This window comes from Panulirus ornatus, chromosome 73 (genome assembly GCF_036320965.1).
Source record: "Panulirus ornatus isolate Po-2019 chromosome 73, ASM3632096v1, whole genome shotgun sequence".
NCBI lineage: Eukaryota > Metazoa > Arthropoda > Malacostraca > Decapoda > Palinuridae > Panulirus > Panulirus ornatus.
This window is the reverse complement of record NC_092296.1, coordinates 9,332,619-9,476,797: the sequence shown is the minus strand read 5'-3', so window position 1 is coordinate 9,476,797 and position 144,179 is coordinate 9,332,619. Positions and strand designations below refer to the sequence as shown.

At 40.4% G+C, this 144,179-nt stretch overlaps 1 protein-coding gene across 1 annotated transcript; it reads left to right on the top strand.

Annotated features, from left to right (window-relative positions):
* Positions 1–70,874: 70,874 nt before the first annotated feature.
* Positions 70,875–119,292, top strand: LOC139748174 (zwei Ig domain protein zig-8-like). Its single transcript, XM_071660934.1, has 9 exons — positions 70,875–71,221; positions 84,400–84,854; positions 90,657–90,787; positions 104,975–105,052; positions 106,128–106,260; positions 114,393–114,464; positions 115,576–115,748; positions 117,211–117,340; positions 118,196–119,292. The coding sequence occupies exons 2-9, from the start codon at positions 84,752–84,754 to the stop codon at positions 118,603–118,605; spliced, it is 1,230 nt and encodes a 409-aa protein (XP_071517035.1). The 5' UTR covers positions 70,875–71,221; positions 84,400–84,751; the 3' UTR covers positions 118,606–119,292.
* The last annotated feature ends 24,887 nt before the right edge of the window (positions 119,293–144,179 follow it).

Sequence of the window (144,179 nt, the reverse complement as noted above, 5' to 3'; positions counted from 1 at the left end):
CAGTTCATTGACAGCATAACACGATCACAGCAAGTGGCCCTAGGGTTAATAATTTTGCTGTGATTTAGACTTCTTTATGGACAACAGCGCAGAGCTGCAATCACACATGAGTGAAAATGAAAATAACACGAGTTTTATGGCTGTGACACACGACTGAGGAAGAAGAATATATTCCAAGATGGAGGGAAGACTTGGCAAATCTCCGAAGACTCGATCTATACCTGAATGGCAAAACTATATAATATAGAAAAAACACAAGTTGGGCTCAAGAACCATCGTAAAAGTATATTACCAGCCATATGATAGATCAAATTCATTACTTAAACGAAAACTTTCCAGAAGGTTTTACCGCCCTTGCCAGCCATTTATACTGCCATCTCGTGGAAAGAAAGTGAGGCAACACCACATTGCAAGGTAGCAAGCACTCGATCGGGATTTCTTGAGAAAAAGATATGAGAAAAATACGGAACTCGTCGTGTGTCCATGTGCATGAAACCGACAGCGATACATAAGACAAGTGGTGTGGGAGGAGGAGAGAAGAAGTCAGTTCCCGAGCATGTGGAGTGGGAAGGAGAGAAGGTGGAAAGCGGAGATAAACAAGAAAAGTCATCTATTGATGTATCCAGAAGGAGTGTGTCAACGAATGGCAGATATACAAATATAGCAATGAACACCCTCATACAGTCAGTCCAATGCTAAAAACTTATTAGCGTTATCTCACTGTTGGAGCCTTTTTACTTTGAAACAAACAACTCAGAAAACTGGGGGTCACACAGACACATCACGAGAATGAATAAAGTGGAGAATTAATGAAATGAGTCAAGATCATATACTATGAAGCAAGAAGATGGATGAATTTTGGTTCTGATTCTATCACTCCTCTTAAGATGATGATAGAAAAGTTAATGAAAAACTTGTATGTATCACCACAGTTTCCAAATTCGTGTGAGAATGAATAAGTTAAAAGATAAGATACAAATTCTTCTGAGAGTACGCGAGATGCACAAGACACACAGGTAGGTAGGCCGGGCTCCGCAGCCAGACGCGAGCTCGTCTTGGGGTGAGGAGGAGGGACTAGCTGGCTTGGAGAGGCCGACGACCACCTCCTGACGTAGGCCCAGTAGGAACATCCACCAACAGTGCATCATAAGAGACCAGAACCCTGCACTACTACTCTCCAAATGCCCCATGCCTCCTGGACAATACAGTGAATTCTAAGGCAAAAGAAAAAAAAAAAAGAAAAAAAGAATTGAAACCACTTTTTACTCCTGGTCAGTTTAAATAACTTAATCGGTGGTTGAGTCCAGCGGGTGGCCGGCGACTTGAGGCAAGAGCAACAGCAAGCAAGCAGTAGGGCGAGTATGCTACTGCCATCAGCACTCCTTTGCATTATTATTTTCTCAACTCTTTCTCTCCTTCTGGATTCAATCTTCATCCTCTTGTAGTTGATATTTCATCTACGCAGGAGTTTTCTCTTCATTCATGTAAAAAAATTTTCAACACCGTGAGTGTTTGGCAGTAATGAGATGGATGAAGATTTGGATATTAGTATGAGAGACTCGGTTTCTGCAGTACGTAGTATGCCACTTGAAACATGAGCTCGGTCATGGATGAAACATTGCTATGAAGCAAAACTTAAGTTATTTTCCATCACTCTCAGCAACGGGGTCTTGTGAATGACACGAATGTAAATGAATATTGTGCATTGACTAATATGCATTTGGATTCCTGGACCCCCGGCATTGGGGTTTATGGACTCCTTTCTTTCCTATCTTGGATATGTGCCGATCAGAAACTTCTCCATTGGTTGGCACTCCTTCATCAAGTTCAGGGCTGCCACCATGACGCCCACTTCAAGGTCATCCCGGCGGAGGTTCAAGACTCACTCAGGGAAGGCGGAAGTACCTCCGTCAATTGCAGTGTGAGTGACCATTTGAAACAGTTATTCGCATCCAGGTTGCCTCAGACGTTTCCACACAAAGATGATCCTAATATAGTGTCATACACTCATCCTTTACCTAACTACGTCTCTTCCTTGCATATCAACTGACATTTCTTTAGTCATTAAACCAATGGCGTCCTAACTACGTCTCTTCCTTGTATATCAACTGACTTTTCTTTATCTCATTCTTGTATCTCGCCTGATGATATGATCATTACGCGAAAGTGCGCTTGGGAATATATATATATATATATATATATATATATATATATATATATATATATATATATATATATATATATATATATATATATATATATGTGTGTGTGTGTGTGTGTGTGTGTGTGTGTGTGTGTCATAATGCTTAATACTTTCCTTAAACCAATTCTCTTCCTAAAATTTCCTCAGGTGTGGTTTACCAAGCCTGTTTCTCCTTATTCTTCTACTTCTCCTATTACCCATTTCTTTCCCACCGTTCATCTTCGCTGTTGTGTCCTTCCTCTTTCTTTCTTACACCGCTCCACACTTTCTCCCACTGAGTCTCTCGTCTACTTTCTCCACGCCTCCTTCCCGTGGGCGGTGTTCCTAGTGTTCAGCAATTATCATGACAGGTGCAGCAGTTCCAGTGGAGCCTTGCAAGCCAATATTTACATATTGTAAGGAGTTATGGTTCAGTGGGAGTGCGGGAACTGCAGCTGCTCTGGTTGTTTTAGTAACGGCGTCCGGGTGAAATCAGGGAGGAGGAGGAAGAGGGAGTCTTTGAGAACTAGCTATGCCTAAGGCGTGTCGTCTGCGCTTATCTTATCTATATGTAACTTGGCAATTCGTCTCGTCACACCACATACAGTAGTTACACTTCTACTACGCTATTTTTTCTTGCTCCGAGGCAGTACTGTATGTGAATGATAAACTGTAGAAACACTAATTTGTAACAAGTATCTTAGATAAAAGTTTTTTCTAATGTATTTCTATGCCTCATGTGCTGATGTAGGTTTTCATGACTTGTGACTGAACGACCAGGGGGGGATGAAAAGTGTTTTCGAAAGACTAATATATATATTTTTTTGAAGGTAAAAATTGATTGTGAAAATAATCTGGAGGGATGGTATGGCTCTTGCCCACGATCCAGGGAGTTTCCTGCTTAGGTCAGCTTTTCACCAGCTGTATATTGAACACTAGGCTCAACTTCCCACACACACACACACTCCACCTTGTCCCCGTGTTCTCACTGGTAATACATAGGAAGATTTGTGACTACAACGACCAGTTAACTGCCATGGAAATAGTCTAAATGAAAGAAACTATGACCATGTGTTGAATGGTCATACAGTAGACAGAGAGCGTAGGGCTGGTTGCTACATGGGAAACAATCTCTTATTGTTATTTGGTTACAACAGTGGAGAGAGAGAGCTACACCCAGACTAATGTAAGTGGATTCTGCGAAGGTGTCACGAGTTTAGTTAGGGAAACGCTACACGTACACACCACTGGTCGTCCGTCTTTTTATCAAATGAGAAAAATATCTTTAGTTTATGGACAGTAAGGACTTTGCACTGGTAAGCCAACATTTTACGACAGGTGTTACAGCGGTAACTTTTATACAGCAGTAATCAACATAGTGTTGAGTGTTCTAAAATCATCTTGTGTTGTCCCTCCAATCCTATAGCTATACACAGGTACTGGTCACATTTTCAAGGTCCTGAACACGGGCCCAAGGGTTCTAACTCACTTAACACTCACGGCAAACTGACTAAAGAGGATTGAAGATCCCATAGATATAGGCGCTGAGATGAAAGATAAAAATGATAAGAAACTGATTCTACATGAGAAGAGCACAAGACGCTGTGCGAGAATCTACTGTTTCTTGCAATACCATAAGTAAACTTAGACAGAAAATTGAAATATACGTTTTTACATAAGACTGGTGTATGACTATTGCACCTAAAATATTCTTGAAACAAAGTGATTACTACAAAATGTACAAAACAAAAGACCCATGATCTGAATTAGCATATTTAATCACGTCCCATTTAGGTATTAAACTAATAAATTGTATCCACGGACATGATATCTCTACGTGAAATATATACACCTATAGAAAAACTCACGTACACAAACATCGAGTAAATATTTTTATTAAAAAGATTCAAGCGACATATTGAGAGGACGTTATACCACCAACATCTAGATACTGAAGGTCAGACTCACCACCATCTAGATGGTCAGTCTCACCACCATCTAGATACTGAGGGACAGTCTCTCCACCATCTAGATACTGATGGTCAGTCTCTCCACCATCTAGATGCTGATGGTCAGTCTCTCCACCATCTAGATGCTGATGGTCAGTCTCTTCACCATCTAGATGCTGAGGGTCAGTCTCTCCACCATCTAGATGCTGAGGGTCAGTCTCTCCACCATCTAGATACTGAGGGTCAGTCTCTCAACCATCTAGATACTGATGGTCAGTCTCACCACCATCTAGATACTGATGGTCAGTCTCACCACCATCTAGATACTGAGGGTCAGTCTCTCAACCATCTAGATACTGAGGGTCAGTCTCTCAACCATCTAGATACTGAGGGTCAGTCTCTCCACCATCTAGATACTGAGGGTCAGTCTCTCCACCATCTAGATACTGAGGGACAGTCTCACCACCATCTAGATACTGAGGGTCAGTCTCTCCACCATCTAGATACTGAGGGTCAGTCTCTCCACCATCTAGATACTGAGGGACAGTCTCACCACCATCTAGATGGTCAGACTCACCACCATCTAGATGGTCAGTCTCACCACCATCTAGATGGTCAGTCTCACCACCATCTAGATGGTCAGTCTCACCACCATCTAGATGGTCAGTCTCACCACCATCTAGATGGTCAGTCTCACCACCACCAAAGATTGAACTGTAAATATCTCAATATTTCTTATAGATCTGCTTACTTCAGATATTTGATTTCCAATGCAACAGTTGTATTCCTTCCAAGAGCCAAGTTTTGGCTATCTTTTTCGTTTCTTTCTGTGTAATCTTTTGGTAGAATTACCATTTTGGACCTATATCTGTTTAGAAGTTGAAAATATGCTAATTCGTTTTTTTTTAATGTATTTTACTTAACTCAAGCCTTTATTATTGGATCAAATCACTACCTTTTGAGATATCCCCCAACCCTTTATCCAATGGAAGCAAAAGGAAAAAAGATTGTTGGGGGAATATCATGAAAGAATATTTTTGGGGGGGAGTATAAAGGAAGATCAGAATTGTTCAAAGGAATTAAAGAATCACTAGAAAAACAAGTGCAACCGAAACAAAGTGAATCCAACTTTACAAACCCTATCTAATAAGGTGACCTAACGTGGTAACGTTACTGCTTCGACAATGATTTTCGAGTAGAGTCATTGTAATATCCTAGGAAACCGATTACTTGGAAGGTGAAGAAGAAAATGGTCTTAAATTAGCCAAAACTAATGATTTCAAAGCTTGAAATTCAACATTTGTTGGACGCCCTAACGGTAATAATACAAATCTTTCCACCTTTAGGGGTCTGTAGACATATGGAGAACTTAAATTAATTCATGAACTCTTTTTCTTATGTTAAATTCTTTCAATTCATTATAACTATGATTTAGAGGTACTTCTAGCCTCGCCATATAGACCACTGTTAAAAAATAAGAGGAGAAAGCTGAATATATGAGAATAGGTAATATAGAATCGTTTACCATATCACTTGAGCCGTTTTCTACGATTGGATGAGAATTTCAGAGAACGATTTAGACATAGACTAGTGTATTTTTTATTACCTCTTTAATGCAAATGACTGAAATGATTTGGTACATATATATATATATTGATATATATATATATATATATATATATATATATATATATATATATATATATATATATATATATAGAGAGAGAGAGAGAGAGAGAGAGAGAGAGAAAGAGAGAGAGAGACAGAGAGATGGCTTTTGGACGACACACACAAGTAAAGAATGCAAATGACTGGGATATGTATAAGAGAAAGCGGCAGGAGGTCAAGAGGAAGGTGGAAGGGTTGAAAAAGAGGCCGAATGAGAGTTTGGGTGAGAGAGTATCATTAAACCTTAGAGAGAATAGAAATGTTTTGGAAGGAGGTAAATAACGTGTTTAAGACAAGAGAACATATGGGAATATCGGTGAAGGGGGCAACAGGGTAAGTGATAACAGGTAGTGATGAAGTGAGGAGATGGAGTGAGTATTTTGAAGGCTTGTTGAATTTGTTTGATGATAGAGTGGCAGATATAGAGTGTTTTGGTAGGGGTGATGTGCGAAGGGAGAGGGCCAGGGAGAATGGATTGGTTAAGAGAGAAGAGATACCGAAAGCTTTGCGGAAGATGAAATCTGGCAAGACGGCGGTTTTTGATAGTATTGCAGTTGAGTTCATTAAGTAAGGGGGTGACTGTGCTGTTGATTGGTTGGTAAAGATATTCATTGTATGTATGGATCATGCTGAAGTGCCTGAGGATTGGCAGAATGCATGCATAGTACCATTGTACAGAGGCAAAGGGGATAAAGGTGAGTGCTCAAACTACAGAGGCTTAAATTTGTTGAGTATTCTAGGGAAATTTTACAGGAATGTATTGATTAAGAGGGTGAAGTCATGTACAGAGCATCAGATTGGGAAGGAGCAGTGTGGTTTCAGAAGTGGTAAAGGATGTGGGATCAGGTGTTTGCTTTGAAGAATGTATGTGTGAAATACTTAGAGAAGCAAATGGATTTGTATGTACCATTTATGGATCTGGAGAAGGCATATGATAGAGTTGATAGAGATGCTCTGTGGAAGGTATTAAGAATATATGGTGTGGGAGGCAAGTTGTTAGAAGCAGTGAAAATCTTTTATCGAGGTTTAAGGCATGTGTACAAGTAGGAAGAGAGGAAAGTGATTGGTTCTTAGTGAATGTTGGTTTGCGGCAGGGGTGCGTGATGTCTCCATGGTTGTTTAATTTGTTTATGGATGGGGTTGTTAGGGATGTGAATGAAAGAGTTTTGGAAAGAGGGGCAAGTATGTAGTCTGTTGTGGATGAGAGACCTCGGGAAGTGAGCCAGTTGTTCGCTGATGATACAGCGCTGCTGGCTGATTCGGGTGAGAAGCTGCAGAAGCTGGTGATTGAGTTTGGTAAAGTGTGTGAAGGAAGAAAGCTGAGAGTAAATGTGAATAAGAGCAAGGTTATTAGGTACAGTAGGGTTGAGGGACAAGTCAATTGGGAGGTAAGTTTGAATGGAGAAAAACTGGTGGAAGTGAAGTGTTTTAGCTATCTTGGAGTGGATTTGGCAGCGGATGGAACCATGGAAGCGGAAGTGAATGGGGGAGGGGGCGAAAGTTTTGGGAGCGTTGAAGAATGTGTGGAAGTCAAGAACGTTATTTTGGGGAGCAAAAATGGGTATGTTTGAAGGAATAGTAGTTCCAACAATGTTACATGGAACAACGCCTGAAATGACACCCCCTTCCCCCAACACGCGCGCGAGGAAGCGCAAGGAAACAACAACAAAGGCCACATTCGTTCACACTCAGTCTTTAGCTGTCATGGATAATGCACCGAAACCACATCTCCCTATCCACATTCAGGCCCCACAAAACTTTCTATGGTTTACCGCAGACGCTTCACATGCCCTGGTTCAATCCATTGACAGCACGTCGACCCTGTATACCACATCGTTCCAATTCACTCCATTCCTTGCACGCCTTTCACCCTCTTGCATGTTCGGACTCTGATCGCTCAAAACCTTTTTCATTCCATCTTTCCACCTTCAATTTGGTCTCCCAATTCTCCTCGTTCTCTCCACCTCTGACACATATACCCTCTTTGTCAATCTTTCCTCACTCATTCTCTCCATGTGACCAAACCATTTCAAAACACCCTCTTCTGTTCTCTCAACCACACTCTATTTATGACCACACATCTCTCTTACCCTTTCATTACTTACTGGATCAAGCCATCTCACACCACATATTGTCCTCAAACATCTCATTTCCAACTCATCCACCCTCCTCCGCTCAACCCTATCTATAGCACACGCCTGGCAACAAAACAACATTGTTTAAACCACTATTCCTTCAAACATACCCATTTTTGCTTTCCAAGATTATGTTCTCGCCTTCCACACATTCTTCAACGTTCCCAGAACCTTCTCCCTCTCCCCCACCCTGCGACTCACTTCCGCTTCCATGGTTCCATCCGCTGCCAAATCTACTCGCAGATATCTAAAGCACTTCTCTTCCTTGAGTTTTTCTCCATTGAAACTTACCTCCCAATTAACTTGTCCCTCAACCCTATAGTACCTAATAACCTTGCTCTTATTCACATTTACACTCAGCTTTCTTCTTTCACACACTACCAAACTCAGCCACCAGCTTCTGCAGTTTCTCACCCGAATCAGCCACCAGCGCTGTATCATCAGCGAACAACAACTGACTTAATTCCCAAACCCTCTCATCCACAACAGACAGCACACTTGCCACTCTCTCCAAAACTCTTGCATTCACTTCCGAGATGATAGTCTCGCCTTCCACACACTCTTCAACGCTCCCAGAATCTTCTCCCCCTCCCCTACCTTGTGACTCTCTTCCGCTTCCATGGTTCCATCTGCTGCCAAATCCACTCCAAGATATCTAAAACACTTAACTTTCTCCAGTTTTTCTCCATTCAAGCTTACTTCCCGATTGACGTGTCCCTCAACCCTACAGTACCTAATAGCCCTGCTCTTATTCACATTTACTCTCAGCTTTCTTTCACACACTTTACCAAACTCAATCACCAGCTTCTGCAGTTTCTCATCTGAATTAACCAGCAGCGCTGTATCATCAGCGAACAACTGACTCAAAATCCAAGCCCTCTCATCCACAGTAGACAGCATACTTGCCACTCTCTCCAAAACTCTTGTATTCACCTCCCTAACAACCCCATCAATAAACAAATTAAACAACCATGGAGACATCACGCACATCTGTCGCAAACCGACATTCACTAGAAACCAATCACTTTCCTCTCTTCCTACTCGTACACATGCCTTACATCCTTGATAGAAACTTTTTGCTGCTTCTAGCAACTTACTTCCCACACCATATACTCTTAATACCTTCCACAAAGCATCTCTATCAACTCTATCACATACCTTTTTTCCGATCTATAAATGCTACATACAAATCCATTTGTTTTGCCAAGTATTTCTCACATACATTCTTCAAAGCAAACACATGATCCACTCATCCTCTACCACATCTGAAACAACATTGCTGTTCCCTAATCTGATGCTCTGTACATGCCTTCAACCTCCCAGTCAATACCCTCCCGTACAATTTCCCAGGAATACTCAACAAACTTATACCTCTGTAATTTGAGCACTCACCTTTATCCCCTATGCCTTTGTACAATGGCACTATGCATGCATTCCGCCAATTCTCAGACACTTCACCATGAGCAATACATACACTGAATATCCTCACCAACTAGTCAACAACACAGTCACCCCCTTTCTTAATAAATTTCAGTGCAATACCATCCAAACCCGTTGCCTTGTCGGCTTCCATCTGCAGCAAAGCTTTTACTACCTCCTCTCTGTTTACCAAACCATTCTCCCTGACCCTCTCACTTCGCACAGCACCTCGACCAAAACACCCTATATCTGCCACTCTATCATCTAACACATTCAACAAACTTTCAAAATACTCACTCCATCTCCTTCTCACATAACCATTACATGTTATTACCACCCCATTAGCACCTTTCACCGAAGTTCCCATTTGTTCTCTTGTCTTACGCACTTTATTCACCTCCTAAAACATCTTTTTATTCTCCCTAACATTTTATGATACTCTCTCACCCCAACTCTCATTTGCCCTCTTTTTCACCTCTTGCACCTTTCTCTTGACCTCCTGCCTCTTTCTTTATACATCTCCCACTCATTTGCTCTGCTTCCCTGCAAAAATCATCCAAACGTCTCTCTCTTCTCTTTCACTAACAACCGTACTTCTTCATCCCACCACTCACTACCCTTTCTAATCTGCCCACCTCACACCTTTCTCATGCTACGAGCATCTTTTGCGCAGGCCAGCATTGCTTCCCTAAATTCATTCCATTCCTCCCCCACTACCCCTACGTCATTTGCTCTCACCTTTTCCCATTCTGCACTCACTCTCTCCTGGTACTTCCTCACACAAGTCTCCTTTCCAAGCCGACTTACTCTCACCACTCTCTTCACCCCAACATTCTCTTTTCTTTCTAAAATCCTCTACAAATCTTCGCCTTCGCCTCCACAAGATAATGATCAGACATCCTTCCAGTTGCACCTCTCAGCACATTAACATCTATATATATATATATATATATATATATATATATATATATATATATATATATATATATATATATATATATATATATTCTTTTTCTTTCTTTCAAACTATTCGCCATTTCCTGCATTAGCAAGGTAGCGTTAAGAACAGAGGACTGGGCCTTTGGGGGAATATCCTCACCTGGCCCCCTTCTCTGTTCCTTCTTTTGGAAAATTAAAAAAAAAAAAAAAAAGGGGAGGATTTCCAGCCCCTCTCTCCCTCCCCTTTTAGTCGCCTTCTACGACACGCAGGGAATACGTGGGAAGTATTCTTTCTCCCCTATCCCCAGGGATATATATACAGTAGGGTTGAGGGTCAAGTCAATTGGGAGGTGAGTTTGAATGGAGAAAAACTGGAGGAAGTGAAGTGTTTTAGATATCTGGGAGTGGATCTGGCAGCGGATGGAACCATGGAAGCGGAAGTGGATCATAGGGTGGGGGAGAGGGCGAAAATCCTGGGGGCCTTGAAGAATGTGTGGAAGTCGAGAGCATTATCTCGGAAAACAAAAATGGGTATGTTTGAAGGAATAGTGGTTCCAACAATGTTGTATGGTTGCGAGGCGTGGGCTATGGATAGAGTTGTGCGCAGGAGGATGGATGTGCTGGAAATGAGATGTTTGAGGACAATGTATGGTGTGAGGTGGTTTGATCGAGTAAGTAACGTAAGGGTAAGAGAGATGTGTGGAAATAAAAAGAGCGTGGTTGAGAGAGCAGAAGAGGGTGTTTTGAAGTGGTTTGGGCACATGGAGAGGATGAGTGAGGAAAGATTGACCAAGAGGATATATGTGTCGGAGGTGGAGGGAACAAGGAGAAGAGGGAGACCAAATTGGAGGTGGAAAGATGGAGTGAAAAAGATTTTGTGTGATCATATATATATATATATATATATATATATATATATATATATATATATATATATATATATATACATGTGATAGAATGTAAGAAAGTAAATTCTCGATTAATATGGGTAAAACTGAAAGTTGATGGAGAGAGATGGGTGATTATTGGTGCATATGCACCTGGGCATGAGAAGAAAGATCATGAGAGGCAAGTGTTTTGGGAGCAGCTGAATGAGTGTGTTAGTGGTTTTGATGCACGAGACCGGGTTATAGTGATGGGTGATTTGAATGCAAAGGTGAGTAATGTGGCAGTTGAGGGAATAATTGGTATACATGGGGTGTTCAGTGCTGTAAATGGAAATGGTGAAGAGCTTGTAGATTTATGTGCTGAAAAAGGACTGGTGATTGGGAATACCTGGTTTAAAAAGCGAGATATACATAAGTATACGTATGTATGTAGGAGAGATGGCCAGAGAGCGTTATTGGATTACGTGTTAATTGAGAGGCGTGCGAAAGAGAGACTTTTGGATGTTAATGTGCCGAGAGGTGCAACTGGAGGGATGTCTGATCATTATCTTGTGGAGGCTAAGGTGAAGATTTGTATGGGTTTTCGGAAAAGAATAGTGAATGTTGGGGTGAAGAGGGTAGTGAGAGTAAGTGAGCTTGGGAAGGAGACTTGTGTGAGGAAGTACCCACAAAACTTTCCATGGTTTACCCAAGACGCTTCACATGCCCTGGTTCAATCCACTGACAGCACGTCGACCCTGGTATACCACATAGTTTCAATTCGCTCTATTCCTTGCACGCCTTTCACCCTCCTGCATGTTCAGGCCCCGATCACTCAAAATCTTTTTCACTTCATCTTTCCACCTCCAATTTGGTCTCCCACTTCTCGTTCCCTCCACCTCTGACACATATATCCTGTTGGTCAATCTTTCCTCACTCATTCTCTCCATGTGACCAAACCATTTCAAAACACCCTCTTCTGCTTTCTCAACCACACTCTTTTTATTTCCACACATCTTTGTTACCCTTACATTACTTACTCGGTCAAACCACCTCACACCACATATTGTCCTCAAACATCTCATTTCCAGCACATCCACCCTCCTGCGTACAACTCTATCCATAGCCCACGCCTCGAAACTATACATCATTGTTGGAACCACTATTCCTTCAACCATACCCATTTTTGCTTTCCGAGATAATGTTCTCGACTTCCAAGCATTCTTCAAGGCTCCCAGAATTTTCGCCCCCTCCCCCACCCTATGTTTCACTTCCGCTTCCATGGTTCCATCCGCTGCCAGATCCACTCCCAGATATCTAAAACACTTTACTTCCTCCAGTTTTTCTCCATTCAGACTTATCTCCCAATTGACGTGACCCTCAACTCTACTGTACCTGATAGCCTTGCTCTCATTCACATTTACTCTTAACTTTCTTCTTTCACACACTTTACCAAACTTAGTCACCAGCTTCTGCACTTTCTCACATGAATCAGCCACCAGACTCCATACTTGCCCCTCTTTCCAAAACTCTTGCATTCACCTCCCTAACAACCCCATCCATAAACAAATTAAACAACCATGGAGACATTACACACCCCTGCCGCAAACCTACATTCACTGAAAACCAATCACTCTCCTCTCTTCCTACACGTACACATACCTTACATCCTCGATAAAAACTTTTCACTGCTTCTAACAACTTGCCTCCCACACCATATATTCTTAATACCTTCCACAGAGCATCTCTATCAACTCTATCATATGCCTTCTCCAGATCCATAAATGCTACATACAAATCCATTTGCTTTTCTAAGTATTTCTCACATACATTCTTCAAAGCAAACACCTGATCCACGCATCCTCTACCACTTCTGAAACTACACTGCTCTTCCCCAATCTGATGCTCTGTACATGCCTTCACCCTCTCAATCAATACCCTCCCATATAATTTACCAGGAATACTCAACAGACTTATACCTGTGTAATTTGAGCACTCACTCTTATCCCCTTAGCCTTTGTACAATGGCACTGTGCAATCACTCCGCCAATCCTCAGGCACCTCACCATGAATCATACATACATTGAATAACCTTACCAACCAGTCAACAATACAGTCACCCCCTTTTTTAATAGACTCCACTGCAATACCATCCAAACCTGCTGCCTTGCCGGCTTTCATCTTCCGCAAAGCTTTTACTACCTCTTCTCTGTTTACCAAATCATTTTCCCTAACCCTCTCACTTTGCACACCACCTCGACCAAAACACCCTATATCTGCCACTCTATCATCAAACACATTCAACAAACCTTCAAAATACTCACTCCATCTCCTTCTCACATCACCACTACTTGTTATCACCTCCCTATTAGCCCCCTTCACTGAAGTACCCATTTGCTCCCTTGTCTTACGAACTTTATTTACCTCCTTCCAAAACATCATTTTATTCTCCCTAAAATTTAATGATACTCTCTCACCCCAACTCTCATTTGCCCTCTTTTTCACCTCTTGCACCTTTCTCTTGACCTCCTGTCTCTTTCTTTTATACATTTCCCACTCATTTGCATTATTTCCCTGCAAATATCGTCCAAATGCCTCTTTCTTCTCTTTCACTAATAATCTTACTTCTTCATCCCACCTCTGTGTGTGTGTGTGTGTGTGTGTGTGTGTGTGTGTGTGTGTGTGTGTGTGTGTATGTGTGTGTGTGTGAGTGTGTGTGTCTGTGTGTGTCTTTGTATTAATCGACCTAAAGCACAGTATTCTGAAAACATGTATCACTACAAATCAAACTAGCATCATAGGAGAGGGAAGTAGCTAGAAAAAATTAATATAAAATGTATTGAGTATATCAGGCGGAGCCGGTCTCTCGTCCTTACTACACTTTGTAGGACAAGGAGACCCACATGCCGGTGCAGGGAAAGTGCTAACTTGGGTAATAAGTGGTCTTTGCTTTTAGCGTGGTCGACCCACGGACCACCGACCACTACCGCTACAAGTCTGTCTGACCTACAACAGCCAAACCCAACATTTCTCTCTCTCTCTCTCTCCTCTTCAAGCCCCTTTACTCTTATTTATTCTTTCTTTATACTCTTTCTCTTTTCTCACTCTCCCTTTTGTCTTTGTTATGTTATAGAACTTGTATCGTTATTCGTGCCCAAATCATTAAGCTAATCGTACTTTAATCTTCACCTAGCTAATTAGTACAGTGGGTAGATGAGTAGTCTGATAGTCTGGTCACCCTAGATTTACCTGTATTGGTACAACTGACTTTTCCAAGGAGAACATGTTCATTCTTTACGTAACCGAAGGACATAGTATCAACTGCTTACACCACTTGAAATCAGGCTCTGTGTCCAAAGTCAAATAAAAATACCTTGATTATCAAGTGAGTAGATCATTTTGTGTATATAGCATCACTAACCACAACCACAATTGTAGGCAATGGTGCAGTATGTTTCGCAAAACTCTTTCGTCAATAACTCCAATAAATCATTAGGAAGGACTTAAATGAATAATGATTCAACGTCAGAGCTGATAAACTTAAATCAATAATCAAGTTGGAAGGCTACCGAATATGATATGTGAACAAGAGGTTCTTCCAATAATTGGATTAAGAATTCTGACAAGCCATTTTGACAGTCGATATGTTGCAGGTCCCACTGAAGAGACTAAAGGTCTTACAGGGTTTGCTTGTTAATGAGTCTTACTTACACTATAACGTAGGGCAAGGAAGAAATCAAAGAGAAAAAATTCCGTAATTAATTTAACATTGTCTTTAAGCAACTCTCTTATATTCTTGTCAAACTTGTGCTGTTTACCGTTTCTGTGGTACGATGACTTCTGAGAGGAGAATATACAATATACAATGCATAATGTATGCTGTCATAGCATAATATAATGTTTCTTGACGATTCATTTCGCTCTACAAGTTGAGTGAAAAGATTAAGAGTTCCAGTCACCCATGCTACTGTGAATGAGAAGTTAGAGGAAGCTTATGCAGCGGCGGAAATGGGTGTTTAAGATATACCCTGAGGCTAGAACTTACGAGAGAGCTTGGAGAATGTGCATAAGTCTTAATAGGATGTTTAGACCAAAGCAAAACTCATTTGTTCTCACTACAATAGGGCCACCGTCACATACCTGACGTCTGACACATGTCTCCAGACGGTGTAACTATGTTGAAAAGTGATGTTTTTGAGAGTTTTGGGTCTTGATACGTTTCTTTCAGGTGCATCATACCTACAAAATGATTTCAGGAAATATATCAACATTGTCACGTACTAAGACTCGTCAGGAGATATCTATGGAACTCGTTTTGTCAAAAGCAGCGACTGGATAATATTTTTCCCATACTTATCCTACAAATCCACGCATACAAAATCCCTCTAAAGATAAGTGGCCAATCCCACACTCCTTACACTCTTTTCTTTAGCTCGATCGACCCATCTTTTGCTATCCTCTCTCTCTCTCTCTCTCTCTCTCTCTCTCTCTCTCTCTCTCTCTCTCTCTCTCTCTCTCTCTCTCTCTCTCTCTATCTTCCTCCTTCATCCTTCTCACTGCAGCGAGCTGTGTCTCGTGCAGGCTCCTGAGATCACTCACACAGACCTTCTGCGCAGTGGTTCATTTGTAAGTGTATATATATATATATATATATATATATATATATATATATATATATATATATATATATATATATATATATATATATATATATACATATGTTTATCATTTATTTATTATACTTTGTCGCTGTCCACACACGCACATATACATACCCATACATCTCAACGTATACATATGTATATATAGACACACAGACATATACATACATATATACACATGTACATAATTCATACTGTTTGCCCTTATTCATTCCCGTCGCTACCCCGCCACACATGAAATGACAATCCCCTACCCCCGCATGTGCGCGAGGTAGCGCTAGGAAAAGACAACAAAGGCCACATTCGTTCACAATCAGTCTCTAGCTGTCATGATATAATGCACCGGAACCACAGCTCCCTTTCCACATCCAGGCCCCACAAAACTTTCCATAGGTTTACCCCAGACGCTTCACATACCCTGGTTCCATGACAGACTCAATGACGTTACGTGTGGCATAATCAGCAGAGGGGTACAAAGTAACGGGATTTTCAAGATCTATGGGGTGATCACTTTCATGACAATGTTTAGCAATCGCATTTTTGTGGCCATCCCTGCGTACTGCATGACGGTGCCAATAACACCTCTCCGTTACAGTTTAACCAGTCTGGCCTACATAAAGAATAGGCCAAATCATGCAACAATTGGGAGTGTTTACGCCGTCAAATACAAGGCATGTGGTGGTAGTGAGAGAGAGAGGAAGTGCCATAGAGGTATGTTGTTATCTGCAGATGATTCGGCACTGGTGATGGATTCAGGATCCACAAGACGATCCATTTTCCTTAAAGCGACGAAGTTTTCGCGTACAACGAACTCCCATCCAGCGTTGTCCCCACTCATGGCAGCTATCACTTGTCGGAAATTAGTGGAAGCCGGTGTAGCGAACCCGGGGGGTTGGAGTATTCTATTGTAGCCAGTCACAGCTAATGGACGACCAATTAACATGCACGACGGCTGGGGCTTGTCTGATTAATCTGAGACTGTGCTGCTGCCTTGCTAGGTGAGGTGTAAGTTATGTGAAGAAGGCAGACTCAAGTGCCGCCATACGACGTGTAGAATGAGGTACGTGAGGTAGAGTCTTGTGTCATCGTGGAACATGAAGAGTGAGTTACGTGATTAAACTAGACCTATGGAAAAGATGAGCCATCAAAGAACTCAAGAGAACTCCAAAGTTCACTAGAAAATGGATAAGATGCTGTGGTACAAGACAGGAAAATTGATAGCAATGACAGAAACCTCTCAAACATCAGGAAGAGATTGTAGGTAGCAGAAGGATGAAAAAAGAACAGTGCAGAAATTTGAAGCTTGAGAGAGAACACTAAGTAGGACAGGATATTCATAAACTGTCTGAGACGCCCGAGAAACATAAGATAAAATCAGAGAACTCTTTAAGAAGTAAAGAAACCCCACATGAGAAGAATACAACTTAGGAGAAGAATAAAAGGACTGAAAAGTCGCCATCCAAGACTCCTTCCTGAAAGAACACCAGTAAATGGAAGATAAGTAAAGTGTTTGTATGTAACCTAACCTAACCTAACCCAACTTAACCTAAGCTAAGCTAACCTAAGCTAAGCTAACCTAACCTAACCCAACTTAACCTAAGCTAACCTAACCTAACCTAACCTAACCTAACCTAACCTAACCAACTTAACCTAAGCTAAGCTAACCTAAGCTAAGCTAACCTAACCTAACCTAAGCTAATCTAACCTAACCTAACTTAATCTAACGTGAGAAAACGTGATATCAAGCGAAAGAACTCCACACTAGGCGAGCGAACTACACACCTAGCGAATAAACTCCACTGGACTCTAGATAAGGCACACAGGAAGTCAGCTCTTGAGAACATAAGAACACGTCTGGGGAACGCCAGTGAGTAAGGCAAACATATGTCTCGGAAGAAACAAGACAGAGCGAAACAACGAATCCAAAATCATATCCAAGAAAGAAATCCAAATGGATGAATATCATATCCACTGTGATACCGAAGGTAAGGTGGTCATTGAGATGGATCGTTAAATGTGTACAGGTTGGTCTGGGTTTTCAGAATGCAGTCAAGGTCGGTTGATGTCTTTTATCGGATTGTCAGTAACTATTGATTAAACTGAATCAAAAGGAAGTGGTGAATCATTAGATATATGTTTTCAAGGAACTTCCAGTTGCGCAATTACTCAAAGAATATTTGAGGCTTATTCGTACGTATCTAGTGGCTGCTCGATTTTACCAAAAATGAGCTGAAAATTTTTTGGGGCATTAAGGAATTTGGTTTGACTGTCTTCCACACCCGCCATCCTCCGCTTACACCATACCCAACTCACACCATCCCTACACCCATCATTATCCATTCATGCTAATCCTACACTCTCCAACCGTTCCATACCCACAATATCCCCACCCACCCCATCCCTTACCCTCCACACCACCATTTCCTACCCCACCATCTCCCACACCACCATCTTCCACCCCACCATCTTCCACCCACACAGTCATCCGCCCCATCATCACCCACCCCAACGTCTCCTACCCCAACATCACTAACCCCAACATCTCCCACCCCACCATCTTCCACCCACACAATCATCCACCCCATCATCACCCAACCCAACATCTCCCACCCCAACATCTCTCACCCCACCATCTTCCACCCACACAATCATCCACCCCATCATCACCCAACCCAATATCTCCCACCCCAACATCTCTAACCCCAACATCTCCCACCCCACCATCTTCCACAGAAGACAAGGATCCGTGTATTTCTGGGCCACGTCTGGCAGCACATAATCCCCAACTGGAAGCTGCAGATTTTCCAGCGCAGTCAAGTAATCCATAAATCCTGGTCTGGGAGATTACCCGGACCCGGTGACTGCAGGAAATGAGGCTCGCTTCTTACATCCCAACAGAAAAATTTTATTGTAGTTTTAGGGAAAAAATGTTAGATATGGTAGCTGGTGCCTTGAGAATTTAATATTACCCAAGGACTTCTGACAGCCAGTGGGTGGGTTAGGGGGGTTCGTATTCAGATGCTGCGATTATATATATATATATATATATATATATATATATATATATATATATATATATATATATATATATATATATATATATATATATATATATTGGAAAGGATCACAATTTTGCGCATGATCAAGATATTCCTATGAGTCCACGGGGAAAATGAAACACGAAAAGTTCCCAAGTGCACTTTCGTGTAATAATCACATCATCAGGGGAGACACAAGAGAGAAATATAAGTCAGTTGATATACATCGAAGAGACGAAGCTAGGACGCCATTTGGTAAACATGTGATTGTCCAAAACATACAACGAGCGTTCATAAACTTATCATTTTACAAATCTTATCAACAATAAAGTTATCTAATTTGTATAGACCATTACTAATATTGAGATTATAATTTTTTGTGTATCTAATAATAGAAGATTCAATGATATTTCTCCTGGAAATAGAGTTAGAGTTAATAACTGAGATGGCATTACTCCAGTCAATACAATGATCATGGTTTTTAACGTGATTAAACAAGGTATTTGATTCTTGTCCTGTTCTTATACTATATTTATGTTGCTTAAGTCTAACAGAAAGATCCTTACCAGTCTGACCAACATAAATTCTATTACAGTTTCCACATGGCACTTTATAGATGCATCCAAGAGAATTTTCTGGTGAATTCCTGATTAAGATATTCTTTATAGTATTATTGTTGCTAAAGGCAACATTTACATTAAAGATTTAAGCAACATGAGAAGTAAAGTGAAATTATTATCAAAAGGGAGAACTAAAAGAATCTTTTAGTTCTCCCTTTCAATAATAAGGTACATCATATCACTTATAGTATATCATATCACCTGTGGCATATCATGTAACTCGTGGTATACCATGTCACCTATAGTATATCATACCACCCGTGGTATATGTAACTGGTATATCATCTGTGGTATATCGTGTCACTCATGGTATATCATGTAACCCATAGTATGTCATGTCACCTATGGTATATCAGGCAATCCATAAAAAATTCAGTCATCTATTGCATCCACTAGTGAAGACTATGAAAAGCCACGAAGAACTGTGTTTGTAAATTGAATGCCAGTAACCTACGAGTATGAGAGGCAGAAAGAAAAGACACCATCCTGGGTCAGAGAAAGGACATTAACAACCACATAAATCCAGGCTCATTGTGCTACCGTCATTAAGCTTTCATCTACCCTGGAGGAGTTTAACCCACACTGGTCGGTGGCTACATGAACCTAACTAGTGCACTGAACAACTAGTCCATAGCTACATATCTAAGCTAAATATCACTGAAGTCCTTCCAGTTATCATGGTTTTCACTACTAGTTACCGAAGAAAACTATAAGTGGTGTATCTTTCAATATGCCTCATAGTTCTTAGTTTACGGAGTACGTGATGAACGGACAGCCTGATTACCTCCTGTGTAACGGAAGTTGCAGTGCATTAGCAAAAGTCGTACTTCTCATTCTCATCAATAATAGAACACCGGTGACAGGAAGGATGTTTAGCTTAAAACATATCTAATTGTAATTCTTAACAAGTTTGTCGTTGTCTCACTCTAAGGCCATAATGGCTACCTCACAAGCACCTACGAGAGGTCATCACATACTCTCTCTCCCTGGCAAACCACTTTCATCTCATGCCAGCCATTCCTGGATATATATTCGCCCATGATTTCTATCCATTTACATAGAAAGGGTTTCATATCTCTCTCACGACTCGTGGAGAACATAATTCTCGCAAGATGGCACCGAGGTGGAGGAGGAGTGATACACGAGAGAAGGGTTGTGAGAGTCTGGGGTGGAATTGCTTGATTTAACGGGTGTTGAGTTTGGTATGACTGAGGGGTATGGTTTTGGAAAGGAATTTTGTACGATTTCTTTTTTTCCTTTGAAGGAAGTGCACATATGAATGGTTGTAATTTTTATGTGTGCTTAAGACGTATATATGATAAGTTTTAACTTGTATGTGTCCTTAAGAAGAATATATGATAAGTTATAACTTGTATGTGTGCTTAAGAAGTATATATGATATGTTATAACTTGTATGTGTCCTTAAGAAGTATATATGATATATTATAACTTGTATGTGTCCTTAAGAAGTATATATGATATGTTATAACTTGTGTGTGTGCTCAAGAAGTATATATGATAAGTTTTAACTTGTATGTGTCCTTAAGAAGTATATATGATATATTATAACTTGTATGTGTCCATAAGAAATATATATGATAAGTTATAACTTTCATGTATCCTTCAGAAGTATATATGAAAAGTTATAACTTGTATGTGTCCTTAAGAAGTATATATGATGTTATAACTTGTATGTGTCCATAAGAAATATATATGATAAGTTATAACTTTCATGTATCCTTCAGAAGTATATATGATATGTTATAACTTGTATGTGTCCATAAGAAGTATATATGATAAGTTATAACCTGTATGTATCCTTAAGAAGTATTTATAAATGGTTTTAACCTATATGTTCGCTTAAGAAGTATGTAAGAATGGCTGCAACTTGTATGTGTGCTTAAAAAGATTATGTGAATGGTTGTAACTTGTATGTGTAGATAAGAAGTATATATGAATGGTTCCAACTTGTATATGAGCTTTAAAAGTATATATGTATGGGTGCAACTTGCATGTGTGCTTGAGAAGTATATACTGTAACTTGTATGTGTGCTTACGTATATGAAGGTTGTTATAACTTGTATGTGTGCTTAAGATGTATAGGCGAGTTACTGTAACTTGTATGTGTGCTTGAGAAGTGTATAAGAGTGGCTGTAACTTGTATGCGTGCTTGAGAGGTATATGCGAGTGACTGTAACTTGTATGTGTGCTTGAGAAGTATATGCGAGTGGCTGTAACTTGTATGTGTGCTTGAGAAGTATATACGAGTGGCTGTAACTTGTATGTGTGCTTGAGAAGTATATACGAGTGGCTGTAACTTGTATGTGTGCTTGAGAAGTATATGCGAGTGGCTGTAACTTGTATGTGTGCTTGAGAAGTATATGCGAGTGGCTGTAACTTGTATGTGTGCTTGAGAGGTATATACGAGTGGCTGTAACTTGTATGTGTGCTTGAGAAGTATATGCGAGTGGCTGTAACTTGCATGTGTGCTTGAGAAGTATATACGAGTGGCTGTAACTTGTATGTGTGCTTGAGAAGTATATACGAGTGGCTGTAACTTGTATGTGTGCTCGAGAATCTTTCCTTTTACAGGACGTTCACGGTCACTTATGCCCATTTAATTTTTTTCATTTACAATAACGTGGTGTGTGTGTGTGTGTGTGTGTGTGTGTGTGTGTGTGTGTGTGTGTGTGTGTGTGTGTGCAAACTATTTCCTCTTAGCCCTGGAACGTTCGTTAAAGAATTACCTCAAATCCTCTGAATCTTTTCTTTCAAAATATTCATTTACATTCTATCATTTCCATCTCCAAGAAATTTCTTAGGCCTCATTGGTGATGAAGGTGATTCTTGCCTCATACCTAACTATACATTGATGGTTGTCGTATCTATAGCCTTAGATTATAGATTCTCTCAGACAACAAACAATTTTGATACATAGCAGAGTGGTCTCATATCAAGCGGTCTCATAGGATTTCGCCTTAGCAGTTCCCTTTCACTATTCGAACTCTTTTATCGATAACTTTAGCGAATCTTTTATCGCACACATAGCCTAAAGTTCGAGTGGGGTAGAGAGCAAACCTCAAGGCAAACCATCTTCCTTATGGTATTCTTATTTCCCTTATACCATGGTATTCTTACTTCCCTTATACCCTGATATTCTTACAATGAATGATAGTGCCACGAGTGTAATTCTGATTCTAGAGTGCCTCATCGTTTTCCTTTAATATGTTGGTAACCTTGCTCGTATGGTGAGACAAGTCACATGAAATCTCATCAAATCAAATCACATCAAAACTCCGACACTTCCAAGCCACGGAGGAATATCATCTCTACAGGAGCATTGCCGATCTTATTATTCTTCAGCAAAAAGCAATTCCCGGGAAAGGTTGTTCAATCCAACATCCCATATATGCTTTCATCTGCTCACCAGTACACTGTTACGCATATATTCTGCCATGAAGAATTTCTTCATTTCTTAATCGTTATCTCTTCAGCTGAAATCCAACCCCCAAACATCTGGGGATGGATTTAAAGTTTAGCATGAGCATATATTCTGTGATTTCAGAATTTGTATCATCATTATGACAGTGTGCGTATGCCAAGTGGAAGGAACAGTGGGTCACACCTTGAGCCAGAAGAACAACTTTATATAGAGAATCATCCCAGAAAACAGGAATATGCCATACTTGCATGAGTCAGTCTTTACATGTAGAACATAGTGACTGATCCCGACCATGTAATACATCCCGCCTGAAACATCTAACTACCATTACAAGCACTAACACATTATAAGCACTAACACATTATAAGCACTAACACATTATAAGCACTAACACATTCATAAAAGTCAAAAAATAGTGAGACAGACAAACACCGAACTGATGAACCTCGCGAGCGGTCCTCAATTCAGAGGAACTTCGTCCATTCAATTTGTTTTTGGGCGAAATGCTCAGTGAAGGATGACATGATCGCGCGAGCACCAAGCACCGGTTCAGTGATCCATGGCACTGATGTGATGGTCGGCATCCTACAAACTTATCAGAATTTGGGTAATCATTGAAGGGTGAACAACCATCATACAACTGCTTGCTAGAATTGTCTTACAACGTTTGAAAGTTGTGATTTTAACAGTGTGTGAGTTATCATGTCATACAAACACACCAAAGAAAGCGATTGACGAAAAATCCGAGAACGCGTAACATCTCGATCTATTATGAAATATCATTCAAATGCAGGTTACTTGAAAGTTCTTTGGTATTTCTTCAGAAGGGGAAGGCAAACACTGCAGCTTTTTCTACATTTGACTCGTCTCTCCCGAACAGCTACAAGAACAAAATTCTTCTAACATAAAATGTACGTCACAAAATTTAAAACCTACAGTATACAACGTACTATACCTCAAGCCTACATGAAAAGGTACCCAGAATACCACATAAATCACCATCACATACAATCAATTTCAGTAGCATCTCGGTCCTGTAAAACTTTACGTCTCATCCGGTACCCTGCCTCGAAAACTGAAAGTAATTCAATTTGATCCTCCAACTTTTTTGAGTTTCCCCCAAACTGGAAGTTGGATACTTTCATGATGAATTATGACCAGAGAAATGCAAGGGGTGATCTGGAGTGAGAAAAAGATATAGTGAATTTACGTGTAAAAGAGACTTTGTTCAATAATTACACAGACACAGACACACACGCACACACACACACACACAGACACACACACACACACACACACACACACACACACACACACACACACACACACACAGAAAGCACGAACATAGGTTAGAATCCTGGGCGTGGCAGTTGGCCTACATCCAACCCAGGTGTTCATCCTCCTTTCGATAAGGAAGTCTAGCCTAGCTTGTTTGTGTGTGTGTGTGTGTGTGTGTGTGTGTGTGTGTGTGTGTGTGTGTGTGTGTGTGTGTGTTTTGCTTTCTCCACATTAGACTTCTCGAGTGGTGTGAATGTAATGGGTTTGCATATGGACATATATTACATCATTAACATTACTGTCACTTTTGAGGGTACTGGGCTTAGAATGTGTCATTGGATACTATGGTAAAGGTTTGAAATGTATAGGTTAACCCACGTAAGTATGATGGATCGTAACTTCGTGCTCAGATGATGAAGCTGTAGTATGAACACGTTTGTTCGCGCCCTCTATCCTGTAGAGGGAGTTTACGAGATGATTATAATTATCAAAATTCTTAATGTGGCTTTACACTTTACATCCATTTGTACTGAATTGAAATTCTAAAAGAACAAGTCTCATATCGCCAGCATAGATCTAGCTGTATATGTACTGTTATTATGCTGTAAAAACAGAGTCAAATGTAGGTGAACTATTCGTGCAGGTAGACTTACTCCAAACCTCTGATACGCGACACTCCAGGTCCCTATCACTTGGCTTCCGGTGTGTGATAATCCCCATCTATAATCATTAATATTCAAATCGGCTTAAATACAGGCACGAAGCTGGATTATTCATGCTTGACCTTCGTAATTAATTGCAGAACGTATTTGTCACTGGTGACTGGCGTGGAGAATATTGTCTAAATTGGATTTTGATGTGGCTAGTTAAAAACTTCCGTGTTCGATGGGTATGGGTATATGCAATCACATATTCCACAGACAAACACTGGGGAGGTGGAAGGGTGGAAGGGTGGATGGGGATTACACAGATAGACACTGGGGAGGGGAAGGGTGGAAGGGTGGATGGTGGTTACACAGATAGACATTGGGGAGGGGGAGGGGTGGAAGGGTGGATGAGGGAAAGGGTGGAAGGGTGGATGGTGGTTACACAGATAGACACTGGGGAGGGGAAAGGTGGAGATCTAATTATTAAGTGCACAGTGGTTAGGATGGGCTTCTCTTGTACCAGCTTGGATGAGGTCAATTCAAAAAATGGTGGCGAAATGCAGCTCGGAGGCAAGATATCTCAAATGACAGAAGAAGACGGTAACCATGATGGTGCACTGATAACGTCCTTCTGACCTGCTGGATGAAGTTGAAAGGATTGGAGTCATGGCCATTTATTTCTGCCCTGTCTTACTCTCACCTCACTGTCTCATGTTTCTTTTCGGTCTCTTACTGTCATCTGTCCATATTGCCCCTCACCCGTCTCTTCCCTATTCACACCATTTTCTTTTGTACGCCATCTTGATGCTCTTCCTTCCATCTACTCCTTTCTAGATGTCCGTCTTCCTCCGTTATCATCCCCTGTCTCCGACATCATCCTAACATCCCAATATCATCCACAGCCCCCCCAAGATTACCCGCCCCTCACCCACAATGCCTTGCCCTCCTCAACCTCCAGACCCGAAGGCTACCAACACTTGTTTACTAATGGCGTCTAAACTTCGCCTCTTCTTGGTACATAAACTGACTGTTCTAAGTCTTCTAATTCCATTCTTGTATCTGACGATGTGATCATTACACGAAAGTGTACTTGGGAACTTATCGTGCTTTCACTTTCCTCATGGTTATCAGCAATATATATATATATATATATATATATATATATATATATATATATATATATATATATATATATATATATATATATATTCTTGACTAGATATTTAACGTAAACGCTACGTAGTTGCTCTGTCTTTTGGAAAAATGTCGTCGTAGGTACTTGCAGGTAAGTAGGTAGGTAGGTACACCATGTTCTTCTCCTCTCTCTTCCTCGTCTTTTTCCATTTTCTGTTTTTCCCTTCTCTTCACCCTTCCTTCCCCAAGGAGTCCAGGAGCCATATAGTAACAGTACAGGCGTCCTATGCTTCTCACGTAACAACAATTTATGTGAACAGAGTTGATGTGTTGCAGTGAAACCACCAGGCAGGAGTAGGTCCTACACACATGGTTTTGTAGTACAAGCATTACGAGTAAGTCCCATACATATGTAGTTGTAGTACAAACACCTGGAGTAGGTCCCAGGCACTTGGTGCTGTAGTACAAGCACCAGGACTAAATTCAAGATTCTTGCCGCTGTATACATCAAGAATATCTGAAGCATCATCCATCTGGGAAGGGAAGGTCAAGAGTCACTAACAGTGATTGTATACGACTATCACATCACTCTCCTAGGTGTACTATAGGTGTACTCATCTGCAAATACGAAAACAAAATGTTTCAGTGACAAAACAAGTGTTTAATTTTCTGTCCAAGGGGGCGGAACGTTGAGGAGTGCAGGGTCTCTTTGTCCGACCACCTCCATCTCCAGGTACTCCTCTCTCTCTCTCTCTAGGTATCCCCTCGCCAAGGGATTTCGTAAACACAGGGATCGACACAGGTCACATGCGATAAAGGTCAAAGGGTGGGTGGGAGAGGCGGGCGCAAGTGGGGGGACGGGAGAAAAGCCAGAAGCCCTCAATCGCACCCAGGATGGTAATGTCCTTCTGGGTTTTATGGTCAGACTCAAGTACGGCCTCGGGGAACAGCTTGGTAATTTCCTTAACTGAAGTAGGTTTGTGTTGAAGATAGTGGTGGTGGTGTTGGTGGTGCGATAGCAGTGGGTGATGTTGGAGATGATGGTGGTAGCACTGTCGGTAGTGGAAGAAAAAGAGGTCGGGTATAGTGGTCATTGTGGTGTGTACTGGGGAGCAGTTCATGTGGTCAAACGTAGGATGACTGGGGGTCTGGTCTGTCACTTTAAGATGTCTATCTAAGGTGCACGTGGTACATGGAGTAGAAATGTCTGAGATGCACGTAGTACATGGAGTGGAGATGTCTGAGGTGCACGTGGAATATGGAGTAGACATGTCTGAGGTGCATGTGGTACATGGAGTGGACATGTCTGAGATGCATGTGGTAGATGGAGTGGACATGTCTGAGGTGCATGTGGTACATGGAGTGGACATGTCTGAGGTGCATGTGGTACATGGAGTGGACATGTCTGAGGTGCATGTGGTACATGGAGTGGACAAGTCTGAGGTGCATGTGGTACATGGAGTGGACATGTCTGAGGTGCATGTGGTACATGGAGTGGACATGTCTGAGGTGCATGTGGTACATGGAGTGGACATGCTTAGGAACACATAGTATGTGGAAGGGATGTTTTTGCTGCCAATTAAGCCCAGGCCTTTGGTGACTTGGGTTGTCTTGAAGACGTTCACTATTCTGTCATGGGATGTGTTGCGTCAGGGATGTTGCCATAACTGTCTCCCGCGTTAGCGAGGTAGCGCAAGGAAACAGGCAAAAGAATGGCCCTACCCACCCACATACACATGTATATACATACACGCCCACACACGCAAATATACATACCTATACATTTCAACGTATACATACATATACATACACAGACATAAACATATATACACATGTACATAATTCATACTTGCTGCCTTTATTCATTTCGTCGCCACCCCGCCAAACATGAAATGATGACCCCCTCTCCCCCGCATGCGCGCGAGGTAGCGGTAGGAAAAGACAACAAAGGCCACATTCGTTCACACTCAGTCTCTAGATGTCATGTATAATGCACCGAAACCACAACTCCCTTTCCATATCCAGGCACCACAAAACTTTCCATGGTTTACCCAAGACGCTTCACATGCCCTTGGTTCAATCCACTGACAGCACGTACACCCCTGTATACTACATCATTCCAATTCACTCTATTCCATGCACGCCTTTCATCCTCCAGCATATTCAGGCCCGATCGCTCAAAATCTTTTTCACTCCATCCTTTCACCTCCAATTTCGTCTCCCACTTCTCCTTGTTCCCTCCACCTCTGATACATATATCCTCTTTGTCAATCTTTCCTCACTCATTCTCTCCATGTGACCAAACCACTTCAAAACAACCTCCTCTGCTCTCTCAACCACCCTCTTTATTACCACACATCTCTCTTACCCTTTCATTACTTACTTGATCAAACCACCTCGCACCACATATTGTCTTCAAATATCTCATTTCCGGCACATCCACCCTCCTCCGCACACCTCTATCTATAGCCTACGCCTCGCAACCGTATAACATTGTTGGAACCACTATTCATTCAAACATACTCATTTTTGCTTTTCGAGATAATGTTCTCGACTTCCACACATTTTTCGACGCTCCCAGAACTTTCGCCCCCTCCCCCACCTTGTGATTCACTTGCGTTTCCATGGTTCCATCCACTGCCAAATCCACTCATAGATATCTAAAACACTTCACCTCCTCCAGTTTTTCTCCCTTCAAACTTACCTCCCAGTGGACTTGTTCCTCAACCCTACTGTACCTAATAACCTTCCTATTATTCACATTTACTCTCAGCTTTCTTCTTTGACACACTTTACCAATCTCAGTCACCAGCATCTGCAGTTTCTTACCCGAATCAGCCACCAGCGCTGTATCATCAGAGAACAACAACTGACTCACTTCCCAAACCCTCTTATCCACAACAGACTGCATACTTGCCCCTCTCTCCAAAACTCTTGCATTCACCTTCTTAACAACCCCATCCATAAACAAATTAAACAGCCATGGAGACATCACACACCCCTGCCGCAAACCGACATTCACTGAAAACCAATCACTTTCCTCTCTTCCTACTCGTACGCATGCCTTACACCCTCGATAAAAAAAAACTTTTTACTGCTTCTAACAACTTGCCTTCCACACCATATATTCTTAATACCTTCCACAGAGCATCTCTATCAACACTATCATATGCCTTCTCCAGACCCATCCATATCCAAATACATACAAATCCATCTTTTTTTATGTATTTCTCCCATACATTCTTCAGAGCAAACACATGATCCACACATCCTCTACCACTTCTGAAACCACACTGCTCTTCCCCAATTTAATGCTCTGTACATGCTTTCACCCTCTTAATCAATACCCTCCCATATGATTTCCAAGGAATATTCAACAAACTTATACCTCTGTAATTTAAGCGCTCACCTTTATACCCTTTGCCTTTGTACAATGGCACTATGCATGCATTTCGCTAATCCTCAGGCAACTCACCATGAGCCGTATATATATATTAGATATCCTTACCAACCAGTCAACAATGAAGTCACCCCCTTTTTTTAATAAGTTCCATTGCAATACCATCCAAACCCACCGCCTTGCCGGCTTACATCTTCCGCAAAGCTTTTACTACTTCTTCTCTGTTTACGAAATCATTGTCCCTAATCCTCTCACTTCGCACACCACCTCGACCAAAACACCCTATATCTGCCACTCTATCAACTAACACATTCAACAAACCTTCAAAATACTCACTCCATCTCCTTCTCACACTGCCACTACTTGTTATTACGTCCCCATTAGCCCCCTTTATCGATGTTCCCATTTATTCCTTTGTCTTACGCACTTTATTTACCTCCTTCCAAAACATCTTTTTATTCTCCCTAAAATTTGATGATACACTCTCACCCTAACTCTCATTTGCCCTCTTTTTCACCTCTTGCTCCTTTCTCTTGACCTCCTGCCTCTTTCTTTTATACATCTCCCAGTCTTTTGCACTACTTCCCTGCACAAATTGTCCAAATGCCTCTCTCTTCTCCTTCCTTAATATATATATATATATATATATATATATATATATATATATATATATATATATATATATATATATATATATATATATATATATATATATACATATATATATATATATATATATATATATATATATATATATATATATATATATATATATTCTAGTGTCAACTTCACATGAGCATTCACTAGGCCTTCAAGGAAGGGAGAGTAGGTTTAGTGCTGAACTATGATGCTTGTCAACAATACAGTCATCCTAAGTATTTCTCAAAAGTTTTCTTCATAACTTATTGAAGAAAATGTTTGCCATTTCATGGATAGAGTTTCCAGAGGTATTGTTTTCTTTGCAAACATCCATATTTTGACCACCTGACTATGTCTGGTTGCATGTGTATTGTTGTGTAAACAAGTGCCGAATGACATTCTAACTATAGCAGAAATGCTTAAAGACTCCTTGACTGAAGTATCTATTAGAATTTTCAGACAAGCTCCCGCTAATTTGAATGATAGACAAATAATGTTTCATCCCCAGAAAACAAAATGATTTGAGAGGATGGATATATAGATAGATAGATAGATAGAGAGAGAGAGAGAGAGAGAGAGAGAGAGAGAGAGAGAGAGAGAGAGAGAGAGAGAGAGGAGAGAGAGAGAGAGAGAGAGAGAGAGAGAGAGAGAGAGAGAGAGAGAGAGAGAGAGAGAGAGAGAGAGAGAGAGAGAGAGAGAGCTGGTCGTGTGCACACTCTGTGCAGAAATCTGAGAATATGACTTGGGTTAGAGCCTGAATGTTCAGGGGTCGGTATGTATACGATTTCCTTTTTCCTCTAAGCTTTGAGGGCGAGCTCTCATGAGGAGAAGGAGGAGGAGGAGGCTGCCTGTAATGTCTGCATAAGCAACCTTATGTCTCACTGCTGAAAATGTATCCTGGTAGTTCCAAAATAAATCCATCAAAGAGAAATAAAATTCCAGGGATGATGAAAAGGAATATAATGATGATTATAACGAGACAAAGTGTTACAATATCATCACAAAAATGATGTGACATTATTGTTATCAGTTATCATTATCCGACTTGTCATACTAGTGCATTACCACTTATCATACTGTTCCATTACCATTTATGATACAACTGCATTACCATTTATCATACCCATAGCCTTACCACTTATCATACTGTTCCTTTACCATTTATAATACAACTGCATTACCATTCATCATACCCATAGCCTTACCACTTATCATACTGTTCCATTACCATTTATGATACAACTGCATTACCATTTATCATACCCATAGCCTTTACCACTTATCATACTGTTCCTTTACCATTTATAATACAACTGCATTACCACTTATCATACCCATAGCCTTACCACTTATCATACTGTTCCATTACCATTTGTAATACAACTGCATGACCACTTATCATACCCAAAGCCTTACCACTTATCACACTGTTCCAATTCCACTTATCTTACCACTGCATTGCTACTTATCATGCCATTCCATTATCACTTACATTACTGCATTATCATCCGCCATGCCACCACATTGCCACTTATCTTATTACTTCATTATCATCTACCGCAGCAATGATGATAATGTCATGAACGTGAAAAATATTATGAAGCAATTTATCTGTGCTTCAAATCTATTCATCAGTCCATATACCTGTTTGTCTATTTGTCTATCTATCTACCTATCCAACTGTCTAACTATCTACATATCTGTAGATATAGAGAAGGAACGAATATCATCTACAGTTTCATTGTATAGCTGTGGTTTAGAATCAGGAAAGCTTTCGAGGAAAAGTGAAAGAACATTCATATAAGTGGGTTAAAATTTTTCGTTTTGTTAAGGAAAAAATTGAAGTTCTTGGATAATGCAAAATTCTTTGAAGTGAACAGCTCCATTTACTATCATTCTTCTGGCGTTTTATTTACCAGGGAAATATTGTTTCTGATATAAACAAAAAATCTTTTACAGAACATCATCCACATACGACTTTCCCCCACTGGCTGTCAGAAGTCCTTGGGTAATATTAAATTCTCAAGGCACCAGCTACCATATCTAACATTTTTTCCCTAAAACTACAATAAAATTTTTCTGTTGGGATGTAAGAAGCGAGCCTCATTTCCTGCAGTCACCGGGTCCGGGTAATCTCCCAGACCAGGATTTATGGATTACTTGACTGCGCTGGAAAATCTGCAGCTTCCAGTTGGGGATTATGTGCTGCCAGACGTGGCCCAGAAATACACGGATCCTTGTCTTCTGTGGAAGATGGTGGGGTGGGAGATGTTGGGGTTAGAGATGTTGGGGTGGGAGAAGTTGGGTTGGGTGATGATGGGGTGGATGATTGCGTGGGTGGAAGATGGTGGGGTGGGAGATGTTGGGGTGGAAGATGTTGGGGTGGGAGACGTTGGGTTGGGTGATGATGGGGTGGATGATTGTGTGGGTGGAAGATAGTGGGATTGGTAGATGGTGGTGGTTATTCATGGTGGAGGTGGAAGAGGGCGAATGTATGAAAGGAACCTGGATGTTTTGGCTCTGAATGAAACGAAGCTCAAGGGTAAAGGGGAAGAGTGGTTTGGGAATGTCTTGGGAGTAAAGTCAGGGGTTGGTGAGAGGACAAGAGCAAAGGAGGGAGTAGCACTACTCCTGAAGCAGGAGTTGTGGGAGTATGTGATAGAGTGTAAGAAAGTAAACTCTAGATTGATATGGGTAAAACTGAAAGTAGATGGAGAGAGATGGGTGATTATTGGTGCCTATGCATCTGGTCATGAGAAGAAAGATCATGAGAGGCAAGTGTTTTGGGAGCAGCTGAGTGAGTGTGTTATCAGCTTTGATGCACGAGACCGGGTTATAGTGATGGGATATTTAAATGCAAAGGTGAGTAACGTAGCAATTAAGGGTATAATTGGTGTACATAAGTGTTCACTGTTGTAAATGGAAATGGTGAAAAGCTAATAGATTTGTGTGCTGAAGAAGGACTGGTGACTGGGAATACCTGGTTTAAAAAGAAAAACATACATAAGTTTGCATATGTAAATAGGAGAGATGGCCAGAGATTGTCACTGGATTACGTGTTAATTGATAGGCGTGTGAAAGAGAGACTTTTGGATGTTAATGTGCTGAGAGGTGCAACTGGAGGGATGTCTTGTGGAGGCGAAGGCGAAGATTTGTAGAGGATTTTAGAAAGAAGAATGTTGGGGTGAAGAGAGTGGTAAGAGTAAGCGAGCGTGAAAAGGAGACTTGTGTGAGGAAGTACCAGGAGAGATTGAGTGCAGAATGGAAAAAGGTGAGAGCAAATGACGTAGGGGGTGTGGGAGAGTAATGGAATGTATTTAGGGAAGCGATGATGGCTTGCGCAAAAGATTCTTGTGGTATGAGAAAGGTAGGAGGTGGGCAGATTAGAAAGGGTAGTGAGTAGTGGGATGAAAAAGTAAGGTTACTTGTGAAAGAGAAGAGAGATGTGTTTGGATGATTTTTGCAGGGAAGTAGAGCAAATAACTGGGAGATGCGAACAAGAAAGAGGCAGGAGGTCAAGAGAAAGGTGCAAGAGGTGAATAAGAAGGCAAATGAGAGTTGGGGTGAGAGAGTATCATTAGAATTTAAGGAAAATGAAAAGATGTCTGGGAAGAAGGCAAATAAAGTTCATAAGACAAGAGAACAAATGGGAAAATCAGTGAAGGAGGCTAAAGGGGAGGTAATAACAAGTATTGGTGAAGTGAAAAGGAGATGGAGTGAGTATTTTGAAAGTTTGTTGAATGTGTTAGATGATAGAGTGGGAGATATAGGGTGTTTTGGTCGAGGTGGTGTGCGAAGTGAAAGTGTCAAGGAGAATGGCTTGGTAAACAGAGAAGAGAAATGTATAGGTATGTATATGTGCGTGTGTGGACGTGAATGTATATACATGTGTATGTGGGTGGGTTGGGCCATTCTTTCGTCTGTTTCCTTGCGCTACCTCGCTAACGTGGGAGACAGCAACAAAGTATAAATATATATACCCTAGCCTGAGCCAGATACCCATCATATCGCCCAACTCCTAGGGGTGGATTAACAGGTGAGTTGACTGTGGACCGACAGCCGTGACTAGGATTTGAACCTATGCGCTCGACCCTGGTCGGCCTATGAATGCGTCACGTCAGGAACGCTAACCATTACACCACGGGAGCCCATCATATTTCCCCAAGATGACAGTTACCCAATGCACAGGAACCGAATAATCAAACAGTCTTCTAAAGACTCGAATTTAGCTTGAAAAATAGTCGTCATGATGAGGGTTTCAAGCAAGTCTGTTATCCTGATAAAAAATTACCAATAATTGCATAGAAATAGTTCAGGGAATTTTCTACTGGAAAAAACTTTTTTGTTTTATGATTAAAATATGGCATGATTATACACTATTGTACTTGAAATAATCAGGGAAAAAAAAGCTCATAATGCTTAACCAATAATGCATCCCCAAGACAAGAGGTACCTAAGAGATACGATCCGATTAATCACTGAATCTACTAAAAGAGTAACAAATAAACTACTTGATTACGGACTGTATTGTTTCATGATACATATATCAACCCAGATCCAAATTCGGCATGAAAATCAGTCCTTTTACGGAGGTTTACAAGAATATCTATTACATGAAAATTAGTCCTTTTACGGAGGTTTACAAGGATATCTATTACATGAAAATCAGTCCTTTTACGGAGGTTTACAAGAATATCTATTACCCCCTCACTGAAATGTCCAAAATTGCTGATAGTTCAGGGAATTAAAGTCTTTAGCCCAAAAAACATTTTGTTTCAGAATTGAAATATGACATCAAAATCCTTTTATACTTGATAAGATGAGCTCTGTTTCAGCCACAGGAAAAAACTGGGTGGAGTATCTTTCAATTGGGAATGCCAGAAAGCATTTGACATTGTATCCCATACGGGGATAGTAAAGTAACTGGACCTCCAGGCTGGCAAAAAAGGGGAGGAGATTCCTTCGGTAGATGGAACATTATGCTTGCGGAATAGAGGAGAAACTCAGTGTCAAAAAAGAAAAGAAAAGAATAATATTGGAGATGAGTCAAGACAGCCAGTGACGTGCTTCAAGGCAGTGGTATGAGTTGAGACAGCCAGTGACGTGCTGCAAACATTCGTGATCTGCGACCACTGCTCCTTTAATCTACGTGAATTTCTATCTGATTATGTTTATAGATGATTCCGAAGGTCACGAAAGAAAGTAAAAACTGAGGAATACTTACAAGGTCTGATATTTGACTTGTAAAATGCAACCTGAGTAAAGGTAAAACGATGAGAAAGCAGATGTAAAATTCAACCTGAGTAAAGGTAAAATGATGAGAAAGCAGATGTAAAATTCAACCTGAGTAAAGGTAAAACGATGAGAAAGCAGATGTAAAATTCAACCTGAGTAAACGTAAAATGATGAGAAAGCAGATGTAAAATTCAACCTGAGTAAAGGTAAAATAATGAGAAAGCAAATACGAACGATTGTCTCGGTATCAATATTATCTAGGGAACATGGACTGCAGTAATTAATGGTGGAGAGGGATTTAGGACTTGACCTCGAAAGAAGGCCTCGATGTGACTAATATCTTGTTGGAAATAACTGCAGGAGTATGTTTGTTATAGGGAATTAGAAGCTGTAACTATAGTTAACCTATTGCCAGAAACCCGCCACAGTTAAACAGTAGGGAAACTGTCTTTTGGGAAGTATTAGAATTGCAATGAAGCAAAGGGTAATGCTACATTAAGCAAACTGTTCACTCCCAACATTACTCCTAAACTAGATTATGCTTCTCATGTTTTGGTCACCGAACTTAAAGCAGAAAGAGGTAATAGAGAAGATCCAAAGGAGGAACAACAAAGATACTATCAGAATTAAGGGAGCCGAGTACAAGAAAAGGTTAAAAAGGCATTGAATTTGTCCCCAACGGAAGAGAGAAGTATTGGGATGACCTTGTTACAATTCTTTCTGGTGACGCAGACGGTGAACTGTTCTTCGAAAGTTGTAAAGTCAGAACAACAAGCTCTTTAAAAAAAAAGATTTAAAAGGAAAAGAAAAATACTAATAGAGAATAAGAGAGATACTGATGAAGTCGCATTATGACACTGTGGACAACATACACAAGTTTGATAGATGTAGGAGAACTCCCTCCCATCCAGCACAAATAGGTGACTATACACATAGCCTTGTAACTCCTCATGCAAAGTGAACTTACTACAAGAACAAGGAATTTATGTCATTCAAATTCCTCATTCGGTAGACATACTCATCCTACTTTTTACCAGAAGCAACCAATTGGTCGTTAGCGTAGCGATAATCTATTTTATTAATGACGCTACGCGTGTGTGCAAAAGCTTGTGTGGAGATCTAACCTAACCTCATCCATAATGTTAATGTTAACAGTTTGTTGCATCGAGAGTGTAGTGATGGAGATGAAGTGATGCATCGAGAGTGTAGTGATGGGAATGAAGTGATGCATCGAGAGTGTAGTGATGGAGATGAAGTGATGCATCGAGGGTGTAGTGATGGGGATGAAGTGATGCATCGAGGGTGTAGTGATGGGGATGAAGTGATGCATCGAGAGTGTAGTGATGGGGATGAAGTGATGCATCGAGAGTGTAGTGATGGGGATGAAGTGATGCATCGAGAGTGTAGTGATGGGGATGAAGTGATGCATCGAGAGTGTAGTGATGGGGATGAAGCGATGCATCGAGAGTGTAGTGATGGGGATGAAGTGATGCATCGAGAGTGTAGTGATGGGAATGAAGTGATGCATCGAGAGTGTAGTGATGGGGATGAAGTGATGCATCGAGAGTGTAGTGATGGGGATGAAGTGATGCATCGAGAGTGTAGTGATGGGGATGAAGTGATGCATCGAGGGTGTAGTGATGGGGATGAAGTGATGCATCGAGAGTGTAGTGATGGGGATGAAGTGATGCATCGAGAGTGTAGTGATGGGGATGAAGTGATGCAAAGGAGTTGTTGAGGCGCAGTGAGGATGCGCTTAGCAGTGAGGAAGAGGGTGCAGTGAAGATGGCCGAGCAGTGACGCTAATGCTGTTTAGTGAAGAAAAATACAGTGAACCTACATAGTTTCGTAATATTATCAAGACCAGGCTGTGATGTTGGAGAGTATAATGAACACAGAATTATCCAAGCTAAAAGGTTGTATAACAGAAAAGCCTCAAGATATTGGGACCTAAGGCTGTTAAACTCCTTTTCCGTATAGTACAAATCGGTAATAACAACCAGACACTGAGCCCGCTTAAGCCTCCAAAATGCATAACAATAAAAAGTCAAACTGTTAAAGAGCTACAAGTTAGAATTCACAGTTGATAGTCTAAACGCTTATATTACTCTTAACATAAACCCAGAAGGCAACTGTTGAAGTCGCATCAACTAACAGTTCACTATTAACAGTTTGAAAGTTTATACATACGCAGTTACACGTCAGATCACATCAATGGTTAAAGAACGAACCACCTCCAACAAGATACCCAGGAAGACACAAAACTCAATAACAATGCCGGATGTAGTTACATGATTATGTGAACAAACCATATGCTCAAGTGAGTTCAGTCATTCATCGAACTTTTCATTCTCTAATCAGAAGCCAGCTCTCAAAATCTCTATAAGAAAAGACATTGTTACAAAACTGACTACAGTAAGACAGTGTTAATTACAAGATAGATCCATTACCACCGTCGAAACATCTCTTACAATATTCATAATCATCGGAAAGTTTCTATGAGGTTTAGAATCATTTCTACTGATATTGTTTCAGCTTTTCAACCATCACCTCTCTCTGCTTCCAACTAATATAAATTACGTAAGTAATTATGTAAAAAAACACAAGGCCATTTTCTTAAGCTAGATCGGGCTAAATTTTTATATGTTTAACTAAAATAGAAATTCACACAATGTCCTCGATGCAGTCCACACCATAAAACTACGAACAGAATTCTAGGACACGTCTGGTCAGAGCCATAACAAACCCTCTTGCCTCTACAGGCACAGGCACAGAAAGAGAGAGAGAGAGAGAGAGAGAGAGAGAGAGAGAGAGAGAGAGAGAGAGAGAGAGAGAGAGAGAGAGAGAGAGAGAGAGAGAGAGAAGGGGCTCGATACCGCTTCGAACAGGTTCGTAATGGGACTTACAACACGCTTGGTCGAAGCAGTACCGAGCCACCCTCTCTCGACTCGCAGTGACGGAGAGTGTTTGGTACAACTTACACCGAACCTGAGCACCGAGACATGGGTTTATGTCTGATCTAAACCACGACGAACTCTCCGGGTCGACAGGCAAAGGGTTTGGTATAGCTTCGACTTGAAACTGCTTCATCTGAATATTTTTCGAAACCTCGAGATCTCAAGTGGATCACAGGGCTTTCGTCCATTAGCACTAATTCGAATATCATCAACATGTAAACAATAGATTCTAGAGTGAACGAGGTGGTTCATTATCATACGATACATTTAGAAGAAATCTTATGCTATTGGTTCCCCTTAAACGTGTGTATGAAACACTGGTCGGAAAAGAGCATAGCTCTTGTTCACCTCAAAACTCCAGTGGAACCTAATATGCTGCAGAATTGCAAAAATAAGAAAAAAAAAAGAATTCTAAATATGATCAATGTCTGAACAATTCACGAACGCCCTGGCAGAAAATATGCGTTAATTATAATGACCCAAACGCAGTTTAAATGATAATAAACTAACTACAGAAACTCTTTTGCCTCTCCAGTGAAGAGAAAGCAATAACGCGTGAAAACAGTCATACGAAAAGCAAAACCAAAGCATGTAAAATAGTAAATATGAATATCTGATACAGCAAAGCTTATCTTACCTTGTGTAGAATATGTGATACAGCAAAGCTTATCTTATCTTGTGTAGAATATGTGATACAGCAAAGCTTATCTTACCTTGTGTAGAATATGTGATACAGCAAAGCTTATCTTACCTTGTGTAGAATATGTGATACAGCAAAGCTTATCTTACCTTGTGTAGAATATGTGATACAGCAAAGCTTATCTTACCTTGTGTAGAATATGTGATACAGCAAAGCTTATCTTACCTTGTGTAGAATATGTGATACAGCAAAGCTTATCTTACCTTGTGTAGAATATGTGATACAGCAAAGCTTATCTTACCTTGTGTAGAATATGTGATACAGCAAAGCTTATCTTACCTTGTGTAGAATATGTGATATAGCAAAGCTTATCTTGCCTTGTGTAGAATATGTGATATAGCAAAGCTTATCTTACCTTGTGTAGAATATGTGATACAGCAAAGCTTATCTTACCTTGTGTAGAATATGTGATACAGCAAAGCTTATCTTACCTTGTGTAGAATATGTGATACAGCAAAGCTTATCTTACCTTGTGTAGAATATGTGATACAGCAAAGCTTATCTTACCTTGTGCAGAATATGTGATACAGCAAAGCTTATCTTACATTGTGCAGAATATGTGATACAGCAAAGCTTATCTTATCTTGTGTAGAATATGTGATACAGCAAAGCTTATCTTACCTTGTGTAGAATATGTGATACAGCAAAGCTTATCTTACCTTGTGTAGAATATGTGATACAGCAAAGCTTATCTTACCTTGTGTATTGGTGATGACGACGTGCTAATGGTTAATGGTAATACAAACATATCTAAAAACCCACCTCACAATATACCATTATAGGGTAGTAACAACAGAATGGATCAGTTACGCTATGGGGCTTAATGTTGGTGCCGTCTAGTTTTTTGTATATGTTTGTATTGCCACCGAGACCTACCTGTGTACTGAAGGCGAAACAATCGTATCCTATCCTGGCGATCTCGCTTGGAAAATCTCTCGCACAAACTGCTAGTTCATCACTTACACTGCCAATTCATCACTTACACCATTAAGGTGTTTTTTTTCCAAGTTCTTAGCTCGTTTTTGGGACACTTTTTGTACAATGAGTTCAAAATGCATGTATGATATATATGTTCACAGGTAGTTCAAAATACATATATAATCTATATGTTCACAGGTAGTTCAAAATACATATATAATCTATATGTTCACAGGTAGTTCAAAATACATATAGAATATATATGTTCACAGGTAGTTCAAAATACATATAGAATCTATATGTTCACAGGTAGTTCAAAATACATGTATAATCTATATGTTCACTGGTAGTTCGGCCACAGACGGAAAATTGAAACGTATCTGTTATTCTAATTTAAGTCGGCTGCTCGAACACGACGTCAAACATTGAGCTAATTTCAAGCTGTAGATATCTCTGTCTAATGTACCACCACCAGACACTGTTCCGATCTTATGGTAACTCACTTCTCCGATCTTATGGTAACTCACTTCTCCGATCTTATGGTAACTCACTTCACATCGCTTTCGTCTCCAGTGTTGTCTGAATTCCATTTCGAATCACTCTTCGATTCTATAAACACTAGCACCCGAGTGTTACGTCTCCAGTGTTGTCTAAATTCCATCTCGAATCACTCTTCGATTCTATAAACACTAGCACTCGAGTGTTACGTCTCCAGTGTTGTCTGAATTCCATCTCGAATCACTCTTCGATTCTATAAACACTAGCACTCGAGTGTTACGTCTCCAGTGTTGTCTAAATTCCATCTCGAATCACTCTTCGATTCTATAAGCACTAGCACCCAAGTGTTACGTTAGAATGAGATCCCGATCACCTGAACCTCACTTTCGAGAATACACTGAGGCACATGACCAAACGCTATGACGGCACACAAAGAGAGAGTGAAAGGTCCCAATTCGTGTATATTGATGAAATCATTTTGACGTCCTAAAACACGACAGATTGTATGTCTAAAGTAATCTGGTTATTCAGTAATGATTCATTATAATTTAGATCAAATAATGAGGATTAGTAGCTCTTCAGTAACTATTGAATTTTGATGTAGTGAGTTCTTTGGATAATCTGGGAATTTCCAATTGTCAGCGAGGCTTTTCAAGTTGGACATTACCTACCCAACTTCAGCTAAACATTACGCATGGTTGAGGAATTGTATAATATTATCATTGTCTAAGAACGTGACGAAGATCTCACTACAAGCAGACAACACAAGCCACAATAGATGCGTCATCTATTATTATCTGCCAGTTACAAACACACACTTGAAACAGCAGAGTCGCTTCGTTTTCTGTCATGAATATATATATATATTGTATACTCCTAGGTGCTTGACGATACGTGGCCTTATTAGAAGCATTTTTTTTTGGAGTCTAAAGGGAATCGTTTCTACGAAGCAAAGATACATCTATAATGTAACTGTAACTCAGTATCATCCCTACATGCCCGTTCCGGCAGCTATATTGGTAAACTGCTCGTTACGGTAATAGCTCACTAGAACCACCATCCTCATATTAACAACGTTTGTTGTTTAAAGTAAGTGTTGACTCGAGTTATATGTAAATGAATCAATTAACCTGATAAACACGCACACACACACACACACACACACACACACCTTTAGTGCCGGCATTTAAGATGGTACACTTATATAAGATTTCTGTCGCTGTTAAAAGTGTTAAAATGTAAATGTATTTATAAAAAAAAAATAGATTTTTTCTCTTTCTTTTGTTTTAGTATTTCTCAAGTCAAAATCACCTTGTATGAATTTTCAAGTAAGAAATTAAGTTGCTAATTTATAGTTAAGAGTGTCAGGGAAGCCATGGGATGAGGGGGCCCCCTTCCTGGTGCTCCTGGTGGGTTACAAGAGTAAGAGGAAGATGGAAGAGTGTGTTGGTGTTGACGAGTGCCCTAGTCTGGTGCTGTGATAGTGTGAGGCACTGGCAGGTGGCAGATCTCGTGTACATGGGTGGAGTAGTGTGTGTGTGCGTGCGAGAGAAACATAAGAGTGAGAGAGAGAGGCAGCACATGTAAAGGAATTAGATGAGAAAAACCACTGGTACAAGACTTGATAGTCTATGATAAGGTTTATCTGCAGGAGGGCATATGGGAAAGACAGATAATAGAAGCCATTTAGGTTTATATCGAAGTTTCCTATTATCGGATGAAACATGGGAGTACATGCAAAAGACAAACAACAGAAGGTCTGTTGATCCGTGATATATAATACAATACATGGCAAAGACCTGTAAGAGGGTAGCCTAATAGTCTAAAGTGAGGTTATCTGCTGGAAGACGACACATGGAAATACATTAGTAAGGAGAACAGATAACAGGTCATATGGTTCATGATTTTACCTGGTGGAGTACTGTGCATAGAGAGAGGTAACAAGGTCTGATGATCTATGACGAGGCTAACTGGTACGATACAATACACAGAAAAGACAGACAGGACACACAAGGTTTAATGGTCTCTAAATAAGCTAACTGCTGGAGGACAGTAGCGGTATATTTGTATTCTACCTAGATGGAGACAAGATGGTAGAGCAGAAGGTTATGGGTGGGTCTGTATGCTGAGGTTGTGTGTGGTATGAGTTATGTGTTCTACATGCGTGTAGTGGGTTAGCGTTTGTGCTTAAATTATCTTCGTAATCTGGTCGTTATAGTTAAGTGGTGTATTTAGGCTTGTCTGTGGGTCTGTATGCATGCGTGTAAATAGTGGTGTGTGAACCAAATGCATACAGTAAGGACGCTTTTATTGTGTGTGCTCTATATCGTATTTACCTCATCATTCTATTTCCTTATTTCATACTTTCATACTATTCGCCATTTCCCGCGTTAGCGAGGTAGCGTTCAAAACAGAGGACTAGGCCTTTGAGGGAATATCCTCACCTGGCCCCCTTCTCTGTTCCTTTTTTGGAAAAACAAAACAAAACAAGAGGGGAGGATTTCCAGCCCCCCGCTCCCTCCCCTTTTAGTCGCCTTCTACGACACGCAGGGAATACGTGGGAAGTATTCTTTCTCCCCTATCCCTAGGGATATATATCTTATATATATATATATATATATATATATATATATATATATATATATATATATATATATATATATATATATATATATATATATATATATATATATATATATATATATACACATATATATCCTCACGTCACTGTTTGCCTACGTATGTCATATAAGGTTCCCTTACGTATTGTAACATTAATGTTAGCGAAGGTCTATATAACTAGAGATCTTTCATCGGGGTTAATCAACATCAATATCAAATGTCTCAGTCATAAGAAAAGTTCTGTACAAAATGGAAACATATAATGTCACTACATGTTATAAACAGCTGCTCTCACAACAACGTAGAAATAGCTGCTGTCAGAACAGACGGTAGAATCAGCTGTAGTCTCCATGGAAAAAAAATAATTGGCATCTCTTTCCCGTTGGTTGGTTAATTAATCGCAGTATGAGTGGACATAATCTGGGCCGAGTGATCGAGTCATTAGCTCGACCTGTGGGTCACATGTGACCTCATTACTGCGGGTCATTACTCCTCCCATTATTTCCGACAGCAATTGGTCACGGCTCAAATTCTCTTTTATGTCTGCATTCTTTTTTTCCCCTCGTGGTAGTTCGTTTGTTCTCTCTTTCTCGTCCTATATTTTTTTCTCTCTCTCTTACGCAATGAGGAAACAGTTTTATTTATAGTGTATCCTAACTGGTATGACTGCTCTTTGCAAAATGTTCATGACTTATCTTTGACATCTCTGAAAAGCTACATCATCTAGCATTATCCTAAGAGCCAACTGTACCATAAGCTTTCTATCATCTCTCGAGTATCAGTCTTACAGAGGGGGTAAAAGAGAGGGTTGGGTAATGGTTGATAGAGGAGTAGAAGCAGGTAGATGGAGGTAAGCTTGTTGCATGGGAAGGGCAGATGGAATAGAGGTAGTTCATGAAGGGTGAGAGGGAAAGAGAGAAGGACCGGTGGAGAGAAAAAGCATATGGATGGAAAGTGAATGGAGGGGAAGTTCTGACTGAAAGGAAGAAGTGGGGGAAGGGAGGTGGAGATGGAAGGGTTCACGGGATGGGTAGAAGGGGTAGAGGAAGGTCAGAGGAAGGGCTCAGAACTGGTGGGGTTGGGGCACAGGACAGGGAAAAGGGGTAGGGGACAAGTGGAAAGGGCAAGGGACAGGTAAAAGGGGTAGGGGACAAGTGGAAGGGGTAAGGGACAGGTAAAAGGGGTAGGGGACAAGTGGAAGGGGCAAGGGACAGGTAAAAGGGGTAGGGGACAAGTGGAAGGGGTAAGGGACAGGTAAAAGGGGTAGGGGACAAGTGGAAGGGGCAAGGGACAGGTAAAAGGGGTAGGGGACAAGTGGTAGGGGCAAGAGACAGGTAAGAGGAGCTCGGGACAGGTAGAAAGGGTACAAGACAGGTAGAGAGATAGGTGTTATAGAGAGGAAATAAGCGGAAACAAGAATATTCAAAGTAAGGTCAGTCAAAGGTACATTTATCATTAAATCAACCCTTGAGTCACCCGCTTGAATATATTTCTTACAAACCATTAAAAGACATGTATGACTTGCCAAGACTTTGCTTATGAATGACCATTGCCTAACAATAACTATGCACACTGACAACCTTACATACCAGAATGTTTACAATGAGAACCTTACATACCATTATGCTCATACTGGCAACCTTACATACCATTATGTTCATACTGGCAACCTTACATACCATTATGTTCATACTGACAACCTTACATACCATTATGTTCATACTGGCAACCTTACATAGTATCATATTCACACTTCTCGACAGGGGGGTCCATGGACCACTAGAGGTTCATAGGAGGTTTCTTTGGGGTTCAGTAAGCTTGCTGTTAAAGTGTGTTCACCTGGGATGCATGGTGGAAGAGTGTGTTCATCTGGGATGCATGATGGAGAGTATGTTCACCTGGGATCCATGTTCTTAAGTGCATTCAAATAATCATAGGCTTTTAGCATGATTTCGAAACAATTTTCCCATTTTGACTGATTTTAGCAAAAGTTGGAGTAATCTGTGAAAACACATGTAGGTTCATTAAATAAGTCAGGTATGTCTATCTCTATCCATATACATATATATACATATATATATATATATATATATATATATATATATATATATATATATATATATATATATATATATATATATATATATATATATATATATATACACGAATATAGTGCATATGAACGCGTATTTTCATACAACACATGATACCCTTCACCAGCCAGGATTCGAACCCATGACCTATGCGTGGTAGGCGGGAGTGCTACGTCTAGGCTATAATCTCCCCTAATACTTATAATCGAATAGTCATATCCCTGCTAGTGGCCATCATATCCTAGCCGTAGTGCTCTTGCCTACTACGCAAAAGTTCCTGGGTTCGAATCCTGGCTGCTGGAGGGTACTATATATATATATACATATATATATGTATATAGAATGGCCCAACCCACCCACATACATATGTATACGTCCACACACACGCACATATACATATATGTACCCTACTCAGATGAATCTCCCCATCAGCCAATACGTGACGCAGGCACTCTGCATGCTTCATTCCTATTGGACAATGAAACTGCTTCACTTACTTTAACCTGAACAAATTGCAAGCCTGCAGAACTCTCTTCATCAACGAGAGGTCGTAACATTCCTCCATTTTACTCTTCATTGCACGATCAGCCAAGCAGCTCCATCCCTCTTCATCAGAGACAAGGATGTAGAGTCAGGGTATATCCTCCACACAATAGGAGCTGTAGCTGTGTGTGTGTCCCTCCTACACACTCCGTGTTTGCAGTAATAACGCAACCTGGCAATAACATCCTATTAACCACAGGTCTTTTATTGGTACCTTTGAATTTTTTTTTTCCAGTTTGGAATGGGCTCATGATTGAGAGAGCCAGTGCTGAAAATGGGATCAAGGTTCATTAGAACTAGGGTTGGGAATGACAGTAAAGTTGATTGAACTAGGGCTGAGCCTAAGTTCAGGTTGAGAGAGCAATGGGCGGTATCAGTGTTGATAACAAGGGTTGAGAATAGGATCAATAATGTGAGCGCGAGGGTAGACGTCGCCTCTATACCTGAGAATTATTTGAAGAGAAAGGAGGAAAGGAGAAAGGCAGAGGAGGTTGAGGTTGGGGGATTGGATGGGAAAGGGGGGGTCGCCCGTGGAGGGAGGATGAAGAATTAAGATTCATCAGAAACAAATGGGTCATCCTATTGGTGGGTCCTCAGGATAATCTTTTTCTGTGTGTGTTTACTGCTCAGATAATGGTCAATAACCATTTGCTACGGGTAAAATGAAGGCGAAGTAGTAAACCAGCACTGTAGTGGCTGTCAATTTCCCTCCTCCCTGACCTATTTTGCTGTCTTTTGCTTCTGTCTCATATACACATGGAGAGATGGCACTCGGTCTATAAACACACGACCTCTCCATCTTTTACAGAAAATTCGGTAACCCTCAACTCAAACGACTTCACATTTAGTCCTAAAATGTCATACGTGGACCACAACACATAACACCTGACTAATGGCAGAGCTCAGTTACAAGTACTCGTAGGGAAGAACCCTAAATTTTCCATTCTTTTTCGACCTCACTCACTCCCCCACACAGCGTCACTTTAACTACAAAAATGCACCTATCTATTTCTATAATTTGCTTGCTTACTCTACTACCTCAACATCAGAACAAACTGAAATAAGATTAATGTTTAGATGATGCCAAAAAAATTCTCTTCAATAAACTAAAGATATGAACTAAATTTCGTACTGGACTTAAAGCGGCCGGTGAACACACTGATCCCATTAAGTATTTGATGTAAAGAAAGAGAATAGATATATCATGACCTGGCACTACTTCAGGACGTAAATAGAACGACCAGTCGAAACTGATGAGAGTCACAGTTTAGATAGGGAGGATGCCAGATTGGGTTGTTCTTGGTGTCTTTCATAGACGATTATGTAGTAAGTGAAGAGACGTCAAGCTATGTCTCTCACTGCTGTTATGACCTTTGGTGACAGTGGTTCTCTTACATTTACAAATGATCTCTAACTGCTACGTACGGCTTCTCAGCCTCACGAAGGCTCTTTCAGTCATAGAGACGATCTCTTTGCTCTCTATAGGACGAGTCTTCGGCCACTACCAGTGATATCTTGCCACTTTCAACAGTCATCTCGTACCATGCGTGATTCCTCAAATGCTTTGGACAGTTTGAAACTGGCACGAACGTTCTGCTTGCGTCTAACAGCTCGCAAGTGGTACTTCATGGATGATAACTGACCACCATACAATTCCTGTCACGACAATAGGTATGACTTCTACAGTTGGTCGTTCGGGGTCACTAACAGCTTATTACTGACTTGTCACCACCTTGAAAGGTAAGTAGACGTGACAGATGACTTGCTAAGGATACAGGTGGATACTTAATACTTAATTAAGGGTTTTCCACCTTCACGGACTCACCTTTCATGTGCAGGATTGACCGTCAGTGCCCCTTGTAAGTCTTCAACAACATAGACATACTCGAGACATTACGTAAGAGTGGAGCCTCGATGTCTTGGATTGCCAATACCACATTCCTTTGGGTTAGGTTAGGTATTTATCTAAGACTGACACCACGAAAAAGCTAAATGCCACAAGCTTTCCATCGACCTAGCATACACTTCATGTTTACCATTTATGGTCCACTTACTCTTAGCTCATTCCCTTGGGTGGTGTTGGGAAAGCTCATGTTGTCTTTAACTGATATGACACACATCAGTGGTCATAAATGATATGCCAGGCACTGTCTTTAACAGCCATAGACTGTTTCTTAACGTGACAAACGACATCAAAAGAAAGCATATGTCACATCGACTTTGAAATGAGCAGTTCATCCATGCCATAGATGTGTGTTTCTCCCAGAGTGAGTTTTTCGATATCTTAGACAATATGTGTGCCACTTACAAGGAGCATCCACAGATGGTTCGGTCAGTCTTTCCATGCCATGACCTGCTTCGAACGCTGGGCGAAAAGCGCTGTAAAACAAGAGGACCATCAGGGATCACTGTCTTGGTATATGGGCACTTGGCACATACTGAGGAAAATGGAGCATGAATGATATAAATCAAAACTATGGCTTCTGGGGATCACATAAGTGTGCTTAAACCTGTGGAGATGTGGCAACCCTTAGATCAGTATATTGTAACTTATTCTTTGCTCGTTGAGAGGTAAACTCTTTTTTAAAATCCTCGTAAAATTCAAAATTGATGATGTGATAAGTTGAGTCCTGTTGTTAGACTATATCTAAGATCACAAGGTGCCACCATCACTCAACAAAGAACTAATTCCGTTCCATGACCATATGAGATTAAATTTTTCTTAAATGATTAAAAAAAGATTAACTGACACCAGGAAGCATATTTTTTTTGGAAACTCTCACATCAAGAGGACAGAACTTGTCCTTCAGTCTTGTAAATCATCAAACACATCAGTTCCATCACTCATGGAATTCACGGCAGAACATGAATGGTTATGAAACAATAATAAACTTAACCATTGCCTTAGTTATTCTAACCTCTTGAATCTCATAAAAAATAAAGATTCAGATAATTCTCTCCACCTTCAAAGCTATCAGCAAGGAGCAGCGATAATGATATGTTTTTTCATGAATGAGGACTTTTCAATCATACAAAGACTTATGTATAAAACCAATTCCATATGTATATAACATTCCCAGAGACTTACATCATCTCCAGGGCCTTCTTCACCGAAGTCTCTGACAGTTCCAAGTTGACTACTCTCTCCTAACTCATTCATAATGCTAAGTCACTTACAGCAAATCCCAAACAACATTAAGTCCTTATGCATCACAAATATCTCACAATACCAAACCTTCTCACAAGATCCAAATCATTGCAGATCCCTCACATCCCTTTCTCCCTCACAATGTCAAGTTCGACATCACTATTGCTAAGTCTTCCACGTCCTACGAATCTTGCAGCCACTACGCACTCAGTGCTCTTACTCCTCACAATCCAAAGGCCACCATAATCCAAAGTTCCTCACAATATCTCCTCAAAAAATCTGAACCCTAAATTCCCTCGCTGCCTCTCAGTAAACGTCTGCCACATTTCACAGAAACTTACATCCCAAAATAACTCGCAATTCAAAGTTTTCAAGTCTCCCACATGGGACAAAATCTTTCTAATCTCTTGGTTCTCTCAAAGCTAACTTCCTCACACAGTAGCATGTCCCTCACAAACAGGACAGGGAGTAACCAAGCCAGCCCTGTGATCGTGGCTAACTTTAGAACCAGATTAACGAAAACTGGAGAACAAAGTGGATTACGAAACACTAAGATTCCCCATATTTCTTAAAGCAAGCACTTACTGCAGGACAACATGGCTGCCCCCTTTTTTTTTCCTCTCTCGCTCTGCTCTCCTACCTCTCTTCTTTTTCACGACATCCCTCTCCCTTCTATTCTTCTCACTCCATTCATTCTCTCTTTTCCTTTATTTTGTTATCATCTGCTCCTCCTTTTCATGTATTCTCTCTCTCTCTCTCTCTCTCTCTCTCTCTCTCTCTCTCTCTCTCTCTCTCTCTCTCTCTCTCATTATTTCGTCTATATTCCTTATACCCCTTTATCATTCTCTTAGTTCCCACCTTTCTGTAACTCTCTTTAACAAAATAGATTCTCTCACCCCCCCTTACCTTCTTTAGCTCAGCTACCCCGTATTTATCATATTCTACCTATTTCTTTCTACTACCCTTTAATTGCCTTCCTTCTCACCATTTACTTCATATTTCCCAGTCTCATTCTCTCTTAATGAGGTTACAGTAACTATAGGCGTTTAAGTTATAGGATGAAATAGATAAAAAGCCAAAAAATGACCTGTGGATTGAATATATGCAACAAGAAATTGTCCATTCTCTCCTCCTGAATGATTCATTACAATATGATAAAAAAAAATGTAATATATAGTGTGTCTCTAAATTCGAAGCATTCTACACTAAGTTGGCTATTAAACCTAAGTCTTACACTAAGTCTCAGTGTACCAGCTGGTGAAGATGTACCAGGGTGGGCAAAGTAACCACACTGAATAAATTGGGACCAGTTCTGTAATAACGTGTCATTATTCTTACATTGATTATCTGAATTATACATTCTGAAAGATTACCTTTCGCTTAGTTAGCCACACTTCTCTAAGAACTGTTGAAGTAAAAGATTTTTATGAAATGTGTAAAAGATTTCTATGAAACCTCGGATTATATTAATCCAACATTCTCGACTAAGACCTTACAGGAAGATAAACTCAAAGACACCGAGCATGTCAGTATGATTATAATCAAAGGTTTGCGAAATGTGTTTAAAATCCTTTGAAACTTTTGGGCTGTTGGAGGAACAAGGGTCCTTTGGCTCTATACATATATTTTGGCTCTATACATATATTTTGTCCCACGTAACTCCTGAGAATATAGACGCAATGTCTATAATGATATAGCTGATAGCAGCGTTTTGTGGAAAAGGCAGTGCCATGAATATCATCTTACTTTCTGAATTGCTATGTTAGTCATCCAACCATCACCATTGATCATCGTTTGTCTTCCCTCCCATCCATCTGTTCCCCCCATCCCTTCATATCATGTATTTGGACAAGTCCAATACACTTTCGCCTCTTATCTCAACTCTGTGGCTGGTGTAGAAATAGCTGATGTTTAGAATGTCACTGATATACCACAGTGTGAAACTGTACGAGATGAGTGACTTCACTGTGGCTAGAATATTATGTAGTGATGATAAGAACGAATATCTATCACAGTGATGCGCTTACGAAATATTGTCTGAAGTGATAAGCGAACTGTATGGTCTAAAATGCAGTTCATGTATGATTTCATCACCGTAGTTAGGTCGATAGAAGCATTGTAACGCCTCCTCATGTTCCTTCTCAAGGCAAAGTTGTTGCGAGCACAACATTAGCAAGCAATCCTGCTTGGTCTTATCGTCTTCCAACACTTAGCAAATTACTTCCTCCGGAGGAACTTACACATTTTTACATATTCAGTGAGATGACACACACACACACTGTATCAAGCCAAACTTTTAACACATATGACATCATTAAACAAACACACTATCATTTATTTAGCATATGCAGCACTAGAGAGATGTCTTTGTACTTTGTTAAAATATTACACTCATTTTATCAGTTTCATTTGTGTGTGTGTGTTTGTGTGTGTTTATGTATGGTGTCTGAGTTCGTATGAGTGTGTGTATATGCACTTATGTATTCTTTTGTAGGGGCATTTATTTTCATGTTTATATTTACATGTTCCTAGTACTTGTTTGTGTATATAGTTAGCATAGCTATAAATTGTTGCGCAAGTTTTTGTTAATAACACAGAATTCATTTTGATCGAGCATTTACACATATTTACGAGGCATCATTGTATCTTTATATCTAGATATCAATTTTTTCCAGACAAAAACATTTAAGTCAATCTATATCAACCATTTTCTTTTACAGATATCTAAACTTTACTTAAGAAAGGCCAGGCTCAGAATCTAAAGAAAGGATCCAATTCCTATTCTAAATCCTGTCCTGTTTGACATAAAACTTAGTTGGTTAAAAGATATCATCTTTCCTAAAGGCAGTAAAGGTCTTTCTTATTCTTGGTTTGTTCTAGCGCTCTCTTACAAGCCTCAATGTATTTCCCAGGATGACCAGTGTCTCGGCCATTCTTCCAGCCTTATTTTTGCATTAGGAAGAGCGATGCACTTCCATTCTCTGAGGAGAGGGGAGGGAGAGAGAGAGAGAGAGGGAGTTAAAGGAAGGAGAGGCTATGAGAAGGACATAAAACTGAATCTGAAAGTGGCAGGGATGAGGGAGTTGTAAAGGAGAATGCTGAGAAAGGAAGACTTTGGGGATAGACAGAGATGGAAAAGAAGGAGAGAAGTAAGTGGTAGATGGAGGGTGTGAGGTAGATCAGCGAGCGAAAAAGGAAGAGGCTTAGGGTTACGGCTGGTGAAGGAAAGAGAGAAAAGGAGGGAGAGATGAGAATTTGACGGAAAGAAAGACGAAGGGAGAGATGAGCATTGTGATGGAAAAGATGGAATTGTAAGTGCAGGTAAGGGAAAGAAAGACGAAGGGAGAGATGAGCATTGTGATGGAAAAGATGGAATTGTAAGTGCAGGTAAGGGAAAGAGAGACGAAGGGAGAGATGAGCATTGTGATGGAAAAGATGGAATTGTAAGTGCAGGTAAGGGAAATAAAGGGAGGGAAGAAGAGCAACAGTGTGAAGGAGACAAGACTAAATTTCATGTGACAGATGGCTAATCATAGATGAGTATTATGATCTCTGTTTCTATTCCTACACCTCTCAGTTTGAACCGTTTTGTCTTCTCTTATATTTTCTAACACCTTTCACCTTACCATTTTCCTCTATAACTCTTGGATATTTTCTCCTTCTTTCTTTATTTACTCAATCTTTTTTTAGCCTATTCTATATTTCATTCTAAGGAGGTCGTAGTGAGGTCTTTTGTCACTTTTCTGTTCCGTTTCTGTAATACTTTACGTGTTTGTACCTGAATATTCACTTGTAGTTATGGAATTGGAACTTTACATTTACGAAACATGAATTTCTTACCTCTCATTCTATGTAAACGTGATTTAGCATATCTCTTTGCATTCACTCCTTCTTCGCTTAACACATTCCATTTCACCAACACTCCATTGCTACCAAAGTATTTCACTGCCTATTCCCTGGCTATTCTCTTGCTTAGTTTACATTTGTATCTTCTAGTTGACTGGTTCTTCTTAGTTTCAAACATTTGTCTCTTATCGATACGCTTATTCATGTGGGGAACTCCAAAGCTGTAGTTATGTCCCTGTTCTTTCAATTTCCCTCATTTGCAAGTCTAAAGAGCAGTTGCTGTCGTCTTCGCAATGCTCAGTTTCACGTTGCTTAGGAAGAGCTTTCTCGAGCTAATCGATGCGCGCCTTATGTCGGGTGACGAAACTGGTGACCCATGAAATAATTTAGCTTCGAAATCATCTATGTAAGAACTATCTGTTCACCTTGTTATCCAAGTATTTTGAGGAGGACAATGTTGATTCTACACAGTTCATATTTCAATTGTTTTTTTCTACAGCCCTTCCAGTGTGTTGTTCGCGTTACAGGTTATGCATTAAGTCAGTTCTATGTCCCAATCACACACAGTGTCATGATTATTGCATTTTGCGAGATGATCGTCGCCCCGTGTGTGTGTGTGTGTGTGTGTGTGTGTGTGTGTGTGTGTAGAGGGGGACTGGTGTACACGCGGATGCCACACACTCAGGGAGAATGACGGAGAGTAGAATGCGCTGTCTGGATGGACGCCATGACCCACTTTTCCATGTTTTATCACTCACTCTCTTTTATCTCTCACTTTCCTCTCTCTCTCTCCCTCTCGTCATAGAGATTTTGTTTAAGCTCTCCCTGTGGGAAAAGGCCCGGTACGATACGCCTCAGCACTCTGCCTAATTTATCTACAGGACTGGGGAAAGGAACCAAGACTGAACATCTCAGTTGTTTTATAGGCCAAGTATAACCTTTCTTCAGTTATACAGACTTTGTTGGCTTATAGAGAATACCACATCACGTACTCGGGGAGGGGAATAATCTTCGTGTAGTAAGGATTATTCAGCAGGACAAGGCAGATCTTCATTACAAAAACGACATCGTTAAAGACACACTCTTGTGCCGTAGGACACATCACTTATTCTCTGAACGTGGACACGACGCAAGGGCTTTTGTGCTATTGTATAATCTGTTACATCTTTCATCAGGAGTCACACTGAGGTAAGCTGGTTGTTGCAGTCATGTCTCCAGACACAGGGAAAACCAAGTGATATTCTTCTCAGAATCAAGGAATTTAAGTTAGTGCCTGAGGAATACAATACAATAATCTGGGTTGTGATACGCATTTTGTACACAAAAAAAGGTGATCTTAGATCAACCATATTGTTAACAGCGTCATTAACAATTGTCTATTAAGAGAATAGTGAAATCATCTAAGTGAAGGAAGATTCATGATTCAAAGCAGCAGTAAGGGTTACATAACAATTGCATTTCCAAAAGACGATGTATAGCTCATTCTCTCAGAATAGTCATTCTCATTTTGTTTATGCGTCAATAATAACAAATTTCCCTACAGGATCGCTTAACACTTAATATTCCTTTAAGAAGATAATCAACGGGTAACAGTGTCGTACACTGGGGGCATGGACAGGTAATGGTACATCAGGAGGGAGAGGAGTAAGGTATAGAGAAAATAGGCATGATATGAAAACGACACACAGAAGGTCAATGAAGCAAAACGTAAAGATTAAAGTATGAATATGACTAAAGTGATATGTTAACAAAATAGTCCAGAGCGTAATAACTTTTGCACAAGACTAAGCAACATCGCCGCGTTAACTAGGGAACCAACGCGGTTGTAAAAGTCTGCGGGGTTCGCTCGCCATGTTACACTTACTCAACGCCCAGAAATTATTTTTTTATGAAACGGATTTCCACAACGTCCATGGGTCGTGTATCATTCTTTCATTTCTCTCTGACTCTCTTTGATGTACATCATCTATTCACATTCTATTCAAGACGAGGCCTCAATTAGATCTTCTGTCTTTGACCTGGAGCCATGAACAGCTCCGAATGCAGCAACGAGAGGTGAGGGAACACCAAGGTTCGCTGGCAATATTGCAACTTTTAACCTTGACAAAAGCTGGATTATCTGTCTCTTGAGCTGTCAACATAACTGTTGACGGAAATAAGAAGATAATCCGGGCCCGCCTTGGATATGTAGAATTTTCATCGAATATGAAACCTGGAAAACAATCGCTGGCAATATTGCAACTTTTAACCTTGACAAAAGTTGGATTATCTGTCTCTTGAGCTGTCAACATAACTGTTGACGGAAATAAGAAGATAATCCGGGCCCGCCTTGGATATGTAGAATTTTCATCGAATATGAAACCTGTAAAACACTGGCCCTGTCTTCAGGCTATCGGAATACATGACTTATGATAACAATGATCGTTAGTCTAGTATCGGGTCTCTATATCATTATCAATATCATTTTTTATTAAATTAGATGTAAGTTAGAGCCCTATTCAATAGCAGGTTTAAACATTTTAACAGTATATTTTCCGTCCTACTCGTAAGTAAGTACGTTTAACCAAACCTCTGACTAGATGATTGGGCCATTCATTGAAAGATGTCTGCATTTAACCAGCCATAAGATACGTTTGCTTGTGAATCCTCAACAGTGATAGTGAGTATAAAACATCCAGGGTAAGCCTGCTCCAGGCATCATTATATCTCTACCATAACACTGTGAGTCATGTCGTCTCTACCGAGTGGATAACAGCTTTTTCAGTGAGTTATATATCAACTGGCTACCTTATAATCTTTATCTGTCAGTGCCTTATTCTCTCAGTATGGGTCTACCTCTTACCAATGGGGTCTCTATGTTACCTTAAGAGGTGTGCTCTTACCTTCTGGTAGAGCTAATGGGTATCTTTCTACTTTTTATCTCAACTTTTATGCCAGTAGATTTCTACTTCCACAAGTATACAGTTTCTTCTTAGCCACTGGATCTCAAAGTTTCATCTGCAGATTTAAAACAATAAATAGTGGCTCCTTACACTTAGTAATGGACCCAAACTTTAATCTCTAATTCTGAAGGTTTCACTTGAGAACCATTGTCTTTAACAGCGGATCCCAACTTCTCTAGTGGTTATTGCCTTGTTACAAGTTAGACTCATTTGCTTAACCACTTTTTTCTTATCCGGTACAGCTGGTCGGCTAACAAGAAAGTGTACTTTTGCATTACCTATAGTTGATAGCTGCGTTTACTTTCCACATTCCCATCCTCTACTTCATGAGGTATCTCCCTATTTTGCACTTAATCAGGAGGCAACTCTTGTTCGTTTAGGTATTTGCATTCCACACTTTCACCTTTGTATAGTCATGTATCTAGAAATGATAGTTTAGTAGCTAAACGTTTGAACTCTAACCTGTTAATATATCTTTAGGTCCATACTGATGCAAGAATTGAGCTACGTAACACATCGTTGCTGAGAACAAACGCTTGCTCCTTTCTCCTTCGTTCAAGAGTGAGTTCTTGTCATAGTTACCCCTGCTTGAGCAAGTGAATGCCAGAGAATTCATGATTTCTCCTTCTAACGACACTATTGCAACGTTTAGATAATCATGATCTGGCAGACAGACTCAAAATAAAGTAATGTTTTACATCCTTGTTCAAGAAATTTGGTTTTCATCATTCATTCTTCCACTTCATCTTTCTTCCTTTCATTCTATTTCCTTATCATATCTGAAACATTTTTCCCTTCTTATTTCTCTTGTCCTTCTTGTTAATCCTTCCTCTTCATCATCTTCTTTCATACTGAAAGCAACACCAATTTTCAAAATGAGATTAGAAAATAAACAAGATAGGACGGTAGCTTAATTCGATCTCCTTTCCTATCACATGTGTTTCGGCTCTTGGAAAATTGTCAGAGACAGTAAAAAGGGATATCATCGTTAACCCTCAAGTGGATAATAAAATGATAATTAGATTATCAACAGTTCCACGACGGATACTTTTCACTATCCATATCAAAGATCAGGAGAGAAAATTCTGAATCAAAATTTCAGAACTTGAGAAAGTAACAGATTTTGGGCAAATAGATTGCCGAAAGATTGAAAATGAAATAGACAGCTTGATGGAGTGGTAAGAGACACGATAAATGAGATCCAATGTAGAAAAATGTAAAGTAATGCAAACTAACAATAAAGATATTGATCACAAATATAAATTGTTCAGCAAGCAATTACTAGGAGAGAAAGAAGAAACAAGAGATTAGAGTGAATATTAGTAATGTTCTGAAATATGAAAAAGTTATGCCTAGTTGTATAAGACAAAGTTAATAGAAGACCAATTCTCAAAATAAAAGTAGTAAATATGAAATAGCAATATAGTGCTTACTTTTTACAACGCCATGAATAGAATTCATTTTGAATGCCCCGTTCAGTTCCGCTTACCATAGTTGATCACAGATGAAGCAAAGCTGAAAAAAATATTCCAAAGAACAATAATATAACATCCCATTGCATATGAATCAACGTCTTGAATATATATTAAAAAATATTCATTTATCTCCAAAATTTGTTAAGGATAGTCTTTCAGGAGTTCTAACAGAAGTGTTTAGAAGATCATTTTGATAACTTGAATATTTCTTTCTGTTAGATGGAAATTCAGTGACCCGTTTTCAGGCATTATCCTTATAGATTTTCCTTGCAGCTTTTCCCCTCCGACTTCCCTTCTTCACCCACCACCACAGTCCATGATCTTCGTCCTAAACATTGTTATTTTCCCCCAGGAACATCCGCGGGATCCCATTTTCAATCGTTTTGTTCAAACAGTGTCTCTTATCCTCCATTTCGAACCTACCTGTGATCCCTTCCTACTCCCACTCTCCAAGGCCCATCCCATTCCCACCCTCCCTCTCGGCCATGGCATCCCCCAAAGGTGACAAAGTGAGCAATTTGTTATAATGTAACGAAGCGTGGGGTCCTGGTGCAAGTGGCAATATGTTACTATTCTCGAAAGGTTTAACATGAAGCGCGTTACACTGATTCATCCGTCACGTGTTACTAGCTCTCGTCGCTACGACAGCGTACATCACAGTGTTACAGGATCAGGTGGTGTGTTGATGGTACAGATCAAAATGGTGTGTTTCTATGGTGTACTGTAGCAGCTGCTGTTGCTGACAAAGTTGGCACGTAACTAATAATGCCACTAGATAATGTCGTACATTTATGAAACTGAAGAAGTGGTACTTTTTCATTTCAGCTGAGCCAGCACTGAGGACCTGATGGGAGAGTTTTGATAATGTCCTCAATTGTCCGTGCTGTCTCAGCTAAAATGGAAAAAAAATACCCCGATATTCTTCTACTGCTACAGAGACACGCACCTGAATGTCTACTTCTGCAAAGACACCATCATCTCCACCGTCTCTTCCCTGATTTGCACCCATACACTCTTCTTATCAAACTTTTATTCTTCTTTTTCTGTAGCCTATCTCCTCAAATAGTCCCCCCACATTTGTTCCCAAACCTTATTACCTAGTTCGTCTATTAGCATCCTGTCTTTCACTCACTTCCCGTCACACAACTTTTCAATCTTTAACATCATTTCTCTCACGTCAACCCTGCCCCTCGTATCCCTCTCCCTCATCTCGTAGATCCTCAATTGCTTCTCTCTATTATTCCCGACTCCTCAACTCCATCCATTCCACCCTGCTCCTCCTACCTTTCCTCCTCCTCCTCCTCCTCCTCTCCACCACATGATAGATTGAGGCGTCTCCTTAAAATCGTTAGGCAGGTGGGATATATGCTCCTTCGTCAAACCTAATTCACCACAAGATATGGGAGTCTAAAGTCATCATAGAACAAACATAGGAGAAGAACTCTCCTCGTTGTCTTATGTATTGCGCTACTCTGTCAGCCTTGCTTCTCTTTCCTTCGGCGCGATAACACAGACGCCATATCTTTCCTCTTTATCATGTAGACTTATATACAGGTGACTACACTCATACTCACATTCTATGTGAAGCTCTCTGTTTCCTTCTGTTAGGCTACAGTTTATCGACATAAGTAAAAGAAAAAACATTCACATACAGAGAACAAATGCACAAATAATACACAAACAACAAACTTACACACACACACACACACATACACACACACACACACACACACACACACACACACACACACACACACAAATACATATAAAAACATAAACATACACATAAGTATTTATTCATAATGTATACATCAGTGAAATAAGTATATATCTAACATTTCTACCAAGCTAAAGCCTCAGGTATGTTATCAAGTTAGAACATAACACAAGTTGTTACGGTAGTAGATGTAGGTAATTTGCTGAATTACGAAATCAGACATATAAATGTTTTACCTCATGATCTTGTCAAAAAGTGGCTAGTGGAAATTTGTTGATTTAGAATCTCAGAGATCTTCATAGAGTGATAAGTGAGCATCTTTGCTCCACTTTATCTCAAGTGCGATACAGAAGTTGTACGGGCAGGCATTGCTATATGTGAAATTGTGGTGTGTCCTGAAATTTAACTGTAATGTCAACATTTCACATTATATGAATGACGCTTGGTTCTACCTTTATTCAAATCCTTCTTCCTTTTCTTATAACTTCATATTAGGTTTGTTCTTCATTTTCTGATACTTTCACTTTGTACAACTCACACGCAATCCACTACATGATCCCTATAAACACATGCCACGATCCCTATAAACACATCCCAAGATCCCCATAAACACATTCCAAGATCCCCATTAACACATGCCAAGATCTCCATAAACACATCCCACGATCCCCATAAACACATCCCACGATCCCCATAAACACATGCCAAGATCCTCATAAACACATGCCAAGATCCTCATAAACACATGCCAAGATCCTCATAAACACATGCCAAGATCCTTACATATCCAACCCACGACATAGACAATCCCACCCCACGACCTCCATGAAATCCTACACAAACCCCCCAACACCCATGGCTGATCAGTGTCAGAACGATGCTTTGTGTTAGAGACAACTCTGTTTTTGGGGGGGAAGGGGGTGCTCTTTCCAGCTCTAATTCACGGTGAGATACGACGCTCTAAAGTTCTTCATGTGACACACTTACAAAAGAAGAAACAGCCTCTCTTTCCTGCCTCTTATTGCGTGGCTCTATATCATCTTCGTCTCTCCTTTCACAAGAAAGTCTTTGTTCTTAAAGATTTTTTCATTATTCCCATATATATATATATATATATATATATATATATATATATATATATATATATATATATATATATATATATATATATATTGGAAAGGCTCACAATTTTGCGCGTGATCAAGATATTCCTATGAGTCCACGGGGAAAATGAAACACGAAAAGTTCCCAAGTGCACTTTCGTGTAATAATCACATCATCAGGGGAGACACAAGAGAGAAATATAAGTCAGTTGATATACATACATCGAAGAGGCGAAGCTAGGACGCCATTTGGACAATCACATGTTTACCAAAGGGCGTCCTAGCTTCGTCTCTTCGATGTATATCAACTGACTGTTATATTTCTCTCCTGTGTCTCCACTGATGACGTGATTATTACACGAAAGTGCACTTGGGAACTTTTCGTGTTTCATTTTCCCCGTGGACTCATTAGTTTATCATGATTTCTAGATTCTAAAACAAAACTATTGGTACAATTTTTCAGCTTGAAGTTTCAAAACTTGACCATTATCGATTGCAGCAAAATCAATCATTTCTAATATAAAATCGTATTCAGTAATAATCTAAGTATTCCTTCACTATCCATAAAACACGTCAGTGTTGTAAATATTGATAGGACATTTCTTATTCCCAGTGTGACCGGTTGGAAACCATTTGTCTAACTCTCTTGAAGGGAATTAATTTTGGTCGAAAGAAAAAAAAAGAAATCAGACGAAAAATGGATAAATTGCTTTCTCATCTGTCAAGGTGAGGAGGACTTGGTCCACTTCCCGAGGGAGGCAATCACTGTGGTGGTGGTGGAGTAGGTGGAGTAGGTGGTGACTGTAGGGTGAGGTCGTGGTGTAGGTGCTGGTCGTGGTGGCTGTAGCTATGTTGGTGCTAGTGGTGGTGGTGATGGAGATGGAGGTTGTAGTGTGGTGGTGTTGGTGGTGGAGGAGGTTGTAGTGGTGGTGGAGGTGGTGAAGGTGAAGGTGGTGAAGGTGATGATGGTGAAAGTGACATTGGTAATGATGGTGCTAGTGATGATGAATTTTTGGCTACACAAGTTTGAATGGAGTGTTCATTGCTTGGATAATGCTGGTCTTATGACCCGAATGAAGGTGTTGGTTACAACAGGCAGTGGTTGTTATGGTGGTTGTGAAGTGGTGGGTTCTTGTGGCGTTCGTGATTTTTGTGGTACATTCTGTTGTGATGTATGGTATGGCTTGTGTTGGAGTGGTAGTAGTAATGATGATTAATAGATTGGTGATGGCGTCTGTAGTTGAAATGTTAATGGTTGTGCTTTTACTTGACTTTTGGAAAGTCTCATTGTTAAAAAAAAAAACCGAGGTTAGATATACGATATTACTGAATCGTTAATGATGACGTAAGCTGCCAGTGTGGATTGGGTGAAGTAGTTTCGTAAATTTTTTGATTCCACCATAGCCCATTCCTCCTTTCCCCCTTTACGAATTCGCATTGTCCCTTCTACGCTGGGAATATCCTCTTTACACTCAACATTACTTTGTTTCATCTACAGAAATCTTCACTCTTTTTTCTCTCTTTTTTTTTGATGATAAGTTTCACGACAACCTCAAATTTACCTGAAGATTGCCCACATCGTAATGACACGTAATTGTGACAATGTAGTTCACCCTCTATATCTGACTTCCAAAAGGGTGATTACTTCGTTACAGTGCTCGCTCTTTTTCCCTAGAACAAAGTACCCTTTGTTATAGAGTTCTAGCGTTGTCTACGAAGAACAATACACTGTTGACGTGGGAAGCCGTAACACCCTTGTGGCTGGCCAATCCAGAGCTTCCTAGACCAGTGTGGAAGGGAAGGGTTGTAACAAGCAAAAACCAGACAGGCCAGAGGCTCTTGGACCAGCTCTAAGGCCCCGCTGGTCCCTTCAGGTTAATTTTTCCTTGGCTCTCTCTCCCTCACCCACTCTCTCCTTCTTTTCCTCATATTTCACCTTTCCTCCAGTTCTCACTGCGTTCTTACCTTCCACATTCTATCATCCTTCTCCTCACTCTCACTCGCTTTCCCATCTCACTTTTCTCTTTATTCTTATTTTTATCATATTCTCAATTTCTTCGATTTTTACTTATTGTATTATTCGTTTCCTATAGTTATCACCATTCTGGTTTCTCATTCTCACTCTATTCTTACTCCACGTCTAGTTTCACTTTCCTTCTATTCTAACATTTATTCCATATTTCTTCCTTCAAGTGAAACTCATTCCACTTACGCACTACATCCTGAGCTGTTGCTGCGGCTTATCATCTCTCTCTCTCTCTCTCTCTCTCTCTCTCTCTCTCTCTCTCTCTCTCTCTCTCTCTCTCTCTCTCTCTCTCTCTCTCTCTCTCTCTCTCTCTCTCTCTCTCTCTCTCTCTCTCTGTAGTTCCTCGACTCCACTTTCTTTCGACTCTTGGTCTCAGCCTTCACTTTGCCTTGGCAGCTACTTTCTGGTTTACACTTCTCTCCTTTGGCTTTTATTCTTCCTCAGTTCAATCTATCATTTGACTAGATTATTCAGTTCTATCTTCACTATGTATTAGTCACTCTCTTATTATCACTTAGCTCTCACTCTCTTTCAGGTTTCGTTCTCTCTCTGATGTCATTCTTTCTTATATTTCACTCTTTCTTATCTCTGACTAACCTCACTTTCCATAACTTGTGCCATTGATAAATTCTCACTAATCCACAGTTTTTGTTATCTGCGTCTCTCTTTCATCTGGCTTTCATTAGTCCTAACTCTCCCTCAGTTACCCATAATCATTAGTGCCCACATTCTCACGTCCCTTTCTGCCTTTTCTCTAGTTTCTCTTGGCTCTCGATGTCTTGTATTGTCCTAAATCACCTTAAAGTCTCACCCATCCTAATTGTCATACTCCAAAGACATGATCCTCATGATCGAACCAAGGCAGTAACGACTGCAAGCAGTGGGGTCACTGCAGTTGGAACATTATAACACCAAGTGGAAGATGTGGCTACAAACATCGGGTGCAGTGGCAAAATAGCTGTTTAGATCAGCATAGAACCGCCATGACAGTGTGTAGATGTAGCAAGATGTGCCATACCATCCGCAAACCTTTTGAACTACACGCTAATCGCCAAAGTACCACTGCAGGTTAGGCAGAGGCACACCACATCCAAGGTTTATGTTTCCTGGTGGAGGACAAACTTGGCAGAGCACCAGAACGGCGCCCGGCCGCTCCCCTCCAACCTTCACACTCTCCCTCGTCGCCCACTGGACTGTAAACTTCGAATATGAAGGCCATCGCAACCCTCTCACTTAATGGAGGGAGCGGTACACTAAACCTCACACTTATACTTTCTAATCTCGATCCCAGTAACGAGTGGACACTTTGCATAAATAATCACTTTTTGGAGTCCAGAAGTTAAGAATAGAAAAAGGATCTTGAATTCGAATGAAACTCCTATAATCATATCGTTACTTATATAAGGCTGTCGCAGTTTTACAAGCCTCAAATTCACATCAACAGACTCTTACAGTATTGTGAATACAATCTGGCATCATCGTCTTGAAGTCAGTGTAACATTGATCAAACATGGCTTCAACAATGATTAGTAACAGTATAAGTCAGTATCGCTGCTTTTTACCTGACCTGTCACGTATTATAGTCCTAATTTTCTGCATTTATGTGTCAGCCAACTTGACAGACAACAACGCACCATGAGCTCAAGGAGAGACTTGCGTGAGTGTGTCCTGGGAAATGTGAAGTGCTTGTGTGTCCTCAGATCCCGACATACGCTTAGAGCAATGTGTGGTGCCATCTCGTGGATCCTATACAATTTGTCTCTCCATCAGACAGACACATGGTAATATGGACAGTCAAAGAAGGGTAGAGAAAGCTCTCATAGGCAGAGAGAGACGAGAGCCCATGCGAAAAATTGTTACAGTGATTTGCTATGCCATACCAATAAGAGACTTCGTACTGCATGCCGACCATATTAGAAGGAAATCTAGCATATAACCCCACGAAGTCTTCAACACTCTACGGTGATGGCACCTCTACAAGTACCATAATGTTTGGAGCTGACTCGCTGAAGAGGTAATGAAACAAAGGGTTTAGTCGTATGATCACATGGTAAAACATATAATTTCATAAGAACGTTTTATTTACCTTTCCTCTCACGTTTTATGGTAAGGTTGAAAATAACTTTTTTTCAACTATACGTCAAATTCAGATATTCATAATGAGTCACTTGATGATATATCACAATACGCTGTACTGTCGCACAGATGTAATGATTCAGCAACCAACACGAGCTAAAAAGCATCGTGAAGGATGGCTATTGGACAACCAGAGAGACGGGCTTCAGACACCCAGGGGACGTGAGCGGTGATGAGATAAACGAGGGTAGTCAAGAGCTAAAGAGAAGAGGGGGTAAGTAAGGGAACAGGGCAGTTAAAGCCTAACGAGGCAAGGGAGTCAGGGACAGTGGCAGTACTGGTTTGGGAAACTCTAATTACTGGGCCAGAGATGTGTGCGTGTGGGGGAAAAGAGAGAGGGGCAGGAAATGGTAAAGAAAATGAGGAAATAAAGTGTAACTATGATACGAGAAGGTAAGATATCACAAGGTATTTTGAGACAAGGTATTTTGTGTGTTTAGCGTTTCTCACGCCTTTTCGTTGCGAACGCGTCTGTAATTGTGTTTGCTGGGAATACAGGAATCTCTCAGTAAAGATAAATGAGATTTGGTTTTATGACAATATTTTTTTTGTGTGTTCGAAGGTTGATGAATGACTACGATGTGGTTCGGATGGGAGAGGTCCATGCTGTTCCACGAAATATGACGCTGAGCATATTGGAACGGAATTGCATTAGATTTCTCTGTTACATTGAGCAGTTGCTGAATCTATATCTGTGGTTTCTAGGCAGCTGGTGATTGTTCGAAGTGTTCTATTCTGTGAGTTTTTTTTTAGTTTTGTTATGTTTACTTTTCAAAGGGTAGTTGACCAGCCAGATGGGGTATAGTTTAGAATGGAACAGAGATATTGTTTGCACAGAGAACTAAGAAATTCTTTCTCTTTTCCAAAATTGGTAGTAATGAGTTTTCATGTTTCCATGTTCGTCCATGTATTATTATTGATATCTGTGACGCGGTGAGTGAATTTCTTATGTTATATTTTTGTTGAGTAAGTGTGGGTGCTCATTCAGGGTAATGTAAGGATGCAAATTTGATTCACGTCTCATTGGTTAAGAGGCTGAGTATTTTTGTGATGATGAAAACCTTTTTTGAGCAAACCAGTTATCTGATTGCATGATACTGCACTGATGTATATTTTTGCAAGAGCACAATTGGAAAGTTGTGATGTAATTGGAAGGTCGTATGCCAATTAATATCTATCGTCAGTCAAAGATGCATAAGTCACCTGATATACAACCCATGAGATGCATAAGGATATACAGAGAGCAGACTATTGACGTACATAAACAGATTACCCTCCAGAAGATCTTGGGAAAAAACATGGAGTAGAATAAATCCTTCGGTCCCTAGGCCATGAGGGATGTGACAGATGCCATCAAGGAAGCGGAGCGGCAGCCGGGACTTGAAGACGCAGTCGGTCGAAGCAGCAGGTGATGGGGTCCAGTGTATCACACTGACAGCTCGCACTGACCTGGCACTAACTATCCCACAGCGGATCTGAAGACGAAGTTAACCGCATTGATTGTGGCCAATGGGGGAAGGCAGCGACTGGCTAAGCAGTGCAGGGGAGGACACGCCATTGCTTGGCTTGTGACCTTCACCCGGTCGCTTTTGCGCCTCACCAGACGACATCCTTGCCCCTAAGCAATGTGACGCTGGGAAAATCTGTTCAGATAATGAAATAATTGCCACTAATAATGAGACAAATGTATGCCACAGGGAGAGAGAATTTTAGTACACTTCATCAAGGTGGCTGATTTTTTTAAAAAAAGGAAAAGACTGGAATGAAAATAGAATGTAATATTAGCATTAACATGAACGTGCATTACTTTATAATACTGGGAAGCAGAAGTTTCTACTAAGAAACGTCAATATTAGCAACCGAAAGTGCCAACCGGTAATAGTCATCTCTGTTCACAAGGCAAGTAGACACCACCCATATAATCCCTCATCACGTGTGAGAAACTTATTTTCCTAAACATCGTGTGTAGACATCTTATTATTGTAGTCATGTCCATGTCTGCTTTTTTATTATTTAGCACACCATATCTGCACATCATGTCTGTGCATCATGTCTGTGCATCAAGTCTGCAACCATGTCTGTGCATCATGTCTGTGCATCATGTCTGTGCATCGCGTCTACACATCATGTCTGTGCATCATGTCTGTGCATCATGTCTGTGCATCATGTCTGCACATCATGTCTGTGCATCATGTCTGTGCATCATGTCTGTGCATCATGTCTGTGCATCACGTCTACACATCATGTCTGTGCATCATGTCTGTGCATCATGTCTGCACATCATGTCTGTGCATCATGTCTGTGCATCATGTCTGCACATCATGTCTGTGCATCATGTCTGTGCATCATGTCTGTGCATCATGTCTGCACATCATGTCTGTGCATCATGTCTGTGCATCATGTCTGCACATCATGTCTGTGCATCATGTCTGTGCATCATGTCTGTGCATCATGTCTGTGCATCATGTCTGTGCATCATGTCTGTGCATCATGTCTGTGCATCATGTCTGTGCATCATGTCTGTGCATCACGTCTACACATCATGTCTGTGCATCATGTCTGTGCATCATGTCTGCACATCACGTCTGTGCATCATGTCTGCACGTTGTACCACTTCCCATCTCACTTGGTTTCCTAAATGAACTCACTGCACATCACAGTTCATCAAGAAAAGTTCGTGTCTGGGGCTTTCATTTTCCACAGGGTAAACTACTGGGGGATAGATTTATTGAAGCCTGGCTAAGTTTTGACCAAATTTACCAATAAAGTCTCGAAATTAATTGGAAAACTAAACTGCAAGAGACTCACACATATCCATCAAAATGACACACACGTTCTTATCCCAGTCGAGTGCAAGGGGTGAGCCAATACCTCAGCCAAGGGCCTGGAGTTTGTCTCGCGTAAAATACAACTTTCTTCCCTAATGAACACTTACTCCAAGATTGAGATTATGATAAGGAGCTGATGTCATATTTGGCTGTGATATGTTCGTTGAGTTTCCCATGACTGACTGTGACGACCAAGTGGGTTTATTCTGGTAAGATTTTCTTAAGAACTACTTATCTATCATTGGTGCTTCATGTTAGGTTTTTCATATTTTTCATTCTCTACGAATGACACTTTTTCTAGATTATAATTATTTTCACTCAGACTCATAACCATCGACAAATTTCGATGGACGGATCAGAGATGGAAACAAATGAAATAGACACAAAAAATGTAGATGGAAACAGATGAAATAGACCAAAAAAATGTTGTTTTGAATGAATAATGAGCATAAGCAGAGGTTATAAACACCTTTGCTGATATAGGATGACTGGATCGGTGCTGACGATTCTGTGCATGATGCTGTGTTGTGGAGAGACAGAGAGAGGCACAAGCTGTGTGTCCGTGGTCGTGGGGTCAACACCAAGAGACAAGGGCTGTTTGTGCGTGCTCGTAAAGGAAAGCAAGGCTGGCAGCTTCGCTAGTCGGCGAGCGACCATAACTTAATGCAATTGGTTCCGGTAATGAAGTTAGACAAGGCGGCCCTCACGGTGCTGCACATACTAGCTATTATAAAGTCGCCTGCACCAGCCAGTCATGGCTTGTAGGTCTGCAGCATGAGGAGTGTCGGGCGACCGAGCTATGACTGAGTCATAGACACCAGGAGATGTGTAGGTAAAAGATCCCGTCATTCAAAAGCAAACTGGTAAGTACAAGAGAGCTAAAGTCGTAGAGATGGACTGAACCAGAAGAAGGACGCTAGGCTAACAGACGACCTCTTTCCCCCTTGGCCTGTGAAAAATAGGAAAAAATTCTATCATGAGAGAGAGAGAGAGAGAGAGAGAGAGAGAGAGAGAGAGAGAGAGAGAGAGAGAGAGAGAGAGAGAGAGAGAGAGAGAGAGAGAGAGAGAGAGAGAGAGAGAGAGAGAGAGAGAGAGAGAGAGAGAGAGAGAGAGAGATGAATTTCCATGAAAAACATGAGTTCAAACAGAAATGTAAAGCATAAACAATAGAGAAATGTAGAACATAAACAATACACAGCCCTTCCCCTTCTGAAAGAATTCAAAGTCATGAGAGTGAATACAACTACATGAGTCTCCATAACAGTAGGATAAGAAAGTATCATCAAACGAGAAAGACTTTCGAAGGCTCATAGAGCAAGGAAAACTGCAAAGTAAATGAGAATATATGAAGGCCATAGATTCATCTCTAACCACAGCATCTTCAGTGTGTGTGTATGTGTCTGTGTGTCTGTGTGTGTCTTTTGTATGGAACTTAGCTTTAAGAACAACTAGTATAATTAGCATCCACTATGATATGAAATTGAGAGTTGACAGATGCAACTGAGTATGGGATCAATGAATAACTAAAAAAAAAAAACACATGAAGAGTTTAGTAAGGCTTCGTGAAAGATGGAACAAGTAGACAAGAATAGTTTAAGAAAGCTGATAGGTTCGGTCAGAAACCTCAAAGAAATAGATGGCATAACAATGTATGCTCAATATATGGCGACCACTAAACTACCTGTCTCTCTTCTGGGATAGAGACCCGCCCAAGAACACGTTGGCGGTACAACCACAAATTTTTTCACGTTCACGCCAAAGCCACACGGAAGCGCCATATCAGTTATCCCCTTGGCAAGTATCCTTGGTCGCAAGTTCCTCTTTTCATGGCTCAACAGCCCCCTGGTTGAGGCGCACTTCTGCCTTATATCACACACAAAAAAACGTCCATGGACCTCCAACTGTCTGGCATAACATTTCAAACATATGCAACAACAAAGGTGCTTTTAGCTGCCATTTTGCTACTGGGGTACCTCCGCCTCTATGTGGCGCTGAGAGAAGTTCTGCCTCATCCAAGACTACCAAGGTCTCCTCTCTGTCGCAGTATAGAGCTGGGATGTGAGGGATGCTGGGATGTGTGAGTGCTAGGATGTGACGGGCGCAGGGATGCGTAGGGTCTGGGATGTGATATGGTGGAGCATAGTAAAAAAAAAGCATATAATTTGTCGTATCTATTGTGGTAAGTGTAATGATTGTCTTGAGCTGTGGTAGGGACATGTATGGAGTTATGTACTAATGTGTTCCCTGCTGTATCGCCCTATGCCATGCGAAAATTTTATAGTGGTGTCCCCTGCAGTGTCTGGGGTAAAGCAGGGTTTCCTCAACGAACCGCTCAGTATCTTATAATTCCTCTGCTCAGTATTTTGTATTCAAGTACGTAATAAATGTCAAGATATTCAGATATATAGATGCCTTCTTAATCTTTCGGAGATGATCATTTTCCCCTCGAAGTGAAATTAGCTGAATAAACTGGCTTGAAAAAATTACGAATTCAGGAAGTTTTAACAATAAGTTAACGCTGACTATAAGGTAAGAGAAAATTTTCGGAAGATATGGGATTTAATCCGTTATTGCTGGTAGCAAATAATCTTCCTTTAAAGCATGAATGTAAGGAGTATAGATATCAATACACACACACACACACACACACACACACACACACACACACACACACACACACACAATGTATATATATCGTAAGACATCCAGTTTTCAAAATCATGTTCGAAGGTATTTCAGCTTTCTATAAAACTACTTGGGCTCTTCTGCCGCAATGCATTACAACTGCCACTTTATAATCCCTTACATCTTGCCACTTTAATTCTTCTCTAACGAGCCGTGGTTACCTAAGAGCTTGGCCTGTGTGACATGTTTCTAAGAGGTGCACTGAACCTTTTCCTCTAAAGGTTGGGTTGATGTGATAGACTAGAAACCATTGGAAATGAAAGTTAATAGTAACCAAGTGACCCCTATAGACTAACTGGATTTTGTGACATCAGAGGTGAAGTGTTGCCTCGTGAAGTCATAGTAACATTGGAGATCTTTAACCCCCAGTAAGACATGATGGCTTGATCAACAGAGATGCTGTGATGTCAGGCCTATGATGGATGGTGTAACGTCAAAGTGCAGTGGAGTTCTACAGGTAGATAGAAGTGTAATGTCATAAATATAAGCATTTTTCTGACTATCAAAACAGATTTTCTAGGAACACTTCAGTACACACGAATATGTACGACATAAATACTTTGTCTCATACGGGAATGCATTCCCTTATATTGTCACATATTCCCTTATAGAGTCATGTCCCTTGTCTCATAAAGTTAAGTATTCAGAAAAATGCAAGTTCACAGTTTGACAACCGGACGTACCTAAATATGCTCACATTTCTAACAAGACAAGACGTGCTGAATAGAAGGATATAGAAGGATATAGAAGGATATAGAAGGATATAGAAGGATACTCAAACTTATTCATGCTTTAAATGTTTTGTAGCCATAGAGTACGACCTACCAGATGATGCATATTGAATAAAGACAAACGAACACACACACCAACACACACCCACACCCACACCCACACACCCACACACACACACCCACACACACACACACACACAGAGGAGCCAATGACAGACATCAGTCCCCATGTTAAGAGGTTTGTTGAAACACAACATGCATGGTGGTCCTTCATCCACTAAGGTATAGTAGTGATGTTAGTAGGTTTTTATCTCTTACACTTCTCGTTTCTTTTTTTCAATATCTTGTTGTTCTTGTTTGAGTGGCAGACAAAACTAAAACCTCTTGGACTTCAAGTATACTCAACCAGGGAAGGGCAACGGGTCGAAAAAGTACAGGGAGGAAGAAGGAAGATGGGGAGAAGGAGAAGAAGGAGGAGGAGGAGGAGGAGGAGGAGGAGGAAGGAAAGAAAAAAAAGAGGGAAAAATGATAAAGGAGATATAAGCAGCCTTCCATTGTGTTGTGCTAGGCGACGGAGGGGGAGGAAGGGGGGGGAACGGCAAGTCCCCGCTGGCAAGCCAGAGGCACCAGTCTCCCGCCAACTGGTGGCCACAACGGACGTGTAAGTGAAGCTCTTGAATGATTACTTCTGTAAGAACACGCTCACCGTCCCCAGGTACCCGAAACCTCCTTCAGTGGGAACAGGACATTACCATCCCCTATATATGGTTCAAGAACAAGAGCTGAATACCTCAAAAGGATTATCGAAGTTTATGTACTTTAAGTGTTGAAAACTTTTATCATAGGTGTTGTTGAACCAAAGATACACAATTGATTATAACTGTAGAGAGATATCGAAACAAACTCACACGCAGTACAAAACCAATTGATTGTGTGGATCAGATAAACAATGGTCTGTCTCTTGCTGCTTTTGCTATCTGAAGGTCTTCAAGTGTCCAGGAGTGAGTACTCTTCTACTTTTGTTTTCACTGGACGTACGAGTATGATCATTGCAACTATGTAATGATGGTTTAAATATATATATATATATATATATATATATATATATATATATATATATATATATATATATATATATATATATATATATATATATATATATATATATATATATATATATATATGTATGTGAGAAATACTTAGAAAAGCAAATGGATTTGTATGTAGCATTTATGGATCTGGAGAAGGCATATGATAGAGTTGATAGAGATGCTCTGTGGAAGGTATTAAGAATATATGGTGTGGGAGGCAAGTTGTTAGAAGCAGTGAAAAGTTTTTATCGAGGATGTAAGGCATGTGTACGTGTAGGAAGAGAGGAAAGTGATTGGTTCTCAGTGAATGTAGGTTTGCGGCAGGGGTGTGTGATGTCTCCATGGTTGTTTAATTTGTTTATGGATGGGGTTGTTAGGGAGGTAAATGCAAGAGTCTTGGAAAGAGGGGCAAGTATGAAGTCTGTTGGGGATGAGAGAGCTTGGGAAGTGAGTCAGTTGTTGTTCGCTGATGATACAGCGCTGGTGGCGGATTCATGTGAGAAACTGCAGAAGCTGGTGACGGAGTTTGGTAAAGTGTGTGGAAGAAGAAAGTTAAGAGTAAATGTGAATAAGAGCAAGGTTATTAGGTACAGTAGGGTTGAGGGTCAAGTCAACTGGGAGGTGAGTTTGAATGGTGAAAAACTGGAGGAAGTGAAGTGTTTTAGATATCTGGGAGTGGATCTGTCAGCGGATGGAACCATGGAAGCGGAAGTGGATCATAGGGTGGGGGAGGGGGCGAAAATTTTGGGAGCCTTGAAAAATGTGTGGAAGTCGAGAACATTATCCCGGAAAGCAAAAATGGGTATGTTTGAAGGAATAGTAGTTCCAACAATGTTGTATGGTTGCGAGGCGTGGGCTATGGATAGAGTTGTGCGCAGGAGGATGGATGTGCTGGAAATGAGATGTTTGAGGACAATGTGTGGTGTGAGATGGTTTGATCGAGTAAGTAACGTAAGGGTAAGAGAGATGTGTGGAAATAAAAAGAGCGTGGTTGAGAGAGCAGAAGAGGGTGTTTTAAAATGGTTTGGGCACATGGAGAGAATGAGTGAGGAAAGATTGACCAAGAGGATATATGTGTCGGAGGTGGAGGGAACGAGGAGAAGAGGGAGACCAAATTGGAGGTGGAAAGATGGAGTGAAAAAGATTTTGTGTGATCGGGGCCTGAACATGCAGGAGGGTGAAAGGAGGGCAAGGAATAGAGTGAATTGGAGCGATGTGGTATACAGGGGTTGACGTGCTGTCAGTGGATTGAATCAAGGCATGTGAAGCGTCCGGGGTAAACCATGGAAAGCTGTGTAGGTATGTATATTTGTGTGTGTGGACGTGTGTATGTACATGTGTATGGGGGGGGTTGGGCCATTTCTTTCGTCTGTTTCCTTCCGCTACCTCGCAAACGCGGGAGACAGCGACAAAGTATAAAAAAAAAAAAAAAAAAAAAAATATATATATATATATATATATAATGTTCATATATATATATAGATAGATAGATATATGTGTGTGTGTGTGTGTGTGTGTGTGTGTGTGTGTGAAGATCATCAAAGCCTTGGAGAGTAAAAGGCTCAAGAATTTTGGAAAATAGTTCTAGAATGAGACAGAAACCTCATGCAGTGGTGACAAGTTAGACTAATGCATTCATATTTCATTCCACCTTACCCACGGATTACAGAAAGGGCAAATGGCACTCTCCACTCTAACAAAGGACCAAAAAAGCTTCGCTCCCATTTGACAAGTCCAACTTCTGAGTACTGGGATTTGCGAAGGAAAAAAGAAAAGGGAAAAGTAGATCAATGATATGGGAACTTTAAGAAGAGTGTGTAGATGTAAGGGTACACTAATGTAGCAAGAATATGGTAAACTTACATCAAAGAAACAGTATGATACAGTGATTGGTGTACAAATGAACTACATAATTACTTGTATTATGGGCAGTAGTGTAACGTAGTCATTATCATAACACGACCAAGTGCATAGCATAGGCAGTGGTATAAAAGAAGCATTATTATAACACAGGCTGTAATACATCATATTCAGGAGTATAACACAGGCAGTAATACATCATATTGAGGAGTATAACACAGGCAGTAATACCTCATATTCAAGAGTATAACACAGGCAGTAATACCTCATATTCAAGAGTATAACACAGGCAGTAATACATCATATTCAGGAGTATAACACAGGCAGTAATACATCATATTCAGGAGTATAACACAGGCAGTAATACATCATATTCAGGAGTATAACACAGGCAGTAATACATCATATTCAGGAGTATAACACAGGCAGTAATACATCATATTCAGGAGTATAACACAGGTAGTAATACATCATATTCAGGAGTATAACACAGGCAGTAGTATACTATTGGTAGTAGTGTAACACAATGACACAAAATTATCAGTCATAGAACAACTGGTGATATACAGTAATTACAGAAGGCAATATCTAATATAGAATAATGACCTAATCAACCTCGAAAATACTGTATCAGAGCAGATCATGGGCAGTAACAAAGTATGGCTATGTGTGAAGGTAGTACAGAAGACAGAATAACCAGGTCTGTGGGATTTATCTAATGGCTCAATAATCACTGAGTGAATATTGATCGCCCAATATATATAAGCTAGCAGATTAAAAAGAATGAGAACATTGTATTGCAAGAGTTTATGATTGATCAATATCGTTAATGAGATGGAATTGGGAAGAGAAGGAGTATGGAAGGAAACGGAGGGAGAAAAAGAAATATTAGAGAGAAAAAAATGACGGTTAGAAAGAGAAGAGAAAGAGAGAGAATAAAAGATAGAAAGGCAATAAGAAGGGGTAAAGAATGAGGGGGGAGGGGAACAGAGATCCGGAGCAATGATAAAATGAGAAATGTGTGAGAGAGAGAGAGAGAGAGAGAGAGAGAGAGAGAGAGAGAGAGAGAGAGAGAGAGAGAGAGAGAGAGAGAGAGAGAGAGAGAGAGAGAGAGAGAGAGAGAGAGAGAGAGTACTTTCTAAAGAGAACCTACAACAACTTTTTTTTTTCAAAAAGCATGACTATCGCGTAGCGCTCACCACAAATAAACAGTAAAATGAAATGAGTTGTATGAGTTACTTGTTATCAAGTGTTTAACATAAGATGAAGAGAATCTTTTTGGTGACTGAAAGCCACCATCCTATGCAGGAGTGAGGCACACAGAGAGAACATTATCCTGGGCCGAAAAACAAAAATAAAACTTGATAAAACCTATGAAGTGCTGGCTCACTGGCCAGCTGTCCTCTACCTTCCCGAACCCCAGGCAGGTAGCACTGGTTATATGCCTCCCTGGTCAGTGGCTGCCTAACACCTACCAGAGAGAAAGTGCTTACGAATACTTACGACGAAATTTGGTCAAAAAGGCAGGTGTAGCGCGTGGTGCTTCCACAGGAAAAATCTATAACTATGAAGAACGAGTTGTGAGAGTTATGTATTGTAGTTATGTGTGATAGGGAGAAAGATAATTGAATTAATAAAGATAAAGAGTAATAGAAATACACAGGCATGATAAGGAAAAGAAATATGTTTTCAGTATACTGTCATATACTCCTGACTACAAGTTTCAGCTGGACCAGGCATCGTCCATAGCCCGAGAACCTACGAGACCAGGTCACACCTACAGAAATGGACACTTTAGACCCTTGTCCACTTACTGGCAGTACACAGTTCACCTAGACATGGCGTCCTCTCTCTGTCATAACGTGGAAATCAAGAAGGTTTCAAGTCGGACACAGGTTTGAGACCACCGCCCTCCCGCCGCAGCCTTATCACAACGAAGTTCCCACATGCGTTAATTTTTGAGTCTTGGAAACTGCATAATCCTGGAATTAGTAGCACCATCGCGCCGCCCACTTACCTCGCTGACTGGAAAGGAAAAAGGAGTGCTGATGAAACCCCTGGAGAGAGTTTGCGACTCGCCATGAGAATATAACATTTATGTCGCTTTAATTAAGTTCTGTAAGTAATGATGCTCTCAGATTATAGAAAAAGAACGGCTTTCATTATGAGAGGATTATAATCAGTGAAGGAGCCTAGATGGAAGAGCGAGCGAGTGGTAGAGCCACTTCCCTCCTGCTGGTTCGAGATCGCCTTTTTTTTTTCGCTCCCTCACACAACGCACTCGCACGCACACGAAATGTGTCACATGTATAAATAAGTCATAAAGAAAGGCACATACACACACTGTATAAATACATATACATATAAATGCACATACATATATATGTACGTTTAAATAAAGGTATAATGACGAGTCTGTATTCTCGAAGATGCATCTCCGACCTTCTACAGACCTTCTACACACGGATTCTAGTAACACCCGTTGATCTATTTATCTACCTATCGGTCTATATAGATAGTCAAATGAATATATAAATAGATAAATAGTAGATAGATAGGTAGATGAATAGTAGAGAGATGAATAGATAAGAAAATAGAAAGAACGAGAGTATAAAATAGACGAAGCAAGTGTGTCCAACCTCTCAGGTGCAAGTTATGGCTGCCATATACGAGTTCTGTTTTTCTAGTCTAGTCCGGCAATGCCTTTCATATATTAGCTAACATACTGTACACAGGACCAGAGATGATATCTGACGACGAGGTGGCTTTATCAAATCTTGAAAATATATTGTAGCTGCCATTATGAGGCAATATACATTGTCATCACCTGACATGATAGTCATTTTGATGATATATATATGTCAATCGGCTTCCGAGTATCTTCTTCCATTTGTGTATGGCCAACGTACTTTATTTTTTGTGTATGGCCAACGTACTTTATTTTCGTGTATGGCCAGCATACTTTATTTTTGTGTATGGCCAACGTACTTTATCATTGTGTATGGCCAACATACTTTATTTTTGTGTATGGCCAGCGTACTTTACCAGTGTGTATGGCCAACATACTTTATTTTCGTGTATGGCTAGCATACTTTACCATTGTGTATGGCCAACATTCTTTGAAAAAATTCTACTCAGAAAAATATCTCCAAACTGTTTCGCCATAATTCAATATGTGTGGGTAAATGTTTGTTGGACCCGAGAAGTTACAGCGTAATAACACAGAAAATAACGCCAACAGATTTTTACCTCTGGGAAATGTATCTGGGGGGTGTGTGTGTGGGGGAGGGAGATGAGAAAGCTTGAGTTTGCTTATGATTTTTACTCGTTAAAGATTTTTGTCTCCACGTTGGCGAGTGGTGATGTCTCAGACGAGTTTAGAATTTATAGATTATTGTTGGTGGCTTGTCTGTGCTGCGGCCGTAAACACCGAGGGAGATATTGGAAATGGCGATAGCGAGGAGGGAGAAGTGGTGGAGGGAGGCAAAGACAGAGGAAGGGAGAGAGGGGAGAGGGTAAGGAGAGAGAGAGAGAGACTCTGAGGCGGGGAGAGAGCACAGGAGGGAGGGAGGGAGAAAGGTAGAAAAGATAGAGGGAGAAGGCGGATAGAGAGAAAGGGAGGGAGACAGGGAAGAGAGGGAGTGTACCTGGGATGAAATGAGGGTGAGGGAGTATAGCAGAGAGAAAGTGACGTAGGAAAGGAGGAAATGTGGCAGGGAAAGAAGAGGGAGGGAGGAAGGCAGACAGGGTTAGAGAGGAACAAGACGAGAGGGATTGTGGTAAGGAAAGAGGAAGGAAAGATGGAAGGAGGGAGGGAGGAGGAAGGGAGGTGCATTAGGCATGCTTCAACCAGCAAGAAAGTGAATTCACTCCATCCCACTGGACAGGAGAGCACGTCAACTTCCTACCTTCGCTCAGATAATGATTTACCTTCCAAAATGCGACATGTTTCGTCCTTTAATTTGCATGTGCGAACCAGGGTTGGTCTGCTCCTGGATGTTTAGAAAATTGGACAAGGTAAATGTCTTAAGAGGAAGGAAAGGGGTTATAGCAATACCATCGTGCAAAAGTATATTCATAAACCCTTTAAGAGGTATTGAATGACATTCTTCACATTAGCATGTTATCATTTATGAGTTCTATTGATCTCCAGGGTTCGTCGTTACGTCTGACATGGAGCCATATCAAGTCTGGTATTATCATATCAACGTGTGTAGGGAACTATATGTAGATCAACGTGTATAGATGTATAAGAGTGTTTGAACCACTAACATATAACCACAGAGAGTTAGATCCTACTAGCCCCAAACATACCTTGAATTTTAGTTGAGGATTTTGACGATGTGGCGTTTTTGTCCGTGATGTGTATGTTATCATAGTACTGGAAAATACAGTTGAAGATCATGGAGTACTGTAGGAGGCTAGTAGAGAGAAGGACATAGGAGAATTATCTTGACGTTGGCACACAATCCTGAGGAGGGTGATGTAAGCAGGTCATCAGAGAGACAAACTGTTAGTAATTAACCCCAGACTCGCCAGATAATGTGTAGTGGGACTCAGTACAGGGAAAACCTGCACGAAATTTTGTTTTGCTTTTGAAGATAAGATTTTATGTTCTCATCATCATCAGAACTGGTTTTACTTATAACATATATATATATATATATATATATATATATATATATATATATATATATATATATATATATATATATATATATTCAAATGGAGAGAGAAGATAGAGAGAAACAGACGGACAGACAGTGATAAAGTAGGTACATCAATATGAGTAAATGCATGAAATAAAACAAGCTGCACTAGAATCAAAAGTGATGTCAAGCCATCTGGTAGCACTGCCTAACCCCAGTGACTGCCGTTAATACCACATCTATGAGAGACTGCCGGCAGGAATGGGCCAATCATCTCTATTAAATTGGCTGACAAATTGATTGGAGTCATGAACGAGGACGTAATGTACTTGAGCTCCAGCATATGTTATATGGGATCAATGAAAAGGATTAGAAGAAGGGACTGAGGCTAAAAAAGACGTATGTAAGATAGACTTAGCTTATTATCTGATAAGCAGTTTACCAATATATATATACGCAATGATCTATCTACGATATAGTGTTCTTAACGTCGGCATTTTTTTTGCATATCAGTTCAGATACATGTTCAGGCCCCGATCACTCAAAATCTTTTTCACTCCATCTTTCCGCCTCCAATTTGGTCTCCCACTTCTCCTCGTTCCCTCCACCTCTGACGCATATATCCTCTTGGTCAATCTTTCCTCACTCATTCTCTCCATGTGACCAAACCATTTCAAAACACTCTCTTCTGCTCTCTCAACCACACTCTTTTTATTACCACACATCTCTCTTACCCTTTCATTACTTATTCGATCATACCACCTCACACCACATATTGTCCTCACACATCTCATTTCCAACACATCCATCCTCCTCCTCACAACTCTATCTGTAGCCCACGCCTCGCAACCATATAACATTGTTGGAACCACTATTCCTTCAAACATACCCAATTTTGCTTTCTGAGATAATGTTCTCGCCTTCCACATATTCTTCAACGCTCCCAGAACGAAGCTTCGCCCCCTCCCCACCCTGTGACTCACTTCCGCTTCCATGGTTCCATCCGCTGCCAAATCCACTCCCAGATATCTAAAACACTTCACTGCCTCCAGTTTTTCTCCATTCAGACTTACCTCCCAGTTGACTTGTCCTTCAACCTTACTGTACCTAATAATATAGATTCAAGTCCACCACTTACACTATTTGCTTCTCCTTAAGTCACACTGATAATTTGCACACATGCACACACACACACACACACGCACACACACACACACACACTGCCATCAGACAACAGGGCACTACATCATGCATGATAATTTCAATTCAGATAAAAGAACATAAAAGCTTACTCAATAGGATTTATATTTTGTATTAGTGTAAAATACATTTTTTACTCAGATATGGAACTTGGCATCAGTTCCAATCTTTACCAGACGAGTGGAAATAATTTCATTTTTCACAGATTGGAAATAGTTGACGATATTCCTCTCATAAAATTAAATTCATGAGGATTTTTGCCACCCAGGTGGCTGGATAGTGAAATATAATGAAAAGCTCATTAGGCAGACATTACCCTCAGTATATGGACAATTGCTTACACTGAAAGAAGAAAAAGTTGTATAGAATTGTCCATTATCTCTGTCCTCGTGTGTGTGTATGATGCACATCTATGTGCAAGTTAGTTCACTTTCTTCTTCCATGTTTAAGTCATATTGAAACTCCTCGTCTCTCTTAGCGTACGCCTGAGTCTCTTGTTATGTCTATTGTCTCTGGTCAGGCATGTTGAGAGAGAGAGAGAGAGAGAGAGAGAGAGAGAGAGAGAGAGAGAGAGAGAGGGTTGAAGATCACTGCTAGCTTACATTACGTTCGCTCTGAACCTTAGATGACGTAAAGAAATCATAGATCAAAGACGTAAAAGTGTCTGCAATTTTAACTTTCATATTTCTCTATCACTATGTTTACGTTTTGCGTATGGACTACTATATATATGAGAGCGATAGAATACGGATTATGATGAAGATACATATACATAGAAACTATATCATGGATATTTTTTCTCTCTCGGTAAAACACGCTAAGTCTAGGGAGGCTCTGGTCAGATTTGCACGCGACTGCGCTAAAAAAAATACGCCACCCCTCCTCAATTTCTTGCTAACTTTTAATATGAGGCTATTAACACCCTCCGCCCAGAAAATGATGAGGCAAGTAATTTTTCAGTCTGCAAGGAATGGAATTATCACGGCCAATTACCCCTCCCGAGACCTTTGAATCCAGCCTTACTGCCCGTGTCTCACAACGAATATGTATCAAATAATATATATATATATATATATATATATATATATATATATATATATATATATATATATATATATATATATATATATATATATATATATATATGATATAGTTCTAACACACACACACACACACACACACACATATATATACATATATATATATATATATATATATATATATATATATATATATATATATATATATATATATATATATATATATATATTTTTTTTTTTTTTTTTTTTTCCAAAAGAAGGAACAGAGAAGGGGGCCAGGTGAGGATATTCCCTCAAAGGCCCAGTCCTCTGTTCTTAACGCTACCTCGCTAATGCGGGAAATGGCGAATAGTATGAAAGAAAAAGATATATATATATATATATATATATATATATATATATATATATATATATATATATATATATATATATATATATATATGGTGAGTCTATCTTTTCCAAAACGTGTTCATCACATGAAATGTGAAAAATAAACTTCCAGAAGAGGAAGTTTACAAATGTTTATCATTTATGCTCAAACACGTAAACAGACATAAAAAGTTTTGAATTGCAGTTACTGTTGCATGTTGGGACTGTAGTCTGTTAATGAATTACATTGCAAATTGTCAATTTTCTTTTACATTAGATAAAAAGAAGTTAGGTTATTAATATTATCATTATTATTATTATTATTATTATTATTATTATTATTATTATTATTATTATTATTATTAGTATTATTATCATTACTGTCATTACTATCATTATCATTATCATTAGTATTATTATCATTATCATTTTTATCTTTATTATTATTATCATTATTATTATTATTATTATTATCATTATTATTATTATTATTATCATTATTATTATTATTATTATTATCATCATTATCATTATTATTATTATTACAATTATCACAATCATTATCTTTATCGTTATCATTATCTTCATCATCATCATTTTCGACTTTATCATTATCATTATAATTTTGATCATTCTAATGAAAATTACAGATTGTATGAGCGTACATCACAAGAGGTTTGTTATAGCAACCGTCATAGATAGCTCCCGCTAACTGAATATAGAAACAGTTGTCTTGTACAATGATTTATTCTTTAGCGAAGTGTTTTCGTAAAAGCCAGGGAGGTTAATGAGATCGGTGCAGTGTATTACAGTAAAGTTGAAACTTACATCAGATTTTGCGCTGTTCAAACTAGTGTCTTTAGCGTAATTTTAGATTCAGTGGTTTCTAAGTGGTTTCTAAGAACATTTAAGTTAATGTAAGTAACGTGAGGCATGTCTCCAACACACTACACTGGCAACATCAAAACTTATATATATAGATTATTAGACTCGAAGAAACTCTATCATTAGCAAGTTTTACATTAATCCTCTCCTCTGGACAGCAAAAGGAATGAAAAGAAACGAAAATTTGTAAAACGTAGGGAGTTTGGATAGTCTCGTTAAACAGGCAAGTAAATCTTTCTGGGGAAGGCTACAAGTTTGGTTTTAATGATCCTAGAGTTGTCGACTGTGTGAGCCTCAAGTCTTGGTCACGCTGGGTCTCACTGGAAGGAGTAAAACACATCCACTCTTGTCCAGACTTTTGAGCATGTTTTCCTTTTGTCTCTGGTGTTGGTTTTAGGTCCTGGTTGTTGGGTGGTGAAGGACAGAGGCAGAGTTGTGTATAGGTCAAGAGTAGTACAGATCTTCAGGAAATAACTTATGTCCTATGTGTGTTATGATTGGCATGGTTCAGTTGGACTACAGGGTGTTGGTGCAGTCTTATATATCCAGGGTAAATCACAGATGAATTATTATCATAAAGTAAGGTTACAGATGAATTATCATCATACAGTAAGGTTACAGATGAATTATTATCATAAAGTAAGGTTACAGATGAATTATTACCATAGAGTAAGGTTACAGAGGAATCATTATCACAAAGTAAGGTTACAGATGAATTATTATCATAAAGTAAGGTTACAGATGAATTATCATCCTAAAGTAAGGTTACAGATGATTATTGTAGACCAAAGGAGAATCGCAGAGTATAGATTACAGTGGGATTACATACCGATTGTTGGGGTATCATTATGTAGAGTAATTTACATGAAACTGTATATCTCATAAAGAGATTCTTTCGTAAATATTTGAAGAAAGTTATCCTATGCTAGTGACAATGATTGGATCATATAAAGGGCAAGCTCAAGAGAATCCAAAAGTGCATGCATGTTGCACCGAGATTGCTCAGTATCTGTTACAGTAGAAATGAGACAATGTACATTAAAGAATCTGTTACATGATGTTATTAAGTTTAGGAGAGGATCATCTGCCTAGGTAGGCTGTACGCTGCAGTAGCATTGGGTTTGACACGAAGACCAGCACACACACACACACACTCAAGTGTGCCTTGGACGCTCACACAATGTTAATAAACTTCCTACTGGTCCCACAGGCACTCCAAAGGACACATTAGATACTTTCTTATTTCCAACCGCTGGTGATTTTCATCTCAAAACACTTTCCATCCATTGCGTCTTGTTATGTGAACAATCCTTTTTCTTCCCCTCCTCTCGCGTCTAGATGGAGTCTTTTCTATTCTTGTCGTTACTACATTATTGACGAAGCATAGACTTCAGAATCCTTCAGAACGAAGGGGACGACGACCCTGAAACATCATGGTACAACCCTTTGAGGGCCAAGAGAACAAACCAACCCTTAGGTAAAACGTCCTAGTCTTTGACTTGTCCTTCATGGATCAGGTCAAAAAGATCACGCCATCATGCCATCGAATGCTCAAGGACCATCAAGTTCAAGGGATTAAAGGATGTTATCCATACTACAATCCTTCTTATCGAGGATCTTTAGCACTGTGCTTGTAATAATGTCCACCATAGTTTCATCAGAGACTCCAGAATATACGTCATCACAGGATGTCATCCCTCAATACATGTGTCCATCTCTTCTCGGGTAACTGGACCTCAATAATGACACATGTTCCCATAGAAAATAACTCTACAATGATCTTATCGCATCCCCGAATGTTATCTACTTATCGTTATCTTCTCAGTTGTAGTACCTACTACAATAATTCTCGCCCTTCAGCTAGATAATCACGAAATCCATAACATCAGCAGATATCAATGACCGCGTAATAATTCTCGTCAATAGAGAGACATCCCATTACCTAATTGACCTGACTGGTGACCTCTCTATTACACAAGATCATCAAAAGACTCTATGATGATCCATACCACTGCCTGCATGATGGTAATTCCTAAACCAGCCCTATAATGCCACAGAACCTTCGGTGGATGAGTTATCCACTGGTAGTGATGATATTATCCCATGTGTGGTTGGTAATCCATGACTGAGTTCATGATGTAATAATCCTATTATAGAAGGGTGGCCAGTGCGATGATCCACACCATCATAAGATGTTGATTTGTATTACATTTTTTGAGTTATATGGACTTATTCTTATAGCCTGATGGTCTGACCTTTCGAGCACCTCGGTATGGTTCTTCTTATCGTGTCGTGACCTTTGACCTGATACGTAAGGGTTAGGTCAAAGACCAAACCATCATATGGAATGGTTGTATCGTCGTTCTGAAGAGTTGAATTTTCATACATACATCTCACATTAAGAAACTCAACTCTTTTAGCAAATCCTGAAAGCAGTGTAAGTTTCTCTATGCCTCTGGAGTTTGAACACTCATCTTTATCCCCTTTGCCTTTGTACAATGGCACTATGCATGTATTCTGCCAATCCTCAGGCATTTCCCCATGATCCATACATACAGTGAATATTCTTACCAGCCAGTCAACTACAGAGTAACCTCCTTTCTTAATAGATTCTACCGCAGTGCCATCCAAACTCTCTGCCTTGCTGGATTCCATATTCCGCAGTGCTTTCACTACCTCTTCTCTCTTAAGCAAAAAGTACAAAAGTGAGTGAGTAGACAGAAGTACGATTATGTAAATGGAATATTCGACTGCAGCTACAGGATGGCAGAAGGGAAATGTCGCTACAAGTTACGTACACACGCAACCACATGTTCATAGGCATACCCTTTCACCATGGATTATTATAAGTCCAATGTTCGGAGAATCATGAAATTGCTAATGATGGTAAGTTTATGTTGTCATTTCTTTACCTGATCGTGGTAAAAGTGATCTGATTTCTCTCCTCGTCACCATAAGAAGCGGAGATATACGACCATTCAAATGTTTTGTATACCATTTGTTTTTGTTTTTGTTATAGGACCTAATACTTTACTAAGCGGTCATAGAGTCATGCATGCATTCAAATCCTTTTTTTTTTTTTCAGGTTCGGTAACGCAAGACAATGAAAACCTTTCGTGCTGAGAACCGAAGATCAACGCTGATACTCTTCAAGGCACAGGGAAAATAAAGTTGATTGACAGATAGATCAAGAAGACTGAGGAAATCAAGGAAAACTACGTTAACAATCATAACGTAAAATGGAAAATACCAAAACCGATTCTAAGCGCATTTGAATATCCAAAGCATAATAAGAGAACATAACACTAGATCTACGTAGGCACAGCAAATCAAGAAGACAGCGTCATACAACGTGTGGGGAAAGTATAAGGTAGAACTGGATAACAGGCAAAGAAGACAGACATACTAAAGCGAGAGCTTATTTCTGGCGGACATGAATGCCTCCTCCTCCCTGCTGTAACCTCCCATGTGAACCAATGGTGTCCACCACTCTCTTGTACCGCTGTCACCTTCTGCTGTGGCTCCTCTGCTCTTACCTCGGTAAGTAGGTCTGATTTGCTCCCTCTCTCTCTCTCTCTCTCTCTCTCTCTCTCTCTCTCTCTCTCTCTCTCTCTCGCTTTCAAAAATTAGTGCGAAAGTCTTTCTTTTTTTGTGTGCATATTCTCATAAAACAGTTAATGCCTTAACAATTCTAATTTCATATTTGATAAAACATTCAATTGGGGTGAAAAATACAGTAAATATCAAAGGCTGTTCGAATTGAATTAACATCTTATCAGAATATGTTGGCGCAAAACTCAGCATTATCAACCAACAATTTATTAGAAATTGATAGTCTAATGTTTTGTCTTGTTTTAATGACTCAAGAATCATAATTTGTAATGTATTCAACATTTTAGTCATTGATCTTGCAGTTCTCCTTAAGAACCATATATGAATACGATAATAGTATACATGGCCTTAGTCAGAATAAGAGTTCATATACGAACAGAACAGATGGTACTGTAATTCGAATATTGATATACGCGTTTACTGTGACGAACGCAAATAAATGTATGAAACGCTTCGTTCCCGTAATATTATCTCATTAAAAATGACATCAATCAGGGATTCTTTGCTTCCTATGTCTTCTCAGTTTACATTACCAATAGACAAAAAACAAGATCTTTATAATAGCAGAGGCGAGAACCAGTTCTATAATAGATTATCTAAATAGTGAAGATAGCGACGGTGTCCGCGCTACTTGCTTATGTATATATATATATATATATATATATATATCACCATAATGAATAACACACAAGTTTCATATGATAGCGAAGATATTCGCCTTTCCACCACTATCTTTGTTCTTATATGTATTTGTGAGATCACTTTTTTCTGTGTTTTACATTCGTGTTGCTCGTCTCTCAGTATCGTATATGTGTACCGTATATTTATCAATATGTATGTATGCACACCCACACACATACCCCAGCCAAGACCAGCCACCCATCTATCTAGTTTTGATGCGAGAACACAACAGGATTTTTGGGAATACATGAATATGTGGATTACTATTTAACAATGAACTCTATGGTTGGCAGACCCAACCGTCAGCACCCCCACCCATGCGCAAACACACACACACACACACACACACACACACGTTTCTCTATGTATACTTAGAGACTCAATGTTATTCACGAAATAATGAGTTCTCGTTCGTGCAATAAATTCTAAGATTGGCTCCACCTCGCTGAGAGCATAACAATGTTCCCAGGATTTTCCGTCTAAAGTTCTTATATATTTAAATACAGAATCTTATAGGCAAGTCATTAAAGAGGAGAAAAAAGGAAAAATAACATTACAAACCAGAGGAAAGAAGAACATTTCGGACGAAGGTTCTCACTATAGCGAACCCGTGAGAGAAGAACAATTTGAGATCGAAAATCTAGTGAAAGTCCTCCTCTATGAATCATGGATTCGGACGCACTCTAGCAGCCAGGGACACATGGAACTGTGTGTGTGTGTAGTGCCGGAAGTGTAAGCTTGTACATGATCCTGACACAGACTGCAGCACCTAAGTTTGTACATGATCCTGACACAGACTGCAGCACCTAAGTTTATACATGATCCTGACACAGACTGCAGCGCCTAAGTTTATACATGATCCTGACACAGACTGCAGCACCTAAGCTTGTACATCATCCTGACACAGACTGCAGCGCCTACGTTTGTACATGATCCTGACTCAGACTGCAGCGCCTAAGTTTGTACATGATCCTGACTCAGACTGCAGCGCTTAAGCTTGTACATCATCCTGACACAGACTGCAGCACCTAACCTTGTACATGATCCTGACAGACAAATACCTCGCTTTAACTTTCAGCTTCGTTTCCTCCTGATTCCAGCCTTCGGTCGATGCAAGAAGGTGGACAGAATAGTCCTGTGTGTAACAGTGGCCACGGCCATCGTATAATGAGTTCTAGGGACATGCGTGACGTTCGCTAGGACTGCGTGTGGTGCAATGGGACGTTACCAGAGAGAGAGAGAGAGAGAGAGAGAGAGAGAGAGAGAGAGAGAGAGAGAGAGAGAGAGAGATTCGGGAACACATATGGCCAAATCATGTCGCCAGTTTTCCAAACAACCAGTAATGTATATTGAGCATGACCAATTGCCATCATACTCGTGCTCCATCTCCAGCATGCGTCTGTGACGTGCCACTTCCCAGGGAGAAAGAAGATTGCGAGGTTGAGTATGACACACTGTATGGCTGACTTACTCGCTCGTTCGCTGCTCCAAGGTCTATAATAACTTTATAACAGTTTGGTTTTACAGCACTGGGGTAGGACTGATTCTTAGAATCACTACTCGAGAAACAATATTAAAATCTCTCTCAAGATGTGGTACTTGCGATACTCTTTCTAAAAATTATCTATTAATATCTAGTAGATTATTAGGCAGGAGATCTTCAAGATGGAAGAGGAGTCATAAAAGGGTATTTTAATCAAGACATATTATATATGCCTAAAAGATTCGCTTCTCTTCGTGCATGGAGGATGAATAAGATGTCTTGTTGTATACTTGGACACTGACTGCCAGTTGATGATCCAACACTTACATATACCATTTGGGAAACTGAAATAGAGCTTTTAACTCAAGATTCTTTTGTTGTCATTTTGTGGGTTGTCTAAGTTTGCAGTCGACTTCGGTCTTCACTAAGTTCTGATATCTGTTTCTTCATCGTCTTGTGACCCCAGACTTCGGTTCGTCTGGTGGCAGGTGTCTGGTGCAAGGTTCAGTGTGATCTCCTGGACTATATAATTTTCACACTTCTTTCCATTTTCCACAAGCCACACTGCACAAGATAACAAGCATACTCAGCAAACGCCTTTTTCTTTAGTAATTTCTCTAGTTACACGTACTGTATGCATGTATGGCATGGTTTGCGTTGCTCCTGTTAGCTCAACATGTTGTGTTATCAACAGTTGTTAAAGGTTAGTGTTTGGATGTTGTGGTAGGATAGAAGATTATGTTTACCAAATCCGAAATAACCTTTTTTTTTCCTGGTTACACATACGTACAACATTCTATATCCTGGTTACACATACGTACTACATTCCATATCCTGGTTACACACACGTACAATATTCTATACCCTGGTTACATATACGTACTACATTCTATATCCAGGTTACACATACGTACTACATTCTATATCCTGGTTACATATACGTATTACATTCTATATCCTGGTTGCACATACGTTCTACATTCTATATCATCGTTTCACCGTGTTATCAACATGGCCCCGATTTCTGTCTTCCTTCTAGTCTAACTTGCCAAACACAGGAGGATCCACTGACTACTTAAACCAAGCCTCATATCTATCTGCCAGGTTATTGTCATCTTCCATCACCAGACTCGTCATACATCCACCAGCGAGTCCTATACAGAAGCTGTTACTGTATCTCTATTTGAAATTCGTAGATATGACAAGTATGGCCTTATGTCACGGAGACTTGAGGCCAGGTTGGAGACACTGATAAAATAACGTCAGGTTGTGGAGGTGAGCGTCCATACTTGATGTGTCTCGTATATATTCATAACACGATTTCTAACACTCTCTCTGGCACCATTGCCTTGTATTTCTGACACCAGAAAAATATCGTTTGTTTGTGATATTCAAATTTTCATTTAATGTTGCTCATTGATTAATGGTTCTCATATATCTCTACCGATACGCTCAGTGATGTTTCTGGATGATAAAGTATCATGTGAACTGAGGGCTTTTTTTTATTTGTAACTTCACACACACACACACACACACACACACACACACATATATATTATATATATATATATATATATATATATATATATATATATATATATATATATATATATATATATATATATATATATATATATATACGTTTTTTCTTTTCTCTTAACTTGATCGCCGCTTCCCGATTAGCAAGGTAGCGCCAGGAACAGACAAAGAATAACCAGATACGCTCACATCCATTCTCTAGCTGTCATGTGTAATGTATCGTAACCACAGCTCCCGCACCACAACTAGGCTCCACAGAACTTTCCAATTTAGCTGCATATCACCTGCTGAACCGATCACATCTCCAGCCAGCAGTGCATCACCTGCTGGGTCACTCATAAACCCGGGGTTATGGTACATCACCTGGCAAGGCAGATATTCCAAGATGGATGTATTTGTAGAACGTGACTGACCATTCCTATGTGTGTGTGTGTGTGTGTGTGTGTGTGTGTGTGTGTGTGTGTGTGTGTGTGTGTGTGTCTGTGTATCTCTTTGCTAGTGTGTTTTAACGTAGACAACGATACGTGTCTCTGGGCATAACCGGGTACTATAGGTATTCATCGTCAAGGCCTCTTGTTATAATGGATATTTTGTAGGATCCTAGCACTTGTTATATGCAGAGGAGTGAGTGGCCAGACCTAAAAGAGACAAGTAATAATAAGACGTCAATTCTACCCAACCGATGATACTTGGTGCCTTTTGATTCACCGTATATCACTGAGAAGCCGACAGCTTCTGCAATGGAAAGATGGATTTATACACCACTTGGTAGTGCCTGATGGTAGAGTCACAAGGCTAAGGTTACGAGTTGTCATGGAGGACTTGTGTATGTTGAGATATCGTTCTTGCTGGTTTAACACTGGTCTATCGTCCTGCACAGAAGGTTTACTCCAGGTTTGTGCATGTAGCGCTGAGTGCTCTTGCTTGGGTGAACACAGCGGTTGGAAGAGTTGACCACTTCTTCATATATTGACAAACGTTTATGTGGAGGAAAGTTTGTAGTGTTGAACGTCTCTGTTTTGTTCGTCCTCTGAAGGGATATAAAGACTAGTTACTTGTTAATGGAAAGGAGAAAGTAAGCAGGCAGAGTGGATAGTGGTGGGACAATATGACCGACCCAGTCGCTGTTCACAGTTAAAACTTTGGCTCGGTCGTGGCCTGGCACTGAGCCACGTTAGACTGAAGGTTTTCAGGGAGCAAGGGTCACTAGGGTAGTTAGAAGCTATGAATCACTCAGGTTTATATGTCTGGGAAAGGCTATGGTCACTCATGACCCGTATTTCTAACGTCCTCATATCTGTCTGATTTTTCACCTAATAAGAAAGGGTGAAATGGTGTGCCGTGGCCTGAAGCATACCAAAAAAAGAACATGTGGGAGAGGAAATAAGAAGGTAGGGGTGTGAAGTTGCGACAACATGCACATGTGAAAAATGAGGCAGGTCATCCTAAGACGAGGAGTTTATTGCGAGTCTTGCCTGAGGTCAAGCAGTCCACTGTTGGTCAGTCACATTGACCTAGGTAGATAAGTCTTGATAGTATTTAGCAATTCATGCCATGTGAAGACGTGTAGGAGAGGAAAGTAAAATCACACACACACACACACACACATATATATATATATATATATATATATATATATATATATATATATATATATATATATATATATATATATATATATATATATATATATATATATATATATATATATATATATATATATATATTGATAGATAGATATATCACACACTTACGTGTCCATGTACTACAGAATTTATTCCACTAAAATTCATACCATCAGTAATATACACAAATAAAGATTTTTGTGTTCTTTTGGTTTTCATCTTTGTCCGTGTGATGTGGCATCTCCACTCGTTCTTCTGTCCACTTCCTTGTTTCCTCATGTCTTAGTGTCCTCCTCCTCCATGTATGTTATTCCTTTCCCCTGTTACATATCCTCTTCGTGTCAGTTTCCCCACCAAGGTAGACGTACATATGATACACCTTTCATCATTTTCTATCGGCAGCAGGCGTGGGCGTGGCTGACGGGTGGTGGGGGAAGAGTCCGGAGTTTGGTCGTGCTGAAGACACTGTTACTGTGGAAGAAGGAGAGACGGCCAAGCTTCCCTGTGTCGTCTACCATCTCAACGAGAGAGCGGTAAGAGCCGGCATATTACTGTCAAATAGACAGAGGTGGGAAACCTGTTATCCTGTTTTTATTATTTACAGGAAGCACTAAGCAAGAAGATTGCCCTTGTGTTACTCCTTCCTTGTGTCTTCAAGGGTACAAGGAAGAGATTGGTGTTGTCCTTATGTCTTGGTGGCGAGAGAGAGAGAGAGAGAGAGAGAGAGAGAGAGAGAGAGTGAAGTGTGTAGGACTCAGCCAACACTTGTGTCTCGTACCACCTCAGCAACAGATCTCTGATTGGGATTATCCTAACACTATCTTGTGTTGGGGAATGAAGAATGAACTGAGGAGGAAACGGAACAGAAAGGCAATTGTGTCCACCTTGTTAGAGGATCTTTTGAGTTGATTCGTCCCCTACCAACAAAGGGAAGGTTTAGGACACGGAAGGAAGCAAAGTTTCAAAGCATCCTCGTAATGATTTCTCACGTCAAGAACACATCTGGGGTGCTGCAAACTCTGGCCAGCTCACCTGAATGTTCGTTAGACGACTGTCGGGGTTTTAGAGAGAAGAGAAGAGCTTAGTACAGGGAATCGGTAATAGATAGTCTTATGTATTATTTGTAAGGTGATACAGTATTAATGGTGATTGACTGCGTGGTGTGAGAAATGTGGTCTTAGAGAAATGCATCACCATATGGAACATTACGGTACTTAAAAGTCATTATCAGCTTCCTAAAATCACACTAGTTACAAAATGTTTAGCTAGGAAATTATTGTGAAAAATGCTTTGAAGTTATGTGTATTTAGAAGCCACTAAGAACACCCGACAGTCACCACAGCTACTTACAATTCACGACAACGAGTACCCGAAAGTCATCACAAGTCACCACAAGTCCTTCTCGTCTCTACAAGTCATCACAGAGAGAACATCACAGTTCAATCCGAGACTTCGTATTACCACTTGAAATTTCCCAGATGTTACCATAACTAGTTATACTTATCTTCAGTACAAATGTTCACGTTAGTTCTGGTTACCATAAGTGGCTATAATTCGTAAAAACCATTCGATTTACTACGAGTCGTATTTTGCCACTATAAGTTATCAGTCACCGTACATTTCTTACGTCAATCTCCGAAGATAATAATGGTCTCTTTGAGTCTTCCTGTCTTCAAAAGCCACAAGGAATTGCTACAAATCACCATATTTTTACAAGTCAGGTTTGATAACCATAAGCTACTGTGAGCCACAACAAGCTATTTCAAGTCATGCAAAGACATTGCAGGTTAACAGAACTCTTGTGTAGCCAGGAGAAGTCCTAAGCCCAAAAGTTAACCAAATTTCTCCAAGTCTCCTCGTCAAAACGAGCCAAAAATCGCCCAAGAAGCTACATCTGGCCCTGTCACCTTCCCCGGTCTAGCGTCTTTCCGCTGTGTGCGTCACGTCCTGCAGGGGGCTTGCTGCAGCTGCCAAAATATGAGTGTCGCAAGCCTTCCTGCTGGGGTTCACGCCGTGCTGCCTCCCAATACCTGGCACACTCGTAACTCCGGCAGAGGAGGCTGGAGACGACACGCCTTAGTCGTTGACGTGGTGGTAGTGAGGTCCTCCGCAGCTGTGACCCATTGCTCGACCTTACGTCTGACCAGTGTCTCTGCTCTGATCCTCACACTTGTTACTGCAGTCCTAATCTTCGTGATCCTAATAGAGTACTGATTTTCACGCCCATTTTGTATATCTGCTTGCCATCCCTTCGTTTCTTTATATGTTATTTCACTGTTGCTTGACCACTTGTGTAACCACTGATCTTAATGCCTTTATTTTCTCTCTTTTCTATGCTTTCATTGTAGGTAAACTCTTTCTGTCTACACTGAAGCTGTCTCAGCTAGTCACTGCCTTCGTGCCCATACTTCATGGTGTTTATATTGATAGCATCATTGTAGAACATTCGTCATTAAGATTTTAGTCATTCTATCTTATCACTGACTGTCACTGTCTGTGCGCACTAACGTTCTTAGACCTGAGCCTTAACTCACTGCTCTTTACGGCCTCACTGTTCCTCTCTAAACTCACTGCTCTTTACGGCCTCACTGTTCCCCTCTAAACTCACTGCTCTTTACGGCCTCACTGTTCCCCTCTAAACTCTCTCTACATCATGTCATTACCCCCCTTGCCTGAGCCTCGCTCTGGTCACTCACTGCTTCTCCCAGATATCTTCATGCTCTTCTATGACTCAACTTACTGACCTTCCAAGCATCTACTTCTCATCTTCCAGCCCTCATAAACTTCATCTCCCCCTCTTCCAGCCCTCACAAACTTCATTTCCCCCTCTTCCAGCCCTCTCAGTCTTCTTAAACCCTCTCCTAGTCCTCCCAACATTTACTTGCCCCTCTTCCAGGCCACCATAATCACTTTCCCTCTCCCACCCCCCTCCCAATCTTCACTACTCTTTTCGCAGCACTGCCAACGCTCACTTCCTCTCTCTCTCTCTCTCTCTCTCTCTCTCTCTCTCTCTCTCTCTCTCTCTCTCTCTCTCTCCTCCCCCCATCCTTTACTTCCCTTCTCTCTCTCCGTCCTGACTGCCTCAGCCCACAACGCCTCATGCCAGGGATCATAAAGGAGCTAGCAGGAGCCATAACAACGACTGAGACCACCACACAGCGAGGATTACTATAGCGAAGAAACCAACATAATGTACCACAAGCAAATCCTTCCCTCACACACACACACACACAGAGTCCAGTGCGCCCGGTAGACCACCAGTACACGGCGTCATAGCGCAGTGAACCCAGTCGACCTCCAATGCTCAAATAAGCTCACAGCTTTGACAAGACTTGCATCCATAGCATCCACGAAGAATATCTTAAAAGATTGTTTGTTACTTAAAGCTACCGTACGTTAGGAGGGCTCAGGGTTCGGTGCTGGGTGTTAGTAACAGGGAAAGAGAGATAACGAGGTAGTTGATGATAGTTTGCCGACGTAGGATGGACTCGAGCGAGGCCAGGCTAAAACCCTCGCATTAAAGCTACGATGCAAAAATCCTGGGGGGAAGGCTGAGTGGTTTTTGGACTGTTTACTGAGTCAGTGGAGCGTGGATGGAGATAGTGTTGGAGATCCTGGAGGGAGATAGTGAGGGAGATATGTCTTGGACAGCAAGGGGAGTTGTGTGGGAGATCGTAGGGGGAGATAGTGAGGGGAAATATGTGGTGGGCAGTAGGCGAGATATGTGGAAAAGGTCTCAGAAGGAGATGTCTGGAGGACAGTAGGCGAGATGTGTTGAAGATCCTGGGATGAGATAGCGAGAGATATCAGGAGAATGGTGAGTTAGATCTATGTTAAGTGAAATAGCTGCTACGGAAGGCTCATAAGAAATAGTATAGAAAAGATGCCAGACAGAGGAGTGATATATAGATATAGATATGTCTGGGAAAGTACCAGATATTTCTGGGAGACATGAAGAGTCTAAGAGGAGTAAATCCTCACTTAGCTCCTTGCTCTGTTCTTCTTTTTTTTTTGAAAGTAATACAAGAAGGGAGATTTCGAGCCACCAGCTCCCGGCTCTCTTATTCGCCTTTTACGAAACGCAGGGAATACGTGGGCAGTTTTCTTTCTTCAATAACCCCAGGGGTATGTATATATATATGTATTCCTATGCTTAAGCATCTACTAGTGGTAAAACTGTCATGTTTTAAGATATGTGATACACAGGAGACCTTGAGTCTGGTATGTAGATAACATACACAAGAATGATTTGGGAGAAGAAGCTCGCCTTTCCTAGGATGTCAATAGCCTTTTATGTAACAGTGAATAGTGGGGGAGATGCCATGGGGGCAGGAGACTTCCACCCCTCATCACTAGCGACATAAAGGCGTCTTTCAAAGTGCTGGGTGGGAAGTTTTCATGTTTTACACACACACACACACACACACACACACACACACACACACACACACACACACACACACACACACACACACACACACACACACAGACACGTGCGAGCGCGCGCGCTTACTTGAGAATATAAGCAAACGCACATATAGAAACACAAACCATAGTGGTGCGGTGGCTAATGTTGCTCCCTTACCAATCTCAAGGGCCCAGGTTCGATTCCTGGACAGGGTAGCCGCCTCGTTCATGCTAGGTGACAAATACGTAGCTGGCGAAAACTAGGCGTGTGTGTGTGTGTGTGTGTGTGTGTGTGTGTGTGTGTGTGTGTGTGTGTGAATATATGAGGTTAAAACAGGGCTTATATAAAGGTTTAGAGACGAAAGCATACTTGGAAGAACGAGGGAAGTGAGGGAAAAAGACTGACGAAGAAAACGTGAGACACTGAGGAGATGACGAAAGAGCAGACCATCCATCTATTACCTCAGAGAGGTCAGAAATTTTCCATTATGCGAATCTTAGACTGAAATTATTGTTCATGAATGCGTCTAGATTACGAGTAAATGGAAGAGAACTAGAGTTCAAGGACTAAATTAAAGGTGAGCACATCTGATAACAATGGAGTAATGATGATGATAAAGAGATAAGATCCGATCTACTCTTGTCCAGAGCATGGAGGTGGGAAGGAGCAGATAATGGAGGAATGAGACTAAGAGAGCACATCTGATAACAATGGAGTAATGATGATGATAAAGAGATAAGATCCGATCTACTCTTGTCCAGAGCATGGAGGAGGGAAGGGAAGGAGCAGACATAGGAGGAATGAGACTGTCCCTCTTAATAAGGGCCAATATCACTTATTAGAAACTATTGATGGATGGCCCATGCAAACAGGACATGATGGAAATAGAAAGTATAGAAAAGAATGTTAGTGTTAACTGTCTATAATCCCCAGAAGAATTTTAATGAGCCAGAACAAATATACAAAGAGAAGTATGATGGACCAATTTGGATAGAATAACAAGCAGAGACAAGCACTTTACAGATAGAATACAATTCTGATTATAGGAATTTCAATTTATAAACAAACAGGTTAGAAGAATTTTGAATCTTATGGAGGTAGAATGTCATAGGGAGACACAAGTTCCTACTGTGTATATATGAAAGTGTCACAAGACACAAGTTCCTACTGTGTATACATGAAAGTGTTACAACGGCACTGTCACACAAGAATCAGAGGGTCTGATACATGAGTATCAACACGTCTTACCTATACACATATGAACATAGACAATGCCAATATTGGATATGATACATTAATCACTCAGTACTTAAGCATGATTATTTGGTACAGCAGGATATAAAACTTTCAGAGAGGAAAACAGAGACAAATGGGGCTATATATATAATCATGGAGATTACGAAGAACCAAACACATTCTTTGAAATCATGTATTGGGAAATTAAGCTCTGTAGCCATGATACAGATCATATTATATAATCGGTTCTGTGAAATCCATAATGAGGTAGAGCTTAAAGGTGTAACTGTGGAAGAGATTCTGGTGGCAGCCAATATTTGAAAGTTATACGAGAACAAGGAACGAGTATAACAAGAAAAGGAAAGTGATGTTGCGAAAGAAAGATGATCATTCAAACATTTCAATAAATTTATCCTAATTAGTCTGCCAGCTGAAGAACGACTTCTTTTATGTTTCTTTTTCTTCTCCTTGCAGCATACTATGTATTCAGTAACCTGAATCGAATGTATAAGTGCTTTTCTCCTGCTGCAGACATGGAGTTCTAGCCTATTTCATAGTGAATTTAAACATCTTTCAGTTTGTTCCTTGGTGCATTGAATGGTTGCTTCTGTTAATGTCCCTGGAATTTATCTTTCAGTTTGGAGCCTTTGATTTTTCTGCTTAAGAAAGATGGTTTAAGTAAGGGGTTGCCGTTGCAGGGGTCAATCAACGTGGAAGTGTGTTGGAGATGATATGGAGTGTAGGAGCAAAATACTATAGTATACTAATGGAAAAATGGCTTTAGTCATCATGGGCTAGTTAACACGCGGTGGTAAGGGGAAGTACTGGATGCAAGTAGTGTGTAAGAGTGCTGGGGGAAAACCTTATCTGGAGAGTGGTGGAGGAGAGTGGTGGAGGAGAGTGGTGGAGGAAAGTTTTAGGGAAGGCCATGCAGGAGGGATCTTGGGAAAGAAAGTATGGGGAAATTTTTGGGAAAGATGATACAGGAAAATTGGTCGAGTAAGAGAGAGAAAGAGAGAAGTGCAAAAGTAAAATGGTGTCGGATTATGATGAAGGAACTTGAAGTGAGTGATGGAGCGAGCTACTACAGAGAAGTACTGAGGGAAGTTCTTGTATGAAGCTATTAAAGGAAAGTGCTGTGGTTGAGAGTTGCAGAAAGTTTCAGGTAGAGTACTGGCAACACCTTGGGGGCTAGAATGTTGGCAAAGAGGGAAGAGGGGCCCAGGTGGGTAAAGGGAAGATGGGCTATGGTGGGTGAGAGAAGGACTGTGGTGGATGAGAAAAAACGGGCTCTGATGGGTGAGGGGAAAGGGGTTCTGGTAGGTGAGGGAAGAGGGGTTCTGGTGGGTGAAGGGAGAGAGGCTCTGGTGGGTAAGGGAAGAGAGGCTCTGGTGGGTGAGGGGAGAGAGGTTCTGGTGGGTGAGGGAAAAAGAGCTCTGATGGATGAGGGGAGAGAGGTTTTGGTGGGTGAGGGAAGAAGGGCTCTGGTGGGTGAGGGAAGAAGGGCTCTGGTGGGTGAAGGGAGAGAGAGGTCTTGATGGATGAGGGGAGAGAGGCTCTGGTGGGTGAGGGAAGAAGGGCTCTGGTGGGTGAAGGAAATCATTTTGCTGAATTTTGGATTGGATATCGACCAGCAGCCCAGCGAGGACCTTCTCCTTTGTTGCTGCAGTTCTGTGTTATTTATTTCTATTGTCAAACATGATATTGGCCAAGCAATCAGGGGGGTTGTGGATATGCCCTGGGAAATACCGTTCAGTACTGTTAACAGTTGCCAGCGAAGAAGAGGAGGAAGAAGTGGAAGAGCAATAAGTAGGAGAAGAAGAGGAAGAGCAAGAAGTAGGAGAAGAAGAGGAAGAGCAAGAAGTAGGAAAAGGAAGAAGTAGGAGAAGAAGAGGAAGAGCAAGAAGTAGGAGAAGAAGTGGAAGAGGAAGAAGTAGGAGAAGAAGAGGAAGAGCAAGAAGTAGGAGAAGAAGAGGAAGAGGAAGAAGTAGGAGAAGAAGTGGAAGAGCAAGAAGTAGGAGAAGAAGAGGAAGAGCAAGAAGTAGGAGAAGAAGAGGAAGAGCAAGAAGTAGGAGAAGAAGAGGAAGAGGAAGAAGTAGGAGAAAAAGAGGAAGAGGAAGAAGTACGAGAAGAAGTGGAAGAGCAAGAAGTAGGAGAAGAAGAGGAAGAGCAAGAAGTAGGAGAAGAAGAGGAGAGATGATAAGATTATGACATTAAAGTGACATATATCGAGTGGGTTTATTGATGTCACCACTCGCCTTCGATTAAGGTTTATCTAAAATCACAAACATGTCTTGGTATATTGTTTATCTTAGCTTCCACTAACACCAAGTTTATTGGTCAACCCAAGACTGTCACTGGTGTGGCACCATCATTACATTTAGCTGTAGCCTCTGTCATGTTTTATGGCGTACTTGTTCCTCAACAAACCTAAGTTGAAAAAAGATTCAAACTCATGTATTGCTAGATATGATATAACAACATATTACAGTGACATAGCATTTAAGATTGATATTACCGAAGCTTCTGTTTCGTGTAATGTATTTCATCTTTGTAAAAATGAACGATATACACCTATGTGAATTTCCAGGAAATGCCGAATTTAGATATCAACATAACATGGAAAATGTTCATACATACACACACACACACACACACACACACACACACACACACACACAAGAGGACACGATTCACTCCGTTCTCTTCTGGAGTCGTCCTCCATGACGGATTTTCATCAAACTCAAACATTTATTTCGCTTTTCTAAACACATGCCAGCACAACGTCAGTCAACATGACGTCTTTAACAGAGTGTAAATTATTCAGCAGCAGATGTGCAGGGCTTGCATGTGTGTGTGTGTGTGTGTGTGTGTGTGTCTCTAACTCATCATATGTGTCCGTGCACATGCACGCACACTTACAAATGCGTGCACTGTGATGCAAGCAAGAGTGTGCAGGTCGCCAAATATACACTAAGGTAATCTTGGTAGCAACACCAAACTCCACATTTCCTTGTGAAAAAGGTTTCCATATAGCATATCTCTAGTTTGAGCTTTGTTATTCTGTTGTGTATATAATGCAGGAAGACACAAGGGAAAAAGAATTTTTTTTGGGGGGGAGGGGCTGAATTTCAGATCGGGAACCGACCCACTGCTGAGCAAGGAACGAGTTCTTAGCAGAATATACATTGACCACCCATTTCCTTTTGGAAAATTGATAGTGACAGACAGATTACGACACTACTAATTGCTAGAATACAACTTTAACAGATGAGTGTGATTATGGACTAGTCTGTTAAATGTCAAATGCATGACAAGAATTTTGTACTGGGTACAGGATTATTGCTCACAAAAGTCTCGTTCAAATGTATCTGAAAAACTAATGAGTATTTCATATATCTCTTATTTCACAGCCTGTATCACATCACATCCACACAATACCAGCTGCTGTTAAGGGAGAACTCTGGGAGTGCTTTGGCCATCACTGTATATATATATATATATATATATATATATATATATATATATATATGTATATAATCCCTGGGATAGGGGAGAAAGAGTACTTCCCACGTATTCCCTGAGTGTCGTAAAAGGCGACTAAAAGGGGAGGGAGCGGGGGGGCTGGAAATCCTCCCCTCTCATTTTTTTCTTAATTTTCCAAAAGAAGGAACAGAGAAGGGGGCCAGGTGAGGATATTCCCTCAGAGGCCCAGTCCTCTGTTCTTAACGCAACCTCGCTAACGCGGGAAATGGCGAATAGTATGAAAAAAAAAAAAAAAATATATATATATATATATATATATATATATATATATATATATATATATATATATATATATATATATATATATATATATATATATATGACTACATAGAGTTGCGTTTCATCATAAGACAATTCCCTGTCGTGTGTGTAACCCATTAGAAGGTTGGCAATGCTTGGACATACAAATTTACTTCCAGGGTTTACTACTTTGTGATCAAGGAGAAAGTCATGTCCAATGTTTATTCACATGAGATATATACAGTGTTGGTCACAAGCATATGCAACACTGGTCAGAGACATGTAAGATATTGATCAGAAAACTGTTTGTATAATGTTTACCGAGTTACCTGCGCTATATTACTAAGACATTTTCGTTTGGAAAGGGAATTGTTTATCTAAATATTGGTTCCTTGTATATATATGCTCTGTTGTTGTGTGTTTCCACATTTCTGAGTTTATGTGTATCTGTTCCTCTAACTTGTGCTATTGTGGCACTATACACGCTCAACCACGTATATTCAGAATAGAATTTTAATAGACATGATACGGGCGCATCATAAAAAAGCTGTTTGTAGAATCTGATTAAATAAAGGAGATGCACGGGAAAAGGATACTGGGCATTTTAAGATCAGTGTTCAGTCAGTGGGTACGGAGAGTGCATTTCTTCCGATGTGGCGCAACTGCTGAAGTGGATGAGTTGCTGATGTGAGAGCAATCGCTAAGGCAGGCGCAGTTGTTGGCGTGGGGTACAGCTGTTGGCGTGGGTGTAGCTGATTGGCGTGGGGTATAGCTATTGGCGTGGGTGCCACTACCGACATGGGTGCAAATAGAAATGGGATATTTCCCTGACTCAAGACAGATGTCATACAGAAATACGTTTAAATCAAATTTACATCTATGGACCGTCTATGGTCTATGGACCGTCTATGGCACGTGAAGTTTATCCCTGCTGACGATGATGCTTTATCTTCTTCAGTGGACGAAAAGGAGTACATGGTCAATCTGTGCTTCCCCACCGCAAAGGAATCCACTTTATCCTGCTCCCGAGTGGAGTGCAGCGTCAAAAGGCACCAGATATCCATTAAAAGGGATTGTAGGGGTTGCATAACTAACTTCTTACACAGAGCCCATCGACCTTAAGTGGACCCATGAGCATTCCAGGGCCATGCAATATCCCACTGCGTCATCCTATCTCAAGAGGCAATGGCGCTGGTGGCCAGTTTCCAATACGATACTTATTATAATCCACCTCAACTGACGTTCAACACGTAGTGACAGGTCGCTTGCGCCGTTTTAGAACGAGAGTCTAGTGTTTATATTATTATTGGTTTCCCATGTCTCGTAATGCAGTGCATTTTAGTGTTGGCTTATATTTTCCCCATATAGAAACTGGATAACAAGAATGCGTTTTCGTCGAATATCAAACATACCTTACTTAGAAATCCAATTTATTCCGATTGCTTCGTGACAAGTGGCGTCCATTTACATTCCCATATATTAGTTCTTTTATATTCTTTTAATTCAAAATCTATAATTTATTATTATGCAGTTTCTCTCGGTCGGGTAACATGCCAAAGTCGCCTATATACAAACTTAACGTGGATAGATGATTTTTCTGTTATCGCGTGGTAAGTGTTTAAAGTACCAAAGTAATCCATCATTTTCCGCAGTGTAAAAGAAAGTTTTGGAGACGGTAGGCCACTTGCTTCCTCTTGAGGTAGGGAAGACTGCAGAAGTTTGATGTTGTGGGGAAACAGATCAACTGAAGATCGCTCAAGTCTTCGATCGTCCTTGCAATCCACTAGTTGATCTGGCCACTAGATGTTTCCTATTCCTTCTGTTATGTTTTCTGTCTCTTCACATCCTGATGTGTTGTATCCAGTTGGCTCTTGGTGTCCTGTGTTTTGGTTGCATCTTTCTAGATTACAAGATGAGAGATAATCGAATATGAAGCTGTATCCAGTTGGCTCTTGGTGTCTTGTGTTTATGGTGCATCTTTCTAGATTACAAGATGAGAAAGAATCGAATATGAAGCTGTATCCAGTTGGCTCTTGGTGTCCTGTGTTTTGGTTGCATCTTTCTAGATTACAAGATGAGAAATAATCGAATATGAAGCTGTATCCAGTTGCCTCTTGGTGTTCTGTGTTTTGGTTGCATCTTTCTAGATTACGAGATGAGAGATAATCGAATATGAAGCTGTCCTGTGTTTTGGTATGCATCTTTAGATGAACGAGATGAGAGATAATCGAATATGAAGCTGTATCCAGTTGGCTCTTGGTGTCCTGTGTTTTGGTTGCATCTTTATAGATTACGAGATGAGAGATAATCGAATATGAAGCTGTATCCAGTTGGCTCTTGGTGTCCTGTGTTTTGGTTGCATCTTTCTAGATTACACGATGAGAGATAATCGAATATGAAGCTGTATCCAGTTGCCTCTTGGTGTCCTGTGTTTTGGTTGCATCTTTCTAGATCACAAGATGAGAGATAATCGAATATGAAGCTGTATCCAGTTGGCTCTTGGTGTCCTGTGTTTTGGTTGCATCTTTCTAGATTAGAAGATGAGAGATAATCGAATATGAAGCTACACACACACACACACAACACACAAAGCAAAAGTACACATAAGAAATACGCCTCTTCACATGTCAAGGTTTTTTATATATTGGTTTTTAGTAGGTTTACTGCTCCGACGTAGTGCTCATCACATGATGTTCCCAGCACCGTGCACCATGCAGACCCAGAATGTTTATTTGGTCATGAATATCGGAAACAAATACTTAGTGGGTTATAAAGTTGGGGGGATGTTTAGTGGGCCACTTACGATAATTCAATTTCAAGACATACTTAACCTTGCTTATGAAAATGTCTAATCTTCCTGAGAATAGTTCTAGCGTTTGCAAGTTGACCCGTAGTGTATTACGTTATGCTGATGTGAATCTTATATATCTATACTTGTATCTTTACGTGCTCGGATACATTGATGTTTAATCTTATGTTTACCACCATTGAACCTCTGGCCTGGCAGGTGCTCAGAAGCGTAACTCCACGAGAAATATAAATACAATAGTCTTCAAACCCTCCCAGTGAGTTATGTGCTGAAGTGATGTATGGAAATTAATCACTGGTAAGGAGAATTTGCGCAAGGGGGGAAAATAGTGACCTTATCTTCTTTATTACTGGGGTAAATTAACGAACACAGAGAATGCATTTGTAACTGGTTGATGCTATTGCTCCACGTAGACAAGGAGGAAACAGTTTCCTCCTCTGCTTGCCCTTCTGCCCTACAATGGACTGCCTCAGACCTAAATGGTTTAACGTATGAGATGATAACACAGACGGATCCAGGCAATCCAGGACTTTCGCTGGTAACCTGCCTTGGTGTTTTGCCATTATTCCAGGCGATGTCTGGCACCTGTCTACTATTCCGGTTGTAATAGAAGTTTGCTCGCCTGGATATTCAAGTAACGTATTACCAAGTGTCTATGAATGTTCCTGAAAATACCCTAGTACCATGATGAAAGAAATCATCGTGGGTTTATGGGCTAGCCTGAGGGAAAAGGCTACCAGAGCAAGAGTGTATATCACGTACTTTGATGGCTGGTCCATACATTGGGTCGTTTTGAAGTGTGAGTTAACGATCAACCTTAGCCTCGTGGTCTGTACTTCACAGACATGAAGTAACTCGTATGCAGTGATAACATGTAGCATGGAGTGATAACATGTAGCATGGAGTGATAACATGTAGCATGGAGTGATAACATGTAGTATGGAGTGATAACATGTAGCATGGAGTGATAACATGGACAGATGCAATCATGACGCTCGAGAATACGTGATCTTGTTTACCAGCTGGTCATTCTACCAACAAACTCGGTTAAATTTTGGGGGAAGCGGAAGATCCAGCGTTATGATAACCACATTACTTACTCTCCTTTATTACTAGATGGATCGACTGTTTCACAATCATGAGCTAGGCTCGTGGGCTAAGGTCGGCGGGTTCGAGAGTTAGGGAGGCATGAGGGAAGGCCTCTGGTTGGACTTGAAGCACTGCCTCAGCCCAACCATCTTCCCTACACCTTCTAAGATGGCGTGTGAAGAGAGCCAGCCAACGTCTCCCACTGGAACTTAGATTAAGATAAGAGTTCATTATGTTGCTCGAGATACATACAACCATCAACCGTGAGAGCTGATGGTTGTATGCATCTCAATGTTTTCCAGAAGTTTTCTTCTGAGGAAAACCATGGAAATTCAGTCATTAATTCGCATTAAGGAAAAAAAAAATATGGCGGTGTAATTTTCGTCCCATGAACGTCTATATATCTGTAAGATAACTGCTGCCTAGATATGTAGTTTGAAAAAGACCATAACAATACTACTGATAGTTCGGTATATTATCTTTGTTTCACACATATCTTCCGTATCTAAGATATTTCAAATTCCTGAAGTGTTGTTGGTGAAGGAGGGAGTCTTAGCGAACGAGCGACACCAATGTTATTCTACTTCTCTCTCGCTTTCATCTGTTTTTGATAATACAATATAATGCCTCTACGCTTGGAAAGATGTGCATCTTTTCGTGTTGATATATCAGTTTTATCGTGACTTGTTTTTCAACTTCGATTCTGTCTTAGTTGCCAGTTCGTCGATGTACCGAGTCACACTTGATGATATAGTATTGAACACAGAGGAATCGTTATTATGATCATTAGGTCTAAGTATGGCTCAGCCTCTGTTACCAAATCTTTATGGGAATTAGTTTTCGTTTCCTGGTTGAAACACTTGGAATATTCTCTTACTTCCTTATTGTTTACCAGATCCCTTTGCTTCTCTGAGGGAGGGTCTTACACTCTCCTTCATCCGTAGCTGAACACAGAAGTTCGTCAAATTAGCTTTTTGGCAGAGAACTCTTGAAGAATAGTGTGGCATGCCACTAAAACCTACATGCTTACAGTATTTTCTTTAATGTGCTCAATGAACTGCTGGTCATAGACTGGGCTCTATACGTAATATCACATGACCCTAAACAAGAGAGTCATTCTAACTGTTCCATTGGACTCCATATACGTTGTATCACATGACCCTGAGCAAGAGTGTCATTCTAACTGTTCCATTGGACTCCATATACGTTATATCACATGACCCTAAACAAGAGTGTCATTTTAGTTGTTCCAATGGACTCCATATACATTATATCACATGACCCTAAGCAAGAGTGTCATTTTAATTGTTCCAATGGACTCCATATACATTTAATCACATGACCCTAAGCAAGAGTGTCATTCTAAGTGTTCCATTGTTTCTTACGTGGCAGGTGACCTGGCTAAGACGTCGTGATCTCCATATATTGACGGCCGGGCGTCACACCTACTCCGCCGACGATAGGTTCCAGGTAAGTCAACCTCAGACGTCCCTCCCTCCTCCACCGACCACATCTTCTTGTCTGATATGTGTCCCTTAGTCATCCCATTGGGTCAGCGGATGTTGAACACCTTCACACTATCTACTTCCCTCACATACACACACACACTCATCTTCATTACCAGTCGGGAGCTCTGCTTCCTTACACTTTTATACGACCTCACCTTCCCAAAACATGACAGACATATACATCTTTCTCTGTTAAAGCATCTTGCCTACATGACCGCCAGTGCTCTGTGACACTATTATATTTTAGTATTTCTTATTTCACGGAGCTCACAGAGCATTTCTGCGTGTGGTAGAAGGCGACTAAAAGGGGAGGGAGCTAGGGGGGATAGAAATCCTCCCTTCTCGTTTTTAGTTTTCCAAAAGAAGGAACAGAGGAAGGGGGCCAAGTGAGGATATTCCCTCAAAGGCTCAGTCCTCTGTTCTTAACGCTACCATATCGTTCCAATTCACTCTATTCCTTGCACGCATGACCTCATCAGGTGACCTTCCACCCTCCCTCCAACCCTTGCCTAATACCGTCAGGTGCCTCACGTATCATATATACTAAATACATCTCTCAATATCATCTACATTTGCTCGTATCTCGGTATTTCTGAGGACGTGAATCATGAAGGAAAGCGCTCGAGTCCTTGTGATTCATTTTCCTTGTGGCTACTCCCATGAAGAAGGAGAAAGTTATGCAGGTCTTGGACCTTCTTTTTGGAATTTCCTGCATTTTTGAGGATGCTGTGTCTCCGTGGGATATATATATAAGAATATATATACAAGGTACACTCTTGTCGTAGGTGAGTTCTCTCCCTCGCGGTAGTCACCACTTCCAGACGTAGTCCGGATCACCACTGACCATTCGGTGCCTTCAGCAATGCCTTTCTTTACTGAAGTATCAAAACGACAAGTCTTTTTAGCCAACAGCTCTTTTCCCCGATGGTGTTGTTCTGCAACACACACAGACACACACACACACACACACACACACGGGTGGTCTGCACCACGAGCATAATTTTCTCTAAGTAATCGTTGGCCATCCATTCCTGCAGGTGGTGCACACAGAAGGCAGCGACGAATGGACGCTGGTGGTGCGATACGCCCAGCTGAGGGACGCTGGCCTCTACGATTGCCAGGTCAACACCGACCCCAAACTCTCGCGTCCGGTCACCCTCATCGTCCTAGGTAGGGTCGCCCTCAACTTCTTAGGTAGGTCTGCTGGATGTGACGACCTTAATATTCTAACTAGACAGCCCCTCAACATTGTAGGTAGGTCGCTCTCAACCTAACTAGACAGCCCCTCAACATTCTAAGTAGGTCGCTCTCAACCTAACTAGACAGCCCCTCAACATTCTAGGTAGGTCGCTCTCAACCTAACTAGACAGCCCCTCAACATTCTAAGTAGGTCGCTCTCAACCTAACTAAACAGCCCCTCAACATTCTAGGTAGGTCGCCCTCAACTTCTTCGGTAGGTCTGCTGGATGTGACGACCTTAATATTCTAACTAAACAGCCCCTCAACATTCTAGGAGTCGCTCTCAACCTAACTAGACAGCCCCTCAACATTCTAAGTAGGTCGCCCTCAACCTAACTAGACAGCCCCTCAACATTGTAAGTAGGTCGCCCTCAACCTAACTAAACAGCCCCTCAACATTCTAGGTAGGTCGACCTCAACGTCCACAGCAGGTCCTCTCCAGCGTCTAAAGTGGGTCAACCCTTAATGTTCTATCAAGGTCGCGCGGCCCCACTGTCCTACGTGGGTCGTCTTCAACATCCTCTGATCCTCCCAACTGGGTGATGATGCCACGCCTTCGTTCGAACGCTGCTTCACTAAATCTCTTGACATCAGTTTACATTTTCTCGTTGCCGGTGAAGCCCCACGTATCGATAGTATATAAACTGTAGAACTATATATCGATGGTATATAAACTGTAGAACTATATATCGATGGTATATAAACTGTAGAACTATATATCGATGGTATATAAACTGTAGAACTATATATCGATGGTATATAAACTGTAGAACTGTATATATATCCCTAGGCGTATCTACATTTCTCTTTTTCTTTACACCAGTTGAGGCTCGACGTGCCATGGCTGCCAGTACTATGTTATCCCGAGGCATTAGTCAGTATAATGTTCTCACACCTACCTGACCCTCCTCTCCACCACACACACACACACGCGCACACACACACACACACACACACACACACACACACACACACACACACATTTGCTGCTAAGTCCACTCCCAGATATCTAAAACACTTCACTTCCTCCAATTTTTCTCCATTCAAACTTATCGCTAACATTTATTTTAAAGATCAATGTTAACATATCAAAATCATAGCACTAAACCCAACAAACGCTTCGGCCACTTTTCACTCTTGCTTTGATAAATAACCAACCATGACGACAACACTCATGAAAATAACAGAATTCAAAGGAACTGAGAAGAAAAAAACTCCTTTTCCCCCTTTGTTAAAAGGGAAAAAAATTACATGGTCGTTATCCTTTTAAGGGAACTATTCACTTGCCATAGAAATGTGTTCGGTTCTCGAGAGAGGGGCAATCTCACTCACTCTAGTTCCCCCTAGTGGGTGTATGAAAATATGCCACAAACAGCCTCATTCATTGCCGAATTGAGTTCGTTGTGTCGTATGTGGTGAAGTGCGGTGGACGCTGGGTGCTGCTGGAGTGGGAAGTTTCATCCACTTGTGGCTTTACAGTTGGGTAGACCTGTAATGTTGACTGGATTTATATGTTTGATTATGAGAGTCTGATAACGATTTCATGGCTGGAGGGAGTTTACAGTAGGGTCAGCCTATAATGTCGACTGGATTTGTATGTTTGATTATGAAAATCTGATAACTATTTCATGGCTGGAAGGAGTTCTTGTATCAAGAATCGTTGATTGGAGATTAATGACTGAGAGTAAGATATTTTTTGAATCATTCACACTCATCTAGTGATACCGTTGTGCTCGCTAACCAAGATCCATCTTCGGAAATGATGAAAATGAATATCTATTCCAAAGGATTGCTGATTAAAAGTATTGCTGATGACACTAGTGACTGCTGTTTCCTGTGATGCTATTGGTGATGGCTGTTTGATATAAGTGAGGTATATTCTTGCTGTGGAGTATAATATATGTTATGGATACTTCTCCGTTATTATTACTGGCCTGTGGGTTGAAGAAGTTTCTGTATTGTTCACTGTTCATGACTTGACTGTCGGTTATAGAACCATATCTTGCAAGATCTCTGATATTAGAAGAATATTTTCGCCACAGGGAATAGCTTACGTTACAAACATTGTTACAATGAAGTGTTTTGAGTTGTGAAGTATGAACGTTTTAACTACCTCCTTACGTCCATCAGTTTGGTAGGATTATTCCACGTGACGACAAGCCATATATATTGCAGTTTAGCAAAAGAAAGTCTGTATCAAGTAAATTAAACCTTCTCTTATAGGATAATCATTAATTATCAAAATGCTGTATAGTCTTTAGTCTTAGGGCAACAGATATGAAATAACTGACCTGTTCATCTATATATCTTCACTTACATATGAACCCTCTCTCTCTCTCTCTCTCTCTCTCTCTCTCTCTCTCTCTCTCTCTCTCTCTCTCTCTCTCTCTCTCTCTCTCTCTCTCTCTCTCTCGTTCCTTTTCGCACCCTTTCCTGCCTCTCATCTCTCTCGCCCTGCCACCCAACACCACACTAGCTCCAAATCTCACAGATTTAACGAACCACTTTTCACCACTTACCACCCTCCGTGGTGCAGTTCGCTTCTCAGTAAGGCAGGAACTTAACGATCAACTCTTCATATGAACAATTTCATCCGCGCTTTCATCTCGTGAAATCTTTTTGGCTGAAACAATTAGCGAATATCTAAGTCTTCCATGGTTACCTCCCCCTGTGTTAAACACAGACCATCACTGAAACATTCCTGCACCACTTCCAAGTCTCTGACACTCGGCAAAAATATGGAAATCTGAGTCATTTTTACGATGATCGAAGAGACCATTTTCGTTTTCTTATTTCTAGATTTTCATGGTTTTTTTTTAAGATGATACTCTGTGTCCTGTCTTAATTCTTCCGTCTTGCTTTACGTTGGTGGTTTGGACGTAGCGTGCTCGTGAAGTGTTTTCTTATTACATCTTATTCTGTCTTGTCTCTGGTATATTTCTTTAGAAATATAATTTCTTCTGTATCTTATATATTTTTTTCTTCTCCTTTCCTTCATCTCTCTCTCTCTCTCTCTCTCTCTCTCTCTCTCTCTCTCTCTCTCTCTCTCTCTCTCTCTCTCTCTCTCTCTCTCTCTCTCTCTCTCAACTTACGGAGCAGCATATTGTCATAAAAAGATCTCTCCCTGGCACTATGTAATTTCAGATATTCATTAAAAAAAAAGAAAGTCATTAAGTTGTTATAACTATCATTAGTATTATTCCTATGGCAAAGTGTGAAAATGAAATTTCTGCAAACATAAAAATGAATTATAATTTTTCCATGTAACAGGAAAAAAAATGATGACATTAATGCAATTACGTTTTTGTTACAGATTTAAAATCAGTGTCCACTTAGATATTTTTTTTGAAATGTCTATTTGTATCATGCAAATATTCAGTTATGATATCAAAGCAGATTATAGATATTCATTTATGATTATGACTCTTACTTGGTGCAAAAATGTAGGACAGGTTGTAACAACCAACGGAGAAGGGAGGTACAACTTGCTTAGTAACTCAAAAGCCACACCACTGGTCGTAGGGGAATATTCTTGAAGCCACACCACTGGTCGTGGAGGGAGAATATTCTTGGAGCCAAACCTTTGGTTGTAGGGGGAATATTCTTAGACCCAAACCACTCGTCGTAGGGGGGAATATTCTTGACTTACGCTCACCACAGCCCCTGATACCTTCATCAAGCACCAGCTGATATGTGTCAAGACAAGAACATGAGTTGAGGAAATGGTTAATGCAGACAGCATACATAAGTTTAAGAAGTCGTATAACAGCAGAGAACATTCAAGGTGAGGGGACTTGTCCAGTGAAGAACTTCTCGTCCACAATACAAGCATGCATTTAAACACACACACACACACACACACACACACACACACACACACACACACACACACACACACAGAGCAGGAACAAGCAAGAACAAGCAAGAACGTTCCTCACAAGATGGTGTACATCACAATGGGTTGATTCAAACGAGACAGTAAACAAACCTTCATGATGTTTGTATTCCATTGTAAGTTTGACATTACCACATAGTCACCTGAGCCATTGGCAGGCGCCCTCACCTAATTAACAGGTAGATGCCCCCACCTAAACTATGATTATGGTCCCTCATTTGAGCCATTAGCAGAGTTGCACACCTGTAGATAACCCAAGTGAAGCTACTTGGTTCATCATTACAATTACTTTCGTCTTCTTTCTCAAATTTTTTCGACATTCATTGTCTTTAGTTATATTTCTTTTTGCTTAAGATTCAAACTGATATAGAGAGAGGTCATGGCATCGAGTCATGATACGTAAGAACAGCCTCTACAGACATACAACTTGTATTTCCTTCCGTGTGGATAGAGGGTTATGCATGAATAGGTATTAAAGTGTCTTTAGATTACTTTTTTTTATTATGTTAGCCGAAACACCACGGGCAACTGTAGCCCCAGTCTGAGCCAGGTACTCATTCTATCGACCAACCCCCTACGGGTTGATGAACAACTAGGTTGACTGTGGACCGACTGCCACCACAAGGATTCGAACCTATTCTCTCGACCCTGGGTGAGCCGTGAGTGCATCACGGTCGGGGACGCTAACCGCTATACCACGGGAGTCCATAATATTGAAAGAGTTCTGTACTGATGAACTATTGTTTGATATGGAGTGGGGTCTTCACTATTTCTTATGGGCGAATATAGCGTCTATCTTTTCTTTTGTGTGTGTGTGTGTGTGTGTGTGTGTGTGTGCGTGTGTGTGTGTGTGTGTGTGTGTGTGTGTGTGTGTGTGTGTATCGAAGAGAAAAGAGAGGGGTTTTGCCATTGGCCTTTGTTCTGAGTAATGAAAGGGACTTTTGCTCGTAATGTTGTTGCCAGAGACTACATAGGAAGTAGATCCTAACTCCTTCTTCCTTGCTTAAGGAAATATCTTCCTTCTCTCTTTGTTCTTAGGGTTTCCTCCTTCTTCAGCCACAACTGAGACTGAAAAGTGCTGCCTCCTAGCGCTAACGACCGAGTTTTAATTTTATTGATTCCACCTGATTAATATCTAGAAGTGAATCAATGTGATGTATGTAAGTGCCATCTTATAGCTTATAGTTTCATCTCCAAAATTCATTAAGATATAAAAATCATATCTAGTGTGCAGGCCAGGCAGTGTAGTGATGTAAACACTAGGTAAACAGACACCTCTGAAAGCTGCTACACCCACTTTCCACGTCCAATGACCAGTTTTTTTCCCATTCATTCACACTTGATTTTCTTTCCATTTTTCCGTAGGATCACCTGCACTTCTTGCATGGTATATTGCCTCCACTTCCTTACCGCCACATCGACTTTATCTTTAACACTCTCAAGCTAATGTAATAATAGTGGAGGTAAGTGGCTGGCCCTCATACCTTACCCGTAGCATTGCCAGCTATCAAGGGCGACAGAACATACAGCGTCATTATTGTTATCGACACACAACACCTGGACCCAGACTTCGAAATGTCTGTAAGATATACACATACTGGCGCAGTGTACAGTGTCTCTCACCCTCAGCAAGCACTCACTATTGGCCCACTCCCGTCTTCCATGATCACTGACCACGAAGGAAGGAGACCCAATAGTTGCGACACTATCAGCATTTCATTTTAGATCTCCGGTAGGCAGAGGAAGGCTCAATAAGTGAAGTAACTCTGCAGAAAAGCAATTTTCCGGGTATGATGATATGAATTCAGATTCCCTATAGTTCTGTCCTTCTGCCTAAGGCCTGCCAGAGACTAGCACAGCGAAGGTAGCCTAGAAGCTGTAGGAACATCACGAATATTTAATCAGCTCGGTGAAAGCGGCTGGATGAGTGAGTCAACGCAGACGAATGCTGGATAAACAACACCTCGCTCTGCCAGAAGCTTAATTAAAAATCTAAAGAGGAACTAGGGTGAGCTCATCAGAGAAATGGAGGCTGTGTAAAAGCAGGCAAAGTGTTGGATCTCGCTGAGAAGATACTGAGCTTCAATAATGAGCTGAAATCATTTGACGTCGACACCTTCAGCACTGTGATGTACGACAATCAAAACTTCATGTCATCTTATAAGATTTTCAGATTTTGGTAAAACAAAACGGCAAGTTTTGCATTTTTCTCTACCACTACACAATCCTGACGGAAGCACTGAGTGATATGGCTCCAAAAAAGTAATGCTTACGAATTATTTCACAGAAGCTAACACGATCAGTACAAAGACATTTCTCAGACATACAGCTCACAAGAATATCACAACGAAACGAGAAAGTTGCCAGTCAGTCTCACAGCTTTCGTATGCTGACATACCAATCCTTCAAGAGTTGACACTACAACATTTCCTAGCACGGCAAGCCAATCCAAAAGTCACTGAACTCTCATTCTTTTTATGCTCTACTTACGCCACCTTGCTGAGAAGAATTGTTTTTAATATTGATGAATCTAGACAACTACATCGAGAGAGGACCCTGAGGATAAGGTTTCACAAGGGTTATTCTATATATAAAGATATAAAGATATATATATATATAAAGATATAAAAGGAGTCCTGTTGGCTAGGAGAAAATCCTTACATGGTCACCGACACGTCATTGCACCACGAACAGAGAACCTCACAGAACCTGATTATCTTATGTTACTTAGACGAGCAAACTCATAATGAGAAGAGAAATGAATAAACGTAACATAAACTGCAAAATGTGAACCATGAAACTTATGGCAGAGGATACTCCTGTTGCCTTTGATGCTGTCAATGCTAAATAACAACACCAATGGCAGTGCAAGACCCCCCCATCTCAACCTTCTCTTCACCAAACGACCTCCTATTGTAAAGCATTCTTTTAGCTCCTTGGGTTCAGTCCCATCTCGGTGGACTTGGACTTTTCACTTCTCCGTCTCTTCCTTCCCCCTTTACCTCCTTCTCACTAAAAGGGAAAAGGGAAATGCTATATATGAATAAGAATAATCTTAACTTTACCGTAGCATCCGGTGAAGTAGGGATTTACAGTCTCCTTGTCTTGGACTGTGAAGGATATACTGTGTTTTCCTTTTTTTTTGAAGTCTGAGATGAAGAAAGTATGCAGACTCTAACTTATAATGACTAGCGCTGCAGATTATCCATTCCTTTAAAAAGAGGAAACTCTTGGTGAGTCAGGAGTCTTTGCAGACGAGGCGGGAGGTCTTGCAGTGGGTCTTTTGATGTCAGGGAATGACCAGTTCCTTGTGCACACACACCCGCCTGCCAGCAGCCCCTCCCTCCCTCCTGACCTAGGTTCAGGTATTGAATCCACGTCTCTTGGGTTGAGAGAGCACACAGCACCTACACTCCTTGCAAAGAGATTCTTTTTCCAGTTAACAGGAAACAAGAACATGATTTGCTGTATTTTTCTGTAATTCTAGACAATGCAACGATGTCTTTTTCTGTTTCAAAACAAAACGCTACGTGTCTTTTTCTAATCAGAAATGCAACTTCATCTGAGGATTCGAAAACTTGTTGTGATTTTTCCTTATTTTGAGAACAAAGAGTTTTTTTTTTGCTAGCTGTTTTTACTCTTCCCTTACTTACTGCTTCCTGGAAGATGAAATGTATTTCAGAAATATGAAATGTGTGGTTTGATCAATGTTACTATTATATCTTGTCGTTTCTAATCTCATCTTATCAACAGTAACTTAAAACAAGATATCTTACTATCTATTTATCTATCTATCTATCAATCGATCAGTGATGAAAGTCGTTCCCATCTACTTAATGTGGAGCAATTGCATGCAACTCTGCTTCTTTGGTGGGAATCAATTTTGCAGCGCTGGGTTTGGCAGCCTCGACTTCGAGACTGGGGTCAAACTTGCTGCCGTGCTAACCAAAGTGTAAGATAATAATTGTTTCACTGATTATGTACTACTCATTATGTACTATTCCTTATGTACTATTCATTATGTTCTATTCATTATGTACTATTCATTATGTACTATTCATTAAGAAGGACTTGCGATTGAGATGATGAGATGGATAAGTTGTGTGTGTGTGTGTGTGTGTGTGTGTGTGTGTGTGTGTGTTTAACATGTCTTGTTTATCACCTGCAGATGGCGGCCGGGAGATGACTGCGGCCAAACCCAAGGTGTTTGTGGCTAACAACACGGCCTCCACCAAAGACGGTGAGTACCATCTGAGTAGACCGCCTTAAACCCCTATTACCACCTGAGTGGACCACCTTAAACCACTGTCACCACCTGAGCAGACCACCTTAAACCACTGTCACCACCTGAGTAGACCACCTTAAACCACTGTCACCACCTGGGTAGACCACCTTAAACCCCTATTACCACCTGAGCAGACCACCTTAAACCACTGTCACCACCTGAGCAGACCACCTTAAACCACTGTCACCACCTGGGTAGACCACCTTAAACCCCTATTACCACCTGAGTCGACCGCCTTAAACCCCTATTACCACCTGAGTAGACCACCTTAAACCACTGTCACCACCTGAGTAGACCGCCTTAAACCACTGTCACCACCTGAGTAGACCGCCTTAAACCCCTACTACCACCTGAGTAGACCACCTTAAACCACTGTCACCACCTGAGCAGACCACCTTAAACCACTGTCACCACCTGAGTAGACCACCTTAAACCACTGTCACCACCTGCACCACCTGACCCCACCCACTAAGCATTCCACATCACACCAGCGTAACCTGGACTACTTTACTCACTTGTATAACTGTCGCCAGCTGTATCGCTGTTACCAACTACTCTACCATTGTTACCAGTTGAACCACCATCTGTTTCATTCATCAGCTGATCCTTTCAACCACCTGCAACACTATCACAGCCTGCACCATCATCACCACCAGAATCAGGTAAAACATTGACCACTCACTTTACCACTATAATCAATATATATATATTATATATATATATATATATATATATATATATATATATATATATATATATATATATATATATATATATATATATATATATATATATATATATATATATATGGCGTCCTAGCCTTGTCTCTTCGATGTATATCAACTGATTTATATTTTTCTCTTGTGTCTCCCCTGATGATGTGATTATTACACGAAAGTGCACTTGGAAACTCATCATGTTTCATTTTCCCCGTGGATTCATAGGAATATATATATATATATATATATATATATATATATATATATATATATATATATATATATATATATATATATATATATATATATATATATCAAATTTCTCTCAACTGTCCAACATCACACAGGTCACCTCCGTGTGCAGATTCAGGGTCCTCGGGAGCTGTACATTGAGGAAGGCTCGTCATTGTCCCTGACCTGCTTGGTTACATCCTCAAGCGGCCCATCAACTCCAGTCTACTGGTATCATGATACCAATCTCATTGATTACAACTCCCCCAGGGGAGGTGTGAACCTCAAGGTAGGTCTGGCAAAGTGTTGCTACAATACTGGGGTAAAAGTAAAGACCAAGGTCTGTGTTAACTTTAGTGTAGATATTTGGGGAAAGTGAAAGTGAAGACTAGGGGCAGTATTAGCCTCTAGGTTTTGGTGTCCTTTTGTTGAAAAGGAAGGTAGGTGAAAGAGTTTCCTGACGCAAGATATATTTGGACAAGAAAGGTGTGGAGAAGGTTTGCATCGGATGAGTGGAGAAAGAGCTGGGTTGGGGATAAAGACTTGGGGAGAGATGAAGTATAAACTGTGGGGAGGGGAAGAAGCTAGCAACCTCTGGGGCAGGATGAAAGCTGAGGAAAAGAAAAAAAGTAACATTTTGTCAGCATGTTGTGTTGCTCCCTGAGGTAAACAATTCTTTTGTTTGTCCCTTGATTACCCACTGCCAAAAGTCCTTTAATGCATTTTGTCTGTGGACTGATTAATCCCAGTCTAGGTATTCCTATTTAGCTAATGTAGAAATGACTAAACCTAAACTAATCTATCTACACTCACCCTAGCTCAAATCATTATGATGCAACATATAATGACTGGGTTTTCTTGAAGTGGTCAGTGAGTAAATAATGCAGGAAGCGTATTCAAGATTTATTTACTTCATTCACTACAACCTTGACTAACTTACACCTTATGAACTAACTCTAAATTAAGTGCAAGTGAGCTTACTCTGAAAAAAAGATATTGGTCTAACAAGAACAGCAGTACTCAACGACCACTAATTAACTCAAACTATAACTACTGTGACACGGAGACAGGTAGTTGGTGGTATGTCTAGACTCTTCATAGTCCATCTGTAGACCAGCTAAATTAGGGTAACTAGCTTCCACCTTAACCTTTACTAAATAGCTTCTACCTTAACCTTTACTAAATAGCTTCTACCTTAACCTTTACTAAATAGCTTCTACCTTAACCTTTACTAAATAGCTTCTACCTTAACCTTTACTAACTAGCTTCTACCCTAACCTTTACTAAATAGCTTCTACCTTAACCTTTACTAACTAGCTTCTACCTTAACCTTTACTAACTAGCTTCTACCTTAACCTTTACTAACTGGCTTCTACCTTAGCCTTTACTTAACCTTTACTAACTAGCTTCTACCTTAACCGTTACTAACTAGCTTCTACCTTAACCTTTACTAACTAGCTTCTACCTAACCTTTACTAACTAGCTTCTACCTTAACCTTTACTAACTAGCTTCTACCTTAACCTTTACTAACTAGCATCTACCTTAACCTTTACTAACTAGCTTCTACCTTAACCTTTACTAAATGGCTTCTACCTTAACCTTTACTAAATAGCTTCTACCTTAACCTTTACTAAATAGCTTCTACCTTAACCTTTATTAACTAGCTTCTACCTTAACCTTTATTAACTAGCTTCTACCTTAACCTTTACTAAATAGCTTCTAACTTAACCTTTACCAATCATTCTGGCAGATCGACCAAGGGCGCGGGGAGACGACGACTCGTCTTGTGGTGTCTGCAGTAGGACCTGGGGACTCGGGCATGTACTCCTGCGTTCCGCCTGGCTCACACCCAGCGTCCGTTCGCGTCCACGTCCAGAAAGGTAAGCACTTTGTGCCACAGACATGACCAGGTGGTGTTCTGCCTCCACCTCACTCTTTGGTGAGCTTTGGTTGGCTAGATGCTGAGTGGTATTCATTATTGGTGACTGAGAGTCTGGTGGTGTGTAGTAAGGACGACATGGGTCTTACTAGTAAAAACTTAGGATGACTTGGAACTCGGTAATATGATGTTTATCATTCAGGAGTAACAATCAAGTTAAGTTTTTATTAAGTTTTTTCAATCTTTAGAAAAAGAAAAAGAAATGTTATTGCAAATGAGACTGTTAGGTGAACTGTTAAGTCACTGCAAAGTGGTTTGAGAAAATATACCTTTGTTTCTGTGGATGATAATTGGATAACTAAAGGTTTATTAGTTTAGGTATACATACCTCAAATACTACATAGCTTTGTTTCTGTTTATCACACCCACCCAAACACACACACACACACACACACACACACAAGGTAAAAGTGACCTTCCCTGATTAAAGATAATTGTTTCTCCTCATGATCTTTGGATGTTATTTTCTTTTTTTATTTGCTTCATACATGCACCAGGTTACGTATATTCATAAACACTTATGTATCTGTTTTTATTCTCTTGCTGTAGCGGGTTGTGCACAGATAAAGATTTTTTTTTTTCTAAACAAAAATATCTATTTTCATTTTTGTCTCATGGAAGATAAATTCTTTTTCCTTTTGTTTTCTCATATAGGAATACAAAACCTTTTCAGTTGATTCCATACGAACAAACAGAACTGTTTTTGATGGTATTTGACATGGAAATAAAAAACTCTTTATACATCAATTTTCTGTTTTACTGTAGTTGATAAAAGTTATTTGACGTCTTTCATCAGGGGACCATGAAGCAGCCATCCAACAGGGAGGACTGGACGAGTCTAAGAGCGTTTCTACCGCCTCCCTCCCTCACCCTTACCTCCCACTCTTCCTCCTCTTCCTCCTCTTTTATCTCCCAGACTTAGCTCACGACTTTCATTCCCTGTTCATTGTTCCCATACCCCTCTACTCCTCCTTCCTGATAAAGCTTTACGTATTGACTCAGTTTTTCTCCTTCATTTCCCATTCCTTTGAGAGAGAGTCCTTTTCCTGTGAGCTTCCATATTCACGCCCTCAGACAACCCCAACACAAGCTTCCAGATGTTGCTCTATACTCGACAGTCGAATAGTCAGTCCCTCCTTCTTTTTCGTCTCCTTCATCCTCTTCTTCTTCTTCTCCCTCCCTTCCTTCCCTCATCTCATGGGTTGACTCCTAAAGGGGAGGAGGTAAACGAATTTGAAAAGGTGGAGGTGGTCCTCAGAAGGAGGATCTCAGAGCCTGCTATGATTCACATCATCCTGCCGTCTATAGGATGATGATGACGTCATGCAGCCACTGCATGGGTTGGTGACGTCACATACCCTCCGTAAGGGCAGTTGATATCAGTTAGCTTCTATAGGAGCTGGTCCTTATCACGTCAAATCTGTCAATGCCGATGTTGTCCAACAGCCTTAGTTGTGACTTATGTATGAGTCACGTAGCGTCTGCAAGTGAATCATGACGTCACTTAGTATCTTTGGGTTGTGGATGACATCTCGTACCGTCCACAAGGCCACTGTTGACGTCACCTAGACCTAAGAGTGATTGGTGATGTCACATAGGCACTGGGAGAGTCTACAATCACGTGGCTTCTGTACGTAAGTGAGACGAAGGACATTATGCATGAAAAACGAGGGCATCACTCGTCCATCAACCAGTTGATGTCATTAGGTGACACATAAGATCTGGTCACAGCTGGTCACAGCTATACCATAGTCGGCACAGTTGCACTTCTATTATCTACAGCTGTACCACAGCTGTCGCACTGGCGCGGTGGAGCAGGGGGTTAAGCAGTTTTGTATACTTGGTGTTCTGTAATGAAGTTAATAACACGAAACATGTATAATATAATGAATAGATGGTGTTTTATTTGTCCTAATCACACAGCAAACATCTGACAGACTCAGTGGGAATTCTGGATACGTATATATATATTTTCTCTTCTTTTCTTTCTTCCTTTCTTTCCTGCGTGAGCGAGGTAGCTTCCAGAACAGATCACTGAACCTCAGAGGGAAAAAAAGATTCTCATTTGGGTATTTCCTCCGTGTTCCTCATTTTCAAGAGAAATACATGGGAGGAGGATTTCCAGCCTCCTTGTACGACATACGTAGGCAGAATGCTTTCTTCTCTTTATATTCCCTGGTTCAGCCTATTGACAGCACTTCACCCCTTATATACCACATCCCTCCAATTCACTCTATTCCATGCATGCCCCGCACACTCCTGCATATTCGGGTGTGTAATTCACCGGAGCTCTCGTTAGTGTTTCCTAATGTAGCAACAGAAACAAGAGAGTTAAGACTCGTTCAGTCGACCAGCAAAAAGCCTAGGTCCGCCTGTGAATATGTGAGTCGCACGGCAGCTGATCTGTCTCTTGGTTACCCCCAGCCAGAAATGCTGGACGATCATTACGTAAAAACCTCGATGGCCTCTCCCCGCTCTTCCGTGCCCTTCTCTCTCCCACTTCCGTCTTTTACCCACTTTTTTGGGGGGCTCTCATGGGATGCGCTTCTCGCTTCCCCTCCTCCCTCACTCCACACACACACACACTTTGTACCTCGTCGTCTCATTCTTCTGTCTGCTCTCCTCCAGCTCCCTTCAGTTTTAGCTTCGATGTTCAAAGGCCAGATTCCGTATCTCGGTGAAGGGGAAGAAGTAACGCTTGTGACGGGTGACGTGAATAACGTTGGTGGAGAGGACAGCGAAGCTGGTGATAGTAGATAAGGTAACACAAGTGAGGTAACTCTAGTAGGGGACAAGACAACGCTGAGGGAGTGTAATGGAACGCTACTGTGTACTTTCGTCCTCAGAAGGATATCCTCTTTCTGACCCACTACTACTACTACTACTACTACTACTACTACTACTACCACTACTACTACCACTACTACTACTACTACTACTACTACTACTACTACTACTACTACTACTACTACTACTACTACTATTACTACTACTACCACTACTACTACTACTACTACTACTACTACTACTACTACTACTACTACTACTACTACTACTACTACTACTACTACTACCACTACTACTACTACTACTACTACTACTACTACTACTACTACTACTACTACTACTACTACCACTACTACTACTACTACTACTACTACCACTACTACTACCACTACTACTACTACTACTACTACTACTACTACTACTACTACCACTACTACTACCACTACTACTACTACTACTACTACTACTACTACTACTACTACTACTACTACTACTACTACTACTACTACTACTACTACTACTACTACTACTACTACTACTACTACTACTACTACTACTACTACTACTACTACTACTACTACTACTACTACTACTACTACTACTACTACTACTACTACTACTACTACTACTACTACTACTACTACTACTACTACTACTACTACTACTACTACTACTACTACTACTACTACTACTACTACTACTACTACTACTACTACTACTACTACTACTACTACTACTACTACTACTACTACTACTACTACTACTACTACTACTACTACTACTACTACTACTACTACTACTACTACTACTACTACTACTACTACTACTACTACTACTACTACTACTACTACTACTACCACTACTACTACTACTACTACTACTACTACTACTACTACTACTACTACTACTACTACTACTACTACTACCACTACTACTACTACTACTACTACTACTACTACTACTACTACTACTACCACTACTACTACTACTACTACTACTACTACTACTACTACTACTACTACTACTACTACTACTACTACTACTACTACTACTACTACCACTACTACTACTACTACCACTACTACTACTACTACTACTACTACTACTACTACTACCACTACTCACCGAAGCACAATGTTCCTCTTAAGCCTCAGTATCACTCACTACCTCAATCATTACTAACTTTTTCTTTCTTTTCTTTCGTACTATTCGCCATTTCCCGCGTTAACGAGGTAGCGTTAAGAACAGAGGACTGGGCTTTTGAGAGAATAATATATATATATATATATATATATATATATATATATATATATATATATATATATATATATATATATATATATATATATATATATGAAGATCAAAGCAAAGAATGGTAATAATTCATAAGTTTTTCCTCCCTGGGGTTAGGGGAGAAAGAATACTTCCCACGTATTCCCTGCGTGTCGTAGAAGGCGACTAAAAGGGGAGGGAGCGGGGGGGCTGGAAATCCTCCCCTCTCATTTTTTTTTAATTTTCCAAAAGAAGGAACAGAGAATTGGGCCACGTGAGGGTATTCCCTCAAAGGCCCAGTCCTCTCTTCTTAACGCTACCTCGCTAATGCGGGAAATGGCAAATAGTTTGAAAGAAAGAAATATATATATATATATATATATATATATATATATATATATATATATATATATATATATATATATATATATATATATATATATTGATTATGTGCGCTCGTCAGTCACAATGGAGGCAGAATGTCTCTCCGTCCGTACCGTGAGTAGAAGAGGCACCAAAATGCACATCGTAAGGTAGGGTTGCTACGTCGACCAACCCGGCTGACGTCATCGGAAAGGGCGGGGCTCTGAACCCAGTAAACTAACTACCTAACCATCAGTCATGTCTAGGCCCCACCCTTCACATGACGTCACCCGGGTAGGTCAGAGAAGCAACCCTACCTCATGACCTGCTGTTTGGTTCCTCTTTTCCGCTCATGGAAGCCTGCCTTTTTCTTCCCTCTTCTCTTTGGCTTTTTCTCGTTGTTGACCATGATGATGCACACAACCGCAGTTTTTTTTTTTTCCTTCCACACACGAACACGTGATGTGTATATGGGATACAAACATACAAACACACTACCAATACCCGGCCATTACTAATATATATATTCCCAACCATCACCAATATTGTTTCTTACCTCAGCTAACACTACTAACATTATTACTTCAGCCATTAACTAACATTATATCAGGAATCACTGACATTATTACCTCAGCTATCACCAACACTACCTCAGCCATCACCAACATTACCTCAGCCATCACCAACATTACCTCAGCCATCACCAACATTACCTCAGCCATCACCAACATTACCTCAGCCATCACCAGAATATAGAACTCTGCCGTCCATGGTTGAGGACGAATGAAAGGCAATGAGAAAATGGAAAATACGAGGCAGTGGACAGGGAGGAGAGGGGTGCTGGGAGACCCACATCCTTTGAGAGCGACGAGTGAGAGAGGAAAGGGAGAGAGAGAGAGAGAGAGAGAGAGAGAGAGAGAGAGAGAGAGAGAGAGAGAGAGAGAGAGACAGTAGAGAAAGAGAGAGAGAGGAGAAAGAAAGAGATGGAAGGGAAGGGGAGAGCAGTAAGATGGAAGAGGTGGGAGGAAGGGAGAGGAAAGAGAGAAAGAGGAAAGAAGAAGGGAAGGTGAAAGGAAAAGGAAACATTTGGGGAGAAAGAGAGGGAGAGAGAGAGAGAAGGATTGGAGAAAAGGAAGAGAAAAGAGGGATTGGGATGGGGGGACAGGGAGAAGGAAGAGAAAACGTGGGAAGAGAGTGGGCGGTGGGGAGTTTCAACGTAATGATCGTCTGGTATTTCCAGCGGGTGTCTGTCTGCTGGCAGCAGATCAGCCAACCAGCCCCCAAGGTAGGAGAGACTCACGTATTCTGGAGAAAAGTTCGTTTGATTTCGTCCTCCTGCGGAGGAGGAGTCTTGTCTACGTCTCGGTCTTTGATGACACATTTGGCGAAGCATTAAGTCGTTCGGTCTTGATGGATGGACAAGCTATTCATCTTCCTCAAGAGCTGAAGGTGCACACAGGAACAGATGTGGAAACGTATTGATATATACTCTACTGTAGTATCTCCTTTATGTATAAAAACTATCTAAATCTCCAATGTTCTACCTTTTATATATTCATATACGAGTGCGTGTTTTTACACACACACACACACACACACACACATACAGGGGGAATAATGGAATATCAAACGTACGTTCACGTCAGCACACATCCATCTGACTCTAAGGTTCGCAACCTTCAAGTCATCCTCTTCCCTCGGCTGGTGGGCGGGTCTTGCCCATGGGAAGAGCTTGCTTAGTCTTGGGGTCTGGCCACAACAGAGCGACCGGCTGAGAGCTATCATCAGCGAAATAATGCCCAGTCAGCCGTGCTTGAAGACAGGATCTAACCCGCTTTGTGTGGTCAGGGATATCTTGAGATATGAATCAGTGTGACGACCTCCACGTGTGCTGGGTCATTTAAGAAAGACTCACAAAAATGCTCTTGAAACTGCTAGACGCCTGGTTTCATGACTGAGATTCTCGTCATGTATCGTTGCCCAACTGACATACTATCTTCCAAAGAAATCAACCTCAGACTTGGTCATTTGTTGCATTTTAATAATGATAAATCTACAGATTTGTGCATGAGTATAATGAACTGTGCACTTAAACATACTAAAGGGAGAAAGTTTGTTATGATCTAATTTTGAATACTATCTTTAGATATTTCGCAATAATGTGTTCTTATATATACATGTATAAAGAAGGACCTTTCCATAAAGCCTGTAATGTTAATAAATTGATATGGCTTTTGTCGACTTAAAACTGTAAACAGCTCTTCCCATTCGCTGACATAAACGCCTAGTGGATCTAGTTCAAAAGTGTGTGTTACAAGTGGCGCCACATTTGCTTTAGTACGCAAATGTACTTTGATAAATTAGCAAAGATGCTAATGCCATGAATTTCCTGAAATCTTACCTGTAGCATTGTGTGTTCTCCCCACTCAGCCTTGTAATTTTCCCCCCATTTCTCACACGTTCTACCCCTCTGAACATCACAAGGAAATAAACGAAAATTTCTCATATATATATATATATATATATATATATATATATATATATGACTTCTTTGAAGGAAACCAAATAGTTCAACAGACAGGAAAACGACATAAGTCTTTAGGATAAAGTTTGTGCAGGATCTTAGGCCACAAGTTTGTCCACACACTCACCAGCAGACGGCTGCCCGATGGACACTTTGCATCCACCCGAAGTTTCTCTCTTACGAAAATGGTGAATGCCAAGTTTCGTGGTTTATCTTGGTCCCTCTGGTTTAGAGACTGAAAGACAGAGAACCCCTGGGAGCTTCCTCTCTCATGCCCCGCAGCTGTTGCATGAAGATGAGCTCCAAACATTCAGCCATCCTAGATCCTCACAGTGGAAATGTAATTATATTACCTTGAATCGTATCTTCAACATCCTTCAAGTCATGCGTGCCAGTGTGACCCATCTTCGTCAGCAGGAGCTCGACGTACACTTCGTGAGTACCCAAAACTTCTGTAAATTGTCATTGGTTTATTCTACACCAGTAGAGTCCTAGTGTACAGCACCTGCAAAGTAATTGTATCTTACTGTATTTCGTCTTTATTCCTTCTGCTTCTGCTGAATATTGTCAAATGACAGTCTAGATAAGCTAAAGATAAGCGACTTTTGAAGAATTGCATCAAGAGATAAATGATTTTAGTATCTGGAGAAGAAAAAAGCGGTATGCAGCGCCTCTCAGTGAGTAAAGTGATTTGATTGTGAAAAGGTGCTATCAGCAACAGGCACTCAAATCCCCCTGCGGTTTATTTGCGCGACGAAACTTGAACAGGATGGACTTCGCGTTATCGACTGAGTGGGTGACCGGCGAGATAAACTTTGTCCTGCTGTGGCTGTCAATTTGTGCTGTGTTGCCAAGAATTTAGTGTGGCTCCTTCCTACGTTCTTTCAGACAGGAGTATGATGATGCTTACTTTAAATTCTGTCACTGAGTATGACAAGGGAAGAGGTTGAAATTGCCTTAATTCGTTAAACTTGTTTATATGAAGCCTTCAAAAGTAGTGAGGTCTACTGTTGCGGGATGAAAATATGATTTTTAGGGGTACCCCTATATATATATATACATATATATATATATATATATATATATATATATATATATATATATCGTGTGGGGACAACCTTCTCCGCACACATTTTGCTTTGAACTGAGAGTGTCATATACTGTCATTTTTATAGGGAATAATATATGCGACTTCATCCATTTTCCCTTTATAGGTACGACAACATCGCGTGGCCTTCATTGCGGAACTTCCTCCAAGAAGACGGATCAGACACTGTTAGTTAAGTTGTTCAAACCTCCTCCTCCTCCCTCGCCACGAACGGGTTGATCCACTGTCCAGACAAAGACAATCTAGTCGTGATCCATAGCCGATCCTCTAATCAGACAAGGGTGTCTGATCCTCGTCCACCGCAGTGGTACTTGCACAGCCGGCGGGCCACAATGAAATCAAGGTCTAGAGTAAGCTTTTCCGGATTGGAGATCCCGCTAAAAACTTAGGTATATAACCAGTTGATTAAGTCTCAGGAAGAAATGAGAAGAGGTGAAATCATTAGGAAAGAAGTGTGTGATGAGTTGTAAGAGACCACAGTTTTATTGACACAAAGAGAAGATCTGGGCATAAAAGGTGAAGGAGACATTGTAAAGTGACAAGAAGGACAATTGATTTCAGTAGCAAGATGATCAGAGTTGAATAGTACCTGCTGGATGTATAAAAGAGTTCTTACTATAGCCATCAGACACAACAGATATGTACAGAACTAAAGCTATCAGGTTTAAGAGGGGGAAAAAATGGAGACGGCAGCGAAATATGATGAAGAGACTGAGCGTAAAAGTTGTAATAAAGGTGATAAGGAAGGTGAATTGTGGTATGGCTCCCGTGGTGGACCAGCCAGCTATCTCGAGGAATTCTGAGAGATAAGAGAGATCTCGAGTACGAGGTCTTCCGTGTGGTGGGCATGAGGGGAAAATGGTCAGAGAGAGAGAGAGAGAGAGAGAGAGAGAGAGAGAGAGAGAGAGAGAGAGAGAGAGAGAGAGAGAGAGAGAGAGAGAGAGAGAGAGAGAGAGAGAGAGAGAGAGAGAGAGAGAGAGAGAGAGAGCTATATGTGGCGTATTGCACTGGTCAGTGGGAGTCAAATTTAGACACAACATGACCAATGATGCGTTCTTATGACGGGACCACGACCTGGTTAATGATATATTCTCACTATTCCCCCTTTTCCTCAACCCTCTTGTGTATTCCATTACTTGTAATGGTCACCGCTAGTGGCAGCAATGGGTAGTTATTCTTGTTGGTACGAGTTTCATTACCCAGTAATGGGCGCTGGAGATGGTGCTATATGCCCAAGCCTTCTCTACCGCCCATTCCACTTTGTTCATTAACCGAACATCTCTGCTTCTGGCGTGAGTGAACACTGGTAAGTTAGGTCGCTCTGTATAATGGGCCGTAGCAAGCAGCAAATTTAAATCGTTGCTCAGTTGTCTAGATAAAACATGTTGAAGTTTGGCCCGTCAATTATAGAAGGAAGGGACGCAAGCGTACAGATGGAAACATGAGTGAAGAATGAAATGAACGATTGTTAAATTATTCAATAATCAATCTATTCTGTTATCTTGTTGAATCTGTAGGTAACTATCCAAACACTTTTCTGTTTTTATAATAATATAGATATACATATCTTTATCACTATCTAACCTTCTATAACTATTTAACTATCTATAATTATTCAACCTATAACTATTCAACCTTGTAAGATGGTAACTATTTAACCTATAACCATTCAACTTTGTATAACTATATAACCTTCTATAACTATTTAACCTTCTATTAGTGTCTAACCTTCTATAACTATTTAACCTTCTATAACTATATAACCTTCTATAAATATTTAACCTTCTATAACTATTTGACCTTCTATAACTATCTAACCTCCTATGACTATATAACCTTCTATTAGTCCTTAACCTTCTATAACTATTTAACCTTCTGTCATCACAGTAGATTATTATCAAACCAGCAAAATCTCCCTAGAGACTAGACCTAATATTATGCTTCCTAATATCAATGCTCTTTGAAATGAGACTTACATCCTCCTACTTTCTTAAATAGTTTCACATGCTCAGTAATTAAGAGGTTAGCTTAATCCTACCAGGAATATCTTACTGGATATATATAGATTCTGTTGGTCGAAGACGATCAGAAACTTGAATTCTCCCTGGAGGGCGACTTGGTCTGAGTTTCAGAAGACTGGAGGAAGTACTGGCACAAGCTTGTGAATCCAAATCATTAATTTTTTGGATCACAGCAACTTGTGCGTATTTCTTCCTGCCTTTGTAACCTCCTCTATTGTCCTTCTATCTGTTACTATTTTTCCACATGCGTCTCATTCTTAACCATCTACATTCAGTCTCTTGAATACAATTGTGAAAGAAATCTAAGGACATAAGGATCCATAAGAGCGGGTGGGTAGCAACCTTCCTTTACATCTCTCAAACCTCACCACTTTAATCTTGTGAGCACGATATACGTTTCATGAGGACAATAATGTGGCCATTACGTATGATCATCACACCATCGTACCAAAGGACCTTATGGGCGTGCTCAGAGGGCTAGCTAGGATCGCTAGTCTAGCCACGTCTGCCTAGATTCACCAGAAGCAGACAGTCTCTCTTCGTAGAAGAAACTTGGATATTCATTCGTAAAATGAAGGAAATCATAAAGTGCCTCTGGTCGACTCTATTTTCTTTTTTTTTTCCCTGAAGTATCCTGTCGGGATCCTAGAAGCATGTTGCCTCCAAATGGCAGTGACGATTTATCGGTTTCTCGTGCAGAGGAAATGAGAAAACTTCTCTTAATCAGACGGAGGAAGGATATCAATAAGTGTGACAAATCTTTTTCGACATTTCCAGTCCGAGATCTTCAGCTCCGAGGGTGATCTCATGCCCTGTAACTTTTTTTTTCTTCTCTTTTTTTTTTGTAATAATGAGATCACAAAGTTTTCGAATATCGTCTGTGTGAACAGAATACTTAAGATATTAGCTTAAGTGTTTATGATTAATGTATTCATAACCTCTTCTTCGCCCGATCGCCGCAAGTACTCATTGAGATCACAAAGTTTTCGAATATCGTCTGTGAACAGAATACTTAAGATATTAGCTTAAGTGTTTATGATCAATGTATTCATAACCTCTTCTTCGCCCGATTGCCGTAAATACTCATTTACATATCCCTGTTACTTGTGACAGCCTGATACAGACAGTGACAGCAGAAGTGTACACCAAAGCTAGGTGAAGTACGTAATCTCAATACATCTATACCATAGTAATGGACTGCTCAATTTCTTCCTCATAAAAGACTTTCAGAATTACGTCTAGTGTACTTGATATCGTTTGCTTATAGTGTCATGGTGCAGAATAACAACGTAGACCTATCGCATTCAATACAGTTATGAGGAGGTCAGAGACGTGGCCAACTTGAGGACGACAAGCAATGAGGTGACAGCCAATAGACAGCAAATGAGACATTCACTCACCTCTGTGCACATTTGGACACTGGTCTACACTGACACCATATAAGCATAGCGTGCTGAGCAATGTAACCTGTTACCCTTGGAAGGAATAGGATACGAATAGACAGACGAGCGTAAAAAGGGATCACAATAGCTGATGGATAAGAACGAGGAGGATGAAAAGAATACAAAAAGAAAAATTTTTACATAAAAGGAATCAACGAGTCTGAAATTCTTTGGGATCAGTCAGAGGCCTCACTCAACCTGTTACCCTTGGAAGGAATAGGATACGAATGGACAGACGAGCGTAAAAAGGGATCACAATAGCTGATGGATAAGAACGAGGAGGATGAAAAGAATGCAAAAAGAAAAATTTTTATATAAAAGGAATCAACGAGTCTGAAATTCTTGGGGAATAGTCAGAGGCCTCACTCAACCTGTTACCCTTGGAAGGAATAGGACACGAATAGAAAGACGAGCGTAAAAAGGGATGACTTTAGCTGATGGATAAGAACGAGGAGGATGAAAAGAATACAAAAAGAAAAATTTTTTACATAAAAGGAATCAACGAGACTAAAATTCTTGGGGAATAGTCAGAGGCCTCACTCAACCTGTTACCCTTGGAAGGAATAGGATACGAATGGACAGACGAGCGTAAAAAGGGATGACTTTAGCTGATGAATAAGAACGAGGAGGATGAAAAGAATACAAAAAGAAGAATTTTTTACATAAAAGGAATCAACGAGACTAAAATTCTTGGGGAATAGTCAGAGGCCTCACTCAACCTGTTACCCTTGGAAGGAATAGGATACGAATGGACAGACGAGCGTAAAAAGGGATGACTTTAGCTGATGGATAAGAACGAGGAGGATGAAAAGAATACAAAAAGAAAAATTTTTACATAAAATGAATCAACGAGTCTGAAATTCTTGGGGAATAGTCAGAGGCCTCACTCAACGGCATCATTCCTCTGTTTGATTAAGAGATCAAGTTTTCTCATTTCCAGCCGAGCGAGGGAGCAATAAGACCCGCTGCCACACGCAGGTGACGAACCACCCGCTCGAAGAGGTCCAATAACAAGGAGCAGGCACCAGGGGAATTACTTGAGTTTATTCTGTATCGGCTGAAAAAAATATCTTAGTCACCTCAAGAGGTTTTATGCACTCAAGGTCATCTTGCTTTCAAGAGGTGCTGATACGCAAATGATATTCTGAACTATTACATTAACTGTAATCTATATATATTTCTTTTTCTTTCCTTCATACTATTCGCCATTTCCCGCGTCAGCGAGGTAGCGTTAAGAACAGAGGACTGGGCCTTTGAGGGAATATCCTCACCTGGCCCCCTTCTCTGTTCCTTCTTTTGGAAAATTAAAAAAAAAAACGAGAGGGGAGGATTTCCAGCCCCCCGCTCCCTCCCCTTTTAGTCGCCTTCTACGACACGCAGGGAATACGTGGGAAGTATTCTTTCTCCCCTATCTCCAGGGATATATACATGTACATATATATATTCTCGTTTTAGCTATTTTCTGCAGTAATATTATATACGCTACAATATGTCATAAATGAATCATTTCTGCTTTAAGTTCCCATAAAACTTCCCGATTTTACGAGGACGTAAGTTAGGAATGGAGAGGAGTTTTACAGCCGAGGTGTGAGAGAGCTTCTGAAATGTTATGAAGTCGTCATTGCCACACCAACACTCTTGGTGAGGCAACACACAAACGTACTACCTGGCTGCCACTGTTATCAATCAAAATATGTGGATGATATGATCACAATGGAACTTAATGTATATAAATCCGGATTTGATTTTCTATTCAAGACTGTCAGTGTTGTCTCTGGGTGTTTTAAAAACATTCACATTTTTCTGTGTGCTTGTTTGTGGTTACGGAGTTTCTCTCCATCTCTCCCTCTCTCTCTCTCTCTCTCTCTCTCTCTCTCTCTCTCTCTCTCTCTCTCTCTCTCTCTCTCTCTCTCTCTCTGACTGTGCCACAACAGACATATGGACAGACAGACACAGGCAAAAAGGACAGAAAAACGGACAGACTCACTCACAGACGTTAATCAAACATATTCAGGTGTTTATGACCACTGAAAAATTTTTGATGACTATTACAATCATCAAAAAGGGTAAAAGAAACATAAAACTGTAAGTTTACACCACCGGAGGCTACATATAACCTCTGCGGCAGAAATAACTTGCATAGAGCACCTAACCTCATTCACATTTTGACGCTTGCTGAGGGAGGAGAGTGTCACCTTTTCACTGCAAGAGACAGTAGACCATGTGTATTTAGAAGACGTTTTTGATTTCTCAACCCAAGACGGTCAGAATGTATCAGTTAGAATCACAAATTGTTGGTTGATGTTATCAACTTTTTTTTTTTGTGCAATTACTAGAGCCAAGAAGAACTACCTTTCTTTTTTTACAATTGTTCATTCATATTTCACAAGGTGCAAATAAATCGTCACACTTGTCCTCATGTTGAAATTGATTTTTTTTTATTCATTCAAGGACAATAATGTAAAAGAAATGAAAGAGTTATGTAAATGAAATGGTGTCCAGTATGTTTGAGATCTCACGTAAGAGAAAATCGCAACTGAGACATCATTCATCAGAAGTCTTCCAAAACTTCAGCCAACAACTGTGAAAGTAAATGAAAACGACATTGATATATGGTTCTACTTTTCGTGGTAAGTTAACCAAAAATATAGCCAACTAACTGTTCCCTGGTAATATTGATTGCTATGTTACTTGAACGCTCATCTTCATATTGCTCTTTTGCTCTGGGAGACAACAGTGATTTCCTACTGAGTATCTTGACATCTAGATAGCACTGTTGACACTGTCTGTGTGACTTCTGGCACTGATTGGTAACATATTTGACATCTGGCAATAACTGTGACAGATAACTCTTTCTGGTCGAGATGACACCCAACCATAACTTGTATCACTTCGTGGTCATATGTGTTGATACATGACTGTCACCTCCTGACCCTTGTGACACCAAGTTGTGACACCAGAGACAGAGGCAGTGTGACGCTTGGGGCCTTCTTAACACTAGTGGCACAGGTTGCAACATTTCATGCCTCGCTAGAGTACTGGTATGGGCCTTCTTAACTCTAGTGGCAAAGCTACGACATTTGATGCCTCGCTGGAGGACTGGTACTCCAGTATGACTCCTACCGTTTCTTGGTGCAAGATCTTGGCGCCCCAGGGATCTCCTGATTATGATATGACAAACTACTCTACCACTAAAGTCTTGGCTCTGATGCATCGAACACTGATGACAAGCAAACTGTGGCATGCATCACCACCTCTATAAACCAAAGACCATAATAATACCTGGTATATTCTGACACTGGTGGCACCGGAAGTTGATATTTAAGACCTCTTGATGCTGATGGTACCAAAAGTAATTTACGCCACACATGTTTAGGGAATTCTTGGTAACAAGAGTTTTTGACACGTAGCATCGCCTGGCACAAATGACACCAAGATTTTACGACACTTGGCATCTTCTGGCGCTGACACTTTCCGAGGTATGGCACACACGCTACACTGAAGCTCATGCTGATCTCGGCCATGCTAATAATTTAGGAATGATAGCATCTTGGTGTGATATGGAGAACGCCTTTACTTGGGGGCCATTTCTTTTTATAGCGTCATTTTTCGAGGTAGTAAAGCATATTTCCACACTAAAATACGACGTCAAATCACGTGTTATGGCTACCAGATCATATTTAATGTCGTGTGCTCACAACATTGTATTTTTATGTTGGCTTCGCTTTCGTTCCGTCGTAGCAATCCCACTGAACAGATCACGGTTTAACCTAACTTATTCATATTCAAGTTCACTTTGTCGTCTCGAACGGGGTGTTGTTACTGTAATACGATCAACTGGTTTTACAGTCTGTTAATGTAATCTATGATTAGATATTCACAGACATTTTTGCTATTTCCATCGATGCGCTAGAGCGATCACACATTTTAGGTCGGTGGTAAAGAAGGATGAGTTATTGCCTCATGTGGACCATATGTTATACTGTAGAGCCTGCTGTCTCCTATTATGATGTGGGCCATGTGTCACACCACAGGACCCATTTCCAGCTAGTTTTATCAGCAGCATACGTTAACCTATGGGACTTCCTGTAGCAGAGTTTGTCCATGATTTATATCACTGAGCTTCTATTCTACCTATTATCTGGGTCACATGTAACACTATACGTATCACTATATATCTATATCTATATATATCTAAATATATCTATTTTGGACAATCACATGTTTACTAAATGGCGTCCTAGCTTCGTCTCTTCGATGTATATCAACTGACTGTTATATTTCTCTCTTGTGTCTCCCTGATGATGTGATTATTACACGAAAGTGTACTTGGGAACTTTTCGTGTTTCATTTTCCCCGTGGACTCATAGGAATATATATATATATATATATATATATATATATATATATATATATATATATATATATATATATATATATATATATATATATATATATATATATATATATATATATATATAACGTGGTTGAAGAGTCTGTTACAAGAATGTCTTTCTCCACGGAACTGTCTCCAGTAATCCATGGAACCATTAAATCATCTTGGCATTACATGGAGATTCTTTGACATAAATGGACATAAACATGAGCTATATTACTGTTAATCATGTTTACAAGAGAGCAATACATAGGATGATTATCATAGAATCATCATACGTTCTCCTTTCCGTTCGTAACTCCATCACGTAGCTATCCCAAGTATGATTATTAACCAGTAAAAGTAGTAAATTTGGAGAAACTGGAAGCCATCTGATTATATACTTACCAACAAATTACACACCGAGACTCATTGCATTTAGTACAAGAGAGTCACCTCCATAACATTATTATTCGCTTGGTTAGCACTCGTAAAGTTACGGCATTGAACGATAATGAGAGATAATCTCCGTGTAAATCTTCATGGGCAAACATTTTCTAAAACGCTGAAGATCCTTCGTTGATTTTCAGATGATTTCAGCTTGGAAGTTAGATACGTTTCTTAGCAATAGATACGCAAAGAATGATTAAACTATCTACTGTCATTATCATGCTAAAATAGACATTATGACGCAGATTAGATATTTGAAACAAAATTCTCAAAAATATAGTTAATTCCATCTATCCTATTCAAACCCTTTCTCATGTAAGTATGATGCTATAATAACAAGATTTCTCATAAATCAAAAATGTAGTCATATTGTATCTTTTAGAAAACTTGAGATAATTTCGTCAAAGAAATGCAGAATAAGAACCAAATATAAGCAATAGGTGACCTCTGTATAAGATCTGCCTGTAAGAAACTGAGAGTCCCAGTGAGATGTCGAAATTTCTTTTCCTTTGAAAAATTGCTCTTTCTATACAAAGGATTGATCCGTCTTTGTATAGAGTACTGCTCTCACATCTGGGGTGGTTCTAGCTCTGCATCCATACTTGACAAGAGTTGAGTCGAAAGCGGTCCGACTTCTAAACTCGCCCAGGCTATCTTCTAAATTAGACCAACATGCCCTCCTCCGCAATGTTGGTTCACTTTCCCTTTTCTGTAGGTATCATTTTGGGTTTTTTTTTTTGCTCCCAAGAGCTGGCTACTTGTGTGATCACAGCACTCGGCAAGCTGCTTCCTTACATAATTACTGTGTGGCCATCAAGGAGAAGCAGTTTTGATGACTGTTTCCTTCCCTACACCTGTGTACTCCTATTACTCATCACGAAAACTAAAGTGCTTTGTCTAATGATTTTTTTTTTCGTCATGATTACCTGACTATCATGACATAGCTGTCACCTGTGATCGTAACCTCATCCATAACTTAGTCATTAACTTAGTTACTTCGTAGTTATGAGCATAACTGAACTTTCCCAACACTTTATAATCTTGAATACCCAGCATCATGTCTTAATCACTATGAACATCTAATCAGCATAATTGCCAATCATCATAATATCTATTTCAACCGCCTATTATTAGCATCGACCACAATCCCAACTACTACTACTACTACTATCCCCCTAACCACCATCATGACCACTTATCACCCTAACTCTCAACCCCCACCTGAGCCATCACCTACCACCTTCCCTCGTCATACCTTGTCATCAAAATTTCTCATTATGGATCATCATCCAATCATCATATGTCAGCGTCCGTGTTATCAGCGGACACAAGACGAACTCAAACCTTAGCCCAGGCTGACAGGAAGGCAATTAACCCCTGCACCACTACGTCGGTACACCTTTCCGCCACACGAAGAAAGTCACTGGAAAAAAAAGGTTCACAAGAGGTTCTTTATCTTAGCTGCTACTACTGGCATTTCATGGCTACTGCAGAGATGTTTTAGTTTTTCTTGGGGGTTGTTTGGGAGTGTAATGGAATGGTCGTCGTATACTCAACCCTCATAACAGGGAAACTCAAGGATTTGATAACTCTCACAAAGAGGAACTAACCTACAGCTTCTTATCATTAGCCAGATGTGCGGTACCTAACTTCTCATCATTGAACATTAAAGTGTGACACTTTTTCTCTCTTCTTATTGATGCCTTTCTAATTCCATGTATTAAAATTTGCATTCAAGGATGATAGATGATCTTTATTCAGTATGTGATGGACAGTAAGAAGGATCTGTATATCATTAATCAGTTTCAACAGGTTGCGAGGCGTGGGCTATATAGATAGTGTTGTGCGGAGGAGGGTGGATGTGCTGGAAATGAGATGTTTGAGGACAATATGTGGTGTGAGGTGGTTTTGATCGAGTAAGTAATGAAAGGGTAAGAGAGATGTATGGTAATAAAAAGAGTTTGGTTGAGAGAGCAGAAGAGGGCGTTTTAAAATGGTTTGGTCACATGGAGAGAATGAGTGAGAAAAGATTGACAAAGAGGATATATGTGTCAGAGGAGGAGGAAACGAGAAGTGGGAGACCAAACTGGAGGTGGAAAGATGGAGTGAAAGAGATTTTGAGTGATCGGGGCCTGAACATGCAGGAGGGTGAAAGGTGTGCAAAGAATAGAGTGAATTGGAACGATGTGGTATACTGGGGTTGACGTGCTGTCAATGGATTGAACCAGGGCATGTGAAGCGTCTGGGGTAAAGCATGGAAAGTTCTGTGGGGTCTGGATGTGGATAGGGAGCTGTGGTTTCGGTGCATTATACATGACAGCTAAAGACTGAGTGTGAACGAATGTGACCTTTGTTGTTTTTCCTAGCGCTACCTCGCGCACATGCGGGGGGAGGGTTTTCATTTCATGTGTGGCGGGGTGGCGACGGAATGAATAAGGGCAGACAGTATGAATTATGTACATGTGTATATATGCATATGTCTGTGTGTACATATTTATATATACATATGTATACGTTGAGATGTATAGGTATGTATATGTGCGTGTGTGGACTTGGATGTATATACATGGGTATGTGGGTGAACAGATATTACTGAACATAATCAACAAAAGGACATTTTACTCTTTCTCAATAGAGATACCATTAGGATACACTGAGGTAACTTTGTAAAACATGGATTTTTATTTAAACGCTAAGAAACTAGTGACCATCAAAAGAAATTTGTACCAAGGCAATGGCATAGTCTTTCCACACATTTGCCTATGATTAGGATGGCTGAAAGATAACATCTCATCACTGAAATTTATTTCATACTTATCATGATGAGGTTTTTTTCATAAAGATACACAGTTAACAAGAACACAGCAATGATGACAGTAGGTGAAGACTCTGGTCATACATGATTCTGAAAGTTGAAGGGAATTTGTGTGTGTGTGTGTGTGTGTGTGTGTGTGTGTGTGTGTGTGTGTGTGTGTGTGTGTGTGTGTGTGTGTGTGTGTGTGTGCGTGGGGGGGAGAGGGTTTAAGCCAAGGAAAATGTGCAAGAAATTGTAATTGTTGTACGTTTGTACTATATCCAGTGTGTTGATCTAGAACACAATAATTTCAGTCCTTCAGAATATACAAGTGTGAGGCATTTTCCGTCTAGGTATTGTTTCTGGTGGGCGTAGGTGGCGTGGTCTTGTCTCCATCACTGGTGGTGTTGACATCAGTAATCAGTAAGGGCTTGTGGTCCTTTGGCCCTTTCTTTCCCCATCCTGATACAGAGAGAAACAAAATATATCGATCTACAATTCCAGTGAGCAAACTCGTAGCCTAAATTCTGACTAGGTAGGTCAGCAACACACGGTATTGCCACACAGCAAGTGGTGCTGGAGTGTGTTGCATCGGAATTCGAGAGAGGGACATTTTGTATAAGCCATTTTTCATTTGAAAGTTTCTTCCTATGGAAATACAGACCTCAATGAAAAGTTTTTGGAAAAATTTCATCTTTTTTTTATATCCGTTTTGTGGTATTGATTGTTGTACTGGGGGTTTTAATCTGTCATCAGAATAAGTATTAGCTAACTATTATGTTGTGTAGGTGTTGCAGGGACCTTGCACCAATACAAGTAACATAAACCACAACATAGAACAAAGATTTGTAACGCTATCAACTACAATAAAAATCAACAATTGTTGTTATCAAGTCGTCATATAAAGTTCGTTGATCAATGATGATTCAGTACAATAGTTACAACTGCTATCAGTAACCTTTGATCTTGTGCTATATAGCAGTCATGCCTCACATGACTATCCCTGGCTTTTGGTAAACATCACAATAACAACTTTGGCATTTAAAGTTGTTACAACTCATGGCAACAACTATTCACATAATACAACTGTCGCAACCTGTGCATTGCCCTCTGAGTTTAAGTATAACTACTACTACTACTGCTACTATTACTACTACTACTGCTACTACTACTACTACTACTGCTACTACTACTACTGCTACTACTACTACTACTACTACTACTGCTGCACTTCATGTAAATGACCGATAAGACCAGGGCGTCCGTGTTATCATGCATAGCAAAGGATATCAGAAGTGTCATCTTTGATAAAGTTAAGTATATCATCGAACGACGCTCTTCAGTAGGAATAGACTATACCACACATGTCCTACAAAGATTCGTCTCTCGTAGTATTACCATAGATGTTAATCTAACTAGCGTTATATGCCTGGAGACCGCAATGATAAAAGTGTTCAGCCAAATGGAATGTTCCGCCAGGGTTGTTTAGCCTACTTCCCAAAGTTTATCCATCATAGTTGACTACAATACAGGTTTACATTTTGTTATAAATCATTTCACATAAAGATGCGTTAAGGTAGTCTGAGAATAGACACAAATGAGAGCAATTGGTTACGTATTTTTTTTGACGCTAATCTCAAACACTGAGAGACTTACCACAAGAACCTCTGTATTTCAGGGTCAAGTAGCGGTGGGCACAGGAAGCCTGCTTCAGCTTACACTCGTTGCTGTAGGTCAGGCCGTCAGAGCCACACACCGGGTCGTAGTGTTCGGCGCAATAAAAGTGGTGACATTTGTTATTGTATCCTGGAAATGCAGACAACGCATCAGAGAGCGGCTGTAAACAATTATCACTATAATGATGGGCGTTAGTGCCGGATGACGTAGACACTAAACTGAAAAGAAAATTTAGAAGGTATTCAGTATAAACTGATGAAGAACTCAGTGGCAAGACCATACACTTCAGCTGTGTGAGAAATGTCATGGTATTTGTGATCTTATGCTTCGATATTGTCTCGTCAAAACCGAATAGCCTCCACCTTCAGTCATACCTACCATGACTACAATTTTTCATGATAATTCCTCTACTGAAGCCAATGTTGATCCCCGCGTGTGATGTGGCATCAGCACCTAATGTGGTCTGTTCGAGTGTCCAAGCAATAATAGTTCATGAACAGTTGAAGCATTGTTCGAGTGTCCAAGCAATAATAGTTCATGAACAGTTGAAGCATTGTTCGAGTGTCCAAGCAATTATAGTTCATGAACAGTTGAAGCATTGTTCGAGTGTCCAAGCAATAATAGTTCATGAACAGTTGAAGCATTGTTCGAGTGTCCAAGCAATAATAGTTCATGAACAGTTGAAGCATTGTTCGAGTGTCCAAGCAATAATAGTTCATGAACAGTTGAAGTATTGTTCGAGTGTCCAAGTAATTATAGTTCATGAACAGTTGAAGCATTGTTCGAGTGTCCAAGCAATAATAGTTCATGAACAGTTGAAGCATTGTTCGAGTGTCCAAGCAATTATAGTTCATGAACAGTTGAAGCATTGTTCGAGTGTCCAAGCAATAATAGTTCATGAACAGTTGAAGCATTGTTCGAGTGTCCAAGCAATTATAGTTCATGAACAGTTGAAGCATTGTTCGAGTGTCCAAGTAATTATAGTTCATGAACAGTTGAAGCATTGTTCGAGTGTCCAAGCAATTATAGTTCATGAACAGTTGAAGCATTGTTCGAGTGTCCAAGCAATAATAGTTCATGAACAGTTGAAGCATTGTTCGAGTGTCCAAGCAATTATAGTTCATGAACAGTTGAAGCATTGTTCGAGTGTCCAAGCAATAATAGTTCATGAACAGTTGAAGCATTGATCATCCGAGCTGGTTTGAAAGCTTATGTCGTTTCGATTAAACATGAAATAGGTTATACGCCAGAACATCAGAACATGTTGAGTGCGTGCTTCGCCCAGAGAATGAAGAGTTGCAGTACAGTGATAACGTATACCCAATAAAAATTCTAAAGTTAACGAAGGTTCTTATCATCTGGATGGAAAACATGCAATACCTTGATTATCATCTACCTGTTCATAAATTTCTAAAAAACACTGTTTAGCTCAAATATTCATCATTTAATCTGGAACTCGACAAATAGTATATATATAATTCTGTAGTTAGTATATGTAGTGCACGAGAGAATGTGCATTTTAGATTTAGTTCCACGAGAGAGTGTGCATTTTAGATATATTTTAAAACCTGATTAAAGTCTTTGAAGTTATTTCGACTGCTGCTTCTAACACCAATCTTTGTAGACCAGAGCTTGGTCTGTAAACATTGCTATTGGACGGTGGTAAATAAGTGTGATGTTGGATCTAAATAACTTTGTTAAGGACTGGCATCTGATGAGGTGGATTTTCTCCACGAAACATGTGCCACATGTATAGGAAATTACATGTTAAATAAAATTGTTTGAGCTCCTACTGAAGTGCGATTTCACCTTCATATATATATATATATATATATATATATATATATATATATATATATATATATATATATATATATATATATATATATATATATATATATATATATATATGTATATAAAATAGTTACTGTAAGAACTCCTTCGCCTTCCAAGACTTACCACAAGGGCCATTATGTTTCTTCCTCAGATAGTGGTCTCTGCAAGCAGCTTGCCTCAGCTCACACTCACTGTTGTAGGTCAGACCATCAGAACCACACACCGGGTTGTATCGGCCGTGGCAGTAGTTGTTACAACCGCTGGAAGCCACTGGATATTCTGAAAAAGTCGGAGCAGTAGAAATGGTGGTACGTCACGTCTGTGAAATGTAATTAAGATTAAAAAAAAGAGTGAGATGAATTCACACCTTCAAACTATTGTACAAAGGCATTTGATAAACTACATAAAAAGTTCTGTCTTAAAGTTTCCCGCCTGTTGCCTAGCAGAATGGCTTCTGAAACTCTTCCTCAGTTATGATTATGTTTATGTGACGAATGTTGGATGTGACATGTAAACATCCCGGTAAATGACTGACAAGTTGCTGATACACATGAAGTCCAACAACATTAAGAACCTCGTTCATAGAGCAATGCTTCCTCACACGGTCATCCAAACCTAGAATTTTGTTTATCACTTCCATTAATGAACGTCTTTCTCGACCACTGTTCTTGAACAGAACGAACTAACGAGGTCGTTCGACTCCGAAAGTATGTAAACAGAACTGTTAAGTGATGACTACATTTGTACAGGCATTGGTAACACGGTAATGCTTATACCTCACTGAAACGAAATGCATATCTTTCCTCACCATGAAACTCACCACAGTGACCACGATGTCTTATGGTCAGGTAGCGGTCCCTGCAGGACGCTTGCTTGAACCGACACTCGCTGGAGTAGGTGATGCCGTTGGAGCCACATACAGGGTCGTGCCTATCATGGCAGTGGTGCACACACTGGCCTACATGGCCTACACTCACCACTGAAACTAATGACCAGAAACATCTATCATAAAGGACTTCCCCATCTATCCAGACGATATCACAAAAGCGCATTATAGATAATATTGCTCTAACGAAGATGTATATTATTTCAGTTGATTGCTACGTAATTTTGTTGTCGCTAAAGATAAGAAAGACATTTTTCGTCAAAAGTGGTTAGAAGAAAAATGAATACAAACAGGAGATACGTTATGAAAATTTTTGGGTCATAATTTTCTTATTCATTCAAACGAATCAATTGTCAAACGACACACACACACACACACACACACACATATATATATATATATATATATATATATATATATGCTTGTTAAGATCCAACACAAACAGACCGTCTGGCTCACCTGAGACGCCACAAGGACCGTCATGAACCTTGGTAAGTAGGATGCCTAGGATGGGGAAACGGCAAGCGGCCCTCTGTAGTTCGCAGTAGCTGTGGTAGGTCTTCCGTTGGAGCCACACACCGGTTGATTGTAAGGCGGGCAGTAGGAAGGGCAGTGGGTATCAATAACTGCAACACAGAGACACAGTCTTGAGCGACAGTAGGATCAAGGACATGGCATCATTTCAGAGATGGGGAGCTGGACGCTTTAGAACGAGCGGCAGGAATAACTCACACAGATCATGGGAAATGTAAGTCAATGTAAGGATACAGGACATGGATTCTTCTCTGACTATTACAGCATTCCAGGCGCAACCATCTCTAGTGCTTGGTAAGGAAATTTAGTACAAACCTCAGTATCCTAACGAGGAGTGATTACCAGTTTCAGAACCATAGGCCAGCGTTTTAGTAACTTAGAAATCATCAGTGAAACCAGGAAGTGTTGTACTTACATATCACGACCAATAATACCACTACCATACTTACAATTCATCACCATAATACTTACATCTTAGCATCAATGAGATCACGACTATACTTATAGTTGGTCAATACTAACCATCACTATATTCATAGTTCACTATGAACACCAGTATTATAGTAACAGTTGGTCAACTAGCATAATATTAACAGTTCACCATTACCCTACTAAAAGTTCATCTCCATAACCGCAATAATACATAGAGTTCAAACACCACAGCCATACTTACAACTTACCAACACCATCACCATACTTAACACTTCATCATTAACCTTCATATACTTCACAACCACAACTACAAACCAGGACTGTACCACTACGAAGATCATCATACACCTCTCCAGCACCACAAACATACTTATATTTCTGTACCATCACAACTGTCATTAGTTCCATCACTATGATCACAGCTCCGTCACCAGCATAACAAGAGAGGCCAATAACTCAGACGTCACCAACACCGAGGATCGGTAGACAGACGCCCACCACCAGAAAATAGATGATAATAATTAGTAATACGAGTGATTATCTTTCGCCACACGAGCAGCAGGTTTATCATACAACAGCATCATACCAAAGCAGAGCAGAGACTAACTTACAGCTCACCAACAGCAGGAGCAGGAGCAGGTAGGTCACAAGACATCCAGAGGAACCCATCTCTCAGCAGGAGGTCAGACAATATATACCTTCAAACAACAACATGGAGCAAAATTGTAAATAATTCTCAATATTTCAGAGCATATCGCTATCATGAACCACAGATATTTATCGTATGTACTTCAAGTGACGAAAATAACAAACTCGCTACACAGTTTAGGGACGTGAATGATCACTTCCTCAAATTTACCTTTTGGTGGTGTTGGGAGCCGGCCAAGAGATGGTAGACCACTGTGGACCACCGGGGCTTTATAAAGTCCTACCTGGAGCTGAGTTGCCAAATCTCACCCAATGTTTCCTTCAAATACATACTCACTTCAAAAGTTAAAAGAACATCTGATATATCTCTCAGTTATCATTAGTTACCTTCGTCATCCTAAATCATTTAAAGATCAATTTACAAGAAGCATTCAGTCAGCTGTAGCAATGGTCCTTCCTAGATGAGTACTTTGTACTGACTCACCGGCTTCCTTACTGATGATGATTGAGAGTAAATATATATGTAAATATTATACATATAAAGAGGTGATCACACTCCAGTTGAAGTTCAGATAATCATCGAAACTATTGTAAACTTTCAAGAAACAATCATCTCTAATTACCAAAGTGTGATTTCATGAAACAATCACGAACAAGTGTGACTGTCATATATATATATATATATATATATATATATATATATATATATATATATATATATATATATATATATATATATATATATATATATATATATATATTATATATATATATATATATATATATATATATATATATATATATATATATATATATATATATATATATATATATATATATATATATATATATATATATATATATATATATATATATATATATATATATATATATAGGTTATGAAACGATAGTCCAAGATATGTCTGTCTTCAGGTACTTTTTATGCAAAGAAAGGTTGAGTGAAGGAGATGGGAGAGGAAAGCTGCATGTAGGTGAACTCCGGCTTCTGAGTGCATGTTTAACCTACTTTGTTACTATGAACAAGACTTTCCTTCAGGACGCCCCAGAGGTTGAGGTGGAATGTCAATGAACTTCCCGGATAGTCTGGCAATGTTGTCAGACTGGTCCTGGTAGGGAAGGTTGCCAGGTGTCACTTTGCCAGTAGCCCATATCCAGTAGAATGGGTCACAGTCCTTATTTTTTCCACAGTAAGAAGATGTATGATACCAGACGCTACCGGATCCAGCCTTTGTTAGATACGATGTTTTCATTCAATGGTTCGTCCTCATTGTCGCAATTTATCTAAAAGAGATCTGACCAAATTTCAGCAGTGAAGAGAGTGGCACAATGACGGTTCTAGTAACTGGTGTTTGGTTGTCTCGGTCTTTCCTAGAGGGAAAAACCCAACTGTCCCCAGGAGGTGTGTCCATCCTGGGGGATCAGTGGCATGGCTCAGGCGACAACATCGTTGCTATGCTGACCCCATGCCTCCAGACCTTTCACGTGAACAACTTATCTCCCAAATAGGATGACAATGCCCCTGAAATTATGATAACCTAACCTAACCTCACCAAGCTTCATCCTTTTATATCATCTATGACCAGTCGCCCATTAACGAGTTAACTTCGTCG

Coding starts and splice junctions, on each gene's coding strand:
- LOC139748174 (XM_071660934.1), top strand. CDS start 84,752: ATGCCTCCTCCTCCCTGCTGTAACCTCCCATGTGAACCAATGGTGTCC. Junction 105,053..106,127: donor CCGCCGACGATAGGTTCCAG/GTAAGTCAACCT, acceptor CCATTCCTGCAG/GTGGTGCACACAGAAGGCAG. Junction 114,465..115,575: donor CACGGCCTCCACCAAAGACG/GTGAGTACCATC, acceptor AACATCACACAG/GTCACCTCCGTGTGCAGATT.